Source organism: Capra hircus, chromosome 8 (assembly GCF_001704415.2).
Source record: "Capra hircus breed San Clemente chromosome 8, ASM170441v1, whole genome shotgun sequence".
In the NCBI taxonomy this organism is placed as follows: Eukaryota; Metazoa; Chordata; class Mammalia; order Artiodactyla; family Bovidae; genus Capra; species Capra hircus.
The window spans coordinates 95,282,869-95,427,047 of record NC_030815.1 but is presented as its reverse complement, the minus strand read 5'-3'; the positions used below and the strand labels follow the sequence as shown (position 1 = coordinate 95,427,047).

At 40.6% G+C, this 144,179-nt stretch overlaps 1 protein-coding gene and 2 pseudogenes across 2 annotated transcripts; 1 reads left to right on the top strand and 2 right to left on the bottom strand.

Moving 5' to 3' along the window:
- On the bottom strand, positions 77,867 to 143,867 carry TMEM38B (transmembrane protein 38B). The gene is made up of 6 exons (XM_018052554.1): positions 143,649 to 143,867; positions 122,509 to 122,665; positions 104,327 to 104,511; positions 103,224 to 103,311; positions 98,056 to 98,173; positions 77,867 to 79,745 (listed from the first exon to the last, which is right to left on the bottom strand). The coding sequence occupies exons 1-6, from the start codon at positions 143,758 to 143,760 to the stop codon at positions 79,530 to 79,532; spliced, it is 876 nt and encodes a 291-aa protein (XP_017908043.1). The 5' UTR covers positions 143,761 to 143,867; the 3' UTR covers positions 77,867 to 79,529.
- On the bottom strand, positions 110,165 to 111,144 carry LOC102182505 (annotated as a pseudogene). Its single transcript, XR_001296033.2, has one exon. The product of XR_001296033.2 is annotated as a calmodulin pseudogene (transcript).
- On the top strand, positions 126,927 to 127,636 carry LOC102182227 (annotated as a pseudogene).

Genomic DNA, 144,179 nt, shown 5'->3' with positions numbered 1-144,179 from the left:
TGGTTCCAGCCTTACTCCCCCAGAAGGGGAGGAGTGTTACTAGTCTTCACAGCCTCTATAACAAGCCGTCACAAGGCCCATTTTCTCCTTAAGTAGCCCTCGGATTTTCCCACTGATGCACCAAGTCCAGGCTCCCCTTAGCTCTTAATTGGGCCCTTTCCCCAGGCTGTCTCATCCAACCCACCTCCTTCATTCAGGATGACCAGTTTTAACAACACAAAGTTTTTACATTCTCTTAGTGGCTTCCATGACTTCCTGTTCTAAAGACTGAGAAAAAAGTCTTCAGCTCTGCTTTGTCCCCTCACCTACCTGTCCAGTCTCATTGATCCCCTCTCAACCCTGCTTTCCTCCATTCCACACAGTTGTTGTCAATTTCTCCAGCGCCCTGCACTTTCTCCCATCTCAGGGAAGCAGGCTTCGCACCTGCTCTGCCTTCTCCCCCCACCCCCATTCCCTTGCCTGATAAACTCCTCCTTCACGCATCATGTCCCCCTGGAGGCCTTCTGTGCCCAGATCCTCTCTCCCTGTTAAACACTCATAACTCCCTACAGTGTCCCGCCATGACACACAGCAGTGCTTGTTATCAATAATTACCTATCTGCGCTGTTATGTGGCTTCCTTCTGTCTGCTCCATTCCCTAGGCGCCCAGCTATGTGATGATAGAGACCTTGTCGCTTGCTCACTCTTTGATGCCCAAGTTCGTAGAAATCGTACATGCTAGAGACGATGACATCCAGACCGGGTGCCTCTGCCTGCAAACAACGACCCCTAGTTCAGCAAGCTGCTCTGTGTTCCAGAGGGCAACGCCAGGAAGGAGGACTAGACATTTCTGGATCCCGAGACGCAACCTTTTAGGTTAGTCCCTGCTTTGAATGATCCAATCCAGCCCAGCCTTTCAATAGCCCCAGCACTCAGCAGGGCAGAATGTGTAAAAGTTTCTACCTGGGCAAGCCTGAATTATTATCTTTCTTGGGCAAAATGATAGCTGTCCGATTGGTAAAAGGCAGTGCTTACCTGCAATCTCAGGTTGGCAGATAAATAAAAAATAAACCCAGTAATTAAAGAAAAAGACCAGCAGATACATCATCTTGGGAAGGCAGGGAGAAGCTTTCTCACCATGAAGGCAAAAAGCATACATAATGAAGAAAAGTGATCAAGTAAGAATGTTCAACTCCTGTACATCTTTTTAGTCACCATCCAAAGGACAAATCAGGCTTTTGGAGCTCCTGAGAGCTTGTGGTCGGACAACTCTAAAGTAAACAAGCCTCCTTGGGGCCAATTCATGATTCCCAGGGGCCCTTATTCTAAAATTATTAACAGTTTCAAGACAGAGACAGCAGAGAATTAAGCCAATATAAGGGCCTAACTGGGCAACTACAGAGGTCACACACCCACAGAGCTGGCCCTGCTCTTTCACACGTACAGTTCAATTCTGGAAACATTGTTTCACTAAGCATCTCACCTGAGCCCAGTTCTCCCCCTCATGAAGCCCAGAGCCCAGTGGTGGAAGATCAGCCATCACACAGCTGAGAAGATAACTCGATGTGTCTCCACTCCTCTGGAGGCAAGCGAGGTGGATGGCCTCCGTTCCAGACCCCAGAATCCCAGGAACACACAGTGAGTTGTCAAGGTGCATGTGTCTTGGGGATGCTCTCACACACACTGCCCTGTAGATTACTTTACTCACACTCTATGCATAGGCCTGGGTGCCTTTTGGAGGAAGGAGTCAGAGAAAATCTGAACAGAGCTAGTCCTGGTACTTCAAGGAGGTTTGGGTCTTTGGAGAGACAGGGCTCCCTGCTTGAGGTCTTCTGCGGTCCCACATCAGCAAACTACACTCTAACAGGATTTATGATTGATAGCACCCAAGCCGGCTCTGCTTCTCTTTGCCAACTAGGGTGGGAAGTCTGAGGACTTCCTTTCCTGGAATCCCGAAGCTGCAGTGTTTTTGCTAAAGAAGGTCCAGAGGAGGGATCAAGGCAACCTTCACCTCCCCATGTATCATAAAAACAGTCACCGTTTGTTGGTGAACCACTGTGCTGAACCAAGCACTGCACTGGGAGCTTGTACATTTAACCTTCACATGAGTTTCCTAAAGTGTGTCTTATTCCTGTCTTGAAACTCGACTTGAAGTTTGTGGGTTTTGCCTGTGATTTAATTTAGCACTAACAGTGTCAGACTTTATATTTTGGGGCTCCAAAATCACTGCAGATGGTGACTGCAGCCATGAAATTAAAAAACGCTTACTCCTTGGAAGGAAAGTTATGACCAACCTACAGAGCATATTCAAAAGCAGAGACATTACTTTGCCAACAGAGGTCCATGTAGTCAAGGCTACAGTTTTTCCAGTGGTCATGTATGGATGTGAGAGTTGGACTGTGAAGAAAGCTGAGTGCCAAAGAATTGATGCTTTTGAACTGTGATGTTGGAGAAGACTCTTGAGAGTCCCTCGGACTGCAAGGAGATCCAACCAGTCCATTCTAAAGGCAATCAGTCCTGGGTGTTCTTTGGAAGGAATGATGGTAAAGCTGAAACTCCAATACTTTGGCCACCTGATGCGAAGAGCTGACTCATTAGAAAAGACCCTGATGCTGGGAGGGATTGGAGGCAGGAGGAGAAGGGGACGACAGAGGATGAGATGGCTGATGGCATCACTGACTCAACGGACACGAGTCTGAGTGAACTCCGGGAGTTGGTGATGGACAGGGAGGCCTGGCGTGCTGCGATTCATGGGGTCGCAAAGAGTCGGACATGACTGAGCAACTGAACTGAACTGAACTGGACAAACCAGGCACTGTTCTAAAACATTTACAAATTATGACTCATTAAATCCATGTAGCCACCCTATAAAATGGATACTATGACTATTACTCCCGTGTTACTTACAGGGAAGCAGACCAGAGGGTGAAGTTACTCACTCAATCTCATGTAGAAAGTAACTGGCAGAGCAAGGATGCAAACCCAGACAGACTAACTCCAGATTCCATGACTTTAATTGTTATGTTGTGCTGCTTCTCCAGACTCAAAAAGTAAACAGTATAGACTGCAAGCTTAATTCAAGGCCTGGACTGGTATTTGTATCTGGGGTTTTCTTCCATAGGTATTTGCAAATATCAAGTACATCATTCTTTCTAGAAAGCAGCTAACATGGATTAAAACTTTGTGCTGGAGATTGAGACAGTTCAGTTCAATTCAGTCGCTCAGTCATGTCCAACTCTTTGCAACCTCATGAATTGCAGCACGCCAGGCCTCCCTGTCCATCACCAATTCCTGGAGTTTAAACAAACTCACGTCCATTGAGTCGGTGATGCCAACCAACCTCCTCTGTCGTCCCCTTCTCCTCCTGCCTTCAATCTTTCCCAGTATCAGGGTCTTTTCTAATGAGTCAGCTCTATGCATCAGATGGCCAAAGTATTAGAGTTTCAGCTTCAGCATCAGTCCTTCCAATGAAGACTCAGGATTGATCTCCTGTAGGATGGACTGGTTGGATCTCCTTGCAGTCCAAGGGACTCTCAAGAGTCTTCTCCAACACCATAGTTCAACAGCATCAGTTCTTTGGCACTCAGCCTTCTTTATAGTCCAACTCTCACATCCATACATATCCACTGGAAAAACCATAGCCTTGACTAGATGGACCTTTGTTGGCAAAGTAATGTCGCTGCTTTTTAATATGCTGTCTAGATTGGTCATAACTTTCCTTCCAATGAGTGGCGTCTTTTAATTTCATGACTGCCGTCACCATCTGCAGTGATTTTGGAGCCCCAAAAAATAAAGTCAGCCACTGTTTGCCATGAAGTGATGGGACCAGATACCATGATCTTAGTTTTCTGAATGTTGAGCTTTAAACTGACTTTTTTACTCTCCTCTTTCACTTTCATCAAGAGGCTCTTTAGTTCTTCTTCCCTTTCTGCCATAGGGTGGTGTCATCTACATATCTGAGGTTTTTGATATTTCTCCTGGCAATCTTGATTCCAGCTTGTGCTGCTTCCAGCCTGGCGTTTCTTATGATGTACTCTGCATAAAAGTTAAATAAGCAGGGTGACAATAGACAGCCTTGATGGACTCCTTTTCCTTTTTGGAACCAGTCTGTTGTTCCATGTCCAGTTCTAACTGTTGCTTCCTGACCTGCACATAGGGTTCTCAAGAGGCAGGTCAGGTGGTCTGGTATTCCCATCTCTTTCAGAATTTTCCACAGTTTGTTGTGATCCACACAGTCAAAGGCTTTGGCATAGTCAATAAAGCAGAAATAGATGTTTTTCTGGAACTTTCTTGCTTTTTTGATGATCCAACGGATGTTGGCAATTTGATCTCTAGTTCCTCTGCCTTTTCTAAAACCAGCTGGAACATCTGGAAGGTCATGGTTCACGTATTGTTGAAGCCTGGCTTGGAGAATTTTGAGCATTACTTTGCTAGCGTGTGAGATGAGTGCAATTGTACGGTAGTTTGCGCATTCTTTGGCATTGCCTTTCTTAGGGATTGGAATGAAAACTGACCTTTTCCAGTCCTGTGGACACTGCTGAGTTTTCCAAGTTTGCTGGCATAATGAGTGCAGCACTTTCACAGCATCATCTTTTAGGATTTGAAACAGCTCCAACTGGAATTCCATCCCCTCCACTAGCTTTGTTTGTAGTGATGCTTCCTAAGGCCCACTTGACTTCACATTCCAGGATGTCTGGCTCTAGGTGAGTGATCACACCATTGTGATTATCTGGGTCATGAAGATCTTTTTTGTATAGTTCTGTGTATTCTTGCCACCTCTTCTTAATATCTTCTGCTTCTGTTAGGTCCATACCATTTCTGTCCTTAAATGTGCCCATCTTTGCATGAAATGTTCCCTTGGTATCTCTAATTTTCTTGAAGAGATCTCTAGTCTTTCCCACTCTATTGTTTTCCTCTATTTCTTTGCACTGATCACTGAGGAAGGCTTTCTTATCTCTCCGTGCTATTCTTTGGAACTCTGCATTCAAATGGGTATATCTTTCCTTTTCTCCTTTGCTTTTCACTTCTTTTCACAGCTATTTGTAAAGCCTCCTCAGACAGCCATTTTGCTTTTTTGCATTTCTTTTTCTTGGGGATGGTCTTGATCCCTGTCTCCTGTTCAATGTCATGAACCTCCATCCATAGTTCATCTGGCACTTTGTCTATGAGATCTAGTCCCTTAAATCTATTTCTCACTTCCTCTGTATAATCATAAGGGATTTTATTTAGATCAGACATAAATGGTCTAGTGGTATTCCCTACTTTCTTCAATTTAAGTCTAAATTTGGCAATAGGGAATTCATGATCTGAGCCACAGTCAGCTCCCGGTCTTGTTTTTGCTGACTGTATAGAGCTTCTCCATCTTTGGCTGCAAAGAATATAATCAATCTGATTTCAGTGTTGGCCATCTGGTGATGTCCATGGGTAGAGTCTTGAGACAGACCTGGATTCAAATCCCAGCTCTGCCATTTGCCAAGCTAGGAGGCTTGGACAACTAACTTCAGATCTCTGTGCTTCAGTTTCTTTGATGTAAAATGGACATACTAAAACCAACTACCTTTTAGAGTGTGGTGAGGAGGAAATGGGTTGATGCAAATAAAATTCTTTGCAAAGGGCCAGGCCCAGAGTACTGAACACAGACAGGTTCGTCGTTACTCTTTTTAACACTATCATCTTCATTTCATCCATACAGAGTGAGATCCTAAGGGGCAGAGTGAGAAGAACATGGAATCTGGAGAAAGGAAATCCTGGATAAAACATAGCCACATAATGTGTTCCCTGTGTAGCCATAAGCAAGTCACTTCTAACAGCCTTTCCTCCTCTTAACTAGAAATTGTGACAAAAGCTACTCTCTCAACATTTGTCAGGATCTCATAAGCTCATATGTGTCAAAAGGGTTTCCTGCTTATCTACCAAGAAACACAAAAATTTTGTTCATCATTTATATAAAATAACCCATCAATAGTGGACTAAGGTGACCCAAATAATATGTCTCAACCCACAGATGAGGAGAAAATATTTGTGAATGAAGCAACTGACAGTGCATTAATCTCTGAAATATACAAATAGCTCGTGCAGCTCACTATCAAAAAAATAAACCCAATTAAAAAATGGGCAGATCTAAATAAACATTTCTCCAAAGAAGACACACAGATAGCCAAAAAGCACATGAAAAGATGCTTGACATTACTAAATACTAGTGAAATGCAAATCAAAACTACAGAGAGGTATCACCTCACACCTGTCAGAATGGCCATTATGAAAAAAAAAAAAAAAAATATATATATATATATATATATACACACAAACAATAAACACTAGAGGGACACAGAGAAAAGGGAACCCTCATACTTAGCGGAAATGTAAATTGGTGCAGCCACTATGGAGCACAGCGTGGAGGTTCCTTTAAAACCTAAAAATAGAACTGACCCAGCAATTCCACTCCTGGCCATATATCCAGAGAAAATCATAATTTGAAAAGATACATGCACCCCAATGTTCAGTGCAGCACTATAATATTTATAACAGCCAGGACACGGAAGCACATATTTTGCACAAACGGAACTAGAGATTATCATATGATATCACTTACATGTGGAATCTAAAAACAAACCCAAAAAATGATACAAATGGACTTATTTACAAAATTGAAACAGACTCACAGGCTTCAGAAACAAACTTCTGGTTACCAAAGGGGATGGATGGACAGGGGGATAAATTAGGAGTTCGGGATTAACATATACACTACTATACATAAAATAATCGATAAGGATCTACTGGAAAGTATATGGAACTCTGCCTAATATTCTTTTATAACCTATATGGGAAAATAATCTGAAAAAGAGTGGATATATGTATATGTATAACTTAACCACTTTGCTGATACAGTTGAAACACAATATTGTAAATCAACTATACTACAATATAAAATAAAGATTAAATTTAAAAAACAACCGAAAAAAACACGTCTCATTCCTAACCCCCAAAACCTGTGAGCATGTCCTTTAATGCAGAGTCTTTGGAGATATAATTAAGTTATGGATCTCAAAATGAGATTATCCTGGCTTATCTGAAAGTGAAAGTTGCTCAGTCATATTCAACTCTTTGCGATCCCATGGACTGTAGCCTGCCAGGCTCCTCCGTCCATGGAATTCTCCAAACAAGAATACTGGTATGGGTAGTCATTCTCTTCTCCAGGGGATCTTCCTGACCCAGGGATGGAACTCAGGTCTCCTGCATTGCAGGCAGATTCTTTATCGTCTGAGCCACCAGGGAAGCCCAGATTATCTGGGCGGACCCTGAGTCCAATGACAAGTGGCAGGAGAAGATTCAGAGAGAAGGAGAAGAGATCTGAGTTCTGCTGGCACAGCCAAGGAAGGAAGCCCTAGAGCCAGCAGAAGCAGGAAGCAGCAAGGAGGATTTCACACCAGAAACTTTCAAGGGAGTGTGACCGTGCCAGCACCTTGATTGCAGACTTCTAATTCTTGCAACTCTATAAGAGAATGAATTTCCGCTGCTTTAAACCACCAAGGGTATGGTAGTCTGTTTTGGCAGCCCTAGGAAACTAAGACAATGTCCCTGAGGAGAAAGAAGAGAGAAAACCCATGAGAAGGCTGCCTCAGTTTCCTTGAGCCACCATAACAAAGTACGCAGACTGAGAGGTACAAAAAACATTTATATCTCCCAGTTTCGGAGGCTGGGAGTCCACAATCAAGGTGCCGGCAAACCTGCTTTCTGGTGAGGACTCTCTTCTTGGCCAGCAGACATCCCCTTGCCATTGAGTCCTCGCATGGCCTTTCCTCTGTGCTCACACAGGAAGAATGCTTCCTCTTGCTATAAGGACACCAGTTCCATCAGATGCCAGCCTCCCTTTCTGGCTTCATCATCTAAAGTTAAAGTGAAAGTCGCTCAATCGTGTCCACCTCTTTGCAGCCCCATGCACTGTAGCCTGCCAGGCTCCTCTGTCCATGAAGTTCTCCAGGCCAGAATACTAGAGTTGGTAACTGTTCCCTTCTTCAGGAGATCTTCCCAACCCAGGGATCGAACCCATTGCAGGCAGATTCTTTACCATCTGAGCTACTAGGGAAGCATCTAAAGGCCCTCTCTCAAAATACAGTCACAGCGGGGGCTGGGGCTTCAACATACGAATTCGGGGAAACACAATTTGGTCCGTGACAGAGGCCGTGTGAACAACATGTGAAAATCCAGAGCATGCAGAAGTGGCTCCACCACGGCAAGCGGGGGCAGGCATTCTGGAACACAAGCTAACTTCCAGGAACTAGGCCCAGGACCTTCCTCAATGATGGCCCAAGAACAGGCAGCAGCAAAGGGAGGGCCTAGAGGAAAATCTCCTACCCTCGGCCACCTCCGCAAGTCGGCCTCACATGTAGCTTATGCCCTGCCCTATTATTGCCCTTTATTTTTATTTTTTAATTGAGCCTGCAGTACATGTAGGTGTCTTTTTCTTTCTTTTTTTTTTTTTTTTTTTGGGCCATGCTGCTCGGTACATGGGATTTTAGTTCTCAAACCAGGGATCAAACCCAGGCCCTCTGCAGTGGATGCAAGGAGTCTTCACCACTGGGCCACCAGGGAAGTCCCTGCCCTTTCTTAGTCAATTGGCTGGTCTCCCCACAGGGAACAATCACAAAATTTCCCCACAGGGACTTAGGTAAACCTGTGGCTGATTCATGCTGATGTGTGGTAGAAAACCAACCCAATTCTGTAAAGCAGTTATCCTTCAATTAAAAATAAGTAAAATTTAAAAAAAATTTCCCCACAGGGAACAACCACAAAGTTTCATTTTCAAAAAGTGAATTCTTAGAGTGGAAGTATCTCCAAAGAGTATCTGAATCCCTTCACACCACATGAGATGGTGTGTTTATAAATAAATATCTGCGTGCATTTGGGTTTCAAACAGCAAAGATGGCTGGAGTCATTTTATCAAAGAATTATTAAAAAGGCGGTTTATCCCCAAGTGGATGGGAATACACACCAAATCCAAATGGCAGAACTGTGAACAGGATTTAGGATTATACAGCAAAAGCATCCAAGGTAACTGCTCTGAAATCTGAAGAGTTGCAGCATGTTAAATTAAGTCCTCTGGCACCTCTTAAAATCTAAGGAGATCAGTCTTAGGTTTCTCTAACAGGTTAGGTTTTGGTGAGAAACAATGCAAGCATTTTATATCATCCTGGCTTTGAAAACAAATAACTGATCACCATCCATTCCCACAACATCATTTACCTTGGTGTTGCTGTTTAATTGCTAAGTTGTGTCCAACTCTTTTGTGACCCCACAGACTGCAGCCCAGCAGGCTCCTCTGTCCATGGGATTTCCCAGGCAAGAATACTGAAATAGGTTGCCATTTCCTTCTCCAGGGGATCTTCATGACTCAGGGATCAAATTCGCATCTGTTGCATTACAGGCAGATTTTTTTTTTTTACCACTGAAACACCTGGGGAACCTTATTCTTTCCCTTAAATGTTTACAATTTATTTTAAAAATATGTATTCAGCTCCTACTATGTGCCAGGCATAAGGCTGGATCCTGGGGTATTAATCATAAAAAATGGACAATGCCCAACAAAAGGTGGGCCCACCATTGGCACTGCGGGTCAGGCTAAGAGGACTGGAGTTGGGAAACAGGAAGGCAGCCTTAAAGAAGGGAGTCCCCCTCCACCACACAGGGACTCAGCAGGAGAACTAGAACACAGTAGGGAATCCATCAAGATTTAGAGGAACTCAGGAGCAGTAAAATCACTGCCGGAAGTGGGTGTCCTGATACAAGGGGAGGCAGGGCGAAGAGGCACATTTCAGGCAACAGCCGGGGTCACAGGGACCCATGCTGGGTGCCCCATCCCTACTCTAACAAAGAGGCTGATGCACCGCCGAGTCCACCCTCCCCCGCCGTTCCTGCCAGGAAAGCCCTCGTCTTGTTTCAGCCTGGATGGGTTGGGGGCAAAGAGGAGACAGCACGTGTTGAGGGCATCAGTGCACCCTGTGAGGCAGGAGTGGATTCAAACCCACCTGGGGAAACCCGGGTGGCCAGAGCCTCCCACGCACTAGGATTTTAAAGGCCACAATCCAAATGCACGCCACAGGGTCCAAGCACACAGTGAGTCTGGCCCGCCAGCCCCTGACTTCCTGGACCTGTCACTCTCTCACTGAGGAGCCCCTCTGGTCTCTGATCACTGTCCAGGGAGTCTCCCCGCCCTGGCGCGGGAGGGGAGGAGGAGGAAGCTGCAGGGGAGGGGAGCTGGCTGCGCACCGCTCACCACATACCCTCACAGCCCAGTCCTGTTCTTCTTGCATTTGTTTCTACTTGGTCTTATCTTTTCTGGGAAGCTGCAACAGTCTCCAAATTTACACAGTGTCCCTAAATACCAAAAAAGTGAGAGGCAAATAGACTTATTTACCTGCTCTATATTAAAGAGATCATGAAATCTGATTTTGCAAAAGCCGTGGCCTCTCTAAGCTTCATTTTTCACCTCTAAAGAATACATAGAGGTTTACTCAGGTGTGATCTGGGGGATCACCACCCATGGAAGGAAGGGGAGGAGGAGAGAGAGAAGCTGGGCTGTGATGGAGCCTCAACGGAAGCCTCCACTCTGAAACCCTTCATAGCTGCCAGGGTTGCAGGGAGCCAGCAAGGCCTTTATTTCCCTGCTCTATCATGGAGGTGGCCAAAGAAGGGGCCAGGACTTCGGCGAGGCAGCTGTCTACAGTGGAGGCGACGCTGGAGAGGGGTCTGAAGGTATCACTCCTGGCGGCTGGAGGACTGCAGCCTGCATTTCTGAGAGGGATCTGAATGGTCATCCCAGCGTCCAGCACAGCAACATCAGTGAGAGTGCATGTGACCACAGGGGCTGGGCTGGGCTCCCTGCAAGGGGACTGGAAACCAGTACAGAGACCCAGGCAGACAGAGCCAGGTGGTGGGGGTTTTTGTGGGCATGACGAACCAGAGCCCTCCTCAGGCTCCGGGGGCAGCAGGCTGAAGGCAGCAGGACTTCTTGCAGACCCTATGGAGTGTCTGAAGCCCCATTGACCACCGTTCGCAGACTAGGATGACTCAGTCCAGGCCAGGGTCCTGGCAGCCACTGTTGGCCTGTGGGCATGGAAGGGATTGCACCCAGTTGCTCTTAATCCACGATCACCTGGGAACACCTGCCTGTCCCACAGCAGGCCATAGATGAGTCAGTGTGCTTCCCCTCATAGACCTGTCTTACAGCCTTTAAAATAATTCCAGTCACTTTCAAATGACAGGAAAAATCGGATTCATTGGGCAGAGAAAAGCACATGAAATATCCACCTTGTATCGGTGTAACTATAAAAACGAGCTCTGCATATGGACAGGCGTTGGCAGCAAACCCAGCAAATGAAACCACTGATTTTTATGACTGAGGGAGCATGGATGGTTTTTAATTCCTGTTATCATAGTGTGTAATAAATACTTCTTTTCCAGCCTTGACCGTCTCCCACCAGAGGAAGCTGAGGACACATCCATGCTGGCGGGCAGCCGGCAGACGCTCTTTTGCATTTCACACGCACAGTGACAGCTGTGTGCAACCCACACTCAGGCAGACCTCCAAGCCCGCGAGGAGACTGCTCATGGGCAGCCACCAGCAAAGCCTCTGAGCAAGATGGGTTCAAAAGCTGGTGACAGGGGAAAATATTTTTTTGGAGGGAAGAAAAGAGGATTTTGTTCTTCCCATACCCAGCAGCTAGCAAGGGGGATGTTAAAGGAGGCAGAGTTTCGATCAATATGTAAGGAAAGTATTTGTAATAACAACTGATGGCCTATCTCCACAGCATTAAGGCCACTAGCTTCAAACGGCTGCTGAAAGATCACTGGTCAAGGATGACACAGAAGCAGTTCAGTCCAGTGGCTCAGTCATGTCTGACTCTTTGTGACCCCATGGACTGCAGCACGCCAGGCTTCCCTGTCCATCACCAACTCTGGAGCTTACTCAAACTCATGCATCGAGTCAGTGATACCATCCAACCATCTCATCCTCTGTCGTCCCCTTCTCTTCCTGCCTTCAGTCTTTCCAGCATCATGATCTTTTCTAGTGAGTCAGTTCTTTGCATCAGGTGGCCAATGTATTGGAGTTCCTACTTCAGCATCAGTGCTTCCAATGAATATTCAGAACTGATTTCCTTTAGGATTGGCTGGTTGGATCTCCTTGCAGTCCAAGGGACTCTCGAGAGTCTTCTCCAACACCACAGTTCAAAAGCATCAATACTTCGGCACTCAGCTTTCTTTATGGCTTAGGGAGGGTCAAAGACTCTGGCTTAATTTGTTTAATCATAAGATTTTATAGATGATCATTAAAATAATTCAAAACTTAACTCAGGGAAGGTGGGATAGGGAACAGCTGGGTCAGATCTCCATGTGTTCCTGAAGGGAGAGTGGTCCCCAATAGCCCACGAAGAAGGGGATGGCACACTCTCGCAGCCATCGCCCTCTGGTGGTTACCGGCTCAACCGCATCTGGGCTGTACAATAGCCCAGACCTTTCAAGGCCAACTCACTGAAGAAGCCACAAACTCCCATTTCTTCCTCACGCTCAAAAGCATTTGTAGAAGGATGGTGAAAAAAGCCCCACAGTTAACCAAGTGGTTTTATTTGCATCATTTTTTTCCCTAAAAGTACTTTTTATTTTTACACTGAATTTAACACCATGGCCAAAGGCATTTGAATGCAGGCTCACAACAAATTTTTATGACAAATTGTCAAGGAGCCCTAAACACCATTTACCCATCAAGCGGGCTTGGATTCTGTCCATAATTGCCAAAGAAAATACTCTGTACCTTTCCTGTAGACGCTCAGCAAACGTCTCGTCAACTCCTCAGGTGCCAGGAACTATGTCAGGTGCTAAGGACACAGAGATGACCTAAGCAACAACTGAGAGATGGAAACACGGACAGACAGACAGGGAGAAAGGCACTTAAAGTAAAATTACGTATCAAATGTGAGAAGAGCCGAGAAGGGAGCACAGAGCGAAATCCATGGGATTCCACGACCCTTCAGAAAGAGGAGATATCTCACCTGGAAAAGGAAAGTTAGTAGAATCACTCCAGATGGAGAAGATGGCATAGGATATAACAGGGGCTAATATTTGTTGGGAAAGATGAAAAAGGTGAGTTTCCTAATGTGACAGAAGGTTAAGGTGCAAAAAGAGAAGTTGCCTGGAGAGGTAAGGAGAGTTCTGATTGGGAAAGGCTGCGAGTGCCAAGCCTGAGAGTTCGGGCTCTATCCTGAGAGTCACGGGAGCCGGAGGGGTTTTCAAGCAAGGATTCAGTGGAGTTTGTGCTTTTTATTTTAATCTTTCTGGCACAGTGAGAGGATGGGCCAGAGGCGAGAAGTGACGGAAAGTATAACCATCTGTTATCATTTCACCTGTCTCATTTAATCCTGATATCCATCACCATGATTACCTGTCCCTCACCTGACAGGCAACCCACCGTGATACAGAACTGAGTCTGTACTGGAAAACGTCCCTGGTGTAGTTTAAAGAGTACAAGAACCCCCAAATTAGAATTACGGCTCCTCTACCGACCAGCTGTGTAACCTTGAAAAAGCCATTTAACAACACTGATTTCTAGCTCACTTAACTATAAAGTAGGAACGCCTGCCTCCCAGGGATGTTGTGACGATTCTGAGACACTATTCTGAAAACTCTCAGGAAATCACAGAACTCTGAAAACGCTAACGCCACTGTCCCCTTGCTACGCTGGGATAAAGAGGTCATCATTCCCCTTGGCATTAACTTTGCAATGGGGATCTGCCCAGATCTGGATTCCTTCTTTACACTGTATTAAGAAAGTCTCAATAATGTGTCTTTTGACAAGACTGTGCTACATGAAAGAAAGTGTCTGTCTTTCTATATTTACCTGTGTCCCCAAGAAAGGTTGCTTGTGCCAAACCACACTCTGCCACTAGAGGGAGCTCATTCTTTAGCATCAAAGAAGTCATTCAGTTCAAACTAAAAATAAGAGATCATCTGTTAGGAGAAACAAAAACCTAGAAGGTGTTGGTTGGCGTGATGGTAGTGGTGATGGGTGTGTGTGTGTCTGTGTGGGTGGGTGTGTCTCTCTTGGTGGTGGTGATGATAGGGTGTGAGTGTGGGTGGGTAGGTATGTTAGGGTATTCTAATTGTTATTCATCATTAGCCTAACAGTAAAATCTCTGCAGACAGAGACTAGAGGCCTATGCCAGTGCCACCATCTCCTAGTGTATGGACTTGGAAAAGTGACTTAATTTCTCAGAGCCTAAGTTTCCTCATCATGCCTACCCGATGGGAATCATTAGACAATGAGATGTTAGACACAGCGTCCAGCGAGTACCTAGCACAGAATAGGAATTCCATAAATTTTAGCATCCTTTCCGTTTTACGTTCTGTTACAAACACCAATAATTGAGAACTATATTTAAGTGACACTGAAAGGCAAACAGGAGAAAACAAGAGTGGAGAGAGGCGTGAAGGTGCAGCAGAAAGCGCCTGGTGTTTGATGAGGGTCTCCCTCATCCTCCCAGCTGCTGAGTGAAGGCATCCACGGATGTGGATACCATCTTATAAGCCCCCTGGCTAGACCAGGCAGCCACGAACAGATGGGCCGCTAGGAGTGACTGCAAAATGAAGCAGGCATATGGGCCGCAACCATGGTTCCCTCTCCCTTCTGCTGGAGCCGTTCCCCTCAATCCTGGAGTCATTACCCTGAGGTGGGAGGGGGAAACATGATTTAATCGATTTCATGTCACCCTGTTTTACATTTCCAAAGTCACCATATCAATCCTGCCTTGTATTTCCACATTCTTTTGGTATTCTAGCAAGTGGCTCTGACAAAGGCTATGCTGAGACCATGCCAACACAGCTGGTGGGAAAAGAAGATTCGAGTCAGACAACCAGGTTCCCTTGACTGAATTTTAAATATCAGAGGGGGTGACTTTTCCTGTCTGAATTCACGCCCCACCCCCCGTTTGTTGTGTTTTGTTTTTTAAACTAAACCAACAGAATCAAATCGATCTTTCGGTTCTTCTTAGACAGATGGGGAAAGTCACCTTTGTTAAGCACCTTTTGTGTGCCAGGCTCTGTGCTGGGCACATCACACACACTGTCATGTAATATTCACAATCTGGTGACAAAGTCATGTTTGTTTCTGCTTTCCCAAGATGGCACCTAAGGTTCAGAGAGGTTGAGTAACTTGCCTGAGGTCACACAGCTCAGGTGGGAGAGCTAGGTTTGGAGCTCTTAGGTGCTAGACATCAAAGCCTGTTTTACCAACCAGTGTAAGAAAAGCTATGACCAATCTAGACAGCATATTGAAAAGCAGAGACATGACTTTGCCAACTAAGGTCTGTCTAGTCAAAGTGTATGCCTAGTAGTCATGTATGGATGTGAGAGTTGGACCATAAAGAAGGCTGAGCGCCAAAGAATTGATACTTTCTAACTGTGGTGTTGGAGAAGACTCTTGAGAGTCCCTTGGACAGCTAAGAGTCAAACTAGTCAGTTCTAAAGGAAATCAACCCTGAATATTTATTGGAAGGACTGAAGCTGAAGCCAAAGTTCCATTACTTTGGTCACCTGATGCAAAGAGCCAACTTATTAAAAGAGACCCTGATGCTGGGAAAGACAGAGGGCAAGAGGAAAAGGGAACAACAGAGGATGAGATAATGGGTGCCATCATTGAGTCAATGGGCATAAGTTTGAGCAAACTCCAGGAGATGGTGAAGGACAGGGAAGCCTGGCATGCTATAGTCCATGGGACTGCAAAGAGTCAGACACAACTGAGCTACTGAACAACAAGAACATACCAACAAATACGATACAAGCTTCTCTGAAAGCTTCCACTTTCATATATCCCTGTGTGCTAAGGATATGCTCCCTCTTAGATCTCAGCCTTCTCAATTCTTTCTTGAGTCTTCTCATTATAAAATTTTTCCATTTAACTCACCTTCAAAGGTGATCATGGGCTTCCCAGGTAGTGCTAGTGGTAAAGAACCTGCCTGCTAATGCAGGAGACTGAAGAGACGTGCGTTCGATCCCTGGGTCAGGAAGGGAGAAGGAAATGGCAACCCACTCCAGTATTCCTGCCTGGGAAATCTCAGGGGCAGAGGAGCCTGGCCAGCTAGAGTCCACAGGGTCGCAGAGTCGGACATGACTGAATTAACTTTGCATGCAAAGGATCGCCCCCTCTTTATTCACTGTAGCAATTACCCCACAAAAGCTAAGAATAGCCTGTCTCACAAGCAAAGACACTGTGTGACTTGGCTGTCTCGGACCACTCAGTTGGCATGCCTGGAATCACAGAAAAGCAACTTTCTCTCGTGTAAGAAACTGCCTCTAGGCTGAGCCGAAACTGCTCCCCAGTGTCCCAGATCTCTGAATACAAAACCCAGAAGTCTAGCTCTGAAACTCAAATGTCACCCTCAGTGCTTTCCTGAACTCTCATCTCAATACCGATTAAACATCCCTTGAATTCATCTCTGCCCCCACTGTCAGTGCCCCCGCCTCTCAGCTGGATCCTTGCACAAGTCAGCCACCTGCTGACCTGACTCCAGTCCTCCCTGGTCAACTCAACTCTTCGCTGTCAACAGAGGACTCTTTTTTTTTTTCCTGTGTATAGTTGCTTTACAGTGTTGTGCTAGTTTCTGCTGTACAGCAAAGTGAATCAGCTATATGTATACATATAGCCCAGATAAGGCAATGGCAGCCCTCTCCAGTGTTCTTGCCTGGAGAATCCCAGGGACGGGGGAGCCTGGTGGGCTGCTGTCTATGGGGTCGCACAGAGTCGGACACAACTGAAGCGACTTCACAGCAGCAGCAGCAGCATACATATAGTCCCCTCTTTTTTGGATTTCCTTCCCATTTAGGTCACCACAAGGCATTCAGTAGAGATCTCTGTGCTAAACAGACAGCTCTCCTTAGTTATCTATCTTATACATAGTAGTGTATACAATGTCAATTCCAATCTCCCAATCCATAAACAGAGCTGCTGCTGCTCTAAGTCGCTTCAGTCGTGTCCGACTCTGTGCGACCCCATAGACGGCAGCCCACCAGGCTCCTCTGTCCCTGGGACTCTCCAGGCAAGAACACTGGAGTGGGGTGCCATTTCCTTCTCCAATGCATGAAAGTGAAAAGTGAAAGTGAAGTCTCTCAGTCGTGTCCGACTCTTAGCAACCCCATGGACTGCAGCCTACCAGGCTCCTCCGTCCATGGGATTTTCCTGGCAAGAGTACTGGAGTGGGGTGCCATTGCCTTCAGAGCACTTTTTTAAAAAATTTAACTCCATCAGGTCACAGGTCTGTTGAAAACAGTGACCCTCCCACACCATCATCTCCAAGTGAAAGTCGCTCAGTTGTGTCTGACTCTTTGCAACCCCATGGACTGTAGCCTGCAAGGCTCCTCTGGCCATGGAATTCTCCAGGCTAGAATACTGGAGTGGGTAGCCGTTCTCTTCTCCAGGAGATCTTCAAACCCAGGAATAGAACCCAGGTCTCCCGCATAGAAGGCAGATTCCTACCAGCTAAGCTACCAGGGAAGCCCTTATTTAATAGAAGCATTTCTTCATTTGTGCTGTACTTAGTCGCTCAGTTGTTTCCGACTCTGCGACCCTATGGACTGCAGCCCACCAGACTACTCTGTCCATGGGGATTCTCCAGGCAAGAATACTGGAGTGGGTTGCCCAGCAAAGAGAGCCATAATGCCTTAACCTGCCTAACAGCTTCCTGCATATTCTCACCCAGGTTGCCTCTTTAACCTCACCACAATCCACCTAACACCCTCATTCCCTCCCCTTCAGTGAAGAAGTATAGTACAGTGTCTTTGTTATTGCTGTTTAGTTGATCGGTCGTGACGACTCTTTTCCGACCCCACTGCAGCTTGCCAGGCTCCTCTCTCCATGGGATTTCCCAGGCAAGAATACTGGAGTGGGTTGCCATGCCCTTCTAAAGGGGATCTTCCTGACCCAAGAATGGAACCCATGTCTCCTGCATTGCCAAGCAGATTTTTTACCACTGAGCCACCGGGGAAGCCCACCTCATGCTAATCCATCTCCACTCTTTCCTTTTAGAGATGGAACTCTGGAGTTTTCACTGAGCACAAGGACTCCCTTGCAGGTAGCTATGGCTATGTGACGAGACTGTGACCCACGGGATATAAGGGAACGTGGTGTGCACTACTCCTGGGTTATATCACTCAAAAGAACCTTCTTCTGTACTAATATTTAGTCCTCACTCCCTCTCCCACCCCCTCACCTCCTCACCCTTGGCCTCTGGCATCTACCAATGTACTTTCTGATTCTATGAATCTGACCATTCTAGGGAGCACATATAGGTGAAATCAAACAGTGTGTGTCTGCACCTACTGTATATTGGAATGCATTTTTAAAGTTAACAATGCATGTCCCGCAGACTGCACCTTTTCCCCCCTGTGCTATAAAGTAGGTTCTCACTAGTCATCTGCCTTATACACAGTACTGTGTATGTATCAGTCCTAACCTCTCAATCCATTCCCCCATCCTTCTAATAGAGAGTTACAGCTTAGCAAAGTGAAGATTCAAGAGATGGATGGTCGTGACAGTTGAACAACAGTATGAATGTACTTAGTGCCCCTGAAATGTACAGTTAAACATGGTTAAAACACTATGTTTTATGTGACTTTTATCACGATAAAACATTTTTTAAAAAGAAGCTTCTTGGTCTTCACTTTCTATTTGTTCTCAGGAATGAGAAAATGGACGTATTAGTAATACACCAGCTTTGATCATGTAGATGAAGATAACACCTGGTGGGGGTGGGCGGGGTGATGCAGCAACTAGACAGAAGGAACTTGGGTCCCTGAGGCTCTGCAGAGTACACCACGGCTGTACTTGGTTTGGGCTGCCCTGTCGCAGAGTTGGACACGACTGAGCGACTGAACTGAACTGAACTGAAAGATTCCACTGCACTGATTTCAGAGGCGATTCCAGGAATCACCACTAGGGGGTGGGGAAGTGAAACAGAGAAGGGAAAGAAATCAACGAGGTGTACATTACCTACTGATTGCATACGGGCAGCTGGACCTCAGTCACAATGGGGAATACTGGGAGAGAGAGAATGTGACTCAGATGTCCTGCCAAGGAGCGAGGGAGCTGGGGTAGTTATGCACCAACAGCTTGCGGAAACTCACTGAGGGATACTAGAGAAGGGGGCACTCTGACTCCAGGCAGAATGCTCTGGGGTCAGAGAGAGCCCCAGGCAGGTAAAGGTGTTAGAATGTCAATAATCTGGGTGGACAGATGTGAAAAGTCTTGAGGGGTCTTGGCTATCTCATCATACATATGTGTCTGCTACACTCACCCACCTCCCCATCCCTTTGTCCTAGCTTGGAATTTTAGGAAAGAGAAATAAACCTATTTTAAGTCACATTTTTCCTTAAGTCACTTAAAACCTATTTTTAAGTCACCATTACTTAGTATCTGTTAATGCATACATTTCTGTTAAGGATCAACCTACTTTATACACTAGCATGAGACTCTCTGCATTCAAAGCCCATCTCTACCACTTATTAGAGGCAAGGGACAGAACTTTACTGGTCCTCAGTTTCTTCTCCTGAGAAATGGGCCTATTTATATTTCTTCATGGGGCTGGTGTTTAGTGGTACCTGGGAGAATACATGCAAAGCACACTGCCTGGCCCAGAGTGAGCCAGCTGCTGCTCCTGTTTCACACATAGGAGCCCTTTTTGAAAGCTGCTCTTGAATTTGTTTTGACAGTCCACATGGTCCCTCCAAAGACAGCACGCAATGTGTCATCCCAGGGCAGCGCCAGAGAACGTAGCAGCAGAGGCTCAGTCTGCTTAGATGCTGCTGCCCCGGAGTCAAAAAGAAACTGGGACCAGAAGCCAGAGTCAAAGATGAAAGCCAGGAAATGACAGCCAACCTGGGAAGAAAACGACAGGGAATGAGACCAGGCCACAGGGAAGCCACGAGAGGAGGGAGGAGACTCCAGAGGTTCCCCAGGCTGCTGAGCTTCTCTGGCCCAAGCTTCCAGCCAGGCAGCAGGAAGCCAGTGCCCCATAAGGGTCTGTGAATGAGCAGGCAGGTGGCCCTGGCGGTGGCCTGGCTGATTCCCAGCTCTGCTCAATTAGCACCTCCCTCATCACACACCCTGGACATCTGCAGATGACTGGCCCTCACCCCTTGCTGTACCCCTTCTCATTCCCCCAGCACCCACGGGAGCAGAGAACACACCCCAAGACTGGAAGCCGCAACTCCAGCCTTGCAAAGACCAGTCAATGGGGACCAGGAATCATTAACAACAACTGCAGCACTGCCCAGGGTAAATGCCTCCTGATGGAGTCAAGAGAGAAATGACTGCAAGCAAGTGCTGTGTCATTAAGATTAGTTGAAACTGAACCTAGGGGGTTATTGTTTTAACTGTTTCTCTCCACGGGTGCCATCACAGATGCAGAACTGGTCGTTAATACTAATTATTCAGTCCACTTCTATGGAGTACTTTCCTGAGCCAGGTTCTGTATCAGCCCAGGGACTCAGAGACTAGAGGACAGGCTCCATGACTTTGATTAAATCATGTCCAAGTGGGGAGCAGCCAAGCAACCAACTATATGATGGGCCAGTGATTTTTTAAACACTGATTGATAGCAAGTTCATGTGTGTGCTACGTCGCTTCAGTCGTGTCCGACTCTGTGCAGCCCATCAGCTCCTCTGTCCATGGGATTTTCCAGGCAAGAATACTGGAGTGGATGGCCAATGCAGGAGACTCCGGTTCAATTCATGGGTCGGGAAGATCCACTGGAGAAGAAATACACTACCCACTCCAATATTCTTGGGTTTCCCTTGTGGCTCAGCTGGTAACGCGGGAGACCTGGTTTCAATCCTGGGTTGGGGAGATCTCCTGGAGAAAGGAAAAGCTACCCACTCCAGTATTCTGGCCTGGAGAATTCCATGGACTACAGTCCACAGGGTCGCAAAGAGTGGGTCACGACTGAGCGACTTTCGCTTTCACTTTTTCTTTACTACTAGCGCCACCTGGGAAGCCTCTAGACCTGGAATTCCACAGCTTCCTGGGCCCCACCCCCAGTGACTTCATCCAGGATCTGCATTTTTTTTTTTTTTAGACTTTATTTTTTGGAACAGTTTTAAATTCACAGAAAAATTAGGAAGAGAGTATACAGGGAGGTCCTAAACACCCTCTCACCCTTACATTCCCATAATACACTTATTAAAATTTATGAACCAATGTAGATATTTTTATTAAAGGCCATCGTTTATTCAGATTCCCTCAGTTTTCACCTAGCGTGTCCTTCTGTTCCAGAATCCCATCAGGATACCATATCACATTTAGCTATCAGGTCTCCCTAGGCCCCTCTTGGCTGTGACAATTTCCCAGATCCTCCTTGTTTTTGATGAGCTTGACCACTGTGAGGAGAGCTGCTCAGATATTTTACAGGTCCCCTTCTACTGAAGTGTATCTGATGTTTTCCTGATGATCAGTCTGTGGCTATGGATTTGGGGAGGGAAACCAGCGAGGTAAAGCACCCCTCTCATCACATCATATTGCCTGGGTGCAAACAGTCAGTGAGACATTACTGCTGATACTGCCTCTAATCACCTGATGGAGGTAGTGTTTGTCAGTTTTCTCTGCTGTAATGCTATTCTCTCTCTTTTTTTTTTTTCTTTTTAGTCACTTCTCTACTTTACTCTTTGAAAGGAAATTATGTGCAGCCCACACTTTAAAAATCCGGAGTTGTTGGCCACACCACCCAAATCAATCTACAGATTTAAAGCAATCTCTGTCAAATTACCCATGACATTTCTCACAAAACTATTACCAAAAAATCCTAAAATTTACATGGAACCATAAAAGATCCAGAACTGCCAAAGCAATCCTGAGGAAAAAGAACAAAGCAGGAAGTATAACCCTCCCAGACTTTAGACAATACTACAAAGCTACAGTAATCAAAATAGTGTGGTATTGGCACAAAAACAGACATGTGGATCAATGGAACAGAACAGACAGCCATAAATAAACCAACATACCTATAGTCAATCTTTTTTTCTGCCTAGCACTAGAAAGCAAAATTAACCAATATTTGTGAACATTAGTAACAGGCCAATGTCTATGAAGGATGAAGGCCTCTCAGAGGAGGTAAGTTTTGAGTGAAATCTGAAATGAAATAAGTCATGCAGAAATCTGGAAAACAATGTTCCAACCTGAGAGAATAGTCAGTGCAAAGGTCCAAAGCTGGATATGCTTGGCATGTTCAAAGCTATCAGAGTGGCAGAATGTTGGGACATTCAGAACCCTCAGACAGGATATCTGACCTAGGTCTTACAGGATGACTTTTTGTTGTTGTTGTTAGTCACTAAGTCGTGTCTGCCTCTTTTGTGACCCCATGGACTGTAGCCCCACCAGGCTCCTCTGTCCATGGCATTTCCCAGGCAAGAATACTGGAGTGGGTTGCCATTTCCTTCTCCAGGGGATCTTCCTGATCCAGGGATCAAACCTGCACGTCCTGCATTGGCAGGCAGATTCTTTCCCACTGAGCCACCTGGGAACCTGAATAGGAGTCTGCCAGACCTAAAAGGGGCAGTGTGTTCCAAACAGAAGGCACAGCAAGGGCAATGCCAGTGTGGGGACAAGGTTAAATTGCACAGTGCTTTATAAAGTATAAAGGGCTCCAGTCACACCAGTTGCGTACAAGAAGGCATACAGAAGAGGAAGCAGTGGTACTAGAACAAATGGTAAAGCTGAAGACTCTGGGATATAACCTTGTCAGGGAAAATAAACTCATGAGATTAAAAGAAATCAGTGACAAACACTGGCATTAGTAATACAGATGCAGCCTTCATCTGACAAGTCCTCTTGGTGCTCTAGAAGCACTGGAGAAAGTTGCAGAAACTGCACATACTTGATCAAAATCACTCTTGCTGGTTCTGCTGCCACTGCTCCTACTGCTACTTAGAAAAGTTACAGGAAAACTCAGGGGAAATCATAATAGGAGATTAAGCATCACATTAGAAATTAGCCTGATTAGATGTGTATTAGTCCAGGCCCTCCAGAGACACAGAACCAACAGGAGAGAGAAAGAGACGGAGAGACAGATAATGAGGAATTAGCTCTTGTGATTATGGAGGCTGAGAAGCCCCATGACCTGCCACCTGCAAGCTAAAGACCAACCTAGGAAAGCCAATGGTGTAAGTTTCAATCCAATTCCTAGGGTCTGAAAACCAAAAGCACTGATGGCACAAGTCCCAGCCTGTGGGCAAACCACTGATGTCCCACCTCAAGTAGCCAGGCAGAGAGAGAGAAATCCCCCCTTGCTCTGCCTCTTTGTTCTGTTCAGGTCCTCAATGGATCTGGATGATGTCCATCCAAATTTGGGAGGGCAATCTGCTTGATTGAGTCCCCTGATGCAAATGCTCACCGGATCCAAAAATGCTCTCAGACACACTCAGAAATTAATGTCTGAGTATCCCATGGTCTAGTCCAACTGACACATGAGATTAGTCATCACAAGATGCCAGTTCCCAAAGAAAGACATGAACAAGTCAACCCATTCTTCAGAACCAAAATTGACAGTCCTGGGCTCAAGAAAACCAGAGGACTGGTGTTGACCGCCCCCCTCCCCTCCGCATGGACCTATCTCTTCAGACTAGGAAAAATACACAAGTGATTATCTTTCTGGAAGCAACAGAACATGGTAGTTAAGAATATAAGGCGGGGAACCTCCCTGGTGGTCCAGTGGGTAGGACACCACACTCCCAGTACAGGGGATCTGGGCTCAGTCCCTGGTCAGGGAACTAGGTCCCACATGCTGCAGTGAAGACCCGTCACAGCCCAATAAATAAATACAAATATTGTTTAAAAAAATATATAAGGTGGATCTAGTCTCATCTCATATCTGCCATTACTACGTGTGTGTCCTTGGACAATCACTTCCCTCTCTTAGCCTGCTTCCTCATCTGTAAATTGAAAATGATAATTATAATACTATCTTTCTCAAAAAGCTGTGGTGAGAATTCAAAGATAACGCACGTAAAACACTCCATAAATGTTAGTTATTATGGACACATTTAAATATTATTCTTAAGAATCCTATTACAGTTAGAAAAGGGTTGGTAGAAAGCTTGAGAAGAAAATGTATAATGAGGGTTAAACTGCAGATATTCAAATTGTGACCAGAAGGAGGAAGGAAGAAAGAATTCAACTTTATTAAGCACTAACTGTGTGACAGACACTCTTAGACCCTTTAAATCGGAGTCTCATTCACTTCTCACAACCATCTCTGAAGAGTGAATTAGCCACTTACTGTCTTTGTTTTTCACAGACCAAATTTCAGGAAAGTTCAGTAACTTGTTCAAGGTCATAAAACTCCTAAATGCCATTTTTTTCTGACTGTTCAAATCTGTTCTCTTTCTATTACAGCAAATACATTTCTGCATGTTACCAACATTCATGCTGTTATTCTAAATTCTAAGGTTAATCATTAACCTCTCAAAAAAGCACATCCAAATTCAACTCTTCTGGCTCAAGAGCAATTCATTTCAAGATAACTGTGATTTTTGATGATGAGGTTTTCAAGAAAGTCACAGCTCTTACTAGCAGTGTAACTTGGGGGTGAATTTGCTAAACTCTCAGAGCCTTTATTTGCTCACCTGAAAAATGGTGATCATATATTTGCAAAGTTGCTACGTAAATTAAATGAGATTATATATGAGAAAGTACTCAGCACAGTGCCCATGTCTTTAATCTGAGTCTTCAAATTAGTCCTACTGAAATAGTTGGAAAATCCTTTTCAGTCAGAAACCACTAAAATGATCGCCTCACTGCTAACAGCCTTGATTACTTTTGTAGCTATAAAAAATTATTTCCTTGAACAAATTCTTTTGGGGAATTAAGAAAGCAAGGGATACAGTCTATTATGCAGAGTGAAGTAAGTCAGAAAAAGAAAAACAAATATCATATATTAATGCATACATATGGAATCTAGAAAGATAGTACTGATGAACCTATTTGCAGGGCAGCAATGGAGACATAGAGATAGAAAAAAAACTTATGGATATGGGTGGCAGGGAGGAGGAAAGAGAGGGTGGGCCGAATGGAGAAAGTAGCATGGAAACATATATTACCATATGTAAAATAGACAGCCATTAGGAACTTGCTATAGGACTCAAGGAACTCAAATTGGAGCTCTGTAACAACCTAGAGGGGCTGAGGGGAGAGGTGGGAGGAAGGTTCAAGAGGGAGGGGACCTAGGTATACCTGTGGCTGAATCATGTTAGTATGGAAGAGACCAACAGAATATTGTAAAGCAATTATCCTTCCATTAAAATTAAATAATTTTTTTTAAATAACAACAACAACAAAAGCAAGGGAGTTCACCTTTCCATTCCCAAGTTAGATTCTTTACCACTAGTGCCACCTGGGGAAGCCCAAAACAGAAAGACAATAGAAACTAAACTAACTTCATAACTCAATATTATAAATCTTTTATTTTTATAAACCGGGGAGTGTGTTTCACTTTTGCTGTATATGAGTATGCAGGGGATATGCAAAAAAAAGACACACACACACACTGGATTTGTTAAAATAATATATATGTTGAGTTTGTTAGCTTTTAAAACTAAGATTTAGGAATAAGGCAGGAATACTAAGACAAGTATAAAAAATATCTCCCAGATGTACAAAATCAGTGCTTTCCAGAGTTGCCTGATGCTAAGAATTAGCTGATTCATGCCCTCAAGGTGGGGGGGCGGGCAGGAAATGTGTGCTTTCGAGAGCACCCCAGGTTATTCCTGAAACCCAGCGAATTGGGAAAAGACTATTCAAACCCAACTTGCAAATTTCAAGATGTTTCACCTCCCCATGAGTCCACTAATTTTGGCCTCAAGTATTTTTGGCAATGCAACTACCAAATCATTAAATAATTCCCTAATGTGACTGACAATTAACTTTTAATAAAGAAAAGTACTGCTATAATTAATTTCAGAAAAGAAAGTACAATATGAAAACTGTCTCTCCCTGAGCGGTAAAGAAAGTCTTCTGACCACGCTGGAGGAAGAAGCCCACTTCCAGCAGAGAAAGTGATCCAGTGCATCTCTCTGACCAGGTGATTTCAATCAGGTCCTACCCGCCACCCCAGGCAGGTGGTTTACATGTTAGTAACGCCTGTCATCCAGCCAGAATGAAAGTATCACAAGAACAAGGCAGAAGAAGATGACTGAATGGGAAGAAATTATGAACAACTGAACTAAACAAAGTTAACCAACATTTACATAATGTCCTAGGATTTACAGAACCTTTTTATACAAACATCTTTTCATTTAACCTTTAGAACAATTCTGCAAGGTAAATGATCCTGACTCTACAGTCAAGGAGATCAAGGCTCAAGCTAATTATCAAATGGTCCCTGGGCACAGGTTTTTCAGATTCTAGATTCCAGGTTTTTCTACACTTGGAGCTGCTTTGACGGACAATACTGGGTTAGAGGGAAAGGGTTTATTCGAAGCAATGCAATAAAGAGGGAAACTGTCATGACTCAAGCAGAATAAAATATAAAGAGAAGAAAAGGATAAGGAGACTCTTAAGCAGCAAACAAGAGAGAAGGCATTAGAGAATTCAGAACAGGGAAGTGACCAGTGACTGCAATCAACCTCATAAATCTTGAAAGCTGTGCGAGGGGTAAAGCTTGTCAAGGCAGACCCAACACTGAAAGGTCCTTACCACGATGGAGAATAGTCCATTATTCCTCACCAGGTGCCAGCCCCAAGAGCACAGGAGTGCAGCAGACTTACAGGGTCAGCAAAGGTTCACCACACTGAACGTGGTGCCCTGGGCCTGAAGACCATAAATCAGAAACAGACGTGCAGGGCTGTCGGGCTGGAGGGTGGGTGTGAGGTCGGATGTCCCCTCCAGGGTCTCCCCTCCAGCCCTCTAGCCTCTGCCCTGATCTCTTATGCAGTCACCCTGCCTCCAGCCTCACGAACTGTCTGCAAAGCACCATTTCAAATTGCAGCCTGAGGACCCAACCTGATTGCTCTAGTAAAAGATATCCAGTAACTCACACGATGCCTGAGATATGGCTCAGGGTCACATTAATAACTCCAGCACTAGGGACTTCCCTGGTGGTCCACTGGCTAAGGTACTGTGCTGCAGGTGGGCCCAGGTTCAACCCCTGGTCAGGAAAATAGATTCCACATGTTGTAACTCGAGTTCGCATGCCGCAACTAAAAGATTCCATGTACCACAACTGAGACCTGGTGCAGCCAAATAAATAAATAAAATATTAATGATAATAACTCCAGCACTGCAGTCAGGCTGCCTGGGTTCAAATCTCAGGTCCGCTCCCACTGGCTGCAGATCCTTAAGGGTTTACTTATCCTCTCTGAGCTTCCTCTGTGAAAAGGGGGTAATGGTGATGCCAGTAGCACCAGCCTCCCAGCTGGCAACGAAGCACTCTGCACAATGCCTGGCCAGTGGCGTCTGCTCAGGTAGTGGTGGCTATGATTACTGCTGGTGAAAATAGCACTCCCGGGAAGGTACAACTGGATCGTTTGTCCAGCGCATCCTTTGCTAGGAACTGTCCCAGTTTAGGATGAACTCCTGGCCATCACAAAATGATTCTGGGCCTCCATCTACTAGTAGCTCATTCATTCAGCAGTCTTTAAGGGTCTACTAGGAGCCTGAAACTACTGTCAGTACTGGTAAACCTATTTTTTACATTTTATCATTCTATACAAATTGTATATATTTAAAGTCTGCAACATGATGTTTTGATATACACATGTTATGAAATGACTAGTACTACAGTCAGGCTAATTAACACATCTATTACTTCACAGTTACCTTTTTTTAATGTAGTAAGAACATCTAAGATCTATAACATTAATATCATAATACAGTGTTATAACCATAATCCCACCATGCTGCACCTTAGACCTCTATAACTTACTCATCCTGCAAAACTGAGATTCGGTACCCTTTGACTAGCATTTCCTCTTCCCCCCACGCTTCCCCTGCTCTGGTTCTATGAGTTTGATTCCACATATAAGTGAGACCATGTGGCATTTCTCTTTCAGTGCTTATTTCATTTAGCATAATGTCTTGTAGGCTCATCAGTGTTGCTGGAAATAGCAAGATTCCTTCTTTTTTAAGGTTGAATAGTATTCCGTGTGGGTTGTATTTATCACAATTTCATTCTCCATTCATCTATCAGCAGACTATTATGTTGCTTCCACAGCTTGATTGCTGTGAATGACGCTGCAGAGAAGTCGAGACGGTGGTTATCCCCTCAAGATTCTGATTTTTTTCTTCATGCTCTCGGTGCCCTGGCCTTTCTCCCACAGGAGCAGCTGCTGAAGAACATGGCTGTTAATCTTCAGGATGAGAGCAACAGGAAGAAGAGCAGCCTGGTTCCTCAGTGCAAAGACTCGGATTCACAACCAGGACAAAAACCAATAACTATAATGCCCAAAGCTTAAAAAATAAGGCTTCACTTCTAATAAAATGGCAACCCACTCCAGTCTTCTTGCCTGGAGAGTCCCGTGGACAGAGCAGCCTGTAGGCTACAGTCCACAGGGTCACAAAGAGTTGGACACAACTGAGCGACTTCACTTCTAATAAATTATTGGCTGCATCTCTTATCACATACCCTCAACCTACATGTCTCACTCTGACCCCCTCTACTGGATTCCCAGAATCTGAGTTTTTTATATCACAGAGCCCGATTTCCCAAACCAGACTGCTGCCTGAATTATCTGGAATGCTTGCTGAAAGCAAGATCACCGGGCCTGTCCCCTGGAAATTCTAATTCTAGGAAGCAGCCTAGCAATCTGTATTTCTAAGCAGAGTTTCAGGTAACTCTTACTTTGAGAAACACTGAAGAACTCTGATATAACACGTAAGGCCATGATAAGTAATTTCGGAAATTTTCTTAGCTAGAAAACAATCCTATGCAATTAACACCATTGCCTTAGGGCAACGGTCCCCAACCTTTTTGCGCCAGGGACCGGTTTCGCTGAAGACAAGTTTTCCCCAGACAGGACTGGAGAATGACTCAAAGGGTAATGCGATGGATGGGGAAAGATGGGGAGCGGCAGAGGAAGCTTCTCGCTCACCCCTGCTGGCATCCTGCCCTACAGCCTGGTCCCTAACAGGCCTCGGGGCCGGGACGGCCCACGGACCCGGTTGGGGATCACTGCCTTGTAGTTTTTGTTGTTAAACGGCTGATATTTGTGCATTACGCAGCAGCGACTTCGATGGACTCTTAAACAATCACCAGGGGGGTGAAGTGGAAATTGGAAACAAAGAAGGTAAGTGACCTACTTGTCCAGGAGAAAATGATGAAGTTAGGCTTTCAGACGCCAGAGTCAGCCACACTCTTGCTGCTGCTGCTGCTAAGTCGCTTCAGTCGTGTCCGACTCTGTGCGACCCCATACACGGCAGCCCGCCAGGCTCCCCTGTCCCTGCCTGTTCTTTATTCTGCACTCCTTCGTTCAGTGGTGTGCTGGTGGAGACTATGACTACAGAGGCCGCGAAGGTTCTCCTCTCCGCCGACACACCGTCCACCTGGGCGCGGGCGGGGCTGGGCGGGAGGAGGGGGCGGCCGGAGGCGAAGATGCGGCTCGGAAGACAAGTCGGTTCTCTCACTGTAACGAGACTGTAACACTGCAGGCTAAGCTGGAGGGGCTCCAACTACACTGGGTGGCTTGGAAATTATTAAAGGTCAAAGAACGCAAGCAACCAGCCAGCGAAGGTGCTGGTGACCTCTGACCCGACTCTTGGCCTCTGTCCAGTCTACTCTCCTGCTGGGCGGGGGTCTGTGTCCTTCCTGCTGCTGCTCCCACCTCCTGAAGGCCCCCTTCCCCAGTCACCGCATCCCTGACTGTTAACACCCCCCAGCTGGATACCTGCACCTCCAGGAAGCCCTTGCATTTCCCTTGGAGTCTCTTACTTTGAACCCGTCATACTAATCCTCTCCTCCACTTGGACGAGGAGTCGCATGAGGGTGGCCAGGAGGCCAGGATACAACCCTGTAGCTCAGGCCTGCGGGGTCACGGAACAGGCAGCACGTGCTCCGCTACACCTGGGCGAGGCGGCCAGAGCGCAGGTCGTTCTGGAGCTATGCTGTGGCTTTCTTGCTCCAGGTTGCACTCTCCTTCTCTCTCGCTCACTCTCACTTGCCATCCCTTTTCCTACCTCCTCCTCTCTCCTCACCCTGTCCCCTCCCCTCCTGACTCAAAATTTCTTCCAGTGGGCTTTCGCTTAAGCGCACCAAATCTCAACATGCACTCTCTCCATCTCTCCTCCTCTCTCCCCGAGCTCACCACCATCACGGGCTTAGGCAGGCGCTGAGGCCAGTCCTCCGATGTCCGGTCTTCGGGAGGCACACGCGCAGCCAGTCGCCACGACCGGCTTTTGTCCAGGGCCGGTTTCCTCTTTATTGCATGTTTGTGGCCCACAGCAGGTAGCAGGCATCACTTTAATCCACTTCACAATTCAATTCCGGCTCACCACTGGGTTCTCTCCAGATCCTGTGCCTCAAAATGTGCCGACAGAGACTCAGGATGGCGGCAGGAAGTCCCCAAGACAGCAACAGCCTCGGTTCCAGAAGTCTCCTGGGGAGTGAGGGGGCTCTCAGTTCATGAATCCAATCGGTTCAAGATCAGGTTCCTCCAGGCCTGGCCTGTTCCTGTCTGGTACATTTTCTCAAATTAAACAGTCCACACCATATCTCTTGTGAGATGGGAATATCGCTAGTATCTCAGAATTTTCTTTGAAGTCCGAAGGTCACAAGTGGCCACAAATGGGTCACGGGGCCCTCTGTTCATCACCCACCTTCAGCCTAGACATGCTTAGGAGAGTCGGAGGAAGGGTTTTGTGGACAAGGGTTGCCCATCCAGCAGGAAGTATGTGACATCCCCGTCCCCTCTCCATGAAGGAAGGAAATGACAAGGGTTCCGGTGTTCAGCCCACCTCAAGCCCCAGGGAGCTGCCTGTGACTGCAGAGTGGAGACAGAACCCCCTACCCAGAAGGTGAAGCACGGGGGTAGGTTTACCAAAGGTTAGGTGGACTCCACTGAGAGTACTGGGCTGGAGCCAGACAGGAGGATGGCCCGCAGGCTGAAGACACGCGAGCAGGAAGAGCCCGGATTGGTTCCCTCTGAGTCAGAACTGAGGGGAGGCTGTTAGCCCGCCAGAGGCTGCATCACCCATGCCAGAAATATGCCGCCTCCCCCCGAACCCCGCGCCCGGGGGGACGGGGCTTCAGGGACTCACAGAATCTCTCCTTGAGCATTTGGGCATCTGCCACACTGAGAACATCAAGACCCAATTATGCCAGCAAGTGTCAAACAAGAATTACTACTTCCCTCTAATTCCTTCTCCCCAGAAGCAGGTGAATGGAGAGGAGAGGGCAGGAGTTGGAAGGCAGGGTGAAAAAACAGACCTCCCTTCCAAGGCAGGAGGCTGAGTCTGAGTCTGCCCTGAGCTGGGGACTGGAGGACAAAGAGAATTGGGTAAGAGAGTGAAATTTTAATTTAAATCAAACAGAACTTGTTAGTACTCTAAAAATGAGTCTGTTCTGATACAAGAAATTGCCAGAAAAGCTCATATCGCTGAGATTTTAACCCACAAATAGGAAGTGGGTATTGATTTAAAGAGTCTTGGTTGGGAAAAAAAATTATTTTCAGATTTTACTCTACAACATTCAGGCCTTTCAACATATATATAAATTATACTTGCAGTTCGGTTGTGCTCAGAGTAAGGTATGCTGGAACCTTGCAGGAGACAGGGGTTAAATGTGGACTCTGAGCTGGGAGGAGAATCCAGAATATGAGACCGAAGAGAAGGGGTCTGGGGGAGCTAACCTGGCTCGGGACAGGCTGGTGTGGACCAGTATGTGACCCCCTCAACCCAGCTCCTAAAGTCTGGTTCTCCACATACCTGTCTGGTCCAGTCAGACTACACATGAAGATGCTGTAGCGATGGGAGTCCAAGGCTCAGGTATCAGAGGGGAAGGGGGTACCGGTGGGAATTAGGCATGGAACTTGGGCTCTAGTCAAATTCACTTCTAGTCAAGATCTTCCAACCAAAGGTAGGACTGGAGAATTAGAAAGAGCAACCAGTAAAGTATGAGGCAGAGAACTAAGGCAGAAACAAGTCCCATGGACAGAGGCTGTGCGCATGGACAGAGGCTAAGTGCTGGCTGTGTGCAAACCCAGTTCCATGAATTTGCTTCCAACAAAGCGTCTGCACAATTGCCCTCTCTGTGCTCTCTGTTCAGCCCTTGACTGGGTTAAGAATCTCTTCTTCATAGCATTCTGGGCTTCACTCTAACTTAGCCTTTATATTACTATTGTATAATTGTCCCCTTGCTTTTCTGTCTCCTTCGCAAGGCCTGGGGGAAAGTCTGTTTAAGAGCAGGGATCCAGCAAATCTTTCTTGAGTGGCTGAGTGAATGAATGAAGGAAGGGAGGAAGAACTGCATAGGTACCTTGAACCAGCTCCTGGTGGTTCACAGGTCCAAAATGTGGTTACCACCAAACAGACTTCAGTAAATGGTTTAGGGGATGGGTCAAAGAAGAAACCAAGAGTGGTGGCTAGCTGCTGGAGCCTGGATCTAGGGTACAGGTGAATTCCTTTTAAGGACCATAGTGTTAAGGGAAAGGAGTATAGGAGCTTTCTTAATCATGATGAGCTCAGGACTTGAGGAAGGGAAATCCTATAGGTGGACGATGTCAGGGAACCCAGTGGGAAATTGTTGAGGAAGGCAGAGTTCAGGGAAGCAAGATGGCAGCTATAATACTGTGATCTTTCTAGTGTTTCACGAATGACCCTGAATTGTTTACAGCATAGGGGCCATAACAACATAGTTGTTTAGTCGCTCAGTCATGTCTGACTCTTTGCGACCCTATGAACTGCAGCATGCCAGGCTTCCTTGTCCTTCGCCATCTCCCGGAGTTTGCTCAAACTCATGTCCATTGAGTCGGTGATGCCATCCAACTATCTCATCCTCTGTCATCCCCTTCTCCTCCTGCTCTCAATCTTTCCCATCATCAGGGTCTTTTCCAATGAGTCAGCCCTTCACATCAGGTGGCCAAAGTATTGGAGTACATTTTCTGTATTAAATATTAGTAACACAAGGACAAGCATTCATCTGTGATGCCTAACACTGTGGCACTACGTCTTATAAGTGGAGGAATCACATCCAAGGGGCAATGATCCAGCTCCTACTGAATCTAGTTCCCACTGAATTACAGCTACAGAAGAATAATGTCACTTGGGAACATATGCTAAGAACACCTTCCCAATAAAATGCTTTAAATTAAAAGGCAGTGTTTAAATCAGAGTGAGCATATCAATATCAATGAGAGGCAACTGGTTCCAACTGCCAGAGGGACACATCAAACTCCACATCACCACGCATATCCATTTCACCACGGAAAGGAAAGCCGGACAGACAAGGAGAGGATGGTCAGACATCACACCCAACATAATTTCAGATCTCTGAGCCCCATGCCAAGATTCTGCCAAACCTTATGGCATTCAAGAGAAGGGAGTTAGATAGAAAAGGCATATGGCTAGGGTGGGAGGGGGCTGGGGATAAACTGCACAAGGGACAGACTTGCTTTTCCAGAGGAGGTCTGCTTCAGCATCAGACTGTTGAGACAAAAATATGCTGTTTGAAACCCCCTCCCAAATATCCTCGGCATTGTTTTTTAACACCAGGAATTGTGTCCTGGGGTGGGGGAGCTGCATCCAGCCCACACCTTACATACGCACAAAGTGCAGACATGTGGACGGGAACACACGGGAACGCAATTCCCAGAAATCTAGACCTTCTTGGGTGCTGTCAGAGGCATCTGGCAGAAGTAACTTGATTACTTGATTCAAGACCCACACTGTATGTTTTGCAAGTATAATTTTTTTTTATTATTTCTTAAGGGGGTAAAAAAAAAAGTACACACATAAAATTAAGGTTTGGCATATTTTTAGTGTTTTTGCCAACTGTTACATGGGGGAGGGGTGTTAGCTTCAGTTCTTTAAATTATGTATAAAAAAAAAAACCCAAGTGGTCATAAGTAATTTGAAAAGAAACAAAAGAAAAGTAAGCTATCACAGAAAGCCAAAAGGCTACTGAGTGAGGAAAAGCCGCCATTGGAATTTCAGAAATGGATGAAAATGGTGCTCAGAGAGAACCGGGTCAAGCATAGAACACCCAAGCAACAGCCCGTCCTTCTGTATTTAACATGAGTCCAGGCCATAAATCTAACAATACTTAGACACGGTGCCCAAGGGCATTCCTTAGTTCAATCAGATATGTGACACTGAGCAAGTCACCCTCCCTCAAAATTAATTACGAGTTTGGAGGACCTACAACATGTCTGCTACTATGCTAAATTTCATCATCGTGCACTTTTTAAAATCCTCAATACAACTGGAATGTACAATTGTTATTCCCAGCTTCCAAGTGAGGACACTGAAGGAAACAAAGGTTTCATAACATTCCCAATGTCACACAGCACCCTAACACATCAGGACTGGCTAGGGGATGGAATGTCAGAGTTAGCGGGCAGTACCAAACCAGGAAACCAGCCAAGCGAGGAGAGGAACCAGGGCAGAACAGTAGCAAGGACATGTGATGTCCTGCCCAATCTGACCCCATTTTCTCTCATCCACCGAAGCTTCTGACCCTCAGAAAACCTGAAGGAGGATTCAGAAAACCTGAAGGAGGATTCAAACACAAGTCATGATGATGATGATGAAGACTGATGAGGATGGGGATAATGGTAAAGATCCATGATGAACAGTATAACAGTGATGATAAATAAAGCGGTACCATTTATCAAGCCCTTTCTATGTGCTAGGCGTTGTTAGGGATGTTAAGTCCTTTATCTCCTCTTATTATCCCTTACTATCACCTTGTAAGGGAGAAATGGTCATTATCCTCCATGTTACAGATGAAGAGACTGAGGCTCAGAGGGAGATGGATTCCCTAAGGCATCACAGCTAGTAGGTAGTAAAGCTGAAGCCTAGACACTCCGAAGGCCATGCTCTTAACCAGCACACTTACTTGACGGCCTTCCCATAGCTCAAGTTAGTCAGAAATCCACTATGGGTCTGCTAGCCTACACTGCACCCGGGGAGGAAGATGACCAAAGAATTGAGTTGGCCAGAAAGTTCATTTGGGTTTTTCCACAACATAGTACAAAACACCCGAATGAAGCTGTTGGCCAACCCAATAATTCCTAAGGTTCCATGTAGATATTAAATACTAGGATCATGACTTTGTCATTATCATTACCATTCAAAGTAGGTTTACCTTTTAAATTTTGGTTATTTTTGTTGATGGACAGAGGTTTTTATTTTATAGACTCAAACTTGAAACTCTTTAAATGATTATTTTTCTGTGACCTCAGTGCTTGGTAAGGTATTCTGCTGCAGAGGAAAAGATAACAACTCTATTTCACTTTTGTTCATTTTCTTACTATACATTCTTTAAACTCTTGAATCCATCTGGAATTCATTTTGAATATGGTAGGAATCAAATCTGAGATCCACTTGTCTAGCTAACCAGTGTTTCTGATAAAAGCCTTCTTGTTGCCTCTTCCCACAATTACTATCACAAGATAAGGCATTCTTCTCTCAAAGCTGAAGTTTTCCAAGTGCTTTTCCAATTATGTGAATTCCTACCAATACATCTGTGACTCTCAATCTTCCTAAATTATGTCAAGGTAATTCAATATCAAACCTTTTAACAGATTAAAAAAAAAAGGGACTGGAAGATAGAGCTGATATCTGATATCTTACAGCAGACATTTGATATCCCCACTCACAAATTTCAGTGTAAATGGCAAACAAACTTTAGTTAACACTCCATTAGCTGTTTATAGACTGATCCCAGGGAAGACAACGAAGACTGGCATTACCCCAGGGCATGTACAACATTTAGGAAACAGCTAATTAGTGTTCACTGTGGAAGGCCAGGCAGTGCTGTCTTGGAGATGGGATGCCCCATGTGGAGAAACAGTAAAGTCACATCTACAAAATAAATAATACTGAAGGTCAGAGGGAGAGAATATCTTTTTTTTAAGTCCTCTTATTTTTAAGTCCTCTTATGAAAGAGATTTACTCCAAGTAGCAGGAGAAATTTTTGAAGTATTTATGTCATACTCCCAGCAAGATTCAAGAATACATTGCATCTATGAAACTAAAACAAAGAGGCATGAAGAGGTAATGATCTGACACCAAGATAGACTGGACAGAGATAAAAATGAAACTGGAATTAAAGCTGTAATGGAAGCAAATAGATGCTGCAGAAAATCAGATTACTGAAGTAGAAGAGCAAAGTAGAAAAATAAACATTTTTTAAATGTAAGAAGACATACAGGATATACTGAAATTCAAACTGCGATTGACCCTAATGTCTGCAGTATTCTAACCTTCATAACAGCTTTGTGCACAATCGTCAGATTCTTCGTGACCCCATGGACAATAGCCTGCCAGGCTCCCCTGTCCGTGGAATTCTCCAGGCAAGAATCCTGGAATAGGTAGCCATTCTCTTCTCCAGGGGATCTTCCCGATCCAGGGACCAAACCCGGGTCTGCTGTCCATTGCAGAGAGATTCTTTACTGTCTGAGCCACCAAGGAAGCCCCTTTACTGAGATATAATATACATACCATATAATTTACAAGATAAAGTGCACAACTCAATGCTTTTTAGTATATGTACAGAGATATGCAACCATTATCACAAAATCTTTTAAAATATTTTCATCAACCCCAAAACAAACCCCATACCCCTTCAGCTGAGTTCAGTTCAGTTGCTTAGTCGTGTCTGACTCTTTGCGACCCCATGAATCGCAGCACGCCAGGCCTCCCTGTCCATCACCAACTCCTAGAGTTCACTCAGACTAGCATCCATCTAGAGGATCCAGCCATCCAGCCATCTCATCCTGGGTCGTCCCCTTCTTCTCCTGCCCCCAATCCCTCCCAGCATCAAAGTCTTTTCCAATGAGTCAACTCTTCACATGAGGTGGCCAAAGAACTGGAGTTTCAGCTTTAGCATCATTCCTTCCAAAGAAATCCCAGGGCTGATCTCCTTCAGAATGGACTGGTTGGATCTCCTTGTAGTCCAAGGGACACTCAAGAGTCTTCTCCAACACCACAGCTCAAAAGCATCAATTCTTTGGCGCTCAGCCTTCTTCACAGTCCAACTCTCACATCCATACATGACTACTGGAAAAACCATACCCTTGACTAGGTGGACCTTAGTGGGCAAAGTAATGTCTCTGCTTTTGAATATACTATCTAGCTTGGTCATAACTTTTCTTCCAAGGAGTAAGCGTCTTTTAATTTCAAGGCTGCAGTCACCATCTGCAGTGATTTTGGAGCCCAAAAAAATAAAGTCTGACACTGTTTCCACTTTTTCTCCATCTATTTCCCATGGAGTGATGGGACCAGATGCCATGATCTTTGTTTTCTGAATGTTGAGCTTTAGGCCAACTTTTTCACTCTCCTCTTTCACTTTTATCAAGAGGCTTTTTAGTTCCTCTTCACTTTCTGCCATAAGGGTGGTGTCATCTGCATATCTGAGGCTACTGATATTTCTCCTGGCCATCTTGATTCCAGCTTGTGTTTCTTCCAGTCCAGCGTTTCTCATGACGTACTCTGCATATAAGTTAAATAAGCAGGGTGACCATGTACAGCCTTGATGCACTACTTTTCCTATTTGGAACCAGTCAGTTGTTCCATGTCCAGTTCTAACTGTTGCTCCCTGACCTGCATACAGATTTCTCAAGAGGCAGGTTAGGTGGTCTGGTATTCCCATCTCTTTCAGAATTTTCCACAGTTTATTGTGATCCACACAGTCAAAGGCTTTGCATAGTCAATAAAGCAGAAATAGATGTTTTTCTGGAACGCTCTTGCTTTTTCCATGATCCAGCGGATGGTGGCAATTTGATCTCTGGTTCCTCTGCCTTTTGTAAAACCAGCTTGAACATCAGGAGGTTCACGGTTCACGTATTGCTGAAGAACCAGACATGTTGGAATGTGAAGTCAAGTGGGCCTTAGAAAGCATCACTACGAACAAAGCTAGTGAGGTAATGGAATTTCAGTAGAGCTATTTCAAATCCTGAAAGATGATGCTGTGAAAGTGCTGCACTCAATATGCCAGCACATTTGGAAAACTCAGCAGTGGCCACAGGACTGGAAAAGGTCAGTTTTCATTCTAATCCCAAAGAAAGGCAATGCCAAAGAATGCTCAAACTACTGCACAATTGCACTCATCTCACACGCTAGTAAAGTAATGCTCAAAATTCTCCAAGCTAGGCTTCAGCAATCCCTAAACTTCTTATCCTCCATCAACCACTAGCATCAGTTCAGTTCAGTTCAGTTCAGTCACTCAGTCGTGTCCGACTCTGCAACCCAATGAATCGCAGCACACCAGGCCTCCCTGTCCATCACCAACTCCTAGAGTTCATTCAGACTCACGTCCATCGAGTCCGTGATGCCATCCAGCCATCTCATCCTCGGTCATCCCCTTCTCCTCCTGAACCCAATCCCTCCCAGCATCAGAGTCTTTTCCAATGAGTCAACTCTTCGCATGAGGTGGCCAAAGTACTGGAGTTTCAGCTTTAGCATCATTCCTTCCAAAGAAATCCCAGGGTTGATCTCCTTCAGAATGTACTGGTTGGATCTCCTTGCAGTCCAAGGGACTCTCAAGAGTCTTCTCCAACACCACACTTCAAAAGCATCAATTCTTCGGTGCTCAGCCTTCTTCACAGTCCAACTCTCACATCCATACATGACTACTGGAAAAACCATAGCCTTGACTAGGCAGACCTTAGTTGGCAAAGTAATGTCTCTGCTTTTGAATATGCTATCTAGGCTGCTCATAACTTTTCTTCCAAGGAGTAAGCGTCTTTTAATTTCATGGCTGCAGTCACCATCTGCAGTGATTTTGGAGCCCAGAAAAATAAAGTCTGACACTGTTTCTACTGTTTCCCCATCCATTTCCCATGAAGTGATGGGACCAGATGCCATGATCTTTGTTTTCTGAATGTTGAGCTTTAGGCCAACTTTTTCACTCTCCTCTTTCACTTTTATCCAGAGGCTTTTTAGCTCCTCTTCACTTTCTGCCATAAGGGTGGTGTCATCTGCATATCTGAGGTTATTGATATTTCTCCCCGTATTCTTGATTCCAGCTTGTGTTTCTTCCAGTCCAGAGTTTCTCATGATGTTCTCTGCATAGAAGTTAAATAAGCAGGGTGACAATATACAGCCTTGATGGACTCCTTTTCCTATTTGGAACCAGTCTGTTGTTCCATGACCAGTTCTAACTTTTGCTTCCTGACCTGCATACAGATTTCTCAACAGGCAGGTTAGGTGGTCTGGTATTCCCATCTCTTTCAGAATTTTCCACAGTTTATTGTGATCCACACAGTCAAAGGCTTTGGCATAGTCAATAAAGCAGAAATAGATGTTTTTTCTGGAACTCTCTTGCTTTTTCCATGATCCAGCGGATGTTGGCAATTTGATCTCTGGTTCCTCTGCCTTTTCTAAAACCAGCTTGAACATCAGGAAGTTCACGGTTCACATATTGCTGAAGCCTGGCTTGGAGAATTTTGAGCATTACTTTACTAGGGTGTGAGATGAGTGCAATTGTGAGGTAGTCTGAGCATTCTTTGGCATTGCCTTTCTTAGGGATTGGAATGAAAACTGACCTTTTCCAGTCCTGTGGCCACTGCTGAGTTTTCCAAACTTGCTGGCATATTGAGTGCAGCACTTTCACAGCATCATCTTTCAGGATTTGAAATAGCTCAACTGGAATTCCATCACCTCCACTAGCTTTGTTCATAGTGCTGCTTTCTAAGGCCCACTTGACTTCACATTCCAGGATGTCTGGCTCTAGATGAGTGATCACACCATCATAATTATCTTGGTTGTGAAGATCTTTTTTGTACAGTTCTTCCATGTATTCTTGCCACCTTTTCTTAATATCTTCTGCTTCTGTTAGGTCCAAACCATTTCTGTCCTTTATCGAGCCCATTTTTGCATCAAATGTTCCCTTGGTATCTCTAATTTTCTTGACGAGATCTCTAGTCTTTCCCATTCTGTTCTTTTCCTCTATTTCTTTGCACGGATCGCTGAAGAAGGCTTTCTTATCTCTTCTTGCTATTCTTTGGAATTCTGCATTCAGATGCTTATATCTTTCCTTTTCTCCTTTGCTTTTCATTTCTCTTCTTTTCACAGCTATTTGTGAGGCCTCCCCAGACAGCCATTTTGCTTTTTTGCATTTCTTTTCTATGGGGATGGTCTTGATCCCTGTCTCCTGTACAAGGTCAAGAACCTCTGTCCATAGTTCATCAGGCACTCTATCTGTCAGATCTAGGCCCTTAAATCTATTTCTCATTTCCACTGTATAATCATAAGGGATTTGATTTAGGTCATAACTGAATGGTCTAGCGGTTTTCCCTAATTTCTTCAATTTAAGTCTGAATTTGGCAATAAGGAGTTCATGATCTGAGCCACAGTCAGCTCCTGGTCTTGTTTTTGCTGACTCTATAGAGCTTCTTCATCTTTGGCTGCAAAGAATATAATCAATCTGATATTGGTGTTGACCATCTGGTGATGTCCATGTGTAGAGTCTTCTCTTGTGTTGTTGCAAGAGGGTGTTTGCTATGACCAGTGCATTTTCTTGGCAAAACTCTACTAGACTTTGCCCTGCTTCATTCCGCATCCCAAGGCCAAATTTGCCTGTTACTCCAGGTGTTTCTTGAGTTCCTACTTTTGCATTCCAGTCCCCTATAATGAAAAGGACATCTTTTTTGGGTGTTAGTTCTACAAGGTCTTGTAGGTCTTCATAGAACCATTCAACTTCAGCTTCTTCAGCATTACTGGTTGGGGCATATACTTGGATTACTGTGATATTGAATGGTTTGCCTTGGAAACGAACAGAGATCATTCTGTCATTTTTGAGATTGCATCCAAGTACTGCATTTCGGACTCCTTTGCTGACCATGATGGCTACTCCATTCCTTCTGAGGGATCCCTGCCCGCAGTAGTAGATATAATGGTCTCTGAGTTAAATTCACCCATTCCAGTCCATTTTAGTAAGCTGAGTCCTAGAATGTCGACGTTCACTCTTGCCATCTCTTGTTTGACCACTTCCAATTTGCCTTGATTCATGGACCTGACATTCCAGGTTCCTATGCAATATTGCTCTTTACATCTTGGACTTTGTTTCTATCACCAGTCACATCCAGCTGGGTATTGTTTTTGCTTTGGTTCCATCCCTTCATTCTCTCTGAAGTTATTTCTCCACTGATCTCCAGTAGCATATTGGGCACCTACTGACCTGGGGAGTTCCTCGTTCAGTATCCTATTATTTTGCCTTTTCATACTGTTGCCACTAGCATAGGCAACCAATAATACACTTTGTTTCCATAGATTTGCCTATTTGGATATTTTGTATAAATGGAATAATAAAATATGTTGTCATTTGTGGCTGGGTCCTTTCATACACTGTATTTTTCTCCTACACTGTATTTTTCAGATTCATTCCTTTCAATACTTGTCAAAATCCAGTAATGGACAATTGGTTTGTTTTCAGCTTTTGGCTATTATGTACTCATAATATATAATATTATATAATAATAATATATCACATACATATAATAATACATAATGCTGTTATGAATATTCATGCACAAGTTTGTTATTTTGTCTGTCTTCAGCAGAATTACCTGGTCATCAGTTCAGTTCAGTTCAGTTCAGTCACTCAGTCGTGTCCAACTCTTTGCGACCCCATGAATCGCAGCACGCCAGGCCTCTCTGTCCATCACCATCTCCCAGAGTTCACTCAGACGACTCACATCCATCAAGTCCATGATGCCATCCAGCCATCTCATCCTCGGTCATCCCCTTCTCCTCCTGAACCCAATCCCTCCCACCATCAAAGTCTTTTCCAATGAGTCAACTCTTCGCATGAGGTGGCCAAAGTACTGGAGCTTCAGCTTTAGCATCATTCCTTCCAAAGAAATCCCAGGGCTGATCTCCTTCAGAATGGATTGGTTGGATCTCCTTGCAGTCCAAGGGACTCTCAAGAGTCTTCTCCAACACCACAGTTCAAAAGCATCAATTCTTTGGCGCTCAGCTTTCTTCACAGTCCAACTCTCACATCCATACATGACCACAGGAAAAACCATAGCCTTGACTAGACGGACCTTAGTCGGCAAAGTAATGTCTCTGCTTTTGAATATGCTATCTAGGTTGCTCATAACTTTTCTTCCAAGGAGTAAGCGTCTTTTAATTTCATGGCTGCAGTCACCATCTGCAGTGATTTTGGAGCCCCCAAAAATTAAGTCTGACACTGTTTCCACTGTTTCCCCATCTATTTCCCATGAAGTGATGGGACCAGATGCCATGATCTTCGTTTTCTGAATGTTGAGCTTTAAGCCAACTTTTTCACTCTCCACTTTCACTTTCATCAGGAGGCTTTTTAGCTCCTCTTCACTTTCTGCCGTAAGGGTGGTGTCATCTGCATATATGAGGTTATTGATATTTCTCCTGGCAATCTTGATTCCAGCTTGATCCAACCCAGCATTTCTCATGATGTTCTCTGCATACAAGTTAAATAAGCAGGGTGACAATATACAGCCTTGACATACTCCTTTTCCTATTTGGAACCAGTCTACCTTTTCAGGAACAGACTGGCTTTCCAAGGCAACTGCACTATTTTACATAACCACTAGCAGTATATGAGTGTTCTAATTGCTTCACACCCTTGCTAACACTTGTTGTTATCTGTCTTTTGAATTATAGCCATCCATCCTGGTAGGAATATAGCAGTGTCTCATTGTGATTTTGATTTGCATTTTCTTTAATCAGCTAATAATATTGAGCATCTTTTCCTATGCTTATTGGCCATTGGTATGTTCTTTGGAGAAATATCTATTCAGCTCCTTTGCCCATTTTTAATTGTGTTGTCTTTTTATTATTGAACTGTAAAAATTCTTTCTTCTAGATCTAAGTCCTTTAGCAGATTTATGTTTGACAAAAATTTTCTTCCACTCTGTGGATTATTTTTCACTTTACTGATGATGTCCTTTGAAAACTTTTGAAGCAAAGGTTTTTAACTTTGATGAAGTTCAATATGCTATTTTTCCTTTGAGGCTTATGTTTCTGTTGCCATATATAGGAAACAATTTCTACACTGAGATCATGCAGATTTGGGCCTATTTTTTTTTAAAGACTCTTAGAGTAGTAGTGCTTACATTAAGGTTATTAATCCAGTTTGAGTTAATTTCCCTATATTGAATGCAATAGGGGTTTGGCTTCATTATTGTGCATTTGGATATCACTCTGTCCTAGCACCACTTCTAGTCTTTTAGGTCACTCTGTTGCTAGCCAGGAGAAATAGCTCAAAACCTCAACCCACACAGCTGTAGGCAGTTCAGTGCCATCACCGCTATTTGTAAGGATTCCTCCATAGAGAAATGAGTCACACTTCATCATCACTCCTAAACCTCTCTCTTCTGGGCTTTTTTCTATCACAGATGCTAACTGGCTCAGAAAGTAGATGCCCGTGAACTGCACACATTGCAAAAGAAGTCCACAGTTTGCCTTCCAATTCACTTTCCTCCTGAGAAAAGGGATTCCAAGCAGGGCTCCCCCACACGCATGGCCTGGCTGAAGTATACATGTCACATAAACAACCTTGCCACTCCCGCCTTAGCTGACGGTACCAGGGAGCAGCTGCAGAGGTATGAAGAAAGCCAGATCTTCCTGACTCAGGGATCAAACCTGGTCTGCTGCACTGCAGGCAGATTTTTTACCGTCTGACCACAAGGGAAGCCCCATGAACTCTTAAGATGGCTTGATATAGACACTGCTTTAGAGGTATACACCATATGTGTGACAGCAAACTGAACCCATCAAATCCTCTATTTTGGGAAGTGTAAGTACTCCCACTAAAGTTGTGAGATTAATGGGAGCTCTTGATCACAACAACCGATTACACCAAAGATGATTTTGGCTTAGACATCTTTTTTCAGGGGTCCCACTGCGACACTATGGATATGATGTCTTATTGGAATAAAGTCCTGAAAGTAATCCTTTCTGGCATGGAAAAAGCCCTATTTGGTTTTGTTATGTCATTCTCCATTCACTTTTTTTGGTAAGACTTCAGATTCTTAAGAATGATCTTCAGGTTTCCTTTTAATCCATCTCAGTTGAGAATATCTAGATTACGCTACTTTGTGATTGGCTTTAAACTCATCAGGTTCCATATTCTAAAACAGTACAAGTAGTGAGGTGAAGTGAAGTCGCTCTGTCGTGTCCGACTCTTTGCGACCCCATGGACAGTAGCCTGCACCAGGCTCCATGCGATTTTCTAGGCAAGAGTACTAAAGTGGGTTGACATTTCCTTCTCCAGGGAATCTTCCCGACCCAGGGATCAAACCCACAAATGATATGAAAATCTCCAATTCTTATCAACTGGGGAAGAATTATCCATAATTACCTCTAGCCTAGAGTATGTTTTCTTTTTTTTGAGATTTAATAATTTTATTTCTATTTTTTTCCTTGATTATCATGCCATTCAGGCTTTCTATTTCTTAGAATCAATTTTGATCATTTCCTCCCTCCCCAGAAAACCATCCATTGCTAAGTTACTCTGCTCCAGCTGTTCACATGATTGATTTTTAATTTGTTAATATTCTGTATACCTATTATTGTATTACTATTCTGAGCTACATTTTTATTTACATAATTTCTCCACTTCTGTTGTGATTAAAATTTCCAGAAGTTTGTCTCTTTAAAGAACCAGTTCTGACAAATCTACAAATTCCACAGTTTTCTACTTTAAAGTATATTTTTTATAACTGTCTTATTTATACTTTCTTTAAAGTTTTCATTCTTTTTCTAGCTTCTTGGTATAAAAAATTAGTATATTTTTCCAAAAACTTTAATTATATATTTTTCTACCTCCATCTTTATAAATGGATTATTTATAAAGGTCTATAAAGGTACATTAATTTGTGGTTAAATCAAATACTCCAAGCATCCTTGAAAGGATGTTATTTGTTATGATATTAATATAATAATATGTATTACATAATAATGTTAATATTTAGATAATTTCATCCCTTTAAAAATTACTTCCGTTTAAGAATAACGATGTGTTGAAATGTGATATTTTCTTTCTTAATATTTCCAGTGCTTTTGTTATGTATATTTTGATGTTTCCTTAGCACATGCACTTTCATTACTATTGACTCTCCCCTCCCAGTTAGTGTTTCTCAGTGACTGGCAGCATCAGCCTCACCTGGGAATTTCTTAGAAATGCAAATCCTCATGACCCAGCCCAGACTTAATAAATCAGAAACTCTGTGGGTGGGGCCCAGGGATCTGCTTATTAACAGACCCTCCAGGTGATTCCGAAGCAGCTTAACTCAAAGAACCACAGATCTATATCAGCTGTTCTAGCAGTAAGATAATTCTAATAACTTGGTTAACAGTTACTATAAGCACTCTACTTTCTTTCTTGTTTCTGCTTTCCTGACATATTTTTACATTTTATTTTATTATTGAATATAGCAAACCACTGAATTTTATTTTGTGATCAAATTTCAGAAATTTTAACTTCTTTAAACAGTAAAGTTTAAGCTTTTTCCATTTACTCTCATACTTATTATATTTGGTCTAAAGCCATTGGAGTTTCCTTGGTGGCTCAGTGGAATCTGCCTGCCAATACTGGAGACAAGGGCTCGATCCCTGGGTTGGGAGGATCCCCTGGAGAAGGAAATGATAATCTGCTCCAGTATTCTTGCCTGGGAAATTCCATGGACAGAGGAACCTGGCAGACCCACAGGGTCGCAAAAGAGTCAGACACGATTTAGTGACTCAACAACAACAACAATGCCATTTTATGCTTTCTGGTTTTTGTTTCTTTGATATTTCCTTTCTGTTCTAGTATTCTGTAGGTTAAACTTTATTTTACTCTTCTAAAACTTTTGAAAATCTAGTAGTGAGTTGCATGTAAAACTTTCAAAAGCACTCTCAAATCTATCTTTATTTACCAAATACAAAGACTGTCATTTTTACTGTACTCTGTTAAAGACAAGACAATCAGCAGCTGTATTTTTCCCTTGCCCTCCGTTCTTTCTTTTATTTTGAATTCAGATAATATTGTTTTCTCCTTTAGATATATAAAATATGTATAATTTCTTAATATATAGTCCTGTGCCTTCTGTGCAAATACATTTATCACTAAATTAATATATTCAATGCTTACCGCAGTGTAAAATATATCTTAATGATCTGGAACACCTTGTCACTACTTTGTTAAGCAATATTACGTGGGTGTTATGTCTCTCCAGGTACCAAACATACCTGATGGTGTATCCCTTCATACGAGAGCCACAGCACTCTCCAGTAAGTTCTACACACACTACGACATTGTTTTCTAACATTTACTGTTGCCAAGAATTCTAAAATCAATCTACTTTTTGCTCATTTGCCAGAACTGGGTTTTTTCTTTCTTATCAGGATGCTTGTACGATCACCTCTTTTTCTTTGAAATTCAATTTTCTTAATTTTTAAAGTATCTTAATCCACAAATCCTTTTTTCATATTTTCCTCTATGTCCTCTACTCCATTTGTTCTGGATTCTTTTCCTAGACTGCCTATTAATTATGAAGTTAATTTCTTCTTTCTGTTGCCTATAGAGGTTTCCCTGGTGGCTCAGTGGTAAAGAATCCGCCTGCCAATGCAGGAGATGCAGGTTCAGTCCCTGGGTGGGGAAGAGCCCCTGGAGGAGGAAATGGCAAACCACTCTATTCTTGCCTAGGAAATCCCACGGAAAGAGGAGCCTCGCGGGCTACAGTCCGTGGGGTCGCAAAGAGTCGAACATGACAGAAGCGACTAAAAGACAACTCCTTTCTCTTGCTTATAGAGGTCATTTTGTTTGATATTGCTCTAATATCTTTGCCCCTTTCTTCTGCATTCAAAGAACATCTAAAATTTGTCTTCCACCTCACTTAATTCCTTCTTTTAATAGTATATGGTCTCCACTTTCTTGGTTCCTATATGAACTTTCTTTTAGTTACTTTGTTTGTTCCTCTGAATGCATCCTTTTGTTTTCTTATCCTTTCCCTTCCATAACAGCTTGGTCAGTTAAATAGAAGCAAGTACCTTGTCTATCTTGTTAGGAATTATATTTTTTAATGTATTTTTGGTTTCTCATAAGAAATTTATCTCAGAATAAAGTGAATTTGCTTAGTCACAGTACATTACCATGCTTCTCTTGTGCTGAGAATTTTTCCATAAACCTTATATTGATGTTTTTCTGTTCTCATCTTTATGAAAGAGATAACATACTTATCCAGGACTGAAGCATTACCAAGAAAGAGCTGCTTAGAGACTAGTCAGTATTTGGGTGATGAGTAGTAAAAGAGGGTGTCCCCTCAACTCCTTCATATCCTATATTCCAATCCACAGGAGAAAAAAGTAGCAATGGGTTATAAATGCAGAGATTCAGCAACCTGGAGATTAAACAGGGCCACTTGTGAAATCAATATCTATAACATCAAAGAGAGGAAAATACCTCATGCTATGCCCTCATTGGGTACATTCCTGGTCCTATAATTTTCTGAGCCAGAAGGAAATTAAGGCCCAGAGAAGTCAAGCCATCTCCCCAGCTGTAACACAGTCTAAACCTGAATCCAGGTGTCTGACCTCCAAACTCAACTTTTCTTCTTTTCCCTGAAATATCCCTGTCTTCTCTGAGATTAATTCTGTTATTGCATTATGATTTTTTGCTTCTTTTCTTCATACGTCTGGTGATCAGTGGTTGTATTCATATTGCTGAATAAAGTACTAGGTTGATTAATGGTTAATGATGAGTGTGTGTTTGCTCAACCATTACCAGCATTCCCCTCCCTACCCCTTAGAGAGAGGCATGAACGTGGGCTCTTCCTCTGCAGGTGGAGTGTGTTCACTGGGAAGCATCTCTTTAAGGTGTGAGGGTGGGGAACAGGCAGCAACATCTCCAGTGCCCACTGGCCCCAATGTCTAGATAAAGAAAACTGATAAGATCTGTGGGGCCTGGCCGCTTGCATGCAGATTTCCTGATTTCTTCAGAAAATATGCTTCTCTCTTCAGCCTTAGAGGGAAAGGACACCCACTCTGCAGGCAGAGTTAATGGGGGAAAGGAGGGAAGTTTAAAAGTTAAACGAGCCAGCCATCCTACAGACTGTTTTTTTTTCTATCTCTGTTGTGGCCACTCCAACTCCCAGGCTGTGTTCCTCCATATTGTTGACTTTGGCAAGTGGGCAGGCTCCCCTTCCCAAAGAAACCTGCCTCCCCTCTGTTCCGCTGCTGTCTTTAGGGCAAGACTGAGCCCTGGCCCTCTCCATTCTGGCTAGCCCATGAATTTAAACTCAATCTGCTTTCGATTTTCTAGAAACCCTTCAAAATATTTGATGTTCTAACATGCCACACTACTTTCTCATTTTAGTGAATCATGTTGATGTTTTAAGGGTGAAAGGGGTTGAACGCCCGTGCTCAGTCTGCCTTCAGGAACTGAAACCTAGGCAGGGAATTTCCAACAATTAACCTAACAGAGAGCTGCAGAGAATATTAAGAACACTATTTTGCTGTAAATTGGTGCAGCCACTATGGAAAACAGTACGGAAAGTCCTCAAAAAAACAAAAATGGATTTGTCATATGATCCAGCAATCCCACTCCTGGGCATATATCCAGAGAACACCACAATTAAGAAAGATGCATGCACCTCTATGTTCATTGCAGCACTATTTACAATAGCCAAGACACGAAAGCAACCCACATGTCCACTGACAGATGAATGGATAAAGATGTGGCGTATAAAACAATGGAATACTACTCAGCCATAAAAAAGAATGGAATAATGCCATCTGCTGCAACATGGATGGACGTAGAGATTCTTATACTAAGTGAAATAAGGCAGAAAGAAAGGCAAATGCCGTATGATATCAATTATGTGGAGTCTAAAATGACACAAATGAACTCATCTACAAAACAAACAGACTCACACAGAGATGAGACATGGTTGCCAAAGTGGTAGAGAGGTGAGGAAGGGACTGATTGAAAGTTTGGGACTAACAGGTGCAAGCCACTACATGTAGAATGAATAAACAACAAGGTATGACTGTACGGCACAGAGAAGCATATTCAATATCCTGTAGTGAACCATAATGGAAAAGAATATGAAAAAGAATGTATGCTGCTAAATCGCTTCAGTCATGTCTGACTCTGTGCAACCCCATAGACAGCAGCCCACCAGGCTCCGCTGTCCCTGGGATTCTCCAGGCAAGAACACTGGAATGGGTTGCCATTTCCTTTTCCAATGCATGAAAGTGGAAAGTGAAAGTGAAGTCGCTCAGTCGATACATATATATATACACATATGATTGAATCACTTTGCTGTACAGCTGAAATTAACATATTGTAAATCAACTATGCTTTGATAAAAAATTTTTTATACACCCGTGGTGGATTCATGTCAATGTATGGCAAAACCAATACAGTATTGTATAGTAAAATAAAGTAAAAATAAAATTTTTTAAAAAAAGAATACTATTTAAGACACTTTAAGTGCCTTAAAATAATATATTTTTATTCTAAAATTTAAAATTTTATAATTATGTGTCATAATCCTGGATAGTCTATAAAATTTCTGTTTGTTCTATGAATTCTATAAATTTTATAATTTATATTTATATATGTTATATATTGATAATTTATATTTTATATAAACTATTTAAAATACTGTATTTTTTAAACTACCCTATATTTTTCATAATGATAAAAGAATGTTTTAAGAGTGTGTTGAGAAAATATCAGAATAGTGGCTTAAAACTCTGTCCCAAAATTCTATAACTATGTCGGCGACATGTTCATTATTTATTGTAGTGATCATTTCACAATATACACAAATACTGAATCATTATGTTGTATACTTGAAACTACTATAATGTATGTCAATTACACCTCAATGAAAAGATAAATCTAAGTCAGAAGAAGACAAATACTATATATCACTTACATGTAGAATCTAAAATAATACAACAAACTACAAAATACAACAAAAAGCAGCAGACGCAAAGATGTGGAGAACAAACGAGTGCTCACCAGTGGGGAGAGGGAAGGGGGAAGGGCAATAAAGGGGTGGGGGACAGGGATGTTCAGTTCAGTCGCTCAGTCATGTCCGACTCTTTGCCACCCCATGAATCATAGCACGCCAGGCCTCCCTGTCCATCACCAACTCTCGAAGTTCACTCAAACTCACGTCCATCGAGTCAGTGATGCCATCCAGCCATCTCATCCAGGGTCGTCCCCTTCTCCTCCTGCCTCGAATCCCTCCCAGCATCAGAGTCTTTTCCAATGAGTCAACTCTTCGCGTGAGGTGGCCAAAGTACTGGAGTTTCAGCTTTAGCATCATTCCTTCCAAAGAACACCCAGGACTGATCTCCTTTAGAATGGACGGGTTGGATCTCCTTGCAGTCCAAGGGACTCTCAAGAGTCTTCTCCAACACCACAGTTCAAAAGCATCAATTCTTCGGTGCTCAGCCTTCTTCACAGTCCAACTCTCACATCCATACATGACTACTGGAAAAACCATAACCTTGACTAGACGGACCTTTGTTGGCAAAGAAATGTCTGCTTTTCAATATGCTATCTAGGTTGGCCATAACTTTTCTTCCAAGGAGTAAGCGTCTTTTAATTTCATGGCTGCGGTCACCATCTGCCATGATTTTGGAGCCCAAAAAAATAAAGTCTGACACTGTTTCCACTGTTTCCCCATCCATTTCCCATGAAGAGATGGGACCAGATGCCATGATCTTCATTTTCTGAATGTTGAGCTTTAAGCCAACTTTTTCACTCTCCTCTTTCACTTTTATCAAGAGGCTTTTTAGTTCCTCTTCACTTTCTGCCATAAGGGTGGTGTCATCTGCATATCTGAGGTTATTGATATTTCTCCCCGTATTCTTGATTCCAGCTTGTGCTTCTTCCAGCCCAGCATTTCCCATGATGTTCCCTGCATATAAGTTAAATAAGCAGGTTGACAATAGATAGCCTTGAAGTACTTCTTTCCCTCTTTGGAACCAGTCTGTTGTTCCATGTTCAGTTCTAACTGTTTCTTTCTGACCTGCACATAGGGTTCTCAAGAGGCAGGTCAGGTGGTCTGGTATTCCCATCTCTTTCAGAATTTTCCACAGTTTATTGTGATCCACATAGTCAAAGGCTTTGGTATAGTCAATAAAGCAGAAATAGATGTTTTTCTGGAACTCTCTTGCTTTTTCCATGATCCAGCAGATGTTGGTAATTTGATCTCTGGTTCCTCTGCCTTTTCTAAAACCAGCTTGAACATTCACGTACTGCTGAAGCCTGGCTTGGAGAATTTTGAGCATTACTTTTCTAGCATGTGAGATGAGTGCAATTGTGTGGTAGTTTGAGCATTCTTTGGCATTGCCTTTCTTTGGGATTGGAATGAAAACTGACCTTTTCCAGTCCTGAGGCCACTGCTGAGTTTTCCAAATTTGCTGGCATATTGAGTGCAGCACTTTCACAGCATCATCTTTCAGGATTTGAAATAGCTCCACTGGAATTCCATCACCTCCAATAGTTTTGTTCATAATGCTGCTTTCTAAGGCCCATTGACTTCACATTCCAGGATGTCTGGCTCTAGGTGAGTGATCATACCATCATGATTATCTGGGTCGTGAAGATCTTTTTTGTACAGTTCTTCTGTGTATTCTTGCCACCTCTTCTTAATATCTTCTATGAAGACCTACAAGACCTTTTAGAACTAACGCCCAAAAAGGATGTCCTGTTCATTATAGGGGACTGGAATGCAAAAGTAGGAAGTCAAAAAACACCTGGAGTAACATGCAAATTTGGCCTTGGAGTACAGAATGAAGCAGGGCAAAGGCTAAGAGAGTTTTGCCAAGAGAACACACTGGTCATAGCAAACATCCTCTTCCAATAACACAAGAGAAGACTCTACACATGGACATCACCAGATGGTCATCACCGAAATCAGACTGATTGTATTCTTTGCAACCAAAGATGGAAAAGCTCTATAAAGTCAACAAAAACAAGACCAGGAGCTGACTGTGGCTCAGATCATGAACTTCTTATTGCCAAATTCAGACTTAAATCGAAGCAAGTATGGAAAACCACTAGACCATTCAGGTATGACCTAAATCAAACCCCGTATGATTATATAGTGAAAGTGAGAAATAGATTTAAGGGCCTAGATCTGATAGATAGAGTGTTGATGAACTTTGGACAGAGGTTCTTGACCTTGTACAGGAGATAGGGATCAAGACCATCCATATGGAAAAGAAATGCAAAAAAGCAACATGGCTGTCTGGGGAGGCCTTACAAATAGCTGTGAAAAGAAGAGAAGGGAAAAGCAAAGGAGAAAAGGAAAGATATAAGCATCTGAATGCAGAGTTTCAAAGAATAGCAAGAAGAGATAAGAAAGCCTTCCTCAGAGATCAATGTAAAGAAATGCAAAGAAATAGAGAAAAACAACAGAATGGGAAAGATCTCTTCAAGAAAATTAGAGATACCAAGGGAACATTTCATGCAAAGGGTCATTAGAGAATACATTTAATAGATATAACCTATAATTTATGCAATAGCCTAAGATATTGACAGATCAAGTTAGAAATGAAGCTATTTTCTCAGAAAGAACCATTTGGTAAAAGTAAAATAAAAATAAAAATTTAATAATAATAATTTAAAAACGCAACTCTGTCCCATGAAGCCCTGAAGTTCAGCAAAGGTGGCTCAAGGATGAAAGAGGAGGTTGAGATAACAGACCCCCAGTGTCCCTGCCCTACTTCAGAAACAGTACCACTCTTCCTGCCACTTTCATCTATTTCATCTATATGAGATTTTGCATATGATTTTATCGGAAAAATGGTCACCATCGCCTAAAAAACTATTTGAAACATATTGTACTAGAAGCTTTATATTTGGTTTATTTGGGGACACTGTGATTTGTAAATAGGCTTTTTTGTTTATTTAATAATCACTAAATTGGCTTCTTTTAACAAGCACAATTTATCTAATTCTAGCTTTTGGAATGTGTGTTCTCCTTGATTGGATCACAGGTTTCTCCTGCCACCTGGTGGCAACAGATGTCTATTGCAGGGGCAATGTCTAAATTTAGCGGGTATCTGCTGAAGTTGCAAATACAGCCCACAAAGCTATTCTTAGAGATTTTTTAAAACATCCAATTACAAGTTACAAGACAATTCTACATCCATTGTATCATTTTTTTCCTCCCACCAGATTTCACAGTGGGTATTCATATTCTTTCCTATTTTCAGCAGAGAAAGAAGCAGCTCAAGGGCTAAGGAACTGACCTTAGATGGTAGCCAGACAATAATGGGATTAGAACTCAGCCCCAAACTTGCAACAGCCATGAGAGTGATAGCTTCCTGACAATCTTTAAGGTCTTAAATCTAGGAAGATAGTTGGGCTGGAGGTACAATATTGGTGGCCATCAGAATAGAAGAAATATTTGAAGGTTGATCAAAACTTGAAACCAAGAAAAATGACACAGTGGGGTTCTAATAAACAAACCAAGATGGCCTGGCTTAGGGACAGCAGGTTAAAGAAAAGGAAGCTCATACTGCTGGCAGTCTGAAGTCACAATCTGAAGAATGGACATCTTTGTCTATTATGTGAAAACGCATAGTAAGAAGGAGGAGGAGGAAGAAAGAGAGGAAGGGGCACAGGAGACTTAACAGCTCTACTCTCCACTCTACTCTCCACGGTCTGCTGCTGCTAAGTCGCTTCAGTCGTGTCTGACTCTGTGCGACCCCATAGACGGCAGCCCACCAGGCTCCCCCGTCCCTGGGATTCTCCAGGCAAGAACACTGGAGTGGGGTGCCATTTCCTTCTCCAATGCATGAAAGTGAAAAGTGAAAGTGAGGTCGCTCAGTCATGTCTGACTCTTCACGACCCCATGGACTGGAGCCTACCAGGCTCCTCCAGCCATGGGATTTTCCAGGCAAGAGTACTGGAGTGGGGTGCCATCGCCTTCTCCGACTCTCCACGGTCTAGGTCAAATTAAAAACTCTAGCCTGTATTTGTTATGAGAAACGCAAATGTGACAAAAAGTAACAATGAAGTATGACTGTTCACAGCCTCTTTCCCTCCTTACCTCTCTTTCCCTAACCGATTATTTCTTGCCAATTATTCAATCAGTGCCTGGACATTTTTATAAATAGTGGGATAATCAACAAGAGAGGGAATATAAGAGGGAGAAGATACCTCTTAAAAGGAAAAGGAGAATTAAAAGCAGGAAAGGAAATGAAGAACAAACGGAAAGAATGTATCCAGACATGGGAGACCTTACAAGCTGGGTTTAGAGTTTGGGGTGGGAGAGAAGTGAAGCTTTGATAGTGTGTGTTGTATGGGAGATTAGTAAAGAGAGAATCTAGCTGGGCATAGCCTTAGACGGGTCACCAGGTAGGAGCAGTCACACAAGCAAGACAGCAAGTCACGAATCCAGGCAGATGGCCAGAGGTGCACAAAGGGCCACAGGTCAAAATTCCTGAGGAAGAGCCCAAGGCCAGTTGTGACTTCGAGGCGAAGTCTACGACAGAAACCAGCTCATCAGCAGAGATGGATCCTGAGCAATAGATGCCAAAGAGAAAAGGTCATATTCCACTGAACAAAGGAGAGGAGATTGAAGAAACCTTCTGACATATTCAAGTGCAATAGGAGAGAACTCTGTCCAGGCTTAAGAGCACAGCTCTGCCATTTTCTAGCTGGTGAACTTGGAGACTTCCTCCCCTCTCTGAGCTTCCACGCATCCTCTGGATAGTGAGATGTGGCTGGTGACCTCTGAGGGCTCTTTCGGCCCTGACCCTCAGCCTCAGCACCCCACTGGGCTGCAGGCACTCTAGCTGTCTCCTTCCCCAGGGACAGGTGAGACTGAGAGAAGCTGGTCCCCTTTGACTGCTGTTGCCAAGGGGAGGCCCACCACCAGCCCCAGCCTAGCAGCTTTCTCATCACCACAGCCTTCTCCATTGTCTCCCACCTGCCTTTGGTGCATGACCACCACAAGGCTCCAACGCTGCATCCCTCAGCATTCCCCGTGCTCTGGGCCTCTGCCTTTGCTCTGTCCTCTCTCTACCCAAAACAGGAATGTCACCTGCCAAACACTGTTTTATGCCTCTAAATATTGTCTATGACGGGAAGGAGCATTGCTCTCTTCTCTGATTCCTAGACTCCTAGAACTCTGGAGTTGAATGAGTTTATGATCATTATTTGTCTTCCAGTTCAGATGTAATCTGTCGGTATTCAATAAATATTTACTGATTCATTTATCAAGTGATGTATTAAGTTAATAAACAAGTAGATGTGCAGTGCTAACAAATGCACACACTTTTCACTATATTCACTGCCAACATCTCTATCATCTGAATTTTTCTAGTAATTCTTAACTGTTCTGCTTATATCTGCCTCCTTGTCCATCTTTCCTCCTTTTAAAACTTTAGACATAATATTTATCAGAGCTCTCTGCTCTACTCAGAGCTCTCCTGAGAGAGTTAAAGGCATTTGCAAACTCCTGTATGATCAAGGAAATCCCTTGTACCACGCTTTGCCTCCGTCACTCCACTCCAGCCACACTGACTTCCTTGGTGTCCTGCAAACATGCCCTAACTCTAACTCTTCTGGGACTCTGCCCCCAAATACCTGCCTGGATCATCCCTCACAGCCTTCAACTCTTTGTTCTCATGACATTTTCTCATGGAGGGTTTCCCTGTCTACCATATAATTTTCAACATGGAATTCCCTACAGCTTCTCCAGCTTTACAATAGATGACATAATTTACATACTGTATTTACTGTCTATCTCTTCCAGTAAGTTCCATGAGGAGGGGTTTGGGGTCTGTTTCATCCACTGCTTTATCCACAGTAGCTTGGCACTCAACATTTGAAATCCCTGGTTCTCAAGGTGTTCGACTACAGCATGGTATCTCATTCAAGTAAGCTAATCCAGCAGCCAAAATAGTTTGAACCTTTTGTTGTGGTCTTTAAAAACTCTGGAGAAGATGGCAATCATAATCCAAGTAAGATGTCTTAAAATTTTCCCTTCTACCCCAATTCTTAGATTCCAGAGCTGCTTCCTCCAACATCTTCACATCTCTCTCTGAACCCTCCCCAGGTACCCTGTCCATGTGAGGTCTTTATTCTCCTTCCTCGTGGAACCATTCCACCTACATCCCCAGCAGGACTTCTGCTCCTCCCACCTCAGAGCCACACTAGGATGGCTCCCTACTGAGGGAAGGGTCGAGTCCTCTAAGGAGCAAGGTTCTCTCTGTGCGCTCTTCCCAAGGTAACTGTAATAAAGAAATTTGGGGGCAATAAATTTGTCCATTTCTTAAAAATGCAACCTCAGAGAGCAAACAGGCCAGGGACTCCAAAATGTTCCCAAGGAGGCACTATATGTGTTATTGAGGCACTTGTCATTAACTTACCTATGAGCAGTGGGGTAGAAGTTAGAGACTTCCCTCCCCTCTCGTCTGTTTTTTTCTGTAGAGTTTGGAGGCTGGGGGACTGGAGCAACTAGCTAGAAGAGAAACTGAGTCAAGCCCTGGCAGTCCTGTCGCCATACTCAGGTGCTCAGCTCTCTGTTTGGGAAGTCTGGCTACCTAGAGAAGCATTTTCCAGGAAACAGCCAGGCCACAAAGTTCTCAGTTCCAGAGACCTGGTTATCTCAGTTGGTGGACAAGACTCTCAAGTGAAGAGAATAGGCACTTATTTGGAGAAAAACCCAAGAGTGATAGGACCCCAGAGCTTCTGTCCTTGAATCAGAGGAACTAAAGAACAGGGACCAGAATTACCACCTGAGCCATCACCAGAAGGGAGAGGGAAGAGCTGGGACCAAAGGTGAGCCAAGCACTCAGGAATTCCCTTGAGAGCAAATGTTGTGCAGGAAAGGAGGCCGGGAGAGTCGTGATGGGATCACTTGGTCCCAATCAGGCCTGAGGGCCTTCACTCATGTGAGCAAAGCTGCCCTTAGTCAAAATGGACACAAGGTCTGAAGTGAATGAAGCTACAGGTGGAGCCGTCAGAGGACGCAGGGTGGTCAGAAAATTCATCTATTTATTCATCCCACAAATATTTATTGAGTGCCTACTATTGCCAGGTACTCTAGGGGCTGACATCCTAGTCAAGTGACAAATCTCTATTTGGGGGACTTCCCTGGGAGACACGGGTCCGATCCCTGGTCCAGGAAGATCCCAAGTGCCAAGGGGCAACTAAGTTCATGCGTCACAACTACTGAAGCCCAGGCACCTAGAGCCCATGCTCCACAACACAAGAAGCTACTGCAGTGAGCAGCCCGCGTGCCACAACTAGAGACCAGGGCCCACTCACCGCAGCCAGAGGAAGCCTGCACGCAGCAACAAAGACCCAGCCAGTGCAGCAAGGAAAAAAAAAAAAACCTCTCTCTGGGACAAGTCAGAACTAGAGAACGTCCTCAGTACCTGCTCAGTCCACGCCCTATGGTAACTCTGACAACAAACTGCAGGGAGTCCAGTCAGCTGGTGCTACATATTTATTTTAACCCCAGAAAAAGTTTAACAACCAAAATAAAATCACAGTGCCTTGAAAAATAAAAGAATGTCCATGGCTGATTTTATTATTGTTATTTCCTAGAACTCTAGGCAGCCTACTCAGGATTCCAGGATTCCACAGAGCACAATTTAAAATCCTTTGTCCTCAGTCAGACTGACCTTCCAAAAACCAGGTGGACACACTCTTTATTCCCCCAGCAGCAGTAGCAGGGAGATATATCAAAGGAGAGTGAGCTAGGCTTCATTACAGGAGCTCTGAGGCTCGAACTGGGCCTCCCAGAGGGTCCATGTGGACTTATAAATAGACGCAGTAAGAGAGTAAATAATGAATTTGTGCAATTGGAGGAAAAAGCTCTAAAGCAGTTCTGGCGATGTGGAGACAACCATTTAAAAAACAGTGCCTGTGCACGCATCTCACCCGGCAGATATAATGGCTTCATATACATTCATGAGCTTTGGTCTCCCAACTCTTCCTCTTTTTCAATCACAATCATAAAAGACAAAGAAAAAGTGAGAGGGGAGAGAAAGACAGATAAACTTTAAGGCTCCGAATTGCAAACACAACCTACAGTTTGTAAATTGCTTGGAGACCTTTGGAGGGAGAATCAAGGAAATGAAAAGTAGAACATACAGGAATATTGCTGTTTAGGGGAAAGTCTCTGCTCTGGGCATAAAATCTTGTCTGGAGAATGGCTGAGAGGCACAGCCTGAACGCAAGATTGCCTTGTATAAAGGACGTGCCTCGCTCTTCACTCTGCATTCCTGTCTGCCTCCTGTGGCCGTCTCCAAGGTCATTTACTTGTGCAAGTACCAAGGCTCTATGGTTTTAGTGATATGAAAAAACAAGGGCCCAGGAGGCCTGGCTCTGCTTGTCAGCTTCTGTTATCCCAACCCTCCCAAGTAAATCTTTTTTTAAAGTGAGATATAGTTGATTTAAGGATATTACATTAGTTTCAGGTGGAGCCCGGGTAGGGCAGTGGTAAGAATCCTCCTGTCAATGTAGGAGCCGCAGGTTGGATCCCTGGGTCAGGAAGATCCCCTGGAAGAGGAAATGGCAACCCACTCCAGTAGTCTTGCCTGGAAAACTCCATGGACAGAGGAGCCTGGCCAGCTACAGTTCATGGGGCTGCAAAGAGTCAGACTTGACTGAGCAACAGCACACATGGGCCAGGTCGCTCTTCTGAGAGGCCAACCTGCCACCAGGTCAAGGGGTCTCAGAGCTCGAACCATGGAGTCTGATTTCCCGAGTTTAAATCCTAGCTCAGCCACTTTTTGTTTAACCTGCACTTTCTTCCATAAAAGAGTTAAGGTCATCTGCAAAAAAAAGGCTTTTCAGTTTCGCGCATTTATACACGTGTCACCTGGTGATTTGGGTAGGGGAATTTATTGTTTTTAGAAATAAACACGCACACACACACAGTGAGGAAGTCAGCTGCCAGTAACTTGAGGTCAAGTTATTGTTATTGCTAGGGTCTTGTGTCCTCAAAGGCAAGTGCGCGGTCTAACTTCAGCGGGAAGGAATCGAGCAGTGCGGCCGAAAGGGATGAACGAGAGATCACAGGCCAGCTTCCGTTTCCACACCAGCCTGTGTGCTTAGACCAAAGGCAGCCGAGAGGCAAGCAGCCAGCTCAGCAGGGTCACGGGGCTCGGGTGCCCCTTCCCTGTGAGTGAGACTGACCCCAGGCCCTGGAAAGCTGTTAGGGGGCTCGGGGCTGCCAGAGGAGCAGCTCTTCAGAAGAGATGTGAGATGAAGGTCGTACCCATTTGTGTTGAGCCCTGGCCTCGCTGCAGCGCTGAGTAGCCTTGGCCCAGGGCCAGCTTGGATAATTACATTTCACCTGCCCAGACTCCCCCATGGCTTCCCCTGAGAGGCATATTCCTCTTCCACGGCTGCCGTGATCCAAAACATAAATACTCTCTCAAAGGCAGTATTCTATGCCTGGGCAGCTGAGGTTTAGTTCCTTAAAAGGAAAATCCTCTTGTAACTACATACTTACTCTCATTCCTTCATTCCTTCGGCAAATAGTTATTAAGCAGCTACTTAATAAGTGCTAAGCACAGTGCGGAGAGCCGGAGTGAGGAAATGAGTAAGACAATAAATTCTCTGGCCCTGAAGCAGCTCACAGTCTAGCAGGAAAACCGTCAGGATGAATAGTGAATGTCTTTTAAAATGGAATCTACCTGGAGAACCAACAAGAAAGATTCCAGATCTGCACAGAAGAGTTAAGGATGGTTTCCAGTGTCGGCGATGTGGGAACTGAGCTGTTAACTAGAACCTCAGTCAGCAGATAATGAATAAGAACATGCAGAGCAGCACACAAGAGGTTATGCAGAGCAAGAGGGTATGAAAGAGCTTGGAACTGACAGAGCGAAAGACGAGAGTGACAGGAGTATACAGTAGGAGAGGGGTAAGAAGAGGAGGAGGCTGGAAACAGAGTCCCTGGTAAGAGGTGAAGAGCCTGGAATATTACAATAAGGATGTGTTTGCAGCACTTGAAGATTTTAAGCCTTGGAGCAACCGGTCCATCCGTGTTTATAAAGTCACTCTGCAGCAGTGTGGACAGGAGAGTGGGGAAACTAAAGAGCAAAGATCAGAAACATCAAAAATATGGCACTCTTCTCCTATACCCAATAAGAGGCAGTGGGAGAGAGGGGCAGACAGATACATGTTCAGGATGGGAAATCAACAGGTTCCTAGTGCCTGGTGGGATGAAAAGTGAGAGAGTAAAAGAACCTAGAAGAGTGGGCAGCTGGGTGGATGGTGGGACTATTAACCAGCCATAAAGGGGGCTCGCTCGGGGCCACAGAAGGCAGCCACGAATGTAGGTCTGGGCTCATGAACTCACAGAAGTTCTCTGCAAGCACCGCTGCATTTTATCAACAAATTTATCTCTGGAGGTTCTACACCTGGGTCCACAAACCTGAGATACCAATCCCGGAGAGGGCATGTTAAAACACATATTTCTGGGGCCCATCCCAGAGTTTTAGAAGGTCTAGGGTTCCCTCCCCAATAATTATATTTCTAACAAATTCCCTGTGATGTTGATGCACCTGACCTGGATGTCATGCAAGAACCTCTACTCTAGACTTTCATATGGGCTGTTTTACCCTGCTTGATCTGAGATTATCTCTGGGTGGGTGAAGACGATCAAAAATGTTCCTTTTTACCACCAGAATTTCAAGGATTCAGTTATAACCTTTAAGAACAAGTGTTTGTATTTAGTGGTGCTTAATCTCCCATTTTTTTTCTCAAATGACAGGGTTTTAAAACGTGTTAGCCAATAATAGGTAACGTGTTTTTTTTTTTTTTGAAGGTCAGCTACATGCCAGGCATCATGCTAAACATTTTTCATACACTGTCTCATTTAGTCCCATGGAAGTGAATACCATTACAATTCCCATGTCTCAGGTGAGGATAAGAGTAAGTGAAAGTCACTCTCTATGCGACCCCATGGACTATACAGTCGATGGAATTCTCCAGGCCAGAAAACTGGAGTGGGTAGCCTTTCCCTTCTCCAGGGAATCTTTCCAACCCAGGGATTGAATCCAGGTCTCCCACATTGCAGGCAGATTCTTTACTAGCTGAGCCACCAGAGAAGCCCAAGAATACTGGAGTGGGTAGCCTATCCCTTCTCCAGAGGATCTTCCCGACCCAGGAATCGAACCAGGGTCGCCTGCGTTGCAGGAGGATTCTTTACCATACTGATAATAGTTAAAATCAACCCAAGATCAAGTTGTTATTAAATGGCAGATTTACTAGAGTCTATACTCCAATACTATAGCTTACTGCATCCTTTAGCATCCCGTATTTTGTTCTATAAAATAGGTTAGCTATTTCACAGAACAAGACCAGAATTTTTCCACATCCTATTATGTCATTAACCTACAGTGCTTTCCTGAATCTGTTTGCAAAAATCTGCCAGCACATAGCTGGCAGACACGATAGAGTGTAACAATCATCTTTCAGCTTCTTAATAACCCTTGTGCATTGAACAATCAAGAAAATGGAAGGGTCAAGTGGAAGGCAACGCCCTGTAGGGCTATGATTGTGTTTGAGGATTTTCTGTGATGACGCCTGGGGGATATATGGGCATTCTCAGCATATTAAGAGTGTAAGAACCTCTCACAACATCTGTTCCAACAACATCTCTAGACAGTACATGCAGTATCATCCTTAAAAGACAATGTTCAGAAAGCCCTAAGCCATTGTTAAGAATTTTTTTGGCCACCTCCAAAGAGGAAAGCAAACAAAGCAAGCAATTCAAGTCCCAGCTCTCTACATGCAGCTCTACTGGTTATTTAGAATCGAGTAGTTATTTAGCCACTAGGTTACATGCCTAAACTGTAAGACAGAATGTGCCCTATGAGACTATACAACATCAGAAATCTGTGACCTAGGACTTCCCTGGTGGTCCAGTGGTTGAGCCCACTGGCCAAGTGCAGAGGACACGGGTTTGATCCCTGCTCAGGGAAGAGTCCACATTCTATGGGGCAACCAATCCCATGCGCCACAACTACTGAATTCACATACTCTAGAGCCCAGGCACCACAACAAGAGAGTAGCCCCTGCTCACCCCAACTAGAGATAAAGTCTGCGTACAGCAACAAAAATTCAGCCCCCACCCCCCCAAAAAAACTGTGACCTGTACACCCGGGTTATTTTAATGTAAATTCCTAAAAGCTGGGGATTACGAGTATGGTTGCTTGAGGAAGCCACGTGGACCAGGACACCCCTCTTGTGAGGACATGAAACTCTTTAAAGGGCATATGTGAGTGCCCTTCTGGAAAAGACAGCGCTAAAGAAAATTTCAGGAGGAGGACCCTCCCCAAACTGTCCCAGAACCAAGGCTGACCCACAGTCCGAGGCCTACTAGCAGGGTTCCTGGGATTAGGTTTCTTGTCATAGGCAAATTCCCAAGGTAAGCCTTCATATGTAAGCCTTCTCCCAAATCTGTCCATATTACTGGATTTCAGTCTCAGCACGAACCTGGACTTGACTCTCAGTCCCTGAGGCTCAGGTCTGGAAGTCTCACTCTACTTGATTCCAGGAGCCCTCCCACCCCGTTTACCAGGGCCTAGGCACTAGTATCCATAACAGTCCCACCACCAAAAATTATCTCCACACCTACTGCTGGCTAATATCTTACTTCAGACTGGGCAGAACAGCACTAACAGAATGCTGCCTCCTGTCTGAATTCCAGCAAAATCTTGGCTTTAGCTCCTGCTGCCTTGCTGCAGACACCACAACACTGCCTATTGGACACAGCTGTGTCCAAGGCTGCTGCTGCTGCTGCTAAGTCACTTCAGTTGTGTCTGACTCTGTGCAACCCCATAGATGGCAGCCCACCAGGCTCCCCCGTCCCTGGGATTCTCCAGGCAAGAACACTGGAGTGGGTTGCCATTTCCTTCTCCAATGCATGAAAGCAGTCGCTCAGTCGTGTCTGACTCTTCGCGACCCCATGGACTGCAGCCGACCAGGCTCCTCCACCCATGGGATTTTCCAGACAAAAGAACTGGAGTTGGGTGCCATTGCCTTCTCCAGTCCAAGGCTGCTAGTTCTCACCAAATTCATCTCCTCTTCTTGGGCTCATAGTCCAGTCTCAAGTTAGATGTGGCTGTATCACTCAGTTTTACCAAAGGGAAGTGAGTCATGGTATTTCAAGTTTAGCTCATAAAACCCTTGTATGTGCCTCTTTCCCTTTCCAGGACAACCTTGAAAGTCGTTTATTAAAAATGGCAAAGTTGTGCTCACTTTGGCAGTACATAAACTAAAAACTGGACTGATCCAGAGATGAGCGTGGCCCCTGCAGAAGGACGGCACCCAAATTCGTGACGCCTTTCACTTAACCTATAATGGAATATAATCTGAGGGAAAAAAAATAACTGAGTCACTTTGCTCCTAAAACACAATATTGTAAATCAACTATACTTCATTTTTTTTTTTTTTAAACTGCAAAGCTTATCAGCCTGGCTCTCTGAATGCCTGTGCAAAGCATTGTTCTCCACCAACCTGAAATGTCTTGAACCCTTGTTGGAACTGAAAATCAACTTGAATGTATTTGAGCCATTATACATTCTGGAAACTTAGGTTACTGCAGTTGGCGTAACCAACTAATACAAGTGGATCAACTCCCAATTCACTAAATACTCTTTATAGAGAATCATCCACGAGGACCCTCCTCCTTGATGAGTTAACCTCCCTGGCCCTGCACTCAGTCTCTGCTTGCTGGCTTCTCTTACCATGCATGGCTGAGATCCCAGCTTCTTCTCTGCCAATCCCATCTAAATAAGCATGGCAGTCTATGAACTCAGGGATGAAAAAGCTGGATTTAAGGCAAGGAGATGAGGATGCATACACACGCACAGCCCTGAGCCCGTTTCTCTCAATCTGCTCATCCGGGAGTGGCTTGCCTGGTATCCCTCAGTGAGGGAATGCAAGCCTGTAACTTTAGTTGTCACTCTGTGAAGAGATGACAGGATCCAGAATAATTCCAGTCAACATATTACTCACTTCCTTTGCTTTTCTAGAGTAGTTCTTGTTATTGTTGTGATAGAAGATGTGGAAATTGCCTTCTTTAGGGTAATCAGGAACTTCTGAAACCAGATGGAACTTCTGTTAACCCAGGTGATAAACACTGTTAACGGTGTTCTGGATCCCTATCTGAAATACACTCTTCTGGCCATGCTTGAGAGGCTTAGAACTTGAACCAGCAGAGTGCAGAGATGAGACACAAGGGAGAAGCATGGGGAACACAGTTAAGACTAGTGAATTATCATGACCATGGGCCAATTGTTGCACTTTATTTGCCATGAAGGGAATCCCTTGATCAGAAGAAATGCTATGTGGAATACTATGATGTACAGAAGGCATTCTGTAAACCCAAGGATGATAGTTTTGGCAGAAGCATTGCATTCAGGGAAATCAAATCCATGTTCAAAGTGTCTGTCCCAGTAAGAGCAAAGTGCTGCCCCTTCCATGATGGAAGCAGTCCAATGCAATCAAACTGGTGCCATGATGTAGGCTTAGTACTGTTCTCTATGGCTGGCAGATTGGGCGCTCAGCAGCAGCTACGGCCAGGATGGCTGTGGAGAGAAGTCTATGTTGTTGAACTCATATATAACCTCAATATAAATTGTGGATTGGCCTTTCCATTTTTTGGAAAAAAAAAAAAAAATTACTGGAATTTTTATAGGGATTGCATTTGGGTCTGTAGAGTGCTTTGGGACATACTGTCATCTTAACAATATTAAAAGTCTTCTAATGCATGAACATGGGTTATCTTTCCATTTATTTAGGTCTCCTTCCATTTCTTTCAGTGAGGTTTTATGTCTTCTTAAATTTGCTGAAATTATTTTGTGGCCTAACATATGGACTATGGTGGAGAATGTTCCATATGCCTTTGAGAAGTATGTTCTGCTGCTGTTCAATGGAATATTCTGTATTTGTCTGTTGGGCCCATTTCGTCTATAATGTTGTCCAAACTCACTGATTTCTTATTGATTTACTATCTATACGATCTATGCATTGTTAAAAATAGAGGACTGAAGTTCCTACTATTATTATAGTATTTCTTACTCCCTCAGATCTGTATTTGCTTCATATACTTAAGTGCTCTCATGTTGGGTGCATATATGTTATACCCTCTTAATGCACTGAATATCCTCTTAATGAATTGATCCTTTTATCATTAGTTATTGACCTTGTCTCGTTACTGTTTTTGACTTACAGTCTATTTTGTCTGATGTAAATATAGTTAGCCCTGGTCTCTTGAGTTCTGCTTACACGAAATATCTTTTTCTATGTTTCCACTTTCAGCATATGTGTATCCTTAAAGCTTAAGTGAATCTTTTACATGCAGCATATAGTTGGGTCTTATTTTCTTATCCATCTAGCCACTCTATGACTTTCCACTGAATAATTTAATCCACTTACAAGTTATTTTTTGATGACTTACTAATCAAGTGAGAACTTACTAATGACATCTTATTGTTTTCTGGATGTTTTTTAGTTCCCTTATTCCTCTCCTCTTCTCTTGCTGCTTTCCTTTGTGAACTGATAATTCTTCATTTTGATATGCTTTGATTCTCGAATCTTTACTGTTAGTTTATCTACTGTAGGTTCTGCTTTGTGGTTACTGTGACGCTTACATATGTTATAGATATACCAGTCTATTTTACACTGATAATGATTTATCTTCAATTATATACAAAACTCATGGGGTCACAAAGAGTCGGACACGACTGAGTGACTGAACTGAACTGATATACAAAACTACTCTCTTACTTTCCCTTTCATGTTTTCAATATCACAATTTACCTTTTTATATTATATATTCATAAATTATTAGTTATTTTTAATACTTTTGTTCTTTAACATTTATACTAGAGTTAAGTGGTTAACACATCACTATATTACAGTATTAGGGTATTCTGATTTTGACTACATACTTACCTTTTCATGTATATTTTCACACTACTAATTAACATATTTTCACATTTTCTTCATATTTTCATGTTATTAATTAGCACCTTTTTATTTTGGCTTCAATAAGTTCTTTCAGCATCTCTTACAAGGCAGGTCACTGGTGAGCCACTCCCTTCAGCTTTTGTCTGGGAAAGTACTTATATTACGTTAATTTTTGAGATACAACTTTGCCAGTCAGATATTATTGGCTGGCAGTTTTTTCTTTCAGTTGCATAGATTTCCTTTCAGTGGTATATATTTCATGTTGAATATATCATACTACTCTCACATAGTCTGCAAAGTTTCTGCTGTGAAATCTCCCAGTAGGCCTACAGGAGTTTCCTTGTAAGTACAACTTTCTTCCCTCTTGATGCTTTTAAGATTCTCTTGTTGTCTTTAATTTTTGACAGCTTTCTTGTAACATAATGTGCCTTGGAGAATATCACTTTAAGTTGAGATTGTTTGGTGACCTACAAGCTTCATGAATTTGAATATCCAAATTGTTCCCCAGATTTGGGACATTCTCTGCCATTATTTCTATAAATAAACTTTCTTTCTTCCTCTACCTCTCTTCTTCTTCTGGGACTCCAATAGTTCACGGATTGTTTCTTTTTAATTTTGGTCAATTTCTACTCTTAGCATAATAGTAGCTAGTCATTTCCCCACCCTAGCCCTCTCGGGCATTCATACATGTGTTCCAGGAACAACCTGCACACAAGTTGCAGGAGCCAGGGCTGGCAAAAAAGATTGTCTTCCAAATATCAGGAATCTATGCTGTGCTTGCTGATTGATGTTTTTGATCACAAAGGTGCAAAGTAGGCATCCATTTTTGTTTCAGCCCTTGCCCCTGAATTAAATAACTTCTAGGGGATATGCAGGGCCAGTGCCTGTTTTCTTCTCTTCATTTTTCTCTTTTCCCCCTTTTAGGATCCAGACATTAAAGGCTAGGACATTCAAAAATAATTGCATCTATGGAAGAAATGAGAAAGTGACTGTGCATGCCCAGTAAAAGGCACAGGCTGAAAACAGACATGAGAAGACCTTATGTTTATACATCAGGCTAATTCCTAACATAAAAATAATCTGTAACAAACACAAGATAAAACAAAACAATAAACAAAAACAATTTCTTATAAACCACCAAACCCTAGGAAGGGAGAGAACCTGATTTGCATTTACAACATTATTAGATTCAAATGTCCAGCTGTCAACAAAATTCACAAAAGAAACAGAAAGTATGGCTCATTCAAAATAAGTAATCAGAAACTGTCACTGAAACAGACTCGTAAATCTGGTGGCAGATTTACGAGATAAAGACTTTTAAAAAGTCTTAAAGATGTTCAAAAAACTAAGAGAGCATGTGGAGAAGCCAAGACAACTATGTGTTAAAAAAAAAAAAAGGAAACATCACTAGATGGAAAGCTAAAAAACAAAAAGAAATTCTGCAGCAGAAAAGTACAACAATTGAAATTTAATATTTACTTGAGAGAGGCAAAGATAAATTTGGATAGGCAGAAGAAATAATCAGCAAAACTGAAGACAGGACAATGAAAATTATTAGAGGAACAGAAAGAAAAAAGACTGAAAACTGAACAGAGCCTTCCTGACTACCATCTAGCAGAACATTATCCACACTGTAGGAGTCTCACATGGAAAAGAGAACAAGAAAGAAGAGACAGTATTTGAAGAAAAAAATGGCTGAAAACTTTCCAAATTTTATGGAAGACATAAACATTCAAGAAGCTCAATGAACTCCAAGTAAGATTAACTCAAAGAAACTCATACCAAGACACATTATAATCAAACTTTCAAAAGACAACCTTGAATGCACCAAGAGAGAAGTGATTCATCATATATAAGGGATACTCAATAATACTGTCAGCAGATTTCTTATCAGAAATGTTGGAGGCCAGAGGTAGACCAACATATTCTAAATGTTAAAAGAAAAAAACTTGATGACCAAAAATTTTACATCCAGCATAAATATCCTCGAAAAGTGAGTGAGAAATCAAGGCATTCTCAAATAAACAAAAATTGAGTTTGTTACCACTAAATCCTCCCTAAAAGAAATACTCAAGTGAGTTGCTATGTGAAATGAAAGGATACTCAACAGTAACTTGAGGTGATATAAAGAAATACAGAATTAATAAAGGCAAATAGATGTACAATGATAAAACCTGATATTACTGTTAATAATGGTTGACAACTCCACATTTTGTTTTCCACAATGTAAGAGACTGATATATCTTTTAAAAACAATTATTAGTTCAAAAGTAATACTGTAACTATGTAATACTAAGTAATACTGTAACTATGGTTTGTAACTCCACATTTGGTTTTCTACTTAAGAAGCTGATGCATTTATATTATTAGTTTATATTTGGGGGCACATAATGTATAAAGATGGGGCTTCCCTGGTGGCTCAGAGGTTAAACGTCTGCCTCCAATGCGGGAAACCCGGGTTCGATCCCTGGGTTGGGAAGATCCCCTGGAGAAGGAAATGGTAACCCACTCCAGTATTCTTGCCTGGAGAATCCCATGGACAGAGAAGCCTGGTAGGCTACAGTCCATGGGGTCGCAAAGAGTCAGACACAACTAAGCAACTTCACATAATGAATAAAGATGTAATTTTATGACATCAACAATCAAAAGGGGTGGAAATAGAGCTATTAAAAGAGCAGAGTTTTTCTGTTGTTGAAGTTCAGATGGTATAAATTCAAATGTTATACCTTCAGAATGTTAAATGGAATTTTCATGGCATCCAAAAGAAAATAGCTGTAGAATATATACAAAAGGAAAAGGGAAATGAACTTAAACATTTCACTACAAAAAATCAACTAAATGCTAAAGAAGACAGTAATGCAGGAAATAATGAATAAAAAGTTATATGGCATAGATGAAACAAATAGAAAGCGACAAGAGAAAGTCCTTCTACATCACTAATTGCAGGCATATCTCATTTTATTACACTTGACACATATTGTACTTTTTTTTAATTGAAGTTTGTTGGTAACTCTGCATAGTACAAGTTTGTCAGTGTATTATATTCCCAGGAGCATATGCTCATACTTTGTGTCTCAATGTCACATTTCAGTAATTCTCACAATATTTCAAACTTTTTCATTTTTATTCGTTACGGTAATCTGTGATCAGTGATCTATGATGTTACTATTGCAAAAAGATTAACTTTCCAAAAGATTCAGAAGATGGTTAGCATTGTTTAACAATAAAGTAGAAACAGATTAAACTCCCCAATCAAAAGACAGAGATTGGCAGAATGGATTTTAAAAATGATCCAACCATATGCACTCTACAATAGACTCACTTTAGACCCAAAGACAGAAAGACTGAAAGTAAAAGGATGGCAAAAGGCATGCAATACAAATAATAACCGAAAGACAGCATGACAAAATAACTTTAAATCAAGAAAAGTTGTAAGAGACAAAGAAGGGCATTATGTGTTAATAATTACACATTAAGGCAAGATCCAACAGAGCTTGAAGATACAACAATCATTACTGTATTCACTATACTTATATAGCTAATAACAGGCCATCAAAATACGTAAAGAAAAAATTGACAAAGTTGAAGGGAGAAATAGTTCTACAACAATAGTTGAAGACTGCAATACCCCATACTCAATATTAACAGAACAACCAAAAAGAAGGTAAGAAAATAGAGGACTTCAACAGCACAATAAACCAACTAGATCTAACAGACATATACAGAATATTCTACCCAACAAGAGCATATACATTCTTCTCAAGTGCACATGGGACACTTTCCAGGATAGAATATATCTTAAGTCACGAATTAAGTCACAAGAGAGTAAATAGATAGTATGCAGTGTATCTTCTCCAATCACAATAGAATGAAATTTAAAAATCAGTAATAGGATTAAACTGGAATATCCACAAATTTGTGGAAATTAAACAGCACATTCTTAAACAATGGACCAAAGGTTAAATCACAAGAGAAATTAGAAAATACTTAGAGACAAATGAAACTAAAATACAGCATATCAGAACTTACAAAACACAGTGAAAGCCAGACAAAGGGAGAATTTTATAGCCCAAAATGCTTACATTCAAAACAAGGAAGATTTCAAATCCACAATCTAACTTTACAACCTAAAATACTATAAATCTTAAGAACAAACTAAACCCAAGCTAGCAGAAGAAACAAAATAACAGATGTAGCAGCGACAGAGAACAGAAAAATAATAATAAAAAGTAATGAAAACAAATCAACAAACCTTTAGCTAGATGAACTGAGAAAAAAAAAAAAAGAGAGAGAAGATTCAAATTACCAAAATCAGAAATGAAAAGGAATAAAGGAATTCTAAAGGAATAAAAAAGGACTGTTAAGAGAGTACCATAAGCAACTGTATACCAACAAATTGGATAACTTAGATGAACAAATTCCTAGAAACATAAAACCTGCAAAGACTAAATCACAAAGAAATGTAAAATCTGAGAAAATCTGTAACTAGTAAGGAGACATTTAAAAAAAAATCCCAACAAAGAAAGCCCCAGATCTAATGATTTCACTGGTGAATTCTATCAAACATATAAAAGAACTAATACTAACCCTTTCACACTTTTCCAAAAGATTAAAGATGAGGCAACACTTCCTAACCAATTCTATGAGAGGCCAGCATTATCCTGATACCAATGTTAAGCAACAACACTACAAGAAAAAACCAAACTATATACCAATATACCTTATGAACACTGATGCAAAAATCTTCAACAAGACACTTCCAAACCAAATTCAACAACATCCTAAAATGATCATATACCATGACCAAGTGAGATTTATTCTTGGAATGCAAGGATGGTTGAACATATGAAACTGATCAATGTAATATACTACATTAATCCCATGAAGGGGGGGGAAAAAACCCACATGATCACCTCAACAAATACAGAAAAAGCATTTGACAAAACTCAACACATTTTCATGATAAAAACACTGAATAAACTAGGAGTAGGAGGAAATTACCTCAACATAATAAAAGCTATATATGAAAAACATACAGAGAACATCATGCATGACAGTGAAAGACTAAGATTTTACACCAAAGATCAGGAAAAAAACAAAAGTTGTTCACTTTTGCCACTTCTTTCAAACATAGTACTGGAAGTCCTAGCGAAAGCAATTAGGAAAGAAAAGGAAATAAAAGGCATTCAAAATGGAAAGGAAGAAATAAAACTGTCTCTATCTGCTGATGGTGCTCTATGTAGAAAACTCTAAATATGATAACAAAAAAGTTAAAAATAATGAATTCATCAAAAAGGCAGGCTAAAAAGTAAACACACAAAAATTAATAGCATTTCTAAACACTAAAAAAGGAACAATCTGAAAAGGAAATCATGAAAACAATTCCATTTACAATAGCATCAAAAAAGAAAAAAATGTTTAGGAATTAGCTTAACCAAGAAGGTGAGAGACTTACACAATAAAAACTATAATAATATTGCTGAAAGAAGTTAAAGAAGACATAAATAAATGTAAACACATCTCATGTTCATGGATTAGAAGTTTTAATAGTGTTGTCAATAATACCCATGATCTACAATAGAATTCCTGTCAATATCTTGATTTCTTTAGAAAAACTCATCCTAAAATTTATACGGAATCTCAAGCAACCCCAAATAGCCAAAACAATCTTGAAACAGAACATAGCTAGAATACTTACACATTTCAAAAACCTGCTCTTTTGTGATCCCAGGGACTGTAGTCCGACAGGCTCCTCTGTCCATGGGATTTTCCAGAAAAGAATACTGGAGTGGGTTGCCATTCCCTTCACCAGGGGATCTTCCCGACCCAGGGATTGAACCCAGGTCTCCTGCATTGGAGGCAGATTCTTTACCGTCTGAGCCACCAGTTCAGCTCAGTTCAGTTGCTCAGTCGCATCCGACTCTTTGCAGCCCCATGAAATGCAGCATGCCAGGCCTCCCTCTCCATCGCCAACTCCCAGAGTTCACCCAAACTCTTGTCCGAGTCAGTGATGCCATCCAGCCATCTCATCCTCGGTCATCCCCTTCTCCTCCTGCCCCCAATCCCTCCCAGCATCATAGTCTTTTCCAATGAGTCAACTCTTCACATGAGGTGGCCGAAGTATTGGAGTTTCAGCTTTAGCATCTCTCCTTCCAAAGAACACCCAGGACTAATCTCCTTTAGAATGGACTGGTTGGATCTCCTTGCAGTCCAAGGGACTCTCAAGAGTCTTCTCCAACACCACACTTCAAAAGCATCAATTCTTCGGCACTCAGCTTTCTTCACAGTCCAACTTTCACATCCATACATGATCACTGGAAAAACCATAGCCTTGACTAGACGGACCTTTGTTGGCAAAGTAATGTCTCTGCTTTTGAATATACTATCTAGGTTGGTCATAACTTTCCTTCCAAGGGAAGACCCCAAAACCTGCTACAAAGCTACAGTAATCAAGAGTGTTCATAGTAGCAGACATACAGACATATACACCCAACTAGATAGAATCGAGCCCCCAGAAATTAAACACATATATGGTCAAATTTTTGACAAGAGTGCAGAGACTGTTCAGTGGGGAAGGAACAGCCTTTCTAATAAATGGGACTGAGAGAACTGAATGAACACACGCAAAAGAAAAAAGTTGGACCCTCCTAACACTGTATGCAAATATTAACTCAAAGTGGATCAAAGGCCTAAATATAACACCTAAAACTATAAAATTCTTAAAAGGAAAAATAAGATAGATCTTCATGACATTGGATTTGGCAATGATTTCTTTAATATGACACCAAAGGCAAAGGCAAAATAAAAAGTAGACAAATTGGACTTCATAAATATTTTTAAATGTGTACACAGATATTAAGAGTAAAAAGGTAACCCACAATATAGGATAAAATATTTGTAAGTCATATATCTGATAAAGGATTTATACAACCAATATATACAGAACTAAAACTCAGGGACAGGGGGAAAAAAAAAGAAACGACCAAATTATAGCATGAACAAAGGGCCTGGATAAAGATTTCTTCAAAGATTTACAAATGGCCAGTAAGTTCAGGAAAAGATCCTCAAAGTCACTAATCATTTGGGAAATGCAAATCAAAACTAAAATGAGATACCACCTCACACTGATAAGGATGGCTTATCCTTTGATAAGGATCAAAGAAAAATAAAAGTTTTGATTTGGGTATAAAAAACTAGAATATTTATGAACCTAAATGTCTAGAACCCCAAAGATTTGGTTCAGACAGGGGCTGCAACTTAAAGATTCTGGACAGTTTGATTTCAAGTCTTTTTTACACAGAACAACGTTAATTAACACTGCTCAAGATAAGGAGTCAGGACCAAACCTGAAGCCTCTTGAACACATACCTACTTTAGAGGGAGACAGAAGGATTTTAAAAGATTGTATTCAACTGAATTTAATTACCATAAAACTTATCATAATACCTACTTGCAATCAGAAAGAAGTATAATAATGTGAGCTTCTGAGGACTTGTATTCAACTAAGAACATGAAAGATCAGACATAAGGTGAATGCAGTAATTGGCATAGTAGTGCAGTAACAGCAATGAAAGAATTACTTAAGTGCATGAGTCAGAAGGCCATAGAGAGCCAGTGAGCTCCTCCATAATACTATCATTATATCACCATAACATCATAACAGTAAAATAAAACACAGTAACAGTGTAATGAAGAGAAAAGACTTCTGAACAAATCTTACTGACCTGTGGTATTTAAATATTTATACATATAGGAAATGACTGCGGTACAGTATTCTGCACTCCAAATGGCAGAACTCTCGTTATATCCATAAATCAACTAGATGCCTCTCTGTGAAATAATGTTTTAAACACATTTTCATATACCTTATTTTCAAAACCATCCTTTAAGGTAAGCCGACATGGCAAAGACAGTTATGTATCCTCTAACACAAACTGTTCTCTTCCTTAGTAATATAACCCCCAAAATACCAGCTGCTCAAAATGAAGACCATAACAAGCTAATGTTTCATTAATTTGTTACTCATATTTTTATAAAATAAAATCATTTTTCCTTAGGTTTAGACCTCATGCAGTCTTCCCAGCTGTATACTTCAACATTTTTAAGCTGAATCATTTCCCAAGCATACTATTAGTCCTTTGAGTTTTTCCTGTCACTTACACAGGTTTTCATAATACCAAATGTCCTCTGCAAATTTAATCAAGATGTTATGTACTTCTTCTCACATCTCATTAAGATGTCAATGTAACAATGTTGCTTATCAGCCACTGTAGCCTATTCCTTTCACTTCATATTATCCTCAAGAAAGGTTTTAGTCTACAGTCTATTTTACTGAGACAGACTGAATTTTTACATCAAACTTCATATGGTTACACAAAATATTTCTAAAAATACAAATATTCATTATCAACTTTATTCTCTTTACTAATACATTCTAGAGGGATAAAAATACATCTAAAGTTACTTTATTCAGCAGGAGAGTCCCCTTTTCTCCCCCATACCAAACCACAATCCTACCATACGAATTGCTTATTTTTATCCCAATTAAATCTTAATCCTCTTTACTAAGTGTAGTAAAAAAAAAAAAAAAACAATAGTTTTCAACTTCAATTCAGTGTGCCATATAACTTTGTATTGTCATGGATTAATAGACAGCCATGTAAACAAAGCTGTACTGATTTTCAAACTAGATGCATTTGGATTGTGTATTTCAATATGGATCACTACCTTCCCAACTAATCCCATACCTAGACTGAGCTTAGAGGATTTTTATTGTCAGATTCTTATTCACCATCTCTTGTAAATACCAAAGTTGTGATAAACCAAGGACAAGCCTACACACAAACTCCCTAAAGAGACATACCCTCGTAGCTCAGCTGGTAAAGAATACACCTGCAATGCAAGGGACCCCAGTTTGATTTCTGGGTCAGGAAGATCCCCAAAAGAAGGGATAGGCTACCCACTCCAATATCTAGGGCTTCCCCGGTGACTCAGTCGGTAAAGAATCCGCCTGCAGTGCGGGAGACCTGGGTTCGATCCCTGAGCTAGGAAGATACCCTAGAGGAAGGCATGGCAACCCACTCCAGTATTCTTGCCTGGAAAATCCCCACGGACAAAGGAGCCTGACAGGCTGCAGTCCATGGGGTCGCAAAGAGTCGAACATGACTGAGCGACTAAGCACAACACAAAAAGTCTTGTGTATTCTTTAAATACATTATAGGAATTTACACATTATAAATTCCTACAGAAAAAGTGACTGCATATATACCATGTACAGTGATTTTTGAGAAGCAGAACCAAAAATTAGGCCCAAATAATAGAATCATTACATAATAGCATAAAGTGTTCCTCTTTTAAGTGCTTTTCAGAACAAAAGCAAGGTACTCCTTTATTTGGGGTTCCTCAGATGGGCAAATGTATTTGACTTGTGTGCTCAGCTGCATCCAACTCTTTGAAGTCCCATGGACTGTAGCCCATGAGGCTCCTCTGCCAGGGAGTTTTCTAGACAAGAATACTGGAGTGGAGTGCCATTTCCTACTCCAGGGGATCTTCCCAACCCAAGGATGGAAACTGAATTTCTTCTATCTCCTGCATTGGCTGGCAGAATCTTTACCACTAGCGCCACCTGGGAAGCCCATATTTATAACTTGGAGGTAAGCAAAAGTTTCTTAAGACATAGAAAACAATAACTGTAAAACAGAATTCTGGGAAATTAGTTTTTTGAAATTTAAAATGTGTGCCCATTAAATGACATCATTATAAAAATGACATCATTATAAAAATGACATCATTATATAGGCAGTCCAGAGTCCCCACAAAAATATGTACAAAACACCTACTTAACAAAGAATGGATACCCAAGACACATGAAGAACAACTTAATAATAAAAAGATAAATTAAATAAAATATGGGCAAAACATCCAAAGGAACACTTTACAGAGCAAGATATACAAATGGCCAGTAAGTACACACAAAAAAGAGCTCTACATCACATTAATCATTAAGGGAATGAAAATTAAAACCCATAAAAACTATAAACCACTCATTGGAAATGAACAAAATTAAAATGCTTGACAACACTAATCCTGTGTAAGACTGTAGATCAACTGGAACACTCATACATTGTTGTGAAGTGTAAAATGGTACAACTACTTTGGAAAAGATGTCTAGTAGTTGCCTTTTTTTAATAAAACATAATTCTACTCCAAGGTATTTGTTCAACAAAAATAAAAACACATGTTCCCCAAAAGATTTGTACAAAAAAAACGTTCACAGTAGCTTATTCAGAACATCCCAAACTAGAAACAGCCTTGATGGGCATCAACAGGATAAACAAACTGTGACATAGTCATATAGTACAATGCTATAAGTAATTAAAGAGGAATGTACTACTGATAAATGCAACAAGATGAATGAATTCCAAAAACATTATGCTGTTTGAAAGATGTGTTATGCCAAAGAGAATATACTGCATGATTTTGTTTCTATTCCGTTGTGGGGAGGGGGCTTAACTAGAAATGAACTTCCTGAGGCACTGGTAATGACAGGAGTTTAGACTGTACCAGTTGCATGCATTTGCCAACTCTTTAAATAGATGCTTTCATTGTATGCGAATTTTAACTTAAAAAGGAACAAACTGTAAAAACAAGAAAAATCCTATCGAAGAAATATGTCTGTTAAAAACAAGTGTGCAATTGTACTAAACAAGAAAAATAAATTCAATAATTTTGGGGAAAAATACATCATCTCAGTTAACTAAGTGAAGAAACAGAATGACCCTTGCACTTAACACAGATGTCTGCCTGACTTATTCCCCCACTTCCTCTCCAGTAAAATACAATTTTAACAGAAAGGCCTTTCTAACTCCTACTTAACAAGTACCCCCAGCTCTCTCACTTTCTGTCCTTGGGTCCTGCTGAATATATATTCATAACCTTTAGTATTACCACAAGAACATATCTGTTTGCTTATTCTATGTCTCACCACCAGTAAAATGTAAACAACAAGAAAGCAGAGGGGGGAGAGATGGTATTCTTGAACATGTTATTCCACTTCTAATGTATCACTCATTTGCGATCAACTTGCGATTTGTGGTAGATTTTAACAGAATGATGTACGCCTTAAAGGAATAGACAAAAAAAAAAAAAAATACACCAAACAGGGAAAGCCTCTCCTCTTCTCTCCACATTTTGCTTTCTGCCTACAGGAAAGCTGGAATTTCCCTGAAATCCATTCACTCTACATTATCTGTGGAGTCCCTCTCCAGCCATTACACCCTCAGCAAGGAAGAGTGACTAATCTGATAAATCAAGAGTTTGATATTAATTTGGCCTTATTTTACTAGAGGGTGAGATCACTGAGTTAAGCCAGCCCATGTTCTTTCCAGTTTCTTGTCTCCTCTTATTTAAGAAAACCTACCAGATCTTAATTTTCTCAGTGATACCTATCTGCCTGTGTGAAGCAGGTCCACAGGCTTCATTCATGCTATATGTTGGGTAAGGAATGTAACAATCTGCTTTGCAAACCCAGTCAAGTCTCTGCAGGCAGCATGAAGAGGGAGGTTTCAGGCCTAAGCCATGTCCTCCAGTAGAGCTCTTAAAAATCTTGAATTAAAGGTTATGGATACTTGCAAAGATTAATAAAGTTTGTATATCTCATGCAGACAGTAACATCTAGATATATATCAAATCAACCAAAAGGCCACAGGAGCTATAAACTCCTATATCAAGAAAAATAGAAAAAAACATAAAAATAATATAATACTCCATTGGTACTAAATAATTTATTGCAATAAGTTTATCTTTAATACATGTGTAAAATAAGATTCCTGCCATTTCAATTACAGTTAAACCCAAACTTCAAAACTAAGCCAGTAATTAGCAACATTTTAATTCTGAAAAGTTTTTAACTATAAAACTATCAAATATAATATAGAACCCCTTAAATATTTAATGACTTTTGTCAGAATATTAAAAAATTAACTTCTGATAATTCCAAAGCTATCAAAGGTCCTCCCCCCTCAAAAAAAACCTTTCTTAGCAAGTAAAAGTATAGTACCTGCTAGTGTTTTTTTTTTTTTAATTTTAAAAACCAAGACTTCCAAATTGAATATGATTTGAATATTTCTATGTCATCCAAAAATGCCTGATACATACTAACTCTATGCAGGCTCATGGTCTTAGCAGAAGAAATCATGTCAGTCACAGAGTTTTTAAAATTATAACTGGAATTTTAAACTATAAAGTAAAGTTTAACATTATTTAATAACTTTTCTACTTATTATTATATCATTATAATTATTTTTGCCAATAAGGTACAAAATGTAACATCATCATTCTTTACTCAAGTAGACTTCCACCATACAAGATTTTAGTTTGTTTCTTCTTAATTAGCCGGTTGCTGTCAAATGCCCCAGGACAATTCGCATTAGAGCTGAGTATTTACACGTAAGGGTAACTAGTTTTAATGTAAAATAAGATTAGTAATATATGAACATGTACATTAAAACATAACAAACATAGGTAAAACTAGTAAGAGACATTCAGCTAGAAAACTGAGAAGTACTCATAAGGAAGGAAACATTAGGGTAAATTTTTTAATTTAAATAATCCTCAAGAATATACGAAATGCTCCGAAGAATTTCTCCCAGTTAAGACAAATGTGTTTTAAGGACAGAGAAAAAAATAAGCTCCTCAAAACTTACAAAGCAAAACATGGGCTGGGTAACTTATTAAAAATTATGCCCCTGATTTTCTTTTGAGAAAAAAGAAATAGTACAAGAAACACACTTAAAATTAAGACTAATAATGTTCTATTCTCACTGAAAAATGCTAGGAGAAAACAATTAAATTTCAGATATTTCCATTTAATGTGGGAAAAAAATACAATGTTCATTTCTGAGATATAAACTAGTAATTTATTTTCATTCATAATATAAAGTGATTTAGTAAAGTTTACTCTTCCCAGCACTCAAAATTAAATAAGAACTGTTTTTCATACTAGGAATTATAATGGTACTGTGAAATAAAAGTTTAATTTTGCTGAACTAAAACTCAAATAGATTCAAATAAAAATTTATGAAAATATTTAAACAATAAGAATTTTTGTTATTTTGCAATGACAATAGGTTTACTTTTTCTAACATTTTTTAAAAATCCAGCCTTGTTTTATCCATATAAAACTTTTAAAAATCACAATAGAATCTTTTATATATAACTTAGAAAAACAATTTCACATGATATACTCATAACACTCAGGAAATTACAATCCAGGAAGGGACAGTCTCCCCGAAACAGAAAGTTCTTTCTTTTTGTCACCTCCAATCCTTATCATCTTTATTTACATCATTTACAAGAAATATTTATCACAATCTCACAGGTAGATAAGAAAAAGAAAATTTTTTGCTTTCTAAAGCTCATCGAGTAAATTTACTCAGTCTTCTTACTATGTTTCTTTTTAACTTTATCTGAAGCGTTAGCTACAGGTTTTGAGGTAGATGAACCAGTACCATTGAAAGATGATTTTGTTTCACTTTTCTTTTCAAATGGTGAAAACTGCTGCTGCCAGCCAAACAGCATCCGACTCAATGTATCTTCAAAACAAGCAAAAGGCATAAAAGCAGTCTCTGTAATCATCATGGTTATCTGAAAAAAAAAGTTCAATTTTGAATTTAAATACAAATGTTTTCTGTTCCCCAAAACTGAGAGGAGAAAGTAAAGAGAGGGAAAGAGTCAAAACACATTTTTTTATTGAGGTATAACTGACATATAACAATATACTAGTTTCAAGAATACAACACAGTGGTTCAATATTTATATATAAAGTGAAATCACCACCACAGCAAGTCTAGTTAACATTCCTCATCATGCAGTTATATAACAATTTTTTCATGTGATGAGAACTTTTAAGAGCTACTCTCTTAATGACTTTCAAATATTACAACAGTTACCATGCTATACATTACACACTTGATGACTATTTATAACTGAAAGTTTGGCCCTTTTGACTCCCTTTAACCTATTTCACCAAGCCTCACCACCCCTACCCCCCACCTTTTGCCAACAACCAATGGCAATCCACTCCAGTACTATTGCCTGGAAAATCCCATGGACAGAGGAGCCTGGTAGGCTACAGTCCATGGGGTCGCAAAGAGTCGAACACGACTGTGCAACTTCACTCACTCACTCACTCACTCACTCACTCAATCTGTTGTCTGTATCTATGAGCTTGGATTTTTTAAAATTTTAGATTCCACATATAAATGAAATCATAGTGTATTTGTCTTTGTCTCATTTTTTCACCTGGCATAATGCCCACTTAAGTGTTAGCTGTGGGCTTGCCATATATAACCTCTATTATGCTGAGGTACATTCCCTCTATACCCAGTTTCTTATTGTAAGTGGATGTTGAATTATGTCAAATGCTTTTACTGCCTCTATTGAGATAATTATATGATTTTTATCCTTCATTTTGTTAATGTGATATATCGATTCATTTGCAGATGATGAAACATTCTTGCATCCCTGGAATTAATCCCACTTGATCACAGTGTATAATTTTTTTAATGTATTGTTCAACCTGGTCTGCTAATATTTTGTTGGTTTTTGCATCTATGCTCATCAGGGATATTGCCCTGTAATTTTCTTTTCTTGTGGCATCCTTGTCTGATTTTGGTTTCAGGGTACTGTTGACCTTGTAAAATGAGTTTGGACGCATTCCATCATTTTTTTTTTTTTTGGAAGAGTTTGAGAAGGATTGGTATTAATTGTTTTAAAGTCTGGTAGAATTCACCAGCAAAACTCTCTGGTCCTGGACTTTTGTGGGGAGATTTCTGATTTCTGATACAATCTCCTTACTCGTAATTGGTCTGTTCAGATTTCCTTTTTTTTGTGTGATTCAGTCTTGGTAGGTCATATGTTTCTAGAAATATATCCATTTCTCCCAGCTTGTCCACTTTGTTGGCATGCAAGTGCACACAGTAGTTTTTTACAATCCCTTGTATTTTTGTGGCTTCAGTTGTAATGTCCTCTTTCGTTTCTGACTGAGTCTGTTTGAGTTCTCTCTTCTGCTTTCTTGGTGAGTCTAACTAAAAGTTTGTTCATCTTGTTTATCTTTCCAAAGAACCGTCTCTTACTCTGATCTCTTCTATTGTCCTCTTCGCTTGTATTTCATTTATTTCCACTCTATGTTACTTCCTTGCTTCCATCACCTTTGGGCTTCATTTGCTCTTCTTCTTCTACTTCCTTTAGGTATAGTTAGGTTATTTGAGATTTTTCTCATTTCTTGAGGTTGGCATTTATCACTATGAACTTTCCTCCTAAAACTGCTTTTGCTACATCCTGTAAGGTTCGTATGTTGTATTTCTACTTTTGTTTCAAAGTACTTTAAAAAAAAAAATCTCTTCACTGATTTCTTCATTGACTCACTGGTTGTTCTATAGTATTATGTTTAATTCCCACATGTCTGCGATTTTTCCAGTTTTCTTCTTGTAAATGATTTCTAGTTTCATACTATTCTGGTAGAAAAAGATTATTGGTATGATTTTCATCTTTTTAAATTTATTGACTTGTTTTATGATCTAACATATGATGAACCCTGGATAATATGCCATGTGTGCATGAGAATAAAATGTATTCTGTTGCTTTTGGATGGAATGTCCTATCTAATCTGTAGTCTATCTGAGCAATGTTAAGTCCTTTGAGGCAACATTTCCTTCTTGATTTTGTCTAGTAATCTATCCATTATTGTAAGTGAAGAGACTTTAACAAGTCCCTTACTATCACTGTTTTGCTGTCTATTTCTCTTTACAAAGTGTCAGTTGCTCAGTTCTGTCTGACTGCAACCCCATGGACTGAAGCCCACCAGGCTCCTCTGTCCATGGAATTCTCCAGGCAAGAATACTGGAGTGGATAGCTATTTTTTCCTCCAGGGAATTTTCCTGACTCAGGGATCAAGCCCGGGTCTCCCATATTGCAGGCGGATTCTTTACTGTCTGAGCCACCAGGGAAGCCTCCTATTTCTCTTTAGGTCTGTTATTATTTGCTTTATATATTTATGTAGACAGACATAAATATCTGCAACCAATGGATATGAATTTGAGTAAACTCTGGGAGATAGTGAAGGACATGGAAGTCTGGCATGCTGCAGTCCATGGGATCTCAAAAGAATCGGACAGACTTAGTGACTGAACGTCAACAAAATATTTGCAAATGTTATATATAGTGTTAGACTGACCCCTTTATCATTACTTACTACCCTTCTTTCTAATTAGTCTTTTTTTTTAAGTCTATTTTATCTGATTTAAGCAGAGCTACCCCAACCTTCTTTGGGCTTTCTTTAGCAGAAAATATATTTTTCCATCCCTTCACTTTCAGTCTGTTTCTCTCCTTACATCTGAAGTGAATCTCTTGCAGGCAGCACAGAAATGTGACTTTTTTTTTTAATCCATTCAGTTACTGTATGTATTCTAAATAGAGAATTTAGTCAATTTACATTTAAAGTAATTAATAAATATGTGAATGCTTGTGTGCTAAGGCTTCAGTTGTGTCCTACTCTTTGCAACCCTACTTACTGTCATTTAGTTAATTGTCTTCTGTCTGTTTTGTAGTTCCTCTGTGGTATTTTCATTCCTTGCTCTCTTCTCTTACGGCTTGGTGACTTTCTTTAGAATGCTTACTTTCTCATCATCTTTTGTGTATTTATTATGAGACTTTTATATAGCAACTTACATAAATAAGTCTACTTTAAGTTGACAACAACTTAAATGCATTTTAAAGCTTTATATTGTTACTCTTCCCCTCAATGTTTTTTATGTTTTTGATATTATATTTTACATCTTTTTATCTTGTATGTATTCCCTCATTGTTGTAGTTATGGTTCTACTACGTTTAAGATTCATGCTAGCTTTATAAGTGATTAAGCTACTACCTTTCCTATATATTTATTATTTTTTACCAGTGAGGTTCATATTTTCATGTTTTGTTCTTACTAATTAGCATCCTTTTCTTTCAGCTTAAAGAAGTCCCTTTAACACTTCTTGTAAGGCCAGTGCAGTGGTGATGTACTCCTTTAGCTTTTGCTTGTCTGGAAAAAATCTTTAACTCTCCCCTAATTTTTAATGTAACTCTGCCAGGTAGAGTCATCTAGACTGGAATTTTTTCCCCTCAGTATATATCATGCTACCCCCTTCTGGCCTGCAAAGTCTCTGCTGGAAAAAATCTGCTCATAGTCTTATGGGGGTTTATTTACACATAACACATTGTTTTTCTCTTGCTGCTTTTAAGAATCTCTCTTTTGCCTTAAACTGTTGACATTTTAATTATAATGTTCACTTCCCTGCTGGTCCACTGGAAGTGGTGGTCCACTGCAGAATCTGCCTGCAAATGCAGGGGACACAGTTTTCAATCCGTGGTCCAGGAAGATCCCACATGCAAGCTAAGAACAACCAAGATTGGTCCACAGGTGGTCCACAGAACAACTAAGCCCATGTGTCACAAAATACTGAAGCCAGCATGCTCTAGGGCCCGTGCTCCACAACAAGAGAAGCCATCTCAAAGAGAAGCCCACACACTGCAATCAAGAGCAGCCCCCATTCGCCACAACCAGAGAAGGCCTGCACACAGCAATGAAGACCCAGTGCAACCATAAATCAATTAATATTTTTAAAAAGAATCATTAATGTGTCTTGGTGTAGGTCTCTTTGGGGTCCTCTTGTGTGGAACTCTCTGGGCTTCCTGGTTCTGCATGTCTGTTTTCTTCCCCAAATTAGGGAAGTTTTCAGGCATTATTTCTTCAAATAATTTTTCTGCCCCTTCCTCTCTCCTATCTCCTTCTGGGAGCCCTGTTACGTGAATGTAAGTCCTTCTGAGATTGTTCCATAAATTCCCTAAGTCATCTTCACTCTTTTTGTTCTCCTTCCTTTCTGCAGCTCTCAATGAGTGAGGTCTACTGCTTGGTCTTTAAGTTCACTGATCCTTTTTGCTTCCATCTGGTCTGCTGTTGTACCCCTGTAGTAAATGTCTTAGTTCAGTTATTATAGTCTTCAGCTCTGTAACTCTAGCACTTTCTTGAATTTCCTATTTTCTACATTGAAGTTCTATGTTCAAAATGCATTCTTAATTTAATCTTCAGGAGAAGCAAATTAAGCTTGATTCTAGGGGGAAAAAAAATCTGTTCTCTATAACTTTACACTTAACTAATGGAAAAGAACACAACTCCTTAACAATAATAAAAGATACCACATTGTGAGTGCCAATAAGCAGTGTAAACAAACAAAATACATTTAGTAACAAAAGGAAATAAGAAGACAAAATATCATTTACAACCTACACCAAATGACCAATAATAGCTATTACTACTATGCACTTAACATGTGCTAGAGCTGTGTGATAATGTGTTTGTGTTACTTTATTCTCTTTAAATGTAATCCAAAAACTACTCCATCATTACTCTCATCATAAAGATGTAGAACTCAGGTTCTGACATGTTAAGTAACTTGTTCAAAGTCACAGAACTAATAAGTGGTAAAGTAGTTTGGAACACTCAGATTTTGACTTCAATCACTAAATATCCTGCAGTCTACCACTATCTAAAGTATAGAATAGTGCCAGTAGGAGGGAATGTACTAAGTCTTTACTGAAGTGAAGTCACTCAGTCGTGTCTGACTCTTTGTGGTCCAGGCAAGAGTGTTGGAGTGAATTGCCATTTCCTTCTCCAGGGGAACTTCCCGACCCAGGAATTGAACCCGGGTCTCCAGCATTGCAGGCTGACGCTTTACCGTCTGAGCCACCAGGGAGCCATCCAAAATTTCCCATATATAAACTGAGATAGTGGGAGGTAGAATGAAGAGAGGTACCAACCTATTATCTGGCAAAATATACAATGTTCAGAGATATTTAGATTTGCTCAAGAAATTATCCTGGTACCAAAATGAATCTGGGAGACCTTTACGATTCAGAAAGGTTCCCAAAAGTCTATGAATTTTCAAGAGTCAATTCCTCCAGCAGATCACAGATAATGAATCAAACTAGGCATTTTTTTAAATACTAAAAATAAATATTTTTAAATATTCACAAGAGGTACCTACATAATCAGCTTTCTTAAGGACAATGGAATCAAGAGTAAATTCCTAGTATCTGCAATATAGTTTAGGTAGTGGGGAGCTGGAGACAAAGTAGGTGTCCATTACAAGAAGAATGTATCAGTAAAATAAACACTGTATAATTGTTAAAAGTAATAAATAATAAAGTCATATGGAAAAATTCTTGATACATTGTTAGATGAAAATGTGACAAAGAACAAAAGCTCTAATGTACTATCATTGATATTAATTTTAAAATGCACACACATAGCACTGTGCATGTACTAAATGCCACTGAATTGCATAATTTTAAATAACTGAATCTGCTATGCCACTTTGACCTCAGTAAAAATAAACAAATAAAAAATGGAACACTTTTACTGCATATACATAAACTATAGACCAACCATGACTAAACAGCTTATATCAGACTAGTATCCCAACAGAATCAATGTGAAAGACACAAATACATAAAACAACTGTTAAAAAGCACTGGAGTACAACCAATACAGGTATAACCTGGTGGGATTATGATCCCTAAAAGGAGGAAGTTCAACAAAATGAACTTCACATTTATCTTGGCATTTTCTTTAAAGGGGAGAACAACAGCTGGGAGGCCAAAGAGCTGAGCAGCCTGCTGCTTGATGCTAGGAAGACAGCCTGGAGTTCAAAATCAGGCAAGATGGAGCTCCCCAGGGGTACAACTCAGGCTTAAGCTGAGACCCCCAAAAGGACCCCATTCTAGAAAGGCAAATCTGAACTACAATAGCACTAACAAAGCCTAAAACCAACAGGCTTTGTGCATTAAACTTGGCTGCCAAAAGAATGTTGAGTGTAATCCCTGACCTCAAAGATCTTACAGACTAGTCAGACAGGTAAGCAAATCAGTAATAATACAATGGCAATGGAGTAAGTGCAATAATAGACACTTGGCCAGAAATGTTAAGAAATGAATTTGGAAGTCATTACGATACAAGTAAAAGGCAAGGGCATAAATATGAACGTGATCACCTAGAGAGAATATAGAATGAGAAGAGTACAAATACAATGTTAATATCCGAGTTTATGTCATTACTGGTTAAGATCCAAGAAGAATTTCTTTAGATAAAATTATTCTTTAGAATAAACAGTTACAATGACATGTACTACCATAATTATTCTGGTCATAGCTTGACTTCATGGACTGTCAACAAAATACAAAAGAATTCAGATCAAATAATGGTCCACTGTCTGGAAAACAGCAATGTATTTAAAATCCAGTAAAGAAGAGTGTCAGGAACTAAAGTAATGCCTGAGAATGTGAACTATAGTTAAGTATTTTTCAAAGTCAAGTTTTAATAGAATTTCCACTCCCAGTAGACTCATCACTCAGCTGAGGAATACTGTTGACATCAGAAATTACTGCTGAGATAGACTTATGAGGTTCATGGACAGATTTCTGTGAATTCAGCCTCTTCTTAGGGCTTGATTCAGCAAGGTGACACAAATATACTGGTGACAAATGAAATGAACCCTTATTCTTCTACAAATAAAACATAGAACTCTCCCTACTCAGCAAGTTATTAAAAGAAAAAGCATATTACCTAAATTAAATAGCATTTGACTTTACAGTCTCTAACTTTAAAAGGGAAGGAAATGAAAGAGTCTAAAAACTTTAAAGATACTCTGATATTTAAACATTCTAAAACATAACTTAATTCCAAAGAAATTGTTTGAAGCTCTTCCACATTCTTTACATCTCATATTGTATCATTTCAAAATATGCCCAGAAAAATGTGATCTAAAATATAAGTTCCTCAAAGGCACAAACAGGACTCATATACTTTTATGTCCTCTATAGTGCATAGCAATAAGAATAGAATACAATGAATAAACACAATTTCTACATCACATGAATAATTCAAGGTGAAGGTGAAGGTGAAGTCGCTCAGTCGTGTCCAACTCTTTGCGACCCCGTGGACTGTAACCTACTAGGCTTCTCCGTCCATAGGATTCTCCAGGCAAGAATACTGGAGTGGATTGCCATTTCCTTCTCCAGGGGATCTTCCCAACCCAGGGATTGAACCCAGGTCTCCTGCATTGGAGGCAGATGCTTTAACCTCTGAGCCACCAGGGAAGCCAAGACTATTATAATACATCTGTATAAGCAAAATTAATCTTTCTCTCCACCCAGAACACACTTCTTCCTGTCTCCATCTGCCCAAATTCAAACATCTTTTGCAGTATAACTGCAAGGTGTCTATTCCATTAAACGTTCTCTAACACCCTCTAATGAAAATCACGTTGCCCTATAATAAGCTTCTAGAATATGGTACATTCATCCAGGTTTTCTGGTCACTCTATACTTCTTCTTTGGTGGTATCATTCACTCAGACACTAATAATTATTCACCTGAACGACTGTCAAATCTTCAGATCCTCATTTTTATAAATCTCTTCAGTAAGCTGGGCAAGCAAATTGTTCATCTGGTAGTATTAGCCCTAGATAAATAAGTGACTATGCCAAAGTCTCTGACTGTGTGGATCACAATAAACTGTGGAAAATTCTGAAAGAGATGGGAATACCAGACCACCTGATCTGCCTCTAGAGAAACCTATATGCAGGTCAGGAAGCAACGTTAGAACTGGACATAGAACAACAGACTGGTTCCAAATAGGGAAAGGAGTATGTCAATGCTATATATTGTCACCCTGCTTATTTAACTTCTATGCAGAGTACATCATGAGGAACGCTGGACTGGAAGAAGCACAAGCTGGAATCAAGACTGCCCGGAGAAATATCAATAACCTCTGATATCCAGATGACACCACCCTTATGGAAGAAAGTGAAGAGGAACTAAAAAGCCTCTTGATGAAAGTGAAAGAGGAGAGTGAAAAAGTTGGCTTAAAGCTCAACATTCAGAAAACGAAGATGATGGCATCTGGTCCCATCACTTCATGGGAAATAGATGGGGAAACAGTGGAAACAGTGTCAGACTTTATTTTTGGGGGGCCCCAAAATCACTGCAGATGGTGACTGCAGCTATGAAATTAAAAGACGCTTACTCCTTGGAAGGAAAGTTATGACCAACCTAGACAGCATATTAAAAAACAGAGACATTACTTTGCCAACAAAGGCCCATCTAGTCAAGGCTACGGTTTTTCCAATTGTCATGTATGGATGTAAGAGTTGGACTGTGAAGAAAGCTGAACGCCGAAGAATTGATGCTTTTGAACTGTGGTGTTGGAGAAGACTCTTGAGAGTCCCTTGGTCTGCAAAGAGATCAGTCCTGGGTGTTCATTGGAAGGACTGAGGTTGAAGCTGAAACTCCAATACTTCAGCTACCTCATGCAAAGAGTTGACTCATTGGAAAAGACCCTGATGCTGGGAGGGATTGGGGGCAGGAGGAGAAGGAGACCACAGAGGATGGGATGGCTCATGGCATCACCGACTCGATGGACATGAGTTTGGGTAAACTCCATGAGTTGGTGACGGACAGGGAGACCTGGTGTGCTGTGATTCATGGGGTCGCAGAGAGTCATACACGACTGAGTGACTGAACTGACTTAAATAGAGAGAGACCACCTATGAAAGAACATTTTGGCCATTTATCAGTCAGTCAACAAATATATATTAAAAATCTACTATAGGCATCAGACACAATGCTAGGGATACAGTTATGAATAAAACAAACTTGGTCCCTATTCTCATGAAGTTTAAAAGCACAGTGCTTTATATTTCTTTTTAGACAATAACATCTTGAAGAAAGAGTCTTTGTCTTAGTCAAAGTTTATGTGTCCATTTGTATTCCCCAAAGAGCTTAATACCATTGTCCCTCATTCATGTATTCAACAATACTATACTATCTCAATATTAAGTAATTAAGTGTTAGTCACACAGCCATGTCCAATTCTTTGTGACCCCATGGACTATAGCCCACCAGTCTTCTCTGTCCATGGAATTCTTCAGGCAAGAATACTGGAATGGGTTGCCATTTCCTTTGCCAGGGGGTGTGACTGACCTGAAGAAACCTCTCAAAAGCATTGAGCATAACTGACCATCCCTTTAATACCATCTCCTGGTTTTTAGCAGCTTCTTTCCAATTTCTCACTCTGGATCTTCTTTCTCTAAATATTAGAAAATCTCATGACTCTGTCCTTTCTCCTGTCTCTAGCCTTTGTCCATATGTAATGTAACTGCCTTCCTAAGATAATTTATAAACCAAATACAATCTTAGTAAAAACACCAACAAATTCCATTACGGTGTTAGACAAACTACCATTAAAAGTTCATATCAATATGCCAAAAAAGCTGGGGAAAAAAAACTGAAAATAAATAAACATGCCAGAATGTCCAGAAAAGATTGAAAAAGTGCCCGGTTCTCTTTGTAAATAGGATACGTAGAGATGATATCACCCTTATGGCAGAAAACAAAGAACTAAAGAGCCTCTTGATGAAAGTGAAAGAGGAGAGTGAAAAAGTTGGCTTAAAGCTCAACATTCAGAAAACTAAGATCATGGCATTTGGTCCCATCACTTCATGGGAAATAAATGGGGAAACAGCAGAAACAGTGACAGACTTCATTTTTGGGGGCTCCAAGATCCCTGCAGATGGTGATTGCAGCCATGAAATTAAAAGACACTCCTTGGAAGGAAAGTTATGACCAACCTAGATAGCATATTAAAAAGCAGAGACACTACTTTGCCAACAAAGGCCCATCTAGTCAAGACTATGGTTTTTCCAGTGGTCATGTATGGATGTGAGAGTTGGACTATAAAGAAAGCTGAGCACAGAAGAATTGATGCTTTTGAGCTATGGTGTTTGAGAAGACTCTTTGAGAGTCCCTTGGACTGCAAGGAGATCCAACGAGTCCATTCTAAAGGAGATCAGTCCTGGGTGTTCATTGGAAGGACTGCTGTTGAAGCTGAAACTCCAATACTTTGGCCACCTGATACAAAGAGCTGACTCATCTGAAAAGACCCTGATGCTGGGAAAGATTGAGGGCAGGAGGAGAAGGGGACGACAGAAGATGAGATGGTTGGATGGCATCACTGACTCAATGGACATCAGTTTGGGCAGACTCCAGCAGTTGGTGATGGACAGGGAGGCCTGGTGGGCTGCGGTTCATAGGGTCGCAGAGAGTCAAACACGACTGAGTGACTGAACTGAACTGAATAACCTATAAGGGAAAAGAATCTGAAAAAGAATAATATATGTGTATGTGTATATATATATATAAATCACTCTGTTGTACATCTAAAAAATGAAGACAACACTGTAAGTCAATTATATGTCAATAAAACTTAAAAAAGCAGAAAACAAGAAAGCAAAGGCCAGATTTTTCAAACATACTGATGAAACTAATAAACCTCTAGTTAGACCAATTTGAAACAAGAGATAAAGATACAAATGATCAATACCAGAAATGAAACTGGAGACATCACTATAGACACGAAAAGGATAACAAAGAACTACTATTAACAATTTCACATTAACAAAATCAAAAGTTTAAATGGCACTTCAAGGTGATGTATGGCAAAACCAATACAGTACTGTAAAGTAGAAAAAAAAAAGATTCTTTCTCAACAATTAATATTCTTAATACAAACATCCAATAAACACAATAAATATTTTCAAAATGTAAAAAAAAAAGAAAAAAATGAGTGAAAAGTACAACTTACCAAAATGAACACAAATAAAATAGATAATGTAAATTGTCCTATATCAAATGCCTAAAATAATGCCAAATCTACCTAAACTCTTTCAGAGAGTAAAGAATTGAACACTTCTCAACCTATTTAATAAGCTTAGTCTTATGATGATACAAAACCATACAGATTACAAAGAAAATATATTTCATGAACACAATGGAAAAAAATATACTTGAAAAACATTAATAAATTGAATCTGGCAATGCACAAAAAAGATACATCATGACAAAGTGGGGTTTATGACAGAAATGAAAGGTTTATACAACATTTAAAAAAATAAATCAGTATAATCCACTCTATTAACAGAACCAAACAGAAATTCTGGAGCTGAAGAACACACTAAACGAGACAGAAGAATGCATTAGAAAGCACTGGAAATAGAGCAAATCATGAGGAAGAGAGAATTAGTGAGTGTGAAGATAAAAACCTAGAAATGACAGAAGTAGAAGACGAAAGAGACTCAAGGTATTTTAAAAGTAGGAAAATTCTATGAGAAAGATCTGACTCTTAGGAAGGGCAACATTAGGGTAATTGGTAATCCAGAAAGAAAAGAGAGGAAGAAGGGAGCAACTTATCTTTTTTTAAAAAAATTAATAGTTGAAAACTTCCAAAAGTTGGAGAAAGAGGTGAATATTTAAATCCATGAAAAAAAATCCAACTACCTCAATGCTAAAACACCTTCTCAAAGACATGTTATATTAAAATTGTCAAAAGTCAGTCAAAGAAAGAATTTTTTAAAAAGAATAGTAACCTACAAAGGAACCCTCATTAGGCTATCAGTAGATTTCTCAGCAGAAACTATAGTCCAGGAGGAAGTAAACTGACATTCTCAAAATACTGAAAAGTAAAAACTGTCAGCCAAGAATACTCTATCTAGCAAAGTTATTTGGTTTTGTTTGTTCCCAGGGAAAAACTTGGGAGAGTTTAACAGTAGAGCTGCTTTACAAGAAATTTAAGAAATAAAAAGGTAAAAGCACACAGTATTTTCAGTAAGGTAAGAAACAGAATCAGAAAATTGCAACTCAATACCAAAATACTTTTTTTTAAATTTAATATAGCATTGAGGTTAAAGGGCAGAGGGAGAAGAAAAATAACTAAAGCTATTACAATATGGTAACAAATTCACAACATAAAATGGAAATCTGAGATGACAAAAACACAATAGGAGAAGAAAAAAGAACAGAACTTACGTAAGTAAATGAAGATAAAATGCTATCCATGGAAAAGGATTATTTTACCTATGACGTGGTATTATCTATGATTTCATGTTAACCACAAAACATAAATCTAGAGCAAGACATGAAACAGAGAAAAGAATAAACTGAGAAGAACATCACAGAAAACCACCAAACAAAATGATAGACAGAAACACAAGGAAAAGAAACAATGGAGATATAGAGCAATCAAAAAACCAAAGATACAACAGCAGTACTAAGTCCTCATCTATCCACAATCACCCTAAACATAAGTGAATTGAATTTACCAATCAAAAGACAAAGCAGCTGGATGAATTAAACAAGACCCAACTATATGTGCTCCAGAAGACTTAGCTCAACTGTAAAGACAAATGTAGGCTTCAGGTGAAGGAATGAAAGATGATACTTCAGAAACAGCAGCCAAAAGAAAAACAAGTGTAGCCATACTCATATCAGACAAAACAGACTTCAAGTCAAAAAATTTAACAAGACAAAGATGGATAGTATTTGATGATGAAGATGACAATGCATCAAGAAGACATTAGCAGATTAATATTATATATGCACCTAACATAGGAACACCAAAATATATAAAGCAATTAACAGACCTAAAGGGAGAAACTGATAGCAACACAATAATAGTAAGGGACTCTAATACACCACTTACATCACTGGATAGATCCTCTAGACAGAAAGTCAATAAGGAAACAGCAGCCTTAAATGAAACATTAAATCAGATAGATTTGATAGATTTGCATAGAGCAGTGCATCCAAACACAGCAGAATTCATATTCTTCTCAACTGCATGCAGAATTTTCTCAGGGATAGACCATATGTTGGGACACAAGTCTCAGTAAATTTAAGAAGGCTGAAATCAGATCAAGAATCTTTTTCAATCATAATGGTATAAAACTAGAAATCAACTACCAGAAGAAAATGGACTGAGTCACAAATATGTGGAGACTAAACAACAAGTTATTTAACAACTATGGGTCAATGAAGAAATCAAAGGAGAAATCAAAAACTACCTAAAGATAAATGAAAATAAATATGCAATACACCAAAATCTATGGGATGATACAGAAGTGGTACTAAGAATGAGGTTTATAGCACTAAAGGCCTACTTCAAGGAACAAGAAAAATCTCAAATATACAATCTAATCTTACACCAAAAGAAACTTGAAAAAGAACATGAAGTAGAAAGAAGGAAATAATAAAGATCAGAATGGAAACAAAACAGACACTCAAAAGACAATAGAAAAGATCAAACTAAGAGCTGTTTCTTTGAAAAGATAGGCAAAGCAGACAAAGTAGGAAGGAAAAATGAGTAAAGGAGATCAACTGTATGGTGACAGATACAAAATATATTTTTTTAACTAAAAAAAATTTTTTTGGCTATCCTGCACAGCTGGTAAGCTCTTAGTTCCCCCACCAGGGATTGAACTCAGGCCCCAGCAGTGGAAGCACAGAGTCCTAACCACTGAACCACCGGGAATTCCCTAAAGTAAACTTTTGATGGTGAGCATACAGCTGTAGAATCACAATGTACACATGAAACTTGTGTGTTATAAACCAAAATTACTTCAATTAAAGATAAAGTTTTTAAAAAGTTAAACATAAGCTTTCCATATGACCTAATAATTCTACTATCTACCCGAGAGAAATGAAAAAATATCTCCACACAAAGTAAACATGTTCATAGCAGCTTTATTCATAACTTAGTCAAATAATCAAAAGTTGGAAATAATCCAAGATCCATTAACAGGTAATTCAGTTCAGTTCAGTCACACAGTCGTGTCTGACTCTTTGCGAACCCATGGACTGCAGCATGCCAGGCATCCCTGTCCATCACCAACTCCTGGAGTTTACTCAAACTCAGGTCCATTGAGTCAATGATGCCATCCAACCATTTCACCCTCTATCATCCCCTTCTCCTCCCACCTTCCATCTTTCCCAGCATCAGGGTCTTTCCAAATGAGTCAGCTCTTCACATCAGGTGGCCAGGAGTTTCAGCTTCAGCATCAGTCCTTTCAATGAACATTCAAGACTGATTTCCTTTAGGATGGACCACTGATCTCCTTGCTGTCCAAGGGACTCTCAAGAGTCTTCTCCAACACCACAGTTCAAAAGCATCAATTCTTCTGCGCTCAGCTTTCTTCACAGTCCAACTCTCATATTCATACATGACTACTGGAAAAATCATAGCCTTGACTAGACGGACCTTTGTTGGCAAAGTAATGTCTCTGCTTTTTAATTTGCTGTCTAGGTTGGTCATAACTTTTCTTCCAAAGAGTAAGTGTCTTTTAATTTCATGGCTGCAGTCACCATCTGCAGTGATTTTGGAGCCCAAAAAAATAAAGTCTGTCATTGTTTCCACTGTTTCCCCATCTATTTGCCATGAAGTATGGGACCAGATGCCCTGATCTTAGTTTTCTGAATGTTGAGTTTTAAGCCAATTTTTTTACTCTCCTTAGATAAACAACTTGTGGAATACAATGCTACTTTGCAATAAAAAGGAATATGCAACAACATGGGTAAATCTCAAAAACCTTCTGCTGAGCAAAAGAAGCCAGACACCAAAGATGCATACTGTATGATTTCATCATCGGTGGTGGTTGGGATTTACTTGAGTAGAGCACAAGCAACTATTCAAGTAATGGAAACATTCCATATCTTGGTTATGGTGGTGGTTACAAAGGTATACAAATTTACTGAAACTCTAGAATGAGTGTATTTTATTATGCAAATTATACTACAGTAAAGTTGATTTTTTTTTTATTTTTAAAGGAGCTCATTCCTAAGTTTTTTGTAAATTATTCTTTGCTAAAACATTTTTTAAGAGATCCTGATAAAGCTGGGCTCTGTACTGTATACCTTGCAAGACTCATATAGGTTACAACCAGAAATGGAGTAAACTAGTAAATTACTAATTTACAAGGTACATAAATCTCCAACTTCGTCAGATAGTGCCAAACTGCTCTCCCAGGTTGTTTTTGTTTCGACTCTAAATCTCTTTAAAGTAGTTCATACTCTTTATCTTTACTTCCTCTTATTCACCTAGTCTATTAAAAATATTTTTCTATTCTCTAACGGTCCATTCAAACTACTTTTACCAAGGTTACCAAATACCTCTTAATTTCAAAATTCAACAGCCTCTTTTCAGTTTTAATCATTCTTGACCACTCCAGTCTCCTTTTGCTTTATTTCACAATTACACTATTTCACATGATGTCTTACACAGAGAAACCAAAAGATACTTCATGCTTCTGAAACTTTTCTCAAGTTGTCTCTGGTGGGAGAAAGTAAACTTGGCCAAAATAACCAAGTGAAGTGAAAGTTGCTCAGTTGTCTCCAACTCTTTGCAACCCCACAAATATACAGTCCATGGAATTCTCCAGACCAGAATACTGGAGTAGGTAGCCTTCCCCTGGAAGATCCTCCAGGGGATCTTCCCAACCCACGGATCAAACCCAGGTCTCCTGCATTGCAGGCGGATTCTTTACCAGCTGAGCCACAATGGAAGCCCAAGAATACTGGAGTGGGTAGCCTACCCCTTCTCCAGCAGATCTTCCCAATCCAGGAATTGAACCGGGGTCTCCTGCATTGAAAAGGATTCTTTACCAACTGAGCTATCAGGGAATCCCAATAGCCAAATATATCCCAATATACAAATATCCCAATAGCCAAAATAAATCAAAGGCAAGCCAAATATATCATTTTTTATCTTAAAAATATATGTGAATTTTGAATTCTGTAATATATTCATATTCAACTTTAAAACACTTAAAATAAATTAACATTGAGACTAATCAATGATACATAATATATCATATTTATAGTATGACTGTACATAATGTCAAAATATATCCCCTGGGTTATGTATAATTTCTAGTCTGAGAAACATAAATGACTTACTCAAAATTGTGAAGCCTAGATTTTAACATATGTCTGTCTAGTTCCAAAGCCCATGTGCCTTCCCCATACCAAGAGTCTCAGTTGGCACAAGTTTCTTTCCTCTGAGACTTGAGTTTTAACAATCATAAAGGACTTTTGAAAGTGGGAAAAGTAGAACTAAGCCCTCCTTGAAAGAAACTGGGACCCCCCCCTCCCCGCAACGAGGAAAGAACATTCAAAGAATGTTCAGCTTGTTTGAGCTAGGGAAGAAAGGAAAGGAGGATAAAAAGGAGGGAGGGAAAGAACTGAAGAAAGAAAAAACAAGAGGAGAAGAAAGGATAAATTAAACATACTTCTCTCTGAAAGGAAAAAAATTAATAGATGGGACAGGGAAAATGTAACTACGTATCTGAAACATAACAAACAAGTATATATGTCAATAAAGGTAGACTCCCTATGCCTTCACAATAAAGAATACATTTACTTTTCACACATACAAATAATTACAAAATCTCATCAATAACAGAATAAAAATGAAGTCTCAACAAATATCAAACAATAACATACAGTTATATAATAACCACATATACTGTCCACAATGCAGTTCTAAGAGAAATCATTCTCTAAAAAGGTTTTTTTGGGGAGGACTTCCCCACTGGTCCAACGCTTAAGACTTCACTTACATGAAATATTAGAATAGACAAATTTATAGGCATAAAGCAGATCACTGGTTGCCTACAGTTGAGCGGAATGAAGAAAAACATGAAGGGAATGCTAATGGGTATGAGGTTTATTTTGGGTGATAAAAACGTTCTAATATCGATTGTGGTAACAGCAGCACATCTCTATGCTAAAAACCACTGAACTGAACACTTTAAATGTATGAATTGTATAGTGTGTAAAATATACTTCAGTAAAGCTATTACCAAAAAAAAACCAGCTCAAAATTTAATGACCGGAAGAAAAGGACACATATGAAGAGATTTTGCCTTAGACATCCGAAGTACAACCACCACAGATCACCTCTACTGCAGAGAATACTGGGGAAAAAAATTATCTCTACAGTGATTTGGTTCTTTCTAAGGTATAAACTTATATAACATATTCTGTTTTCCTTCTAAGCATCTCATAGGTATGTTTTTAGCCAAAAATATCTAGGCTGACAGAGTTTTCTGTAAGATTTCTCTAGGCCTAAATAATACTTTAAAAATCAACTGTATATCACTGAACAATATATAATAACTTTAAGAATAATAATTAGAATTAGTCTCCTCATAAAGCTGCAAGTAAAATGCGTAAGATGTGTCAGACATAGTCACAGAATAAGACATGTAATCTCCAATCCTATCAACAATCAGTACAATGAAGATGAGGAAATCAGGGTTCAGGGATATTAAGTAACTTGCCTATTCAGTGATTAAACAAAGCTAGGATTTGAATTTAAGACTGCCTGTCTCTAAAACCTATGATATCATACTATTTCCTATCTTAAAGAAGGGATAAAACATCCAATCAGGCAATAGTAATTAGAGAGATTAACCACAAATATGTACTAATATAAAAATATTAAAAGTTTAAAAGAACTTTAGAGAACATCTACGCTAAGTACCTCATTTTACAAATAACACAATACTTTGCAGTCTCTGATTAGCCTTGGCTATTTCCGCTACTCTCTAGCCTCCAACGTATTACAAAGTCAAAGGGTTAGTCAGTCATGTCTGACTCCTTGTGACCCCATGGACTGTAGCCTGCCAGGCTCCACTATCCATGGAGTTCTCAAGGCAAGAATACTGGAGTGGGTTGCCATTCCCTTCTCTAGGGGGTCTTTCTGACCCAGTAATCAAACCTGGGTCTCCTGCATTGTAGGCAGATGTATTAAAAAGGCTATCTGCAAATCCTTCATGATAGCATCAGCATAAATCAAATGAGGAATCATAGAAGAGCTATGTTTCACTAAGTCATGGATGTGCTGAATAAACTCCCCAAAACTGATATTGACTATCATACAAAGTAATTATTTCTGTTACTTGCCTTATACAGAATTCTGGTTACACAAAATCTATAATACTGATTTGTTGCTACTTTTAACACCTACCTTCGTGGCCACAAGAAACACAGTAAAGAGGAACATAAGATTATGCTTTGATATTGCCAAATGCTTGGTTTGCTGGAATGTGAAGATAACTGATCCCAGCAGGGTTACCTTGGCAGGGCTGAAAATAAAACACATTTTAACTCAGTAAGTATTAAGCATGATTTATCTCTATATTTCTCAGAGTATTCTCAAATTATTAATTAAATGAGTTATTAATAGATATAACACAAAAATGAATTCTATAAACTTTTAGAAACGCTGAGTTATATGAAGTTAAACATCCTTCTTCTCAGCAGAAAGTATCAGATTTTAGAATGTTCATACATACTGTGACTTTCTGATAAAGACAGTGCTTTTCTATATGCAATATTTCTAAATTGGCCATATAACATTGTTTCAAAAGGATTCAAAAGTCCCACGTTCTATAGCATGATTTGAGAAAAGCATATTAATTCTGAAAAATCTTACAGTGCTAACCAAGCTCCTTGGGTGGGATGGGGAAAGGAAAAGAGTCTTGATTTGTAGCAGTTCCTCATTTTCCATGGTGTAAATACCTTGTGGTATTCGCAGGCAATTTGATCCAGGACCCCCCACAAATACCAAACTCACTGATGCTCAAGTCCCTTATATAAACTAATATAGTTGCATATAATCTATGCACATCCTCCCACAAACTGTAAATAATCTCCAGAATATTTATAATACCAACATAATGTAAACACCATGTAAACAGCTGTAAATACAATATAAATACTATGTAAACAGCTCTCAGCATATGAAAAATTCAGTTTGCTTTCAGAAACTTTCTGGAATTTTTAAAAAATATTTTTGGTCCATAGCTGGTTAATACACAAAGGCAGAAACCTTGGATATACAGGGCCAACTGTACTCCCACAGCCCACTTCAGGCTGCTGTGCATAATCACTCTCATAAAACAGCATGAGCCAGCACCAGCATATTACTTAGCTAACTCCGGTACAAAACATTAGCATTAGCCAATATCTTTAAAATTTAAAGTCTATAATAAGATATTAATCTACAAATAAGAAGTACTATTTTCATGTCATATATTTGCCACACACTTAAAGTATATCTCAGTAACATCATTTTCTAGCTATTTATGCTTACAACTAGAAAAAGACAAATAATAAACTCTCAGAAAGCCATACTGCAAAATATGACAAATGTAAAAGTCCCTATAAGCAACTCTGTGAAAAATAAGTTCCTTCTTTAATTAGTACAAACTAAGGATGAGTTCAAAACAGAATTAGGCTGGGGTAACAGGATTTGGGTCTTGCTTACCAATAACAGGGCAGCGTTCCTGTTTTAGGACAGTGGTCCACAAGCTTTTTGACTGTGCGTCTCTAATGGTAAAAGTGTTTAAGACACTCCTTAATATATATCAATTATTTTATAATTATGTACATATACAATTATATCATAAAATGTACACCAAACTGACTTTTTTAAAAGGATGAGATTTAAAAATTGTCTTAATGTCATTTTGCTACTCTGTTTCTAATAGCTCAGTTTCTGTAACAGTGTGTCTCATCAAAGGCATCTCAGCATACACACAGTATATTTTGGATTGTGTTCTCTTAAAGCATAAATTCACAAGCAATGAATCGGTGGAGCAAGGATTGTGTAAACAATAAATTGGAGCAGGTGGTTGAAGCAGCATTAGGATTTAGAAGACAGTGAGATTGGTTAGGAAGATCAGAATGCATTCAGAAAATTCTTACGCTTATTAATTTCCTGTGAATCTAGTAAATAGCTATCTGCTTCCAAAACACAACAGTGGAACAGGCAAAGGATAACAGCTATACACACTGCCATTCCAGAAGGGGGAAAATGTAAAGAATAAAGTGATCACAGACCTATGCAATTTCAAAATTCAGCAGGTCAAATTCCATTAGATTTCAAGGCCCAGGACTAACTCTCCGTGGCTTAAGGGGGTGCATCCTCTGAGTTTGCAGCTCTAATCTCTGCACTCATGACTCTGGCTTATTCACCTCTGACTCCAGCCTATGGGTCTAGCCTCGGTTTCTAAGACCATGATTCCCACCTTAAAGCCATACTTCCTTTTCCCTGAATGGCAGCATATGCCTACAGCTAAGAAGTTTTATCATTCTGTTAACCACAGAATTTTTAGAGTCTGAATTCTTTTATTTCATCTTATCTCTGTCCTTTTCAGTCCAACCTGAAGTGATTCTGTCGATATAACATCTTCAAAAATCTTTTGGGCTTCCTATGTGTGACACATGGAGAAGGCAATGGCAAGCCACTCCAGTGTTCTTGCCTGGAGAATCTCAGGGACGGGGGAGCATGGTGGGCTGCCGTCTATGAGTCCGCACAGAGTCAGACACGCCTGAAGCGACTTAGCAGCAGCAGCAGCAGCAGCATGTGTGACACGTGGGCTTCCCAGGTGGTAGCGTTGGTAAAGAATCTGCCTGCCACTGCAGGAGGCACAAGAGACACAGGTTCAATCCCTGTGTCAGGAAGATCCCTTGGAGTAGGAAATGGCAACCCACTCCAGTATTCTTGCTGGGGAAATCCCATGGACAGAAAAGCCTGGCAGGCTACAATCCATGGAGTCACAAAGAGTCAGACACAACTCAGTGACTAAACAACACATATATATATATGTATTCATATATTTATGACCAAATACTTTTGCATAGTGGAGAAAGCCTTTATGGTCTTAGAGAATATGTATGTTAGAATAAACAGAATGTTGGTAGAAACAAGAACATTAGAGGCACCAGTGAGGTCTCAGAAGGAAATGAGGAACATGATACTGGAAACTGAAAGAAAGGTAGTTATATGTGCTACAGTTTTGTGGTAAGCAGTGAACTTGGATATTTAGTTGAGATTTGGAAGCAAACTGCTGATGGTTTGAGTTGGTTTCTTCTTGCTTCTTACAATGAAGTGTGAGAGGAAAGCTTTGAATTGAGGAAATAACTGCTAAACAAAAAAAACAAGACTTGATGATTTGGGAAATTATCAGCCTATCCAGTCTGTAAAAAATTACAAAATTAGGAGAGTTATTCTTAGGAAGAGCTAGCTGTGAAGAGAAAGTTAAGGACGTGGCTGGGCAACTTTTGTTAGTGTTAAGAGATTAGGTGTATAATTCATGGATCCATTCAGCTCTCACAGCAGAAGCCAGGAATAAAAATGAGATTATCCAGGAAAGGTCTATGGAGGATCATCTTGACTAACGGCATGGATCCCGTGTCATATTTGTGTGCGTGCGTGCACAGTTGCCCAGTCATGTCCAACTCTTTGTGATCCCATGGACTGTATACATAAATACACACATGGCCTTCCCTGGTGGCTCAGTGGTAAAAGAATCCACCTGCCAATGCAGGAGACACGGGTTCGATCCCTCGTTAGGAAGATCCCCTGGAGAAGGGAATGGCAACCCACTCCACTATTCTTGCCTGGGGAATTCCATGGGCAGAGAAGCCTGGCGGGCTACTGTCTATGGGAGTAGCAAAAGAGTCAGACACGACTGACCAGCTAACACTTCCACTTTCTCACACACACACACACACAGAACTACTATTTTCCAAGTTTCACACATACACATACATGCATACACAAAATACCATAATGGACCCCATGATTTCACTTGACAAACTATTAACCACTCAATCATTCACATAGCATTTAATGACTATCTACTATGTGGTAGGTGCTCCAGATATAAAATCCATCAAAAGAGAAAATCCCTGTACTTGGCCACTGGTATTCTTTGAAGCATGAGGGGAAGCCAAGGGGAGAGAAAAACAAACATAATGGATAAGTAAATTATAAAATATGATAAATGTTGGGTAGGGGGGAATAGAGGGAAGTGTTTCAATTTTAAGTAAGGTAGTCCTCATTGAGAAGTTAAGCTCTGAAAAACTACTTTGAGCAAAGTAGATAAGGGAGCTAGCCACCTAAGGAAAAAGATTCTAGACAGAGAGAGAAGTTAGTTTTAAAACAGACAACACCTGGCTTGTTCAAGGATACAGTGCAGTGAGCAAGGGAGAGAACAGTGAGAGCTGAAGTCAAAGCAAATTGGGTGTGGTGGAGACACGTATCTTAGGGAGTCTCAGAAGCCAGTTGGGCGGACACTACAAGGTTTTAAACACAGGAGAATCACAACTTGATTTCAGTTTTACAGCCTTGAGAAATGTTTCACGGAAGAAATTTCAAGGCATATACTCAAAATGAGAAAAATGTCCCCTTTCACTAATGTCTTATTTATAACTTATTTATGTATTTATCAATCAAAGCTTCCTTTGTTCCATTTCTAAACTACCTCATTCAAGCTTTAAGGGATACATTCTAAGTTAAACATCTGACATCTACTGGTTCATTCAAACACATACTTCATCATTCATACTACTTCTCAACCCTCATTTTTAATCCATTCTAATGAGTTTATTTTATATTAAGTCTTCCTCACCTTGCTTATTATGGCCACCAAAGCCTAAGTCTTTCCTTACTGAATTGTGCAAATGGTAACTATATTTCTTTATTTCATTTTCAGTTGCATCAGCAATACATTTGTGACTTATTTGATTGGGTCAATGTCTGTAGAGAAATCTAACAATTAGATTCTCCTAGATGGGTGCAAAAGGTAGTTTGAACTGTACAAGCACAGAATGGGTTATTTCCTCTTTTTCTTATTTTTTGTATGTAGTTACTCAACTCTCATTTTTAAACTAACAGAGCTTTATGATAATGTATTGACTATTCACATAAGTTTGACATTTTACCACCAGAACTATGAATAATTTGGAATCTGGGTAATGATGTAGCCATTAATGAAAATGCCAAAAGCCTGCCACTGATTCCAGAGAAGTCTGCTCCTGTTCTCAGTTCATAAATACACTCTCTTCCCACAATTCTATAACAATCCAAGAGCTTTTGCTTGGTTTTATTTTCTAAGAGGAGGAACCCACAGAAAAAGTAATCAATATTTATTTTTAAAGCTACATTTAAGACAGTAGACTTTCTGGAAAAAAAAAAAAATAGGTTTCCTGGTTTTCTCCCAATTATCATTTTATTTGTCTTTCTGTTTGTTTCATTCATGTTTAGAGTCCAAAATGTTTTAAAAATAAATTTGGTAAAATCTAAAGATAAAAGACCACATCTCAGTATAGTCTATGCAAACTCACTAGGACATCTTCAGCCATTCCTCAGCTTCTGGTTTCCAACATCCTTTTACCAGCTGCTCAAAATTCGTGATAATGCTACCACCTGCACCTAAAAAGACCAAGATAAGATAGGAATGTGTTAGTTGTTTAGTCATGGCAAACTCTTTGCGAGCCCATGGACTACAGCCCACTAGTTTCCTCTGTCAGTGGACTTCTCCAGGAAAGGATACTAGAGTGGGTAGCCATTCCCTTTTCCAGGGGATCTTCCCGAGCCAGGAATCCAACCCAGGTCTCCTGCACTGCAGACTGATACTTTACCGTCTGAGCCACCGAAACAAGAATACTTAACCAAATATTCTTGAGAAAATATATGAAATGAAGCCATAATTCTCTCCTGACTTAAAATTCCAAGCTATAATTCTTAGGAGGAAGAACAATGTTGCTTTCTACATTTATGGTACTGAGACAACTGCAGTTCTTTCATGGCAGCTGTTTATTGTACTACAATTAAGGTTAAAACTAGGGTCTCAGACAGAGATGTAACTTGAGGTTTGTTTCTGACCTGAAAAAATAAACTCCTCTGCTTTATCATTTCCTTCCCTGATTTCAGTTTTAGGTGCATAACTGTAACAACAGATTGAAAATTTAATTTCAACTTACAAAAGAACAATAAAGGTAGGTAATACAGAGTGAACATAAACCCATAGTCAATCACATTTACTAGTTCAGAGTATGCAAGATGGAAAAAAAATCCAGAAAAAACAAAGAGCAAAATTTCTTTAATTAGGTAAACAACATAATTTCTTATGTAAACTTGCTTTATTTATGATGACAACTACACCTTAATTAACTATGAATCTCTCTGATTACAGCTATTAATCAAACCAATAATAAATATTGTATATTTTAAGACAATCAGCTGTAAAATAATGGCTGATGACTAGTAATAGTTAAGAGTGTCAGTTTTGGATTAAATTAACCAGTCAACAGAAACAATGCTTTCATCTTCCAAAGAAGTCTCTGTTATTAAAGTATGTGGTCCCCATTAATGTAACTAAAGAACTATTCAGTATTTGTAGTATACCAATAACAGGATATTTATGAACACATGTTGTTAATATTACCTCGGGCCCATCCAATAGCTATCATGACTATCCAGCCATTTTTGTAATAGCTATTAGCATGTGTGACTCCACCTACTATTTTCCAAGTTCTGGTCACTTCCTTCATTCCCGCAGCCAACAGTTGAACAGGTAGGAATGAGTATCCCTGGGAAATTAGGTCATATGGGCAAAAAAATGCAATATACCTGAAATTAAAATTTAAATATTTTAATATGACTGTATCAGAACAAAAAAATCTAGCATTTATCAGCAATAACAATCTGACAAAACACAACAAATGGAATTATCCAAACAAACATGGAATTTGACTGCAAGAAGACCAAAGATAATCTGAATCAAGTCAGTTATTTTTTTGGCTGCTCCATGAGGCATGTGGGATCTTATTTCCCCAACCAGGGAACAATCCATGCTCCCTGCAGGAAAGCACAAATTGTTAACCACTGGACTGCCAGAGAAGTTCCAAATTGCATTTTTTAAATCACATGAAGCACATAAAAAAAAACTGTCAAAAAGTTATAATGAAAGAGGAATATAAATTTTGTACTTCTGAGTACTCTATATATGCAGTAAGTTCCTAACCTGTGTCTGTACTACTCTAGAAGCTAAGTACTGAATGCACCAACAATATAAAGCAAGTGTATAACCACCCTTATGGCAGAAAGCGAAGAAAAACTAAAGAGCCTCTTGATGAAAGTGAAAGAGGAGACTGAAAAAGTTGGCTTAAAGCTCAACATTCAGAAAACGAAGATCATGACATCTGGTCCCATCACTTCATGGGAAATAGATGGGGAAACAGTGGAAACAGTGAGAGGCTTTATTTTTATGGGCTCCAAAATCACTGCAGATGGTGACTGCAGCCATGAAATTAAAAGACGCTTGCTCCTTGGAAGAAAAGTTATGACCAACCTAGATAGCATATCAGAAAGCAGAGACATTACTTTGCCAACAAAGGTCCGTCTAGTCAAGGCTTTGGTGTTTCCAGTAGTCATGTATGGATGTGAGAGTTGGACTGTGAAGAAAGCTGAGCGCTGAAGAATTGATGCTTTTGAACTATGGTGCTGGAGAAGACTCTTGAGAGTCCCTTGGACTGCAAGGAGATCCAACCAGTCCATTCTGAAGGAGATCAGCCCTGGGATTTCTTTGGAAGGAATGATGCTAAAGCTGAAACTCCAGTACTTTGGCCACCTCATGCGAAGAGTTGACTTATTGAAAAAGACTCTGATGCTGGGAGGGATTGGGGGCAGGAGGAGAAGGGGATGACAGAGGATGAGATGGTTGGATGGCATCACTGACTCAATGGACATGAGTTTGAGTAGACTCCGGGAGTTGGTGATGGACAGGGAGGCCTGGCATGGGGCAGTCCATGGGGTCACAGAGTCAGACATGACTGAGTAACTGAACTTGAATTTGCTAATCACTTCCGCTTTTGGGTTTCTCTAGATAGAAAGTGAAAGGCACTCAGTTGTGTCCGACTCTTAGTGACTCCATGGACTATACAGTCCATGGAATCCTTCAGGCCAGAATACTGGAGTGGGCAGCCTATCCCTTCTCCAGGGGATCTTCCCAACCCAGGGATTGAATCCAGGTCTCCCACATTGCAGGTGGATTCTTTACTAGCTGAGCCACAAGGGAAGCCCTCTCTAGGTAGAGTGTCTTTCGAATTTGAAACGAGCCTTTGGTAACTGAGCAAGGAGCAGCATTTCAACCCCACTTACATCTTTACCTGTGCCCCTTTGTGTATAAACTGCAACCTATTCAGAGAAAGGTCATAGCTCTCAACGAGACAGATTCATTCATGTTAAGGGAAAACACATTTTCATACAGTTAAAAGAATATGAAGCTTGTTCTTCAACTCAGTTGAGTAAGTTTAAATTTCAACCAATTAAATTGTGATATTAGTTTAACAATAATTCACTCCCCAGGTGAATTACTTTCTGCAGCTTCATTTGTTCTAAGCATCTGTTCAACAATTTAACAGTAGTACTGATAGGAAGACATAGCACTCCCCTACCCCCATATTCCTAACACTCTCTGGCAGACAATTTTGTGCTTAAAGCAGAATATTTATCTTGAAACAATAAGGAATATACTGCTTAAAAGAGGTACTCTATCTTTTCTAAAAGACGCTGTTAATCTTACTGTAATTCATGGTTCATAAATCCAAAGTCCCAATAGTATTCATGGAATATGAAACCTGTTCACCAAAACATTACTTCAGAGACCAAATATAAGATGCAATGATTTGTCAGGCCTGAAGCACCCTCTCTTCTTCAACTCCACTTACCAATTCTTCCTTTTCTTCAAGATTTCACTCAAATACTACCATATACATTGACTTTGGGAGTTTCATTTAATAGTCTCAGTTCAGACTACATTCTGATGGTTCCTATATTCAACATAGCTCTTCTATACCTTTTCTTTATGATAAATTATAACAGTCCTTAACGGCACGAATCATTCATTGCGTTACCCCCTCACCTAAAACTCAGCATAATAAAAAGTAGCCCTGAATTAAATCATTTATTAACAGCTAATAAATTAGTAGGAGGCAAAACACAAAATATATCAAAGAACCATCTGATAATTAAAGAGCTTTAAAGAAAAAAATAAATTACCTAAGAATAGTTAAAAGCTTTTTGAAAATGACTGGTATGATATCAAAACTTTACATGTTTATATAATATTTTGAAAGCCTCTCTTTAAATTCTCTCTTTAAAAGTAGAACAAATTTCCAGGAAGTAGGTTAGGTGCCAGGAAAAGAAAAGAGTTATACTTAAGCAATTTTTTAAAGTATTATTTTAAATAAAATAAAAATAATGTATGCTCAAAATACTCAAACAAAAACACAACAAATAAAAATAATACAAATGACCCCATTTTCATTCTCCACACAGAAATTATCTTCAACATGAGTTAAAAGCCTAAACTACAAGAGCAATCCTGGCATTTTTCCCCCCTAACTAGGGATCAAACCCATGCCCCCTGCAGTGAAAGCACTGACTCTTAACCACTGGACCACCAAGGAAGTCTCAGTCTTGGAGTTTTTCTATCCAGCTATGTGACATTTTCCAGTTTATTGTGATCCACACAGTCAAAGGCTTTGGCATAGTCAATAAAGCAGAAATTGATGTTTTTCTGGAACTCTCTTGCTTTTTCCATGATCCAGCAGATGTTGGCAATTTGATCCCTGGTTCCCCTGCCTTTTCTAAAACTAGCTTGAACATCTGGAAGTTCACGGTTCACATGTTGATGAAGTTTGGCTTGGAGACCACCTGACCTGCCTCTTCAGAAACCTGTACGCAGGTCAGGAAGCAACAGTTGGAACTGAACATGGAACAACAGACTGGTTCCAAATAGGAAAGGAGTACGTCAAGGCTGTTTATTGTCACCCTGTTTATTTAACTTCTATGCAGAGTACATCATGAGAAACGCTGGGCTGGAAGAAGCACAAGCTGGAATCAAGATTGCCGGGAGAAATATCAATAACCTCAGTTATGCAGATAACACCACCCTTATGGCAGAAAGTGAAGAGGAACTTAAAAGCCTCTTGATGAAAGTGAAAGTGGAGAGTGAAAAAGTTGGCTTAAAGCTCAACATTCAGAAAACGAAGATGATGGCATCTGGTTGATCACTTCATGGGAAATTGATTGGAAACAGTGGAAACAGTGTCAGACTTTATTTTCTCAGGCTCCAAAATCACTGCAGATGGTGAGACTGCAGAAATGAAATTAAAAGACGCTTACTCCTTGGAAGAAAAGTTATGACCAACCTAGATATCATATTAAAAAACAGAGACATTACTTTGTCAACAAAGGTCCGTCTAGCCAAGGCTATGGTTTTTCCAGTAGTCATGTATGGATGTGAGAGTTGGACTGTGAAGAAAGCTGAGCGCAGAAGACTTGATGCTTTTGAACTGTGGTGCTGGAGAAGACTCTTGAGAATCCCTTGGACTGCAAGGAGATCCAACCAGTCCATTCTGAAGGAGATCAGCCCTGGGATTTCTTTGGAAGGAATGATGCTAAAGCTGAAACTCCAGTACTTTGGCCACCTCATGCGAAGAGTTGACTCATTGGAAAAGACTCTGATGCTGGGAGGGATTGGGGGCAGGAGAAGGGGACGACAGAGGATGAGATGGCTGGATGGCACCACTGACTTGATGGACGTGAGTCTGGGTGAACTCCGGGAGTTGGTGATGGACAGGGAGGCCTGGCGTGCTGCGATTCATGGGGTCGCAGAGAGTTGGACACGACTGAGCAACTGAACTGAACTGAACTGAACTGACAGCTACTTATTGGAAAAGACCCTGATGCTGGGAGGGATTAGGGGCAGGAGGAGAAGGGGACGACAGAGGATGAGATGGCTGGATCGCATCACCGACTTGATGCACATGAGTTTGGGTAGACTCCAGGAGCTGGTGATGGACAGGGAGGCCTGGCGAGCTGTGATTCACGTGGTCGCAAAGAGTCGGGTATGACTGAGCGACTGAACTGAACTGATGTGACATTTTGGCATATGGTCTAAAAATCTGTAATTACTGCTATTTCTAATAAATAAGTCTTTATTGCATTTCAGATATTTCTAAAGTATACCTATAACACACTAATATTTGAAACAAAAATAGTTCTCATTTCAAGTGTTAAATAGCCACACGGCAGAAGAACTGTTTATTGTGCTCCATAGACTTACAAGTAAGCAAATCAGACCAGCGGCTCCCTAAACAGCCATTCCCGCTCTATAACACGTTAGCTTTTTAAAATTCCGTTGATGACTCACTCAACCAACACTCATTAAGGAATCATCATGTTCTTCCTTCTGTAAAGATTATAATTTCACCTTTAATTAAAATTGTCGCATCTAAGGAACTTTTAACTTTAAAGCTCTTAAAGAAAACATATCAGATAAGAAGAACTGCAACATAACATGAAATGGAACAAGAAGGCAATTTATTTCTCATATATTTTTAAGTCACTTAGATTAACGGAGAGAAAAAAAAGACAAGGAATAGTGCTAAATAACAAAAGTTAGTCTAAAATAGGATACAAACAGGATGCAAGGCCACTGACAAATGAAAGTTGAAACAGTTAAAATAGGAAGATGAAATGAGAATTTAGATTAATACCAAGAGTTGAGCTTCCACGGTTAATCACTAAGAACTCTGCCTTCATTCCCCCTTAATTCCCCTCCTCTGACTACCAAAAACAGGGTAACTTAACCAAGCCAAAAGAGCAATAAACTAAACGCAGTTCATATTAGTCCAATAAGATAGCTTTTCTCTTGCTCTCATTAACTTTACATATATTCTCTGAAAAAGACTATTACAGATGACAGACTTATATAACTATACTTTTTTTTTTTAAGTTAATGGTTTTTTTATTGGGGAAAAAAAAAAAAAAGACTAGCATTTACAACTTGGAATGGATGTAAATTGTAAATTTCTTGAACAGCAATGTTGATGGTTGTGCTGAGGTCCATAGCCACAGCCTACTTCAAGTCATAGTTTGGAAGGTTTTAAAAACAGAGAGTCCAAAGATGCTCCCTTGATAAAAGTTTCTTCTTAAAAATTTGTATGAATGGTGATAGCCCGACACCCATTCCACTCAGCACAAGCGGACAACGCTGCCGACACAGACAGGCACGCCGCCAGCGTGCATCACGGTCGCCAGGGGCGTTACAGAGGCCCGCCCTGCAGCAGGGGAGCTCCGCTTGGACAGTTACCCACACAGCATCCTGAGGCGAACCAATTTTAAATGCCTCTTCTCAGTAAACCAGCTACGACAATTTACACTAACAATTTGAACTAGAACCCCTCTGAGTAGGTTTTGAATTTGTTTTTTTCACTTTTTCATTTTTAATACAAACGCCTGACTGTGCTCAACTGTCAAGCTGCATGCATGAAAAACTGGCCAGCCCAAACAGTGTTATTAATCATGAGCAGGTGGACCTGCCAGGAGTCCACGAAGCGCTTCCTTATTGTTAAGGTAGGACAAGTATTTATATCGGAAAACTGATGTGTAGCTTGATCTTTAGGGGACAGGACCACCAACCAACACATGCAGATTTTTTTTGTGTGGACAGAAGGTACTTTTGACATTCAGTTTTGCTATATAGAAACAGAACGAGTAAATGAACTTTTTGTTTTTTGCAAGAAGTAAGTAAAAGATTCAATTTGATTCTTCTAGAGGGGGGAGAAAGGAGTTGAAAGTAGGTCTTCATTTGGCAGTCATCATCTGTACGAATTCTTCATAGTTGACTTCTCCGTCTCCATCGATGTCAGCTTCTCTGATCATCTCCTCTACTTCCCCATCTGTCAGTTTCTCTCCCAGGTTTGTCATGACGTGGCGGAGCTCTGGGGCGCTGATGTAACCGTTGCCATCCTTATCAAAGACTCGGAATGCCTCGCGGATTTCTTCTTCACTGTTGGTGTCTTTCTTTTTTCTAGCCATCACAGTCAAAAATTCTGGGAAGTCAATGGTGCCATTACCATCGGCGTCCACCGCGTTGATCATGTCCTGCAATTCGGCTTCTGGCCCAACGACCTCATAACGGTTCCAAGTTCCTTGGTTGTGATGGTGCCATCACCATTTTTGTCAAATAGGGAGAAAGCGTCCTTGAATTCAGCAATCTGCTCTTCGGTCAGCTGATCAGCCATGGTGCAAGCGAGGCAGGGAGGCCGAGAGAGCGAGGGTGGCCGCGCTGGGGGCCGGGACCGCAGGGCGCCTCCGCTACAGCTGCTGCGGGGCCCCGTGTGCGCTGAGCGCTGTGCCGTCGCTGACCGCCGCCGCCAACTGCGCTAACGGTTCCGCGCCTGCCAGGCTCCCAGCATCGCCGCCCGTAACTATACTTTTTGTTGTATTTTTCCTCATAAAAATGTAGTATCAGTTATGTAAATGTGCAATATATAATAACTGATACTTAGAAGTTAAAGGAAAATAAACTGGGGCATAAAAATCAATACATAGACGAATTATAAAATATTTACTTCCTCCCAGAAACAGTTTTCAAAAGGAAAAATCCTATGAGAGGCTATACTATCTTCCAAATGACACTGAACCTACCATGATACACCAAGTTACTGTTTCCCTTTGCCAGCAGATGGTGCTAATTTCCAGATGTGAGCACTAAGAGCTATTATACTAAAGATGACTTTCCCAATAAGTGTATTCACATACTCCCTTAGTTTAGCTTGCTAGAGTTAAAAGTATATCACAAACATTTCAATCTCTCAAATTAAAATCAAATGAAGCTAAGATTAGAAACTTGTTCTCAACATTAAAACCTGAAAAAAGAAAACATTAAAATACAATGTGTCTTTAAGCAAGCACCATTTTTTGTATTTAAGGGTCTGTGAACACAAAGACAATGTATTTCCCAAATCCAAAACAAAAAGCTGTGCAAGGGCAGACTAAAGGACTAGGTAACTTAGGTTTGAATCCTGGCTCCAGCTACTAGACACCTGTGATTCCTTGGGCACGTTATTTAAGCCTTCTTGTCTCAGATTCCTTATCTACCAAATGAAAATAAAACGGAACTTGCCTCACTGGTTTCCTGTGAGGTTAAATGAGAGGACAAATGTAGAGCACTTAGAAAAGTGTCTGAAACAGTAAGTACTGCATCAGCGGCTGCTATTGTTGTTGTTTAGTAGTACCCAACAAAACAACTAGAACCAATAAAAAAGGTCATCAGAAGAAGAATGAATATCGATATTAATATAATAGATTATACCACAATGAGGAGGAATGTATCACAGCTACAAACAAAACACAGATGAATCTAAGTAACATAAAGCTGAGTGAAAAAAGCCGTAGAGAACTATATAATACTCCATTTTAAAACAGGGCAAAAAACAAATAAAACTAAAAAGATATGCTATTTAGATATTCATATGTAAGACACACATCTTTTTCTAAAAAGTAAGATAAACACAAACAAGGTAGAAATTATCTGTATGAAAAGTGCAGGGAGATGGGATGAGAGAAAATTAGCATAATCATTTGAGAAATGATTTGTCATTATCTAGGAGAGCTTAAAAATCACTTTTCCTATAACTCAATAAATATATTCTTGTTCACCAAGAGAAAAATCTATTGGCATATCATGTGTATCATGTTCTTAGCAACATTGTAATAGAAAAAAAAACTGGATACAATTCTATGTCAACAAAGAAATGTATGAAATATGACCACATTTCATTCTGATAAGCTATACAGGAGAGAAAATTAGTAAATTATAACCATACGCCATAAGGCTGAATCTCAGGAACAAAGGCTGAACAAAAAAAGCAAGTCAATGAAAAATATATATATATGATTCCATTTATAAAACTGTCATGAAATACACTGTTTAGAAATATATATGCCAGAACTACACAGAAAAGTAAAGAAATGATAGGTACAACATTTAAACTGTGGTGTTGGAGAAGACTCTTGAGAGTCCCTTGGACTGCAAGGAGATCCAACCAGTCCATTCTAAAGGAGATCAGTCCTGGGTGTTCACTGGAAGGACTGATGCTAAAGCTGAAACTCCAATACTTTGGCCACCTCATGGAAATAGTTTACTCATTGGAAAAGACTCTGATGCTGGGAGGGATTGGGGGCAGGAGAAGGGGACGACAGAGGATGAGATGGCTGGATGGCATCACCGACTCGATTGGCATGAGTTTGAGTGAACTCTGGGAGTTGGTGATGGACAGGGAGGCCTGGCATGCTGCGATTCATGGGGTCGCAAAGAGTCAGACACGACTGAGCGACTGAACTGAACTGAACTGAAGGAAGAAAGGAGATGGGATTGGGCTGAGCATGGAAGGTCACACAAGGGACATCAAAACTAATGACAAGTAATCTGAGAAGATGGTGGCAGCAGTAGTCTCACAGATTTAGATCTCTTCCAATCCCCACATAAAAACAGACATGGCAACTAGAGAGCAAAGCCAAATTCCCATCCACAGCACTTACAACAGAACTATGTGACAAGGTATCCCTTCAAATCCCAAAGTGTGAACAGAGAGGCAAATCACCAGCACCCACAGACCTAAACTGCTTGACAGGAAGAAGAAAGTAAGCGGCAACTAATGGACCTAAGAACAAAACAGCTTCAAAATAACTAATGGGTAATCATTAGAAAACACAGCAGGCCAACTTGGAAAACAACAGCTGAAACTGGAAGGATTCTGACATGTCCAATACTAGGTGAGACAAAGGGTCCATGATAAGAAGGTCCACAGGGGTTCAACCAACGTAGTCCCCATGAACTCTGAAAACTGATCCACCTAGGCTCCCTTCTAGAACAAGTCCCATAATGAGAATAAAAACTGAGCATGGACTTCCCTGGTGGCCCAGCTTCCACTGCAGAGGCCTCAGGTTTGACACCTGGTCAGGGAAGTCAAACATGTCACGGGGTGTGGTAAAAAAAAAAAAGAACTGAGCAGGACAGAGCAACAAAAGCAGGGAAAGGTACAGACCAAACTGGGGAAGAGGGAAAGACTGGTGAAATCTCAGAAAGCAAGTCATCATCTTTTGAATACTATGTAATAACCGATGCAGGAGCTCTATGAAGTCAGAGAATCTTTCATGAGTTTTACTTTATCTTAAAAGTTCAAGAAACTTGACTCCACATAAAAATGACCAACAGAAAATTATCAGGTCAAACCCTATATAAATTTATTATTATAAGAGAAAAAATTTCCCTATAATGAAAGTACTCAGGTAAATGTGTTCACAAAACAGATCAAAACTACAACCTATTTCAAAACAAGGTAAAGACATTAAGAAAGTGATACAACACATAAAAGAACAATGCACATCAAAAACAGAAAAACAGGGAACTAGAGATAAAATGCTCACAAAGAGTAAGAAAAAAGATTTAAAAAATTATTTCAGTAATGAAGACCAAACTAGAAGGAAAACAAAGAGAAATAAAATAATAGTGCCTTCTAAAAAAAAGACTAGGTAAAAAAGAAAAAATTTTAAAAAGTTTAAAGACATAAAAAGGTTCACTGAAGAAAGGCAAAAAAGAGCCAATAGGAGTTCCTGGAGAAAATCAAAGCAAGAGAAGAGTACATATTATAAAAGTTTTCTCAATTTAAAACACACACACACACATCTAGCTACTAAAAAGGACAGACCACATACCTAAAAATGAGTCCCAAATGACTAACACCTAGTAATATTTAATTTAAATTATTAGACTTTCATGCCAGAAAAAAAAGCTTTGGAGCATCTGGAAAAGAAGAACATGTGACTTATAAGAGAAAGAAAATTAAATGATCAGTTTTTCACAGAATGCTTCATAAACAAGAAAACTGAGTAACATTTAAAATACTCATACCTAGAAAGTATGATCCTATGATCCTATATCCAATAAAACTGACTTTCAAATACAAAAAACACAAACTTATCAACACATGAGAATTTAGGGACTACTATTCCAGATGAATGAATTAGAGACAAAACCTTCAGAAAACCAAAATTACTACAGACACAGACATAAGGACTGATTAAAAAAAACATTAAATATACAGTTAGCTATAAAACAAAGACTGAAAAGGAATTTAGAAGGGAAGAATATAGTACACAATAACTATTACTATGACAGTGTAGAATAGTTCATCTATTTTAAAAATAGGAAGACAATGAAAACAGTATATGCAAAAAAATATTTTCAGTAATCATATCAGTGGTGGTATTCATATGATTACTCCAAAACTATTATGTATTGTGTGAATGATACAAAATAAATGGGCAGTGTTGAAATATCCTAATTCTATCCTATCTTGTGCCCTTAAGAATCGAAATTTTTCATTTCAGTTCAGTTCAGTGGCTCAGTGGTGTCTGACTCTTTGCGACCCCACGAAGTGCAGCACGCCAGGCCTCCCTGTCCATCACCAACTCCCAGAACTTACTCAAACTCAGGTCCATTGAGTCGGTGATGCCATCCAATCATTTCATCCTCTGTCGTCCCCTTTTCCTCCCACGTTCCATCTTTCCCAGCATCAGGATCTTTTCAAATGAGTCAATTCTTCGCATCAGGTGGCCAAAGTATTTGAGTTTCACCTTTAGCATCAGTCCTTCCAATGAATTTTCAGGACTGATCTCCTTTGGAATGGACTGCTTGGATCTCCTTGCTGTCCAAGGGACTATTAAGAGTCTTCTCCAACACCACACTTCAAAAGCATCAATTCTTTGGCACTCAGCTTTCTTCACAGTCCAACTCTCACATCCATACATGACTACTTGAAAAACCATAGCTTTGACTAGACAGATGTTTGTTGACAAAGTAATATTTCTGCTTTTTAATATGCTGTCTAGTTTGATCATAGGTTTTCTTCCAAGGAGCAAGCGTCTTTTAATTTCATGGCTGCAGTCACCATCTGCTGTGATTTTGGAGCCCAAAAAAATAAAGTCTCTTACTGTTTCCACTATTTCCCCATCTATTTGCCATGAAGTAATGGGACCAGATGCCATGATCTTCGTTTTCTGAATGTTGAGCTTTAAGCCAACTTTTTCACTCTCCTCTTTCATTTTCATCAAGAGGCCCTTTAGTTCCTCTTCACTTTCTGCCATAAGGGTGGTGTCATCTGCATATCTGAGGTTATTGATATTTCTCCTGGAAATCTTGATTCCAGCTTGCGCTTCCTCCAGCCCAGTGTTTCTCATGATGGACTGTGCATATAAGTTAATAAGCAGGGTGACAATATACAGCCTTGACGTACTCCTTTACCTCGTTGGAACCAGTCTGTTGTTCCATGTCCAGTTCTAACTGTTGCTTCCTGACCTGTACACAGACTTCTCAAGAGGCAGGTCAGGTGATCTGGTATTCCCATCTCTTTCAAGAATTTTCCACAATTTGTGGTGACAGAAACAGTCAAAGGCTTTGGTACAGGCAATTAAGCAGAAATATATGTTTTTCTGGAACTCTCTTGCTTTTTCCATGATCCAGCGGATGTTGGCAATTTGATCTCTGGTTTCTCTGCCTTTTCTAAAACCAGCTTGAACATCTGGAAGTTTACAGTTCAAGTACTATTGAAGCTTGCCTTGGAGAATTTTGAACATTGCTTTACTAGCGTGTGAGATGAGTGCAATTGTGCAGTAGTTTGAGCATTCTTTAGCATTGCCTTTCTTAGGGATTGGAATGAAAACTGACCTTTTCCAGTCCTGTGGCCACTGCTGAGTTTTCCAAATTTGCTGGCATATTGAGTGCAGCACTTTCACAGCATCATTTTTCAGGATTTGAAACAGCTCAACTGGAATTCCATCACCTCCACTAGCTTTGTTCGTAGTGATGCTTCCAAAGGCCCGCTTGACTTCACATTCCAGGATGTCTGGCTCTAGGTGAGTGATCATACCATCGTGATTATCTGGGTCGTGAAGATCTTTTTTGTATAGTTCTTCTGTGTATTCTTGCCACCTCTTCTTAATATCTTCTGCTTCTGTTAGGTCCATACCATTTCTGTCCTTTTTGAGCCCATCTTTGCATGAAATGTGCCCTGGGTATCTCTAATTTTCTTAAAGAAATCTCCAGGCTTTCCCATTCCATTGTTTTCCTCTATTTCTTTGCACTGATTGCTGATGAAGGCTTTCTTATCTCTCCTTGGTATTCTTTGGAACTCTGCATTCAGATGCTTATCTTTCCTTTTGTCCTTTGTTTTTCGCTTCTCTTCGCTTCACAGCTATTTGTAAGGCCTCCTCAGACAGCCATTCTGCCTTTTTGCATTTCTTTCCTTGGGGATGGTCTTGATCCCTGTCTCCTGTACAATGTCACCAACCTCCATCCATAGTTCATCAGGCTCTCTATCTATCAGATATAGTCCCTCAAAACTATTTCTCACTTCCACCGTATAATCATAAGGGAGTTGATTTAGGTCATACCTGAATGGTCTAGTGTTTTCCCCTAGTTTCTTCAATTTAAGTCTGAATTTGGCAATAAGGAGTTCAGGACCTGAGCCTCAGTCAGCTCCCAGTCTTGTGTTTGCTGACTGTACAGAGCTTCTCCATCTTTGGCTGCAAAGAATATAATCAGTCTGATTCGGTGTTGACCATCTGGTGATGTCCATGTGTACAGTCTTCTCTCCTGTTGTTGGAAGAGGGTGTTTGCTATGACCAGTGCGTTCTCTTGGCAAAACTCTATTAGCCTTTGCCCTGCTTCATTCTGTACTCTAAGGCCAAATCTGCCTGTTACTCCAGGTGTTTCTTGACTTCCTACTTCTGCATTCCACTCCCCTATAATGAACAGGACATCTTTTTTGTGTGTTAGTTCTAGAAAGTCTTATAGATCTTCATAGAATCGTTCAACTTCAGCTTCTTCAGCATTACTGGTCAGGGCATAGACTTGTATTACCATGATACTGAATTCTTAATTCAAAATTCTTAGTGTGGAAGAAAGAAGATACATATGTAACAGAGAAAAGTTACATAAATTCTATGATCCTGAATTTCAGTTAGAAATATCAATGAACTCGAGTTATTTTATCTTTATTCTTCCTAGCTCTGTCCACTGAAAAGACCTAGAATACATAAGTAGTTAAGAATAATGAACATGTCTAGTGTTCAGACTGTGACCTTGAAATACCTTTTCTCCTATAAGGAACCAGAGTTTACTACAGAAATCAGTAATTCCAGAAGAAAGTACAAGATGAATCTTGTATTAATTAAGTAGCAAGGAAGCTAATCAAAGTCTTACAAGCCAATCTGAAGAAATTCCCATTGGTCAACAACGGGTCAATTTGAGCTTTAATAATAGGAAAATTCCAATTTATTGAAACCCATAAAATATGCTTAATCCATGAGCTCATACTTACTTAAAATTATTTTTTTTAATTACAACAGCAACAACAAAAATATACTGGTCACTTCTGAAGAACAGCAGGGGATCAATTCATAATCCTGAAAACTATAAATAAAAAGCAAGAATCAAGTATTTATCCTCCTTTCCTTTATGAACTATATAACTTGGGTAACCAAATAATGGATGATTTGTGCGAAGTATTTATTTATAATACTACTTTAATTAATATACAGAAGAAAAGATGGACTATTGCCATTTTGAAATTCTCAATTAGTTATCAGATGAAAGCCATTAAAAGAGTACTAACATCAATCAAAAAAAGCTAATCACACATTCTGGTCTCTTATGGTCTTGCTAATTAAAAGGATCTAGGAGGAGAAGGGGACGATAGAGGATGAGATGGCTGGATGGCATCACCAACACAATGGACGTGGGTTTGGGTGGACTCCAGGAGTTGGTGATGGACAGGGAGGCCTGGCGTGCTGCAGTTCATGGGGTCGCAAAGAGTCAGACACAACTGAGCGACTGAACTGAACTGAATATGAATCTGCTCTGGATTCTGGATCAATCTGCCAATTACCAGGAAACATAGAGAATAGAGGAATATAATGATCTGCACCATGAGTATGCAATCAGCAAACTCACGAGTATAGAAAAGTCTACAGGTCAAATAGCTCTGGTTCTTCATGAGATAACTCTAAGGAAAAACAGAATGGAAGGGAAACTGATAAAATCAAAGAGACTTAAGAGACATTAAAATTTTTAATGGGTGTAAATTATAGTGTCTTGGAATGAACATCTGGATGATAAAATTTTGTATGCAAAGAAGTCATAAACATAAAAGTCAGGATAATGGTGTGCTATCATCTATCATTTGGTTTCCTAGTTGTATAGTTCATATAGGAAAGAAGGATATATACTTGATTCTTGCTCTTTGTTTACAGTTTTCAGGATATGAACTGGTCCCCTGCTGTTCTCCAAAAGTTTCCAGTTCTTTTTGTTCCTGTTATTAGAAAAAAAAAAATTTAAGTATGAGCTCATGGATTAAGCATATTTTATGGGTTTCAATAAATTGGAATTTTATTATTAAAGCTCAAATTGTCCCTTCATTGACCAGGGGGAATTTCTTCAGATTGGCTCTTGAAACTGATTAGCTTCCTTGCTAGTTACTATAAGATTCATCTTGTACTTTCTTCTGGAAGAAAGAATCCAAATCAAATTCAGGTTAGATCCTTTTATTTAGCAAGACCATAAGAGACCCAAAATGTCTGATAAGCTTTTTTTTTGCTAATGTTAATACTCTTAATGACTTTTGTCTGATAACTAATTGAGAATTTCAAAATGGCAATAGTCAGTCTTTTCTTCTTTTATTATTTAAGGTGGAAAGGGAGTTGTGATTGGAATGTGACACCTGGAAGGAACTTCTGGGACAGATGACAAAGCTTTATTTCTTGACTTGGGTCATGGTTTCAAGGATATACCTAGCAATAATTCACTGGGCGATATACTTGGTTTTCTGAATTTTTACTTTATAATAAAATATTTTTGTAAGACAACAGAGGATGAGATGACTGGATGGCATCACCGACTCAATGGACATGAGTTTGAGTAAACTCTAGACGGTCAGGGAGGCCTGGCACACTGCAGTCCATGGGGTCACAAAGAGTCGGACATGACTGAGCAACTGAACTGAACTGAATATTTTTTTAATGTAAATGATGGATATAAAAGTTTTTATTGTGTCATAATTCTTTGTCTTCTGCATATATTAGAAATATTCCTTTGCACCTACTCAATATTAATTGAAACTTTAAAATTAAAAAACATTTATTGTTTATAATGAAAGTTCATCTTGGTTAAGATCATGCTAATTTGAAATTGAGACCCTGTCATTTATCAATATATCAAGCATCAATTTCCTCTTATATTAAATGGGAATAATAAAAGATTTCAAGTTAACAACTAAATACTATATTATTAGTTAACTACATAAAAATGCATTTATTTTCCATTTCTAACATATCTTAGTTTCAGCCAAGAAAGTATATATTTATAGACAAGCAATTTTATTTCATTTAATGAACCACTAATCAAGATCTGTAATTTCTTGCCACTCAATTACAGAACTCCCATGTAACACAAGCAGTCCATTCCTTTAGCAATGTACTTACTCAGCCTAGAATAGTAGTACTTGGCACACAATCAACAAAACAAAGTCTCTGCTCCGATAGGCTGCTATTCTAGTGGAGTGAGACAAACCATCATAAAAAGAAATAAACAGACAACACACCAGACAGTAATAACTCTAGGAAGAACAAAAGAGAAGTATGATGAGAGAGTCATGGGAGAGAAGGCATGTTTTTTAGAGACCTCTCCAAAAAAAGAAAATACGAGCCTCCTGGGTTTAAAAGAACGTCACAGAGAAAAGACAGCAAGCACAAGGGCACTGAGATAGAACAATATCTTTGTGTCCAAAAAAATGGCAAAACCAAGGTGATTAGAGCAGACTGAGCAGGAATAGACTAGAAAGACATTACAACACAGAGTGGAAAGGAAGATTTTACAGTCTTACAGGGTACACTAAGAGTTCTGAATTTTCCTCTTAATAAGATAAGAATATACTGATCATAGAAGTAATATGTTCTAACAACTTATTTTTAAATAATCACTTTTTATCTACTATGTTGGAAAGAGTTGGATACGACAGCAACTAAACAGCAGCAAAAATAAAGACAAGACTCAGGGGGGATAATGAAAGAAGCAGCTAGACCACTTAGGAAGCTACTGAAACTGTCCAGGCAATAGTGGCAGTATATAGGAGTAGAAGTGAAAGTGATGAAAAGTGTCAGAGTCTGGATATCCTACTTTCATATAGTTTCAGCATCTAGACACATTAAAAAAAAATTCTACAAAGTGTTAATATGCTTTTAAAATATTGCTATAGAAATAAAGTCCTTGAGAAAGTGTTTTAAAAAACATAGTAACTGGAAGGTAATAGTTTAAGAAATAGTTAAGCAAATAAATGAGAGACAGTGGTTATTAAGCTCTACAGTCAAGCTTCCTGGTTTTGATCCTAGCTCAATCACTTACTAAATATGAAAATAACAGCGAAGTTTCTCTATGCCTCAGTTTTCTCATTTTTCAAATGGAAATAATAGGAGGTACTTCATTAGACCCTTGTGATATGACAATGAATATAAAGAATTTTAGCTGACACATGGTAACAGCTCAATACGTATTTGCTATCAAACTTATTGTTCTACGCCGAACAGTTTCTATGGCTACAGGTTCCCACTATTTTTCCCATTGCTACCACTATTTATAATATCCCCTTTTATAACTGGTTACATATTTAAATGGAGAAGGAAATGGCAATCCACTCCGGTATGCTTGCCTAGGAAATCCCATGGACAAAGTCTGAGCCTAGTGGGCTACAGTCCATGGGGTCACAAAGAGTCAGGCACGACTTAGCAACTGAGCACATATTTAAAATTATCACAATAGAGACTTCCCTGGTGGTCCAGTGGTTAAAAATCTGCCTTGCAATACAGGGGAGGTAGTTCTAGCCCTGGTCAGGGAACGAAGATCCCACAAGCGGTGGAGTAACTGAAGCCCCTGTGTCAAAACTACAGAAGACCGACCGCCTAGGGAATCCATGTGCCACAACGAAAAGCTCCCACAGGATGCAACGAAGATCTCTCATGCTGCAACTAAGACCCAATAAACAGAGCTTTTAAAAATTAAAAAAAAGTATCGCAATAAAAATTAACTTCAAATGTTCCTAATGTTACATATTTCATTGATTTGATTTTTAATCAAAAGTTTCCACTTTAGGTTTAACAAAGCTCTCTGATTGGTATAATACTTTTTCTTTAACTTGGAGGATCACTCCTCTTAAAGATAACTGAAGCTGAATTTGCAAGAATCCAAAGCAATTCCTATTAACAATTTTTTCTTCACTTCAAAACAAAAGTAATGTTAAATTTCATAAGGCTCTGAAAAATCAAACAGAGTATGACAAGAACAATTATCCGAAATATCATAATCACTTGGACTTTTTGTATAGTTGGTCACACTCTTGATTATTAAGTTGTATAACTATGAGCATAGGATAGGTTCACAAGATCAACTGTTGGGGGTCAAATATTTGATGTCCTTTCATATTTGAAATGCTTCCACTAAAGACACATAAGAAAATGGTATTCCTACCTCTGAGAGAGAATAGGGGAGAAGGGTGAGAAAGAGACATACTTTGCATTTAAAACCTTTGGCATTATTTGGGTGCCTTCCGTTGCAAATGCATTAACTTCTAAGAACATAAAATATTTTTTAAAGAAAAAAATACCATTTACAAACAATTTACAGAACAATTTTTTAAATAGTTCACCACAATGGCAGCTTACCAGATTGAAGATGCCAGTAATATATTAGTGTTGTTTGCAAGAAACCTAAGTGGAGGCTCTGCAAGCAGTACACAGGATAAAATTCCTCCACCAAAGCAGTGGAGCATAGCAGTAAACCAGCTTGACAGAGGATTCTTCCATGCCAGCGCTGCTGCTCCTGAAATGATAAAGTAAATGTTTGAGATACTGTACACTAAATAAGTCCAGAGGTACCAGTGGCCCTAAAGAAACACACTTCTTAATTTCATAATTTTCTAGAACTTACTATTACTCATGACAATCATGAATATCATAAACTGTATCTCCTGTTCTTTAAATCAACACTGGAAACATTTTGTTAAGACATGGGTGACTTGGGGCATCTTTAAAATACCGTTTAGGATCTTACTGGACTCCATGGTGGCTCAGATGGTAAAGTGACTGCCTACAATGAGAGAGACCCGGTTCAATCCCTGAGTTGGGAAGATCTCCAGCAGAAGGAAATGGCAACCCACTCCAGTATTCTTGCCTGGAAAATCCCATGGACGGAGGAGCCTGGTGGCCTACAGTCCATGGGGTCGCAAAGAGTCAGACACGACTGAGCGACTTCACTTCACTAAAGGATCTTATTGCCAGTTGCCCAGCAGTACATTATTATATAGACAGTCTCCCCATCTCCTGTCTCCTTTCATTTCCAACCTACTGTAAGTACATCAGTTAATATGTCCAAGTGATACATTAAGAAAAATTTATAATCTTAAGTACTTTAGAAAATAAAGCTGAAAAACTAAAGTTTCAATATGACAGACTTGAAACAGAATGACAAAATAAACTCAGAGGTGAAAGGCTGATGAGAAATAGGTATTTACATCATCTCAAATGTCTCCTAACAGATTATTTATTACAGAGAGAAACAGTAACTTTAGATTGGGCAAACCTTGCAGACATTACTATAAACAAACAGTATCAGGTGATCTCTGATACTATACACTAAGGACATATCATTGCTACTGAAGTATTTCTACTATGCCAAAAATGTATAACCTCAACTAGTTTAATTACACAAACTCAAACTGAGGGTTATTCTAAAAAAAAAAACCTAACAACAAATACTTGGCCTATATTTTAAGAACATAAAGGTCAAAGAACACACACAAAAAAAGGCTGATGAAATGTTTCGGATTAAATGACATTAAAGAGACAACCAAATGCAATGCATTTCCCTAGATCATATTTCAGAATGAGAAAGAACATTTATAAAAGAACTTTACAGACAAAAAATTGATAAAATTTAAACATAGATTGTGTCTTTAATAATAATATTGTATCACTGTTAAACTTCCTAATTTTGATAACTATAATATGACTCTTAAAATCAACACATTGAAGTAGTCAGAAGTAACTGGGCAAAATGTCTCCAATTTACACTCAAGTGGTTCTGCAAAAACACTCTACAGAGATAAAAACATTCAGAGAAATGGTAAGGTACAAACTTTTAGTCATACATGGATAAGTTCTTGGGATCTAATGTACAGCATAATGACTATAGTTAAAAATACTATATAATACTATATTATATCCTTGAAATTTGCTAAAAGAGTAGATTTTAAGTGTTGTCACCACACACACACACACATACACACACTCAAAAGGTAACTATGTGAGATGATAAACATGTTAATCACTTCATTGTGGTAATCACTTCACAATGTACTATATATATCAAATCATCACACTGTACACTTTAAATATATATAATTTTGTCAATTACAGGTCAATAAAGCTGGGGAAAAAATTAAATAAATGGGGCAAAATGTCAGCTGGTGATTCTGGGTAAAGTACATAGGACTTCCTTGACCTAGTCCAGCAACTTTCTATAAGCAAAATTATTACCGGAAACAGTACAAAAAATTTTTTTAACCCGGCCAGAAAAATAGAAGCAAATTTTAAAAATGAAAGTAGAAACCAAACAGATGATACAGGTAATCAATAAAGCTAACCCAAAGCTTTTCTTGGAAAAGACCAATAAAACAGAATATTGTTCAGTAAGTCTGAAAAATGGGTGTGGAAAGGGGAAGGAATGAAAATAATGTAAAATATTATAAGCAAAAAAATGGAAATAATTTGAGATTTTTTATAAGAAAACATTTATCATTATCAGAGAAATGCAAATCAAGACCACAATGAGGTACCATTTCACACCAGTCAGAATGGCTGTGATCTAAAAGTCTACAAGCAATAAACGCTGGAGAGGGTGTGGAGAAAAGGGAACCCTCTTACATTGTTGGTGGGAATGCAAACTAGTACAGCCACTATGGAGAAGAGTGTGGAGATTCCTTAAAAAATTGGAAATAGAACTGCCTTATGACCCAGCAATCCCACTGCTGGGCATACACACCAAGAAAACCAGAACTGAAAGAGACACGTGTACCCCAATGTTCATCGCAGCACTGTTTATAATAGCCAGGACATGGAAGCAACCTAGATGTCCATCAGCAGATGAATGGATAAGAAAGCTGTGGTACATATACACAATGGAGTATTACTCAGCCATTAAAAAGAATACATTTGAATCAGTTCTAATGAGGTGGATGAAACTGGAGCCGATTATACAGAGTGAAGTAAGCCAGAAAGAAAAACACCAATACAGTATATTAACACATATACATGGAATTTATTTATTTATTTTTTTAATATATGGAATTTAGAAAGATGGTAATGTAACCCTATATGCGAGACAGCAAAAGAGATACAGATGTATAGAACAGACTTTTGGACTCTGTGGGAGAGGGAAAGGGTGGGATGATTTGGGAGAATGGCATTGAAACATGTATAATATCAAGTAAGAAATGAATCGCCAGTCTAGGTTCAATGCAGGATACAGGATGTTTGGGGCTGGTGCACTGGGATGACCCAGAGAGATGATATAGAGAGGGAGGTGGGAGGGGAGTTCAGGATTGGGAACTCATGTACACCTGTGGCAGATTCATGTTGATATATGGCAAAACCAATACAGTATTGTAAAGTAAAATAAAGTAAAATTGAAAAAAAAAAGAAAACATTTAATCTAATACAGGTGAACATATAGTTGAAATGGAAATTGAAATGGACAATTTTCCTAAAAAAACTATATATTGCAAAATCCCCTTAAGGATAGGTAGAAACTTGAACACACAAATAACTATGAAAAAAAATTACAGGGTAGTCCCAAGATCTATCCTAAGAAAGGTGTTAGACCCAGATAGACTAGTGGACGAATATTAAATAATTTCTTATTACTCATTTTTATATTATATAACCATTATAGAGTTTAGAAAAACTTATTCTGTGAAACAACTCCAACATAAAAAACTGTAAAGAAAAATAAAGAAGACAGAATGAGAGAGGAAGGAGGATGGGAGTAAGGAAAAAGGGAGGAGGGAAAGGCAGGAGGGAAGGAAAAAAAGAGGGAGAAGACACTCTAAGTCACACTATAATTTTAACTTTTACAGTACACAAATACATCCATAACAAATTGAAATCAGTAGTTTTTCAAAAGGATCACAAAATCATAACCAGGTAGATTTTTATCCAAAGAATTTAAGGAAGGTTCAACATAAATTCATTAAAATCATTCACTATACTAACAAGTTAATATGATCACTCCTTTAGACATTAAAAAATCACTTGATAAAAATTTTAACATTCATTGTTTTTAATCTATTAATCTAAGAATGGGGTGGGGGAAAGCCATGAAGGAAAAGATTTGTAAGTTTGACACCATCAAAATTTAAAACTTCTGAACTTCCCTGGTGGTTCAGTGGTTAAGACTCCACCTGCCAATGCACGGGACATGGGTTCAATCCCTGGCCCACAAAGATTCCACATGTCACAGGGCAACTAAGCCCGTGTGCCACAACTACTGAGCTGATGAGCTCATGCTCTGCAAAAAGCAAAGCCACCTCAATGAGAAGCTCGTGCACCACACCTACAGAATAGCCCCCACTCACTGCAACGACAGAAAACCCACACCCATCAAGGAAGACCCAGCACAGTCATAAATAAATAAAGACAACTTGTTAAAAAAAAATTTTTAACCTCTATATAACAAAAGACTAGGATAAAATATTTTTTAACCAATCTTTGCCTTTTCCCAATAAGGCAAATTCCAGAGTCCCCACAGAGACTGAGACAGAACTGTGAGTGTCTCCTGTGGAAGTACGGGTCAGCAGTGGACTGCCCAGGGGCAGGGGCTCTGACTGCAATAGACCTGGGTATGGCATAAGCCCTCTTGGAGGAGGTCGCCATTAACGCCACCATAGAGCCACCAGAACTTACACAGGACTGGGAAACAGACTCTTGGTGGGCACAAACAGACCTCATGTGCACCAGGACCCAGGAGAAAGGATCAGTGGCCCCACAAGAGACTGACCCAGCTCTTTCCCTTTGGCATGCCACTGAAGATCCTGGTGTCACCATGGGCTGCCGCCCCGCCCGGCGTTACCGGTATTTTAAGAACAAGCCGTACCCAAAGTCCCACTTCTGCCAAGGTGTCCCTGATGCTAACATTTGCATCTTTGACTTGCGATGTAAGAAGGCCAAAGTGGATGAGTTCCCACTCTGTGGCCACATAGTATCAGATGAGTATGAGCAGCTCTCCTCTAAAGCCCTGGAGGCTGCCCGTATTTGTGCCAACAAGTACATGATGAAAAGCTGTGGCAAAGATGGTTTTCACATCCGAGTGCAGCTCCACCCCTTCCATGTCATCCACACCAACAAGATGTTGTCTTGCACTGGAGCTGATAGACTCCAGACAGGTATGCGTGGTGCCTTTGGAAAGGCCCAGGGCACAGTGGCCAGGGCCCACACTGCCCAGGTCATAATGTCCATCCACACCAAGCTGCAGACCAAGGAACATGTGATTGAAAGCCCTCCGCCAGGCCAAGTTCAAGTTCCCCGGCCACCAGAAGATCCACATCTCTAAGAACTGGGGATTTACCAACTTCAATGCGGATGGATTTGAGAACATGGTGGCAGAAAACCAACTCATCCCAGACGGCTATGGGGTCAAATACATCCCTAATCGTGGTCCCCTGGACAAACGGCGGGCCCTGCACTCATGAGCATCAGCAATGTCCCCTCCTTAATCATGCTCACCAATAAACGCTATTTCCTGTTAAAAAAAAAAAAGAAAAAAAAAACAGAGAGATTGACCCAGACTTGCCTGTAAGTGTCCAGGAGTCCCCGGCAGAGGCGTGGATTGATGGTGGCCTGCTGCAGGGCTGAGGGCACTGAGTGTAGTAGTGCATGCATGGGATCTTTTGAAAGAGGTCACCATTATCTTCATTATCTTCATTATCTTCACCATAGTTTCAGCTCAGTTCAGTCACTCAGTCGTGTCCAACTCTTTGTGACGTCATGAATCACAGGACGCCAGGCCTCCCTGTCCATCACCAACTCCCAGAGTTTACTCAAACTCACCTCCATCGAGTCGGTGATGCCATCCAGCCATCTCATCCTCTGTTGTCCCCTTCTCCTGCCCCCAATCCCTCCCAGCATCAGGGTCTTTTCCAATGAGCCAACTCTTCGCATGCGGTGGCCAAAGTACTGGAGCTTCAGCTTTAGCATCAGTCCTTCTAACAAACACCCAGGACTGATCTCCTTTAGGATGGACTGGTTGGATCTCCTTGCAGTCCAAGGGACTCTCAAGAGTCTTCTCCAACACCACACTTCAAAAGTACCAATTCTTTGGCGCTCAGCTTTCTTCACAGTCCAACTCTCACATCTATACATGACCACTGGAAAAACCATAGCCTTGACTAGACAGACCTTTGTTGGCAAAGCAATATCTCTGCTTTTCAATATGCTATCTAGGTTCGTCATAACTTTCCTTCCAAGGAGCAAGCGTCTCTTAATTTCATGGCTGCAATCACTATCTGCACTGATTCTGGAGCCCCAAAAAATAAAGTCTGACACTGTTTCCACTGTTTCCCCATCTATTTCTCATGAAATGATGGGACCAGATGCCATGATCTTCGTTTTCTGAATGTTGAGCTTTAAGCCAACTTTTTCACTCTCCACTTTCACTTTCATCAAGAGGCTCTTTCTGCCATAAGGGTGGTGTCATCTGCATATCGGAGGTTATTGATATTTCTCCCGGCAATCTTGATTCCAGCTTGTGCTTCCTCCAGCCCAGCGTTTCTCATGACGTGCTCTGCATATAAGTTAAATAAGCAGGGTGACAATAAACAGCCTTGACGTACTCCTTTTCCTATTTGGAACCAGTCTGTTGTTCCATGTTCAGTTCTAATTGATGCTTCCTGACCTGCATATAGGCTTCTCAAGAGGCAGCTCAGGTGCTCTGGTAGTCCCATCTCTTTCAGAATTTTCCAGTTTATTGTGATCCACACAATCAAAGGCTTTGGCATAGTCAATAAAGCAGAAATAGATGTTTTTCTGGAACTCTCTTGCCTTTTTGATGATCCAGCGGATGTTGGCAATTTGATCTCTGGTTCCTCTGCCTTTTCTAAAACCAGCTTGAACATCTGGAAGTTCACGGTTCACATATTGCTGAAGCCCTGGCTTGGAGAATTTTGAGCATTACTTTACTACCATGTGAGATGAGTGCAATTGTGCGTTCTCTGGCATTGCCTTTCTTTGGGATTAGAATGAAAACTGACCTTTTCCAGTCCTATGGCCACTGCTGAGTTTTCCAAATTTGCTGGCGTATTGAGTGCAGCACTTTCACAGCATCATCTTTCAGGATTTGAAATTGCTCAACTGGAATTCTATCACCTCCACTAGCTTTGTTCGTAGTGCTGCTTTCTAAGGCCCACTTGACTTCACATTCCAGGATGTCTGACTCTAGACGAGTGATCACACCATTGTGATTATCTGGGTCGTGAAGATCTTTCTTGTACAGTTCTTCTGTGTATTCTTGCCACCTCTTCTTAATATCTTCTGTTTCTCTTAGGTCCATACCATTTCTGTCCTTTATCGAGCCCATCTTTGCATGAAATGTGCCCTGGGTATCTCTAATTTTCATGAAGAGATCTCTAGTCTTTCCCATTCTGTTGTTTTCCTCTATTTCTTTGCATTGATCGCTGAGGAAGGCTTTCTTATGTCTGCTTGCTATTCTTTGGAACTCTGCATTCAGATGCTTATATCTTTCCTTTTCTCCTCTGCTTTTCGCTTCTCTTCGTTTCACAGCTATTTGTAAGGCCTTCTCAGACAGTCATTTTGCTTTTTTGCATTTCTTCTCTTGGGGATGGTCTTGATCCCTGTCTCCTGTACAATGTCACAAACCTCCGTTCGTAATTCATCAGGCACTCTGTCTATTAGATCTAGTCCCTTAAATCTATTTCTCGCTTCCACTGTATAATCATAAGGGATTTGATTGAGGTCATACCTGAATGGTCCAGTGGTTTTCCCTACATTCTTCAATTTTAGTCTGAATTTGGCAATAAGGAGTTCATGATCTGAGCCACAGTCAGCTCCTGGTCTTGTTTTTGCTGACTCTATAGAGCTTCTCCATCTTTAGTTGCAAAGAATGTAATCAATCTGATTTCGGTGATGACCATTTGGTGATGTCCATGTGTAGAGTCTTCTCTTGTGTTGTTGCAAGAGGGTGTTTGCTATGACCAGTGCATTCTCTTGGCAAAACTCTATTAGCCTTTGCCCTGCTTCATTCCATACTCCAAGGCCAAATTTGCATGTTACTCCAGGTGTTTCTTGACTTCCCACTTTTGCATTCCAGTCCCCTATAATGAAAAGAACATCTTTTTTGGGTGTTAGTCTAAAAGGTCTTGGATGTCTTCATAAAACCGTTAAACTTTAGCTTCTTCAGCATTACAGGTTGGGGCATAGGCTTGGCCCCACCATAGTTTGGCCCCAGGTAAATAACAGGGAGGGAACACAGCTCCACCCATCAACAGAAAATTGGATTCAAGATTTACTGAACATGGCCTCACCCATCAGAACAAGACCCAATTTCCCCCTCAGTCAGTCTCTCCCATCAGGAAGCTTCCATAAGCCTCTTATCCTTCTTCATCAGAGGGCAGACAGACTTAAAACCACAATCACAGGAAACTGACCAATCTGATCACACGGACCACAGCCTTTTCTAATTCAATGAAACTATGAGCCATGCCATGTAGGGCCATCCACGACAGACGGGTCATGGTGGAGAGTTCTGACAAAATGTGGTCCGCTGGAGAAGGAATGGCAAACCACTTCAGTATTCTTGACTTGAGAACCCCATGAACAGTATGAAAAGGCAAAAAGATACGACACTGAAAGATAAACTCTCCAGGTAGGTAGATGCCAACTGCTACTGGAAATCAGTGGAGAAATAACTCCAGAAAGAATGAAGAGATGGAGCCAAGGCTGAACTCTAGCATCTTACTGTCTATGGTTTTTAGTTTTCACTAGTTATTTTTCAGTCGCTAAGTCATGTCCAACTCTTTGCGACCCCATGGACTGCAGCACGCCAGGCCTCCCTGTCCATCACCAACTCCCGGAGCTCACCCAGACTCAAGTCCATCGAGTCAGTGATGCCATCCAGCCATCTCATCCTCTGTCGTCCCCTTCTCCTCCTGCCCCCAATCCCTCCCAGCATCAAAGTCTTTTCCAATGAGTCAACTCTTCACATGAGGTGGCCAAAGTACTGGAGTTTCAGCTTTAGCATCATTCCTTCCAAAGAAATCCCAGGGCTGATCTCCTTCAGAATGGACTGGTTGGATCTCCTTGCAGTCCAAGGGACTCTCAAGAGTCTTCTCCAACACCACAGTTCGCAGTGATTTTGGAGCCCCCCAAAATAAAGTATCTCACTGTTTCCACTATTTCTCCATCTACTGACTATGAGTGAATACATTTCAAAAACTTAGAATGGGGACCTAGCAGATAGTAAGCAACAAGTATAGCTATCACTATCATAGAAGTATGTGTGCTAAGTCTGTTCAGTCATGTCTGACTCTTTCTGACTCCATGGACCACAGCCTGCCAGACTCCTCTGTCCATGGGATTCTCCAGACAAGAATACTGGATCGGGTTGCCATTTCCTACTGCAGGGGTTCCTCCCAACCCAGGGACTGAACCCAAGTCTCTTACAACTCCTGCATTGGCAGGCAGGTTCTTTACTATTAGCATCACTTGGGTAGAGAGATATTATGGAAGTAAACAGAAATAAAATTACCCTTTCTTCTGTACTTCTACCCTTTAATCACACTCATTTTCTATAGGGTGACAACTTCGAGTCTTTTTTCCTATGCTTATTTACACATATACACTCCTTCTCCCCCTCAAGACCTTCTTCTCCCTCAACCTTGCCTTGTGCATGTCTTCCTCTCTCAGATATACCCAGATTAGCTCTGCAGACACATTCTAGAAATGGGAGCTCTTAACTGAATGAGAGCTATTAATACAACGGGTCCATCACTGCACAGTACTATGAAGGCACAATCCAAAATAATTGGTTACTTTTGGTAAATATACTATTAGGGAATATGTCTCTATCCCCATTACTATCATCAATTTGACACTAACAATTTGGCTTAGACCAGAGGTCTCCAACCTTTGGGATCTAATTAATGTCTGAGATCTGAGGTGGAGTTAAATAAGAAATAATAGAAAAAAGTGCACAGTAAATGCAATTTGCTTGAATCATCTGGAAATCATCCCCCTGCACCCCAATCCAAGGAAAAATTGTCTTCCGTGAAACCAGTCCCTGGTGCCAAAATGTTTTCCTTTGACTATTAAAACAATCCAAATCAAGTTAACTAAATTTGAAGCTTTCACATAAATTATTCACTCATGTAATATGCATTTCCAGTTTAGTCTGTCAAAATAACTTTCCTTTTCCCTCGTTACCAGTATTTTATCCTTTCCTCCTGAGACATATCATTTTCTAGATTTGTTCACAAGTGTTAGTTCCACTATAAGACTGTCATTCCTTGAGACACTTATGAAACTTTGTATAAAGTAGATGCTCTATAAATATGCAATATATCAAAAATATAAGTATGACAATTTTACTACCATTAGTGTCCCTTAGTTTTATCATAAGTCACCAAGAGAGACAGCTGTCATTACATCCCAGTTCTGTGACTCTTTGTAGGACCTTTAACCTGTCTTTGCTTAAACTTCAAGTTTCATAAAGTGAAAATAATATATAACTTATAAGAATTTAAAATGAGAGAATATACATAAAAACACATATACACTACCCAGTACATGTCAGACACCGTGTTGACTTCAGTGCTGAATGGGTTGATTACTGACAACAGAGAAAAGAGGCCAGGAAAATGCAACTCTTGGGCTGCTTCTGAAAATTCTCTGAGCCCAAGATATAATTGTTTTGAGTTCTTACTGCAAGGCTGGGGTGAGAGTGACACATTAGGGCACTGAAAAGGTACTTGTAACCCCAACAGTCTTAAATTAATGAAACTAAGGTTTTATTAGACCAAAAAGAAAAGAAAAAAGAGCTGAAGGGAGGGTCTTTCTCATACCAGTCTTTTATGCCTAATTTTCAAAATTATGTCAGCCAGAAAAATTTCTCTAACTCAAACAGGTTTTTCTTTAAATCTTTCTTCAGTACATACATTGTGGTAGTACATTTTTCACCATGAGACAATCTTACAATAAAGTATCTGGGTATTATGTTCCTTTGTATATATCCTACCAGCGCCAGAGTTAGTTTAATGTGGTCCAGTGGCTACCACTGTGCTTCCACTGCAGGAGGTGCAGGTTTGATCAATGGTCAGGGGATCCTGCAAGCCACATGACATGGCCAAAATAAAAATATAATGCTTTCAAAATTTAGCTTAAAGAAAAGAAAAAGAAAATACAGGAAAAAAAAAAAAAAGAAAAAGCTGTATATCTTGAGGGCATATAAATAATTTTCAGAAGAAAAAATGTTAATATAGTGCTAATTTTTCCTCAGTTTTAAACAAAGGTGTATCCCTTTAGCTAAGAAATAAGCTATGTTAATTTACACACATTATTTTTAACATACTGGCATTTAAAAGGGAAAAAAAATTATCTGTCCTACCTTAAGATGTTTGTGATACATTATCAGTAGAATTATTTCCCCGAACTCTTAGCAAAATTTGTCACAGTGAAACCTGAATCTAATTCAAAGTTCAGTTCGGTTCAGTTCAATCGCTCAGTCGTGTCCGACTCTTTGCGACCCCATGAATCACAGCACGCCAGGCCTCCCTGTCCATCACCAACTCCCGGAGTTTACTCAGACTCACGGCCATCCAGCCGTCTCATCCTTGGTCTTCCCCTTCTCCTCCTGCCACCAATCTCTCCCAGCATCAAAGTCTTTTCCAATGAGTCAACTCTTCGGATGAGGTGGCCAAAGTACTGGAGCTTCAGCTTTAGCATCATTCCTTCCAAAGAAATCCCAGGGCTGATCTCCTTCAGAACGGACTGGTTGGATCTCCTTGCAGTCCAAGGGACTCTCAAGAGTCTTCTCCAACACCTCAGTTCAAAAGCATCAATTCTTCAGCGCTCAGCCTTCTTCACAGTCCAACTCTCACATCCATACATGACCACAGGAAAAACCATAGCCTTGACTAGACGGACCTTAGTCGGCAAAGTAATGTCTCTGCTTTTGAATATACTATCTAGTTTGGTCATAACTTTTCTTCCAAGGAGTAAGCGTCTTTTAATTTCATCGCTGCAGTCACCATCTGCCATGATTTTGGAGCCCAAAAAAATAAAGTCAGACACTATTTCCACTGTTTCCCCATCTATTTCCCATGAAGTGATGGGACCAGATGCCATGATCTTCATTTTCTGAATGTTGAGCTTTAAGCCAACTTTTTCACTCTCCTCTTTCACTTTCATCAAGAGGCTTTTAGCTCCTCTTCACTTTCTGCCATAAGGGTGGTGTCATCTGCATATTGATATTTCTCCTGGCAATCTTGATTCCAGCTTGTGTTTCTTCCAGTCCAGAGTTTCTCATGATGTACTCTGCATATAAGTTAAATATGCAGGGTGACAACAGACAGCCTTGACGTACTCCTTTTTCTATTTGGAACCAGTCTGTTGTTGCATGTCCAGTTCTAACTGTTGCTTCCTGACCTGCATACAGATTTCTCAAGAGGCAGGTTAGGTGGTCTGGTATTCCCATCTCTTTCAGAATTTTCCACAGTTTATTGTGATCCACACAGTCAAAGGCTTTGGCATAGTCAATAAAGCAGAAATAAATGTTTTTCTGGAACTCTCTTGCTTTTTCAATGATCCAGCAGATGTTGACAATTTGATCTCTGGTATAAGACTTTTAAACATACAACCACCAGGGGACTTTAACATCAAAATAGTTTCATTATGAAGTGAAAGCTGAGAAATGAAGTCACATTTTATTCTGTTTAATTCACTTAAAATCACACCCACAAAATAATCCCATCCTCTGGCCAAATGAATTATTAGACTATGTTTAAAATAGTTTTATTAACTTAGTTAAAACAAAGCTTTGAAGGTCATTTTTTAATGTACTGCACACATGACTTATTTTGATATTCTCAGTCTAATTTTACTCCAGTAAAATACTCAGTCTAAAGCATCTCTATTTTTAAGAATTACTTGCACTCTAGCTATTTTCAAACAGCATTAAGCTTGCTGGTGGTTGATGTCACTTCCAGAAAGAAGCAGGGGAATGTCTAGCCATCTTAAAGCCTTATTGCCAGACATTAAGTATTTTTAAATTGCATATTAAACTATCCTAGTCTTTCCCATTTATAGATTTATCACTTTTAAAAAAAGAAAAAGTAACATAACATATCTTATATGCCTCAAGTACATTTTTTCATCAAAATTATTTAAAAATAATCATGTAGAGAGAGGTTTACAAATTATCTGTGACACAATTTAAGGAGTTTCAGATCAAATCATAGTGGGCCAAGTAAATCCACAGATTCACCCTGTCCCCCAGTTCCCCACTGTGTAACTAGAACAGACATACTTAGCAACTGGCACACTTACCATATTGATTCTCTGATCCATAGAGTAAGAATCATTATGGTAGGAACGATCAAGCAGAGGGCTTCGCTGGTGGCTCAGTGGTAAAGGATCCACTACCCTGATAGTTCAGTTGGTAAAGAATCCACCTGCAATGCAGGAGACCCCAGTTCGATTCCTGGGTCAGAAAGATCCCCTGAAGAAGGGAAAGGTTACCCACTCCAGTATTCTTGCGCTTCCCTTGTGGCTCATCTGATAAAGAATCTGCCTGCAATGTGGGAGACCTGAGTTCGATCCCAGGGTTGGGAAGATCCCCTGGAGAGGGAAAGGTTACCCACTCCAGTATTCTGGCCTGGAGAATTCCATGGACTGTATAGTCCATGGGGTCCCAGAGAGTTGGACATGACTAAGTGATGTAAGTATACATCAATGCAGGAGACATAAGCTCAACCCCTGGGGAAGATCCCTTGGAGGAGGAAATTACAACCCACTCCAATACTCTTGCCTGGAAAATTCCATGGACAGAGAGGAGTCTGGTGGGCTATAGTCCACAGAGTTGCAAAGACTAGGATGCAACTGAGCACACACACACAATCAAGTAGAAGCCACTAGAGTTTCTTCTCCTTCTCACCAAGATATTTTTAAAATGCAGTATTAGAGATGAGTGCCATGATCAAAAAACATGAACGAGGATGATACCTATCACATCCCATTTAACAACTTGCCTGTTTAGACTATGTGTAAAGCAGATGGGTGTTGAAAAATAACTGAATTATAAATAAATGCAGACAGGTAGTAACTCCAACTGCAGCTGGTATTCAAAATACAGTATTTTTACTGGAACAAATTAGTATTAATCCCTGTAACCTGGTAAAGAAATGCTTTTTTCTCCATATTATCTTGCAAAGAATCCCAAAAGCACTTTGCTTTTACCTGGCAAGTTTAACAGTACACTATCACACTCTTGCCTCAGGTCTGTCAACACTCCTGCTCTCCAAAAAGTCCACAGAGACTTTGATCTTATTGGAGTACACAGAATATCACAACTGCCTGCTACACTGAAGGCATTACGCTGACTGGATCTACAAACAAGTAGTAGCCAGCACTTTAGCTATTTTAACACAACATAATGAAAACCAGTAAGCATGAAGTTAAACCTTACCCTTAAGTTTCTGCACCAGTCAGAGTCCAGTCAGGAAACAGAAAATATAAAGTTTGCTTAACAAAAAGAACTTAATATAAAAAAGTGGGTGTAAAATCATAAGATCTGAAAAGGTAAAAAGTAAATATTGTGGTGTCATAGAGGTATAAATACAGAAAGTTATTACCACTCCTGGGGGAACAAAGGATAGGCTCAAACTATTAAAACTTAGAAGCCTGGACAAAGTGCCCTTTAGAGTCAAAACTGAGATTCCTGAGGAAGACACACTGCTCAGCTGGTGTTCTGGTCCAGCTCACTCACTGCATAAGCAATTGAGTTTTAAGTTCTCATCCCAAGCTACCTTGATAGTGGTAGAGTTTGAACTAAACGCTGGTCTTGTGACTTCTGACTTTATGAACTCTTTCTACTATAGAACACTTCTTGATTAATATTTGGTCAGGTCACTCAAATACTCTAACTTTCCTTTAGATTAAAAAATATTAAAGATATGTAAGTAAGATTCTCTGAACTCAAAGAAGTAAATTATGAACTATCTTTTCTGAGACACCCTTTTCTACCCCACACCGAGCAGAATCTGCTCTGGCTTTATAAAGCATGGTATCCCAAAGGCGGCATGGATGTTCTATTGAGGATATCATAGATGTTCTATTTTCTCTGGATATTGCTTAACTTAGTTGTGCGTATTCTGAAAATTCACTAAGCTGTACTTTTACTATTATTTTTGCACTTTTCTGTATGTTTTTACATGGGAATTCATAAAGATAGCAAAATTATGCTGCCACCTTCCCAGAATCCTAAAAACTGATAAATTCCTATCTTATTTATCTTTTCATCTCTCACAGATTATAGGAAGGAACAACGACAAACTTTATTTCTGGATTTAATTCCCAAAAGCAAATGAGAAACTGATTGGTGATGTAAAAACGACCAAAACCATGGGAAAAAATAACCATGTCAAATGACAACTTACTGAGAAATTGTTAAATGTTGAGAAACCAGAATCTGCAAAGAGAGAGCTAGAGAAAAGTTCAGAACTTTGAAATTAGCCCAAGAAATAGCTCTATAACTAACTAAACTATGCAACTTATGTAAAGTTATTTTATTCCTATAAAAGTATTCCTCATCTGTAAAATGAGTTCGATACTACCTACCTAAAGAGATATATGAGGATTAGAATTAATATACTGAAATGTTTTCCATGTTATCTGAAATGAATATTGTTACTGTGTAAGAAAGGCAGTTGTAGGGGCTTCCCTGGGAGTCCAGCGGTTAAGAACCCACCTGCCAATGCAAAGGACATGGGTTCAACCCCTGGTTTGGGAAGATTTCACATGCTGTGGGGCAACTAAGCCTGTGCACCACAATGTAGCCCGTGTGCTACAATTGCTGAGGTCCACAGGCCTAGAGCCTGTGCTCTAAAACAAGAGCAGCCATTGCAAGGAGAAGCCTGCACACTGCTACTAGACAGTAGCCCCCACTCTCTGCAACTAGAGAAAGTCAGCGCACAGTAACAGAGACCCAGTGCAGCCAAAAATAAATATTACAAAAAAAAGAAAGGTAGTACAATCTTATGTGACACTGTAAGGAAAGAGTAGGAAAGGGAGGATGAGCAGGGGAAGGGGAAAAGATGACAATGACAACAGCACAATCAAGTTCTTCTAGGGATATAAGAATATCTTTCATTCTAGTATCCTCAACATCTAATATAGTACCTAATAAACTGAATAGCTACTTAATGAACTACATATGATTTGAGGGAAGTTAGCAAAATAGTGGTCAGAGAATTAAAAAAATAATAATAGATTTTATGTGAAAAATCAAGTAAAAATCATTGTAGATTAAATTTTCAGGATGTCTAACAGAAAATAGCAATCTGAGTAATTTCAGATTGGTATCAGTGCAGGACTGAAGAAATGTGCTTATTTTAATGAAAATTTAAATAAGAAAAAAAAAGAGGACAGATTAAAAGCATAAGAAATTAAAATTAGTGACAAAAATATTCTGCAAAAATGATTTCTAACCAACAGCTCCTAAAACAGCATTTTCCAACTTCCTAATAAAATACCCGACTCTTTGCAACCCCGTGGACTATACATTCCATGTAATTCTCCAGGCCAGAACACTGGAGTGGGTTCAGTTCAGTTGCTCAGTCGTGTCCAGCTCTTTGCAACCCATGAACTGCACCACCCCCAGCATCCCTGTTCATCACCAACTACCGGAGTGCACATAAACCCATGTCCATTGTGTCAGTGATGCCACTGAACCATCTCATCCTCTGTCGTCCCCTTCTCCTCCTGCCCTCAATCTTTCCCAGAATCAGGGTCTTTTCAAATGAGTCAGCTCTCCCCATCAGGTGGCCAAAGTATTGGAGCTTCAGCTTCAACAGCAGTCCTTCCAATGAACACCCAGGACTGATCTCCTTTAGGATAGACTGGTTGGATCTCCTTGCAGTCCAAGGGACTCTCAAGAGTCTTCTTCAACACCACAGTTCAAAAGCATCAATTCTTCAGTGCTCAGCTTTCTTTATAGTCCAACTCTCACATCCATACATGACTACTGGAAAAACCATAGCCTTGACTAGACGGACCTTAAGTCGGCAAAGTAATGTCTCTGCTTTTTAATATGCTATCTAGGTTGGTCATAACTTTCCTTCCAAGCAGCAAGTGTCTTTTAATTTCATGGCTGCAATCACCATCTGCAGTGATTTTGGAGCCCAAAAAATAAAGTCAGCCACTGTTTCCCCATCTATTTCCCATGAAGTGATGGAACCAGATGCCATGATCTTCGTTTTCTGAATGTTGAGCTTTGAGCCAAGTTTTTCACTCTCCTCTTTCACTTTCATCAAGAGGCTGTTTAGTTCTTCTTCACTTTCTGCCATAAGGGTGGTGTCATCTGCATACCGGAGGTTATTGATATTTCTCCCGGCAATCTTGATTCCAGCTTGTGCTTTCTCCAGCCCAGCGTTTCTCAGGATATACCCTGCATATAAGTTAAATAAGCAGGTTGAGAATATACAGCCTTGACATACTCCTTTTCCTATTTGGAACCAGTCTGTTGTTCCATGTCCAGTTCTAACTGTTGCTTCCTGACCTGCATACAGGTTTCCCAAGAAGCAGATCAGGTTGTCTGGTATTCCTATCTCTTTCAGAATTTTCCACAGTTTATTGGGATCCACACAAAGGTTTGGCATAGTCAATAAAGCAGAAATAGATGTTCTTCTGGAACTGTGTTGCTTTTTCAATGATCCAGCAGATGTTGGTAATTTGATCTCTGGTTCCTCTGTCTTTCCTAAAACCAGCTTGAACATCTGGAAGTTTACGGTTCACATATTGCTGAAGCCTGGCTTGGAGAATTTTGAGCATTACTTTACTAGCATGTGAGATGAGTGCAATTGTGTGGTAGTTTGAGCATTCTTTGGCAATACCTTTCTTTGGGATTGGAATGAAAATTGACTTTTTCCAGTCCTGTGGCCACTGCTGAGTTTTCCAGATTTGCTGACATACTGAGTGCAGCACTTTCAGAGCATCATCGTTTTCCAGGGGACCTTCCCAACCCAGGTCTCCCTCATTGCAGGCAGATTCTTCACCAGCTGAGTCACCAGGGAAGCCCAATAAGATACCCAGAAAAATAGAAAAAATAAATGAAAGAAAATCCTGCACTATTAGTCCAAACTAAAGGAGTAATCGATGGACGTGAGTCTGAGTGAACTCCGGGAGATGGTGATGGACAGGGAGGCCTGGCATGCTGTGATTCATGGGGTCACAGACTCGGACATGACTGAGCGACTGAACTGAACTGAACTGAACTGAACTGAACTGAAAGGGGTAATACCGACCTTCTCCAAAACGACTTATGGCAGCATGCTGCACCTCCCAGGACTGCTGCTGCCAATGCAACAGGCTGCTATCAACCCAAGCCTCTGCCAGACACTCCCAAATACTCACAGCAGAAGATGAGTGCATGTCCTTCTACATCACCCTCATGCTAACCAAAATGATCACACGGATCACAGTTTTGTGTAACTCAGTGAAACTATGACAAGGGAATATTTCATGTAAAGATGGACACACTAAAGGACAGAAACAGTATGGACCTAACAGAAGCAAAAGATATTAAGAAGAGGTGGCAAGAATACACAGAAGAACTGTACAGAAGAGGTCTTAATGACCCAGATAACCACAATGATGCGATCATTCACCTAGAGCCAGACATCCTGGAGTGTGAAGTCAAGTGGGCCTCAGGAAGCATTACTGAAACAAAGCTAGTGGAAGTGATGGAATTCCAGGTGAGCTATTTCTAATCCTAAAAGATAATGTTGTTAAAGTGCTGCACTCAATTTGTCAGCAAATTTGGAAAATTCAGCAGAGGCCACAGGACTGGAAAAGGTCAGTTTTTATTCTAATCCCAAAGACAATGCCAAAGAATGTTCAAACTACGACACAATTGCACTCATCTCACACGCTAGTGTGAATTCTATACTTTTTATATGTTCACAAGTACTAGTCCTGGAATATAACATTTTTACACCAAGTGAAATACTGTATCAGTGTCCAGTTAGCCCAGTGGTCCTCAAAGATTTTGGTTTCAGGACTCCTCTGCTGCTGCTGCTAAGTTGCTTCAGTCATGTCCGACCCTGTGCGACCCCATAGACGGCAGCCCACCAGACTCCCCTGTCCCTGGGATTCTCCAGGCAGGAACACTGGAGTGGACTGCCATTTCCTTCTCCAATGCATGAAAGTGAAAAGCAAAAGTGAAGTGGCTCAGTCGTGTCTAATTCTTAGCAACCCTATGGACTGCAGCCCACCAGGCTCCTCCGTCCATGGGATTTTCCAGACAAGAGGGGGCAAGATTTTCTGCCAAATATCGGTGAGTTTTGTGGCCCCCAAAGGTGTAGGAAGGAATCTGGGATGGATGATGAAACTGTTCTATATCTTGACTGTGGTGGTAGGTACATGACTGTATGTTTGTCCAAAATAACAGAATTTTATATTTAAAGGAGTGAATATATGTAAATTAAACTTTCCAAAAGTCTGACTCAAAAAAAAAAAAATTCTTGAAGATCCCAAAGAGCTTCTGTTTATTCGCGCTATCAATATCTAGCATATTATAAATTATAAATGAGAAAAATCAGGGATTCCCTGGTTGCTCAGTGGTGAAGAATGTGCTTGCCAATCCAGGAAACACAGGTTGATCCCTGACTGGGGAAGATCCCACATGCTGCAGAGCATCTAAGCCCATCTGTCACAACTATTCAAACTGTGCTCTAGAGCCTGGGAGCCACAGCTACTGGAGCCCTTGTGCGCTACAGCCTGTGCTCGGCAACAAGAGCAGTAACTGCAGAGAAACCCACACCGTAACTGGACAGTAGCCCGGGTCGCTGCAACTGGAGAAAGCTCGTGCAGCAACAAGACCAAGCATACCCAAAAATAAATAAAACTATCAAAACAATTTTAATGAGAAAGTCTTTAAAATAATAAATGCACTGAATGTTAATAATGTATTCTTCATGAAAAATAACTATTTTCCAAAGCAAAAAATATTTAGTGAGAAAAGTCACATTTTTTGAGTCAATCTCTTTAATGTCTGCCTTCAAATAGGGAACAGCTGGATTCTCATACCTGCTTCTGCTTTCAACTTGTTACAGTATGACAGGTCATTTGGCCTCTGGAAAACTCCACGGTACACTTGTAAGAAAATGAGCGTGAAAAAGACAACACCTGCATATTATTACAAAAATAATTTTGAACTGGAAATGTCAGGAACCCCAGGGCTCCTGGACCATACTTGGAGAATCTTTGATCTAACCTATACAAGAAAATATCAAGTATTAAATATGGTAAAGTAATAAAATATACTTATTTTCAAATCAAGGAAAGTGTCTCATGATTATCCATTCAATTTAATACACTAATATTCCCTTTATCCAGGTCAAAACTTCTATCAAACAATGATTTAGACTGAGCTACCAATCTCAATTTAAATTAAAAACATTTCAGAGATCCATGAGTTTAAAAAAAAAAAAAAACCACCAGAGACTTCCCTAGTGGTCCAATGGTTAGGACTCCAGGCTTTAAAATGCAAGGGGTGCGGGTTCCATCCCTGGTTGGGGAACTAAGATCCCACATGCCATGCTGGTTCGGCCAAAATATTAAAAATTAATTTTAAAATGTTTTAAAAAGAAAAATCACACAGTAAGAGGCACAGCACCATCCTCGAGCCTTCACTCACTGACTGTAGGACAAGGCATATCAAAGGCAGCAAGAACATAGAGAAAGTAAGGCAAAGAAAATACCTGACCTCAGGAAAAAAGAGCACGAAATGAAAAAGCAGGCAGAACTGCAAAAGTCAAGCAATACAGGAGCAAACATATCCTGAATGAAAAATACGCTCCTGTTTTAAGACCACATCCCCACTACTGGCAGTGAAACTGCACCAAACGGCTCTTCGTGTGCAATAGCATTCATACGACCCCGAGTGGGAATCCACTCTCCTCTCAGCAATCGTTGTGTCTAACATGCTAAGCAAGGTGGGAGACCTGTGCGTTACGGGGAATGTAGGGGGTGCCTACTTGAGGCTTTTTATTTCAGTGTTTACACAACTTTCACAACCGGAGAGCAGTCCAGAACCAGTTACTAGTCCAAGCGACGAAGTCAGACCTGCTGTCTGCGGGAGCTCGGTTCCCAGGTGTTTTAAAAATATTTCCCAAGGAAGAGGGGGCACGGCCGGGAGACGGCGCCACCCCAGGGCGAACGAGGGCAGTCCTGGACTGCCCAAAGTGGCTGCGGCCGCCCGGTCACCTGTCCCGGCAGTCCCGCCCGCGGCAGTGGGACCGCCCCGCACTCCCCCCCGTGACTCCTTTGGCGGGGTCCGGGGCCACCTTCCTCCTCGGCCTCAGTTTCCCCTTCTATACGGCGGTAGGACGGGCCCCCTCTCCCCTGCGCCCTCTAGCTTGACAACAGGACTGCCGGCGCGAGGCAGCTCGGCCGCTCACCCAGCTCAGGCCGTCCCCGCGGTGAGTGGTCCCTGAGGGGGACGATCCTCGGCGCCCAACACTCACCCGGCTGATGCTTCAGCGCCATCACCGACACCAGGTAGTGGGCGATATCAAAAAAGGGGAACATGGAAGTGCGAGAAAAGGCAAGGGTCAGCTCATTCCACGGAGAGTCCATCGCGACTACCGACCGCCGCAGCCGAAGCAGCCGCGGAGACGGGTTCCCGGCGTGCGCGGCGAGGGGTGGGGGGAGGGGACGGCCGCGGCCGCGCGCTCCTCGACGCGGCCTCCGGGAGCCCTGCGCGTGCGCCCTGGCTCGAGAGGCTGGCGCGCGGAGGGGCGGGGCCGCGTGTCCCGGGAGCCTCGGGCGCTCGAGCGGTTGGCGGGTGAGCGGGATGAGCCGGCTGCCCCCGCCACAGCCGAACCTCGTTCTCCTAATAAGGGCCCAGCATCTTCTCGGTGCAGGGGGTTGTGCCAGATCTGGAGAATGGGCAAATGAATGCAATATACGTAATGAATAAAAAGTGCTTTATTTCAGTTAACATTTAGTTCATTTCTTTTTTAAAAAACGAATAAAGAACTATTTTAAATGTTTCT

Bases quoted from the DNA above. Each gene is read 5' to 3' on its own strand.
- TMEM38B (XM_018052554.1), bottom strand. From the start codon at position 143,760: ATGGACTCTCCGTGGAATGAGCTGACCCTTGCCTTTTCTCGCACTTCC. The intron at 122,666-143,648 runs GTGAGTGTTGGG...TTATCATTTCAG, and splicing joins GGCGCTGAAGCATCAGCCGG to GAGCAGCAGCGCTGGCATGG. The intron at 104,512-122,508 runs GTAAGCTGCCAT...TTTTAATTTCAG, and splicing joins TTACTGGCATCTTCAATCTG to GTATATTGCATTTTTTTGCC.